Source organism: Mus caroli, unplaced genomic scaffold, assembly GCF_978045245.1.
Source record: "Mus caroli unplaced genomic scaffold, Mus_caroli_1 scaffold_8, whole genome shotgun sequence".
NCBI lineage: Eukaryota > Metazoa > Chordata > Mammalia > Rodentia > Muridae > Mus > Mus caroli.
Window position 1 is genome coordinate 66,193,957 of NW_028227263.1, and position 144,179 is coordinate 66,338,135.

The 144,179-nt window shown below is 44.8% G+C and overlaps 1 protein-coding gene, 1 long non-coding RNA gene and 1 pseudogene across 2 annotated transcripts; 1 reads left to right on the forward strand and 2 right to left on the reverse strand.

Annotated features, from left to right (window-relative positions):
- Positions 1-20,636: 20,636 nt before the first annotated feature.
- Positions 20,637-100,784, forward strand: Blm (BLM RecQ like helicase). The gene is made up of 22 exons (XM_021167779.2): positions 20,637-20,707; positions 40,499-40,600; positions 41,716-42,416; positions 45,789-45,948; positions 48,370-48,497; positions 51,039-51,171; positions 51,451-52,115; positions 54,432-54,623; positions 56,671-56,789; positions 58,123-58,236; positions 59,688-59,786; positions 59,969-60,117; positions 72,484-72,590; positions 73,503-73,663; positions 79,674-79,869; positions 84,384-84,574; positions 87,179-87,317; positions 89,115-89,314; positions 90,067-90,259; positions 93,949-94,071; positions 96,730-96,913; positions 100,439-100,784. The coding sequence occupies exons 2-22, from the start codon at positions 40,503-40,505 to the stop codon at positions 100,614-100,616; spliced, it is 4,230 nt and encodes a 1,409-aa protein (XP_021023438.1). The 5' UTR covers positions 20,637-20,707; positions 40,499-40,502; the 3' UTR covers positions 100,617-100,784.
- Positions 96,606-99,418, reverse strand: LOC115031538 (uncharacterized). Its single transcript, XR_003837194.2, has 3 exons — positions 99,067-99,418; positions 97,750-97,874; positions 96,606-96,825 (listed from the first exon to the last, which is right to left on the reverse strand). It is a non-coding gene; the product is annotated as an uncharacterized LOC115031538 (long non-coding RNA).
- A 26,079-nt stretch (positions 100,785-126,863) lies between the features above and the next one.
- On the reverse strand, positions 126,864-128,406 carry LOC110299364 (serine hydroxymethyltransferase, mitochondrial-like; annotated as a pseudogene).
- Positions 128,407-144,179: the final 15,773 nt, after the last annotated feature.

Genomic DNA, 144,179 nt, shown 5'->3' on the forward strand with positions numbered 1-144,179 from the left:
AATTACACACACACACACACACACAATTTATATATGAGTGCTCTATCTGCATGTACACCAGAAGAGGGCATCAGGTCCCAGTACAGATGGTTGTGAGCCACCATGTGATTGCTGAGAATTGAACTCAGGACTATTTGGAAGAACAATCAGTGCTCTTAACCACTGAGCCATCTCGCCAGCCCCTTCAACTTTTCTTTAAAAGGCAAACTGTCATTCTGTGGCCCAGGCTGGCCTCTAATTCACGACAATTCTCCTGCCTCAGCTTCTCCAGTGCTGAAGTCACAGGTCTGAACCATCACTCCTGAAAAAGAAATGGTGTCTACTTCTTTCCCTCTCCCATACATCGGCCCTAAGCCACTGGTTAGTACTCTCACGTGCGCTGTAACCCGTGCATTCTCAATGACTTAGTTTTCTTTTGGTTCCTTTGTTCTAACTGTATGTATGCACACGCGAGTGTTGCTCTGAAAATTTCTAAGCAGGAGGAAGTGGTTCCGTCTGAGCAGCTGTTGGCTTTTAGAAGGAGCAGCTCTGCCCTGTTTCCGATTCAGAAACAGCTCGAGGCGTGCTTTCATCCACATATCTAAATTTAAACCTTGTCTTCTCTCCCTGGAAAGCTCAGTCCTCTCCCTCCATAGTATTGCGGAGGGGAAATGCCTTTACGAGGTGTTTAGGTTGGACCAGCAAAAGGTGCTGGTGTTGAGAAACCCCAGGGAGGGTCGTCGAGAAGGCTCAGAGGGTAGAGGAGCTTGCTGTCAGAGACTGACGACCTGAGTTCAGTCCCACACCGTGCAAGCAAAGAGCCCGTTGTCCTCAATTGTCCTATGGCTCCTACACATGCAGTGTGGCACTCACACTCCCCCGCCCCAACACAATAAAATGCAGAAAAAAAAAGTAAAATAAACAAACAGACTCCAAGGGAGAACACTAACTGGCCTGTGCTGAAACCTAATGCAGGTCAGAACGCTCCAAGCGATGAGGACGATGAGGACGTGGCATAGCCAGTGTTCGCGTGGGCGATGGGGAGGGGGGCAGAGGGGAAGTACACTGGACCATGACCAGCCAAGGTCATGCGCAGTAAGGATTTCTTCAGCCATAACCCCGTTCCTTCTGGCATCCCTCCCATTCCTCTCATCACATCAGCAGAAAAAGGCAGCCTCTCTTCACAGAGACTCGGGGCCTGTGTTAGGATCGGTTTACACATTTCTCCCACTGTGTTTAAGTGTTTATTTTGATATAATTTCAAGCCTACAGCAAGCTTGCAGGAACAGTCTATAAGGGACGGGTGGCCTTTTATGTTGGCTGTGGTTCAGTTTAGGTTTGGTTTTTGAGGCCAGGCCTCGTCATGAAGCCCCAGGCCTGTAATCCCCCTGTCCCAGTCTCCTGTGTCTGATTCTACTACGCCAGGCTCCTTTTCCTTCTCTGCCACCTCACTGCCCCTTCCCCCACCCCCAACTCTTGCTAAGTCTTGCTGGAGTTTATAAACCTTAACAATCTTTTCCAAAAGCTAAATTGTAATTTTCTTATGTTGATTTTTTCCTTTCTTTTTTGTTTTGTTGGTTTTTGTTGTTTGTTTGGTTTTTTTTTTTTTTTTTTTTTTTTTTTTTTTTTTTTTTTTGAGACAGCCTCTACACAGCCTTGACTGTCCTGGAATTCACTCTGTTGACCAGGCTGGCCCCCAAATTCACAGAGATCCACCAGCCTCTGCACCCTGAGTGCTAGGATTAAAGGTGTGCGCCACCACATCCAACTGTCGGTTTCTAGTATTTGTTTGTTTGTTTTTTTCCTGTCACTTTAAGTTAAAATTAGTCTTCTTTGTCTTCTCTCTCTCTCTCTCTCTCTCTCTCTCTCTCTCTCTCTCTCTCTCTCTCTCTCTTTCTCTCTCTCTCTCTCATCCTTCCTTTCTTTCCCTCACTCTTTTTCTCTCCCTTTGGTTGTTTTGTTGTTTTGTTTTTTGAGACAGTGTTTCTCTTTGTAGCCCTGGCTGTCCTGGAACTCACTTTTTAGAGTAGATCTCTGCCTTCAAGTGCGAGGATTAAAGGTGTGTGCCTTGGCCTCCCAGAGTGCTGGGATCACAAGGATGCACCACTCCATCTGGTTATTTTTTTATTGTTATCTATTAAGACAGTCTTGGTTTGTAGTCCAAGCCAACCTTGAACTTGAGAACCTTCTATCGCAGCTGCCAGAGTGCTGGTATTTCAGGTGTGCACCGCCGTATCTGGCTTCCTCTAGTTCCTCTAAAGCTCTGTCAATGTTAGATGATCTGTGCTCCCCCACCTCTCTCGGCTGCACACATGCATGCACATACACACATGATACTCCCAGAAAATCCATATGTTAAAGCTCTCTCCTGGAGTACTTCAGAATGTGACGGCATTTGGAGGCAGGGTCTGTACAGAGGTACTTAGCACGAACTCTGATCCAATATTGCTGACGTCCTTATGAATAGAAATTTTGGCCAGGGATGGTAGCTCGCTCAGTCAGTAAAGTGCTTGCTTTGCAATCGTGAAGACCTGAGTTCCATCCCAGAACTCCTGTTTTTAAAAAGCCAGGACAGTGATATACACTTGAAATGCCAGTTCTGGAGAGCCAGAAAGAGGAGGCTCTCTGAAGCTCACTGGCCAGCCAGCCTTCTCAAAGAAGTCCGGGTCAGCGAGGGAACCTGATTCAAAAGCCAAAGGTAGACGGTGTCTGATCAACAACGCTCAAGGTTGTCCTCTGGCCTCCATGAACACTTTGGAGGACACACACACACACACACACACACACACATTGGTGGGGGTCTGGGCTGACTGAGGGAGAGAGAACACTGTGACAACAGAAAGAGTAGATGGTCTTCAGACAGAACCAATCCCTAGTCTCAAATCCCAGGGCTGAGGAGGGGGCTCAGATGGTAAAGCGGTTGCCTAGCAGAGTAAATCCTAAATTCAGTCCCTAACATCAAATAAAATGTCAGTGGTGCTGCACACCTGTAATCCCAGTACTCCATAGATGGAGACAGGACGATCAGAAGTTCAAAGTGGGGCTGGAGAGGTGGCTCAGCAGTTAAGAGCACTGCATCATCTTTCAGAGGACCTGGGCTCCATTGCCAGCGCCTGTGTGATGCATATCCACGATGGTTCACAACTGTCTCTGCCTCAGCACCAGGAAGTCTATGCCCTCTTCTGACCTCTATAAGCACCAGGTTCACATGTGGTGCACAGACATACATGCAGGCAAAACATCCATAGACAGAAAAGAGTTGGGTTTTTTTTTTTTTTTTTTTTTTTTTTTGAGAAGTTCAAACTTAGTCTCTACACAACAGGTTTGAAGCCAGCCTGGGACACATAAAATTCAAAACAAAGAAGAAGAAGGAAAAAAAAAATCTCTCTTTATATCTGGTAACATACCGTATCTTGAAGCTTACTTTATTTGACCGTAATATCACTACAACAGGTTTCTCATTTGTTCTTATTCCTGTTTGAATTTCTTACAATCTTATAATGTCTTATTACATAATATACATTTCCTATTCTCTCGCTTTTACTTTATCTGTTCATTTGAAATAAGTCACTTAAGACTGGATACGCTTGAGTCCTTTTATCTCGTTTGATAGTCTGTTTATTAACTCAAGTGTTTGATGTACTTGCAGTTAGTGTGGTGTTTGGCGTGGCTGGGTTTAAGTCTACCACCTTGCTGTTGGTTTCTGCTGGCTTTGCTTTCTTTTCCTTCTAGTGCGCCTTTCCAGCTTTCAGTTAATCACACACTCCTAGACCTTCGCTCTGTTTCCTCCGTTTGTCCTGATGAGCTCAACCTTGTCATAGTGTTATTAGTTCAGGGCCAGGTGACCCGAAAGTGCATCCTCAATTGGTCCTGTTCTGCTTGAAACTAGTGTATACCAATTTCCCTAAACACGTATATCCCCCCAAAAGTTCTGTTTACTATCTATTATTCTGATATCATCATGGATTTTACTTTTACGGGTTTTTAAACTTCTAATAAAAAGTGGCTGTTTTTGCTGAAATGGTTTTTCAAAGGATTTACAAGAAAGTAGCAAAAATGCAATGTTTCATGTTCATTTTTCCTTCCTGCATATATATGTTATCATTTTAATTTCTTGAGATTGTTTTATTTTTATTTTACAATGAAATACACTCTGTACATGACGTGTATACGTATTTGCCTGGACGTATGTCTGTCCACCGCATGTGTGCACTGCCCTTGGAGGGCAGAAGAGGGCACGAAACCCCCTGGAACTGAAGGGGGGAAGGGTGGATGTGGATGCTTGAACTTGACCTTGGGTCCCAGTTTTATCATTATATAGTCATGTGTGCTGGTGCGTGTGCGTGTGTGTGCGTGTGAGTGTGTGTATGTGTGTGTGTGTGCGTGTGTGTGTGTGCATGTGTGTATGTGTGTGCGTGTGTGTGTGTGTGCGTGTGTGTGTGTGTATGTGTGCGTGTGTGTATGTGTGCGTGTGTGTGTGTGTGTGCGTGTGTGTGTATGTGTGTGTGTGTGTGTGTATGTGTGTGTGTGTATGTGCGTGTGTGTGTGTACAAGCCAGATGCTGGGTGGTCTTCTTTCTCAGTCCCTTCTCTACTTAATGGGTGCTGGGAATCTGAACTCAAGTTTTCAGGGCAAGCATTAAACCAAAGGAGCCACCTCTACAGCCCCAACCCCAAGGTTCAAGACTTTATCTGATGCCCTTGCCCTACAGCCGATGATCGACCTTCAGCCGATGATCAACCCTCAGCACATCTTGTAGCACACATCCTGCATCCTGATGAGGGTGAGTGAGCTCTTTGAGTTTGTTTGTTTTTTTTTTTCCAAGACAGGGTTTCTCTGTATAGCCCTGGCTGTCTTGAAACTCACTTTGTAGACCAGGCTGGCCTCAAACTCAGAAATCCACCTGCCTCTGCCTCCCAAGTGCTGGGCTTAAAGGCGTGCACCACCACCATGCCCGGCTGATTTTTTTTTCTCTCTCTCTCTTTGAGCTTTTGTTGATGCTACCTTAAAATATCTAGATTTCCAGGATCCATGGGTCTCACATGACCATAGCCAACCAGGAAAGATGTGCATGTTCTTTTGTGGAGTTTGTTTGTTTGTTGGTGGTGGGGGTGGGGGTGGGTTGAGACAGGGTTTCTCTGTGTAGCCCTGGCTGCCCTGAAGCTGTAGAGACCAAGCTGTCCTGCAACTCAGAGATCTGCCTTCCTCTACTTCCGGAGTGCTGGGATTAAAGGCATGTGCCACCTGCTCACTTCTTACTCATTCTACACATTTACATGTCAATCAAAACAAAGCACTGCCCTCTTTTTCTATTGAGAGACAAGTGGGCAAATTACAGTGAGTGGCTGGAGCTGGAGCACTGGCTCAGTGGTTAGGAACACTGACTATTCTTCTAGAGGTCATGAGTTCAATTCCTATCACCCACATGGCAACTCAAAACTGTCTATAATTCTACTTCCAGGAGATGTGACACCCTCTTCTGGCTTCCAAGGGCACCAGGCACACATGTGGTGCAACAGTCAAAATACCCACACACATAATACATTTTAAAAAATTTATAGTGAGTGGCCACTATATCAGAAGACATGAGTTTTTACACGTATGGCAAGTTTTGTGGTTGAAAACTCTCTTCATCTGGGTAAGAAGTTAACAGAGATCCAAACCATCCCCTAGTGTTCAAGAATACACCCAGCAGCTCCCGCCAACCTCTGTCTCTCTGTCTCTCATTCTAGACAACAAGGTCTTCCCCTGAACCTGGGACTTATCGACATGGCAGAACTAACTGGTGATGAGCCCTAAGATCACCCGAGCCTCCACCTCCCCAGTGCTAGAATGACTATGTCTAGCCTACCACCTCCACCTCCCCAGTGTTAGAAAGACTATGTCTGAACTTTTACGTGAGTACTGGGGAAGCCTAGCTCAGGGCCTAGTGCTTATCCAACAAGCACTTTGCCTACTAAGGTGTGTCCTCAGCCCCTCAGTTGTTGGTTTTTGTAAGTGTCAAGGGCAAAGCTGTATTTGCCCAGCCCCTCCCCCCCCTCCAGCTCCGGCAGAGCGGCAAGGCCCTCTGTAGTAATGGGTCATAGATTATCTGGCCATAGATTATCAGCCAAGGTTTTTCTAGGTGAAGTTTAATGTACACCTACCTCTAGGTTGTACACAACATCAGAGTTCGTCTGCAAAGGTTTATTTGTCCTTTTCTTAGGTTGGGGCCCTGAGAACAAATATTGAGACAGGGTCTCTGTGCAGGTGATGTACTAAGGAAGTGTTCCCAGCACAGGCAAGGAAAGGAGGCGATCATGGAAAGCAAGGGCAGGATGCTGGCCAACTCTCAGCCTCAGCACCTCGGAGAGAGCTCTGCCAGGTCAGCCACAGTTCAGAGCTTGTCCAACTTCAAACAAGGGAGCTGGGGCTTTCCCAGCCCTGCTAGTCTGAGACCACAACCACAGGAAGGGGACGCCCAAACTCGTAGGCAGCATGGCCATGTAGCTCATAGCTGTCCAGAAGCCCAAGCATAACCAAACAAAGTCACAAGGTAAAGCCATGAAAAACAAGGGGCTCTGTGCTTGGGGCTTGGATCCAATCCTCAGAGCCAAAAGGAAAAGAAACAAAAAAAAGAGAAAACAAGCCGGGCGGTGGTGACTCACGCCTTTAATCCCAGCACTTGGGAGGCAGAGGCAGGCAGATTTCTGAGTTCGAGGCCAGCCTGGTCTACAAAGTGAGTTCCAGGACAGCCAGGGCTATACAGAGAAACCCTGTCTCGGGAAGAGAGAGAGAGAGAGAGAGACAGAGAGAACTGGGGTGTGTTTGTAGCTCAGTGGTAGAGCAGTTACTTAGCATGATCAGGCTGTAGGTTCAATCCCCAACATAGAAAGAAGGAAAGGCGGGAGGGAGGGAGGGAGGGAGGGAGGGAGGGAGGGAGGGAGGGAGGGAGGAAAGAAAGGGAAAGTAGTTGGGGAAAGAGGAACAGATGGGGCACAGGGAGCAAAGACGCTGAGGCTGGAGGGTGGCCGCAGAAATGGCACAGTGATTGCAAGACACAGATGAAACCTGGAAACCCCGCAGCCTTTGCCACTGCAGACTCCAAAGCAGAAGGCCTTGGCAGACTTCTCTGAAAGATGTTTTGACTAATTTAGGAGTCAGTCACTTAGCAGATGATTTATTTTAAGAGCTTTCTTCTGGAAACCCAGTGGAAGGTATCCTGGGCCTGTCCACTCATATTTCAAGATAATAAAGCCTTGTCTCTTTGATAGTGATGAGTCTTGTACTGGCAAGAACTCTGAGTGGCACCTAGGTGGGTGGAGTCAGGCTTCTACACATAACTTGACCAATTTTGTCATCAAGATCCTATTCTGTCTTTTTTTCTGCCCACATTCGTTAAATCTATCATGTAAGGCTTGTCTGGGAGAATTCCCACTTTATTTTCTGACTGACTTAGAGAGTATATGTCCAGTTACATTTAAGCCAAAGAACAAGGATGCTTCAGTTACGAGCATGAGGGGCAGTAAGATTGCTCAGCAGGTAAAAGCACTTGCCTCACAAGCTACAGCCAGAGTTCAGTCCCCAAAACCCACAGCAGAAGACAGTGACCACTGAAACCTGTCCCTACCCTCGACACACCCACCATGGCACATGTGTGCCACCCAAGAATAAACAACTTACTTATTTTTTAAATTATGTATTTATTATTATGTATGCACACATTCATGGGCACCGAGGCACACTCGTGGAGACCAAAGAATATCTCATGAGAACCGGTCCTCTCCCTCCTTTCTGTGGGCTCTAGAGTTCAAACCCAGCTTGTCAGGTTTGGCAGCAAACGCCTTCACCCACTGAGCCATCTCACCAGCCTCATGAATGAGTGATCATAAAAAATCTGAGTACAGAAAGTCTTTTAAGCTCTTTTATGATAACTTTGTTTATGGTAATATTCCTTTTCTATTCTTAAGTTATTATTTAAGGTGTCTTATTTCTCTAAAGTATTTTCAGAATATGCATTCATATCTTTACAGTTACAATTTATTAAAATCTTCTCATTTTCTAAAATTAGGTATTCTAGACTCAAAACCCAACATCCTCAAAGACGTTCTCTCTTCAGTTGTCAGGAGGATGGATTTCCGGTCAGGGGCAGTATTTAGACAGTTATTTGGATAAAACCCAGTTGCTCTCATGTGACTCGGGTACATTTGCTCCTTTGGAGTGTGCTTGCAGGGAAGGAACTGGGACCTGGACAAGAACACTCCATACTGGCCAGAACTGGTTTTGTACAGCATCACCTGAGGTTGGGTTTGGACAGTGAGGTAGGCGCATGCAGTGGCTTGGGATCCAACATAGAAGAAAACAAACACCTTCCCAGGCTCAAGCACAGAGCCAGTGGTTCCGGTTTGTCTGCATCTGAAATCACAGTATGTTTCTTATCCCACTTACAGTGGACCTCTTTCTCCACCTTCTTTTTTTTTTTTCCGAGACAGGGTTTTTCTGTGTGGCCCTGGCTGTCCTGGAACTCACTTTGTAGACCAGTCTGGCCTCGAACTCAGAAATCCGCCCGCCTCTGCCTCCAAGTGCTGGGATTAAAGGCATGTGCCACCACGCCCAGCTTTCTCCACCTTCTTAATCTCTTTGGCGAAAGCAGTGCTTTCCTGATGGCAAGAAGTCTGGCAGGGTATGTCTCCTCATAAATGGACAGAGGAAAAGCACCCACAAGGACAAAGCCAGAACAACCTACCACATGATCTGGGGAGAGGGTGAGCAGAAACTGTGAGTCTTCCAGTGGTGATATCCCTATATACCTGAGAACATACGTTTCTGTTTGTGTGATCAACAGTTTTTGACCTGGAGGACATAAACAAAATAATGGCCTTGTGGACTGTAGGCTTTCCACCATAGGCTTAAGGTGAGACAGTTGTGCTCTACTATAGAACATACTGGAACACCATTAAAAGTATCTAATGACTTTAACCAAAACTTTCATCTTACCCCTTTATTCACAGAGGTCAGTTTAAGGATCCTGTGAACACAGCAAACACTCATGAGCATCGCCACGCCAATAATAAGATCACGTGGTATAAGACCTTCGGCCCTATGGGGGACTTTTGGGATAGCATTGGAAATGTAATTGAGGAAAATATGTAATAAAAATATTAAAAAAAAAAAAAAAAAAAAAAAAGACCTTCGGCCCTCAAAGACTGCTCCCTGCATTTGGGGTCTAGTTTGGAGTGCAGAAATGTTAAAGTCAATTTTCAAAGAAACCTAGCTGGTAGGTAAAAATAGAGATATGCCATGGACCAAGAAAGGAAAAAATTGTTGCAGTAGCTAAAACTTTTTAAATTTAATTTAATTTTTTTAAAAAAGAAATTTAGTTTCACAGCAAAATCAGGGTAAGGTACCAAGATATCTCATATCCTCCCTAGCCCACCATACCCAGTGCTCCATATATCCTCCCTAGCCCACCATGCACAGTGCTCCCCATAATCAACATCCTGCACCAAAAGGTACTTTTCTACAGTTGATGAACTTTTCCTGGAATGTCTCCATCACCCACACTCCCTAGTTTAAGATTTGCTCGGGAGCCTGGAGAGATCCTTCAGTGGCTAAGAGAATTCACTGCTCTTATAGAGGACTCAAGTTCAGTTCCCAGCACCCCAGTTAGGCTGCTCACAACTATCTGCGACTTCAGCCCCTAGGTGATCTGATGCCCCCCTGGACACACAGACACACACACACACCACAAATTAATTAATTTTCTTAAACTTAGAAAAAATAAAATCAAGAATAAGTAAAAAACCAACTGTCCACCTTAGATTCCTGAGAACCAGAAAAGGTTGGAAATGGGCACCGAGGGGAGCTCCCAGCTCCTGAGAGGGCAAAGGCAGAGGTTATGGTTAGAAATCTGATGAGAAACCCAGTGCTCTGGCTATGGCCCTTGTGTGTCCCACCAAATGGAGGCCAGGCAAGCCTGGATCCCATCAGTTGGAAAGTAGGAGGTGCTGGCAGAAGGGTTCAGAAATTCAAGGTCATCCTTGGCTAATCAATGAGTTTCAGACCGGCTTGGGCTGCATGAGACCCTGTCTTTAAAAATGTAATAAGAGAACAAGAGGACTGTTGGAAGATAAAGAGGTCTTTCCTTTATAGACTACTCAGCCTTGGGTATGTGTTATAGCAACAGAAAATACACTGAGACCTACGATGGAAAGCCTGTTATCGCAGCCACTTGGCCTCAGTGATGGCCTCAGTCACAGAGCGTAGTAACTACTTAACAAGGATATGGCTCCAGTCTTGAATCTGCTGCCAAATCCAGCCCCTTGATTCAAGAGAGAACTGGAAATATACTTTAAAGGGTCAAATGGGGATGGGGAGGGGAGCTCTTACTACATTCAATTTCACATTTACTGTAAAGAACTGGAGTGTCTTATTATCTCATTTAATCAGGCAACACCACAGTTGGTATGGTTAGCAATGTAGTAGAGAACTCACAGCCTTCCTTTTTTCTCTAGTTTCCTCCAAGCTAGGCTCTTTCCTGGTCATAAAAAGTCTGCTGTGATAAATCAGCCAGCCGCCAGGTTGGGCCTGAAAGCTATTTTATACTAAAGTCAAACTAGATTCATGCCTGTTTATGATTAAGTCCCTGCTTCCTAAGGATTGGGCCATACCTCACCTATATATAACTTTAACTCTAAGTTGTTCTGTACTGCCTGTTCAAGGAAATGATAACTATGCCGTGGTTTCAGAAAGCACGACACCTCGTTACCCCTGTTATGACCCCTTATTATGACTGTCTTGCAATCACGTCTTTGTTTCAGGTTGTTATGACTGACTTGTCATGCTTGTTCGGCTTCTGGGGCTCCGCCTACTTGCCTGCCAAATCCCCCATTTGGAACCCCCTACTGCTGAACTATAAAAACCCCTCTGTTATCCAAGTCCAGTGCTGGTCTCTTGCACCCTACCTTTAGAGAGATATAATCTGTGTACACAAATAAAAAGGATTTCTAAAATTAATTTCTTGCTTTAATTAACTTGGCTGTGATGTTTTAGGATTGTGGTCTTTCTCCCCACATCTGTGGGATTAACCGCTGTAGCTCCAGATACCACATCAAGGCCTAACAATGATTAGCAAAAGAGGAGGGCTTTTCCTATCTCTTTTTGGGAACCAGGAAACTTTCCTTGGGCATCTTCCTGTGAGATGTCTCTTCATGTCCCATTGGTCAGAACCCTCCAATGCGGCAATGCTAGACCAATCACCATCAAGGAATGAACCTGTCTAATCAGGACTCGTTGTGTGTGAAGGCATGAGGTTATAACATTAACAAACCCACGAGACAGTTGTGAGGTTTTTAGTGTTTTGGAATTAGCAGTAGAAAGGCTGTGTCTATTTAGAGACCTGGGTAAAGACAACGTGACCAGTGGAGATTAGTAAAATGGAAGTCAACGACTTGGATAGCTGACCAGAACTGCCTTTGGGTATTTTATACATTTTATTTATTATATTTCCTTTCTTGTTTTTTCTTTCAATACAGGTATCTGTGTATGATCTTGAACTTCACACCCTTCTGCCTCAGCACTGAAAGCTCCAGGATTAGGAAGGACACTCTCTGCCACACTTGGCCTTCTTTGTATTTGGGTTCTTTAGACAGGACTGGACCTGAGGTACACAACCCACTCTAAAGAGGGTCAGGGAGAAAAGGGGAGCAGCTCCCCCAGGGTAGGGGTGCCCGCACATCAGACGCCACGCAGCTAGGAGGGCATCACTAAGCAATAGACAGTTGCTCCATCACTCTGGGTTTGCAGGATCACAGTTAACTCTTTTTTCTTTTTTTAATGGTGGAAGAGAGCAAAGTACTTACTGTAATGCGGTACTACTAGGACTTGTTTAAAGAGGGAAAAACGCCTTTTAGGTTTTGAGATCAAGGTAATTATTTAATGGTGTTAGCTTGGGTTAGCTGCAATAGCAGTTTTGTATTGAAGCATATTTTACTATTTCTTGCCAGCAAAGTCCAGACATGGACAAGAAGGTATGCATTAATGCAATGACATGGAGCTTGGGCCTCTTAAGAGCAGCTGCTTCTCCAGAACAGAGAGTGTCTCTATTTCACCAATACACTGTGTACACCCAATGAGCTAGGGACAAGCATAATTGTAATCTATTTTAGCAGCCTCATGGCTCTTAAGGACACAGAAGAAAGGGAGATTAAGAAATCTCTTTTGAGGCCCTTTAATGAGGAGGAGGTCAACAGAAGGCTGCTAACATATTAGATAAGAACACAGTTTCTAGGAAATGTTATCTAAATCATTTTTAAGAAATAGAGGGTATGGGAGTCCCAGCTGACTTGCAGATTAAATATGCACATCTGATTTCATGCCTTCCAAGTCCCTGATATGCTATAGGTAAGCTATGTTTTAACTACAACAAATCCACAAGGATAAGAAGAATAGAATGGATAGCAGCAGCAGTGCGTAGCTGCTCAAAAACAGAAGAGTGTAGAGATCGTAAGCAGAGTCAAGATATGCACGACAGATCTGGGGCCAGCCATGGGCAGGACAAGAGAACTAGGTTATGCAATTGCTGGACTGGTAAATTCAAAATCTGTAAGGTGGCCTTGTGGTACAGAAGACGCTGGAGAAGAAGTGGTGTGTTTTGTTTTTGTTTTGTAAGGTGTGTGTGTGTGTGTGTGTGTCTGTCTGTCTGTCCGTGTATCTGTGTTTATGTGAGCATGTGCCGTATGAATTTATGCCACATTGTGTGGGTGCCCACTGAAGTTAGAAAGGACGTCAGATCCCCTGGAGCTAGAGGAACACTTGGACATGAGCTGCATTACTGGGTGCTGGGGATCAAACTGGAGTCCTCTGGATGTGCAGGAGGTCCTCAGACTCTAAGCCATCTCTATCGCCCCAGTGTTCTGCTTTCAAAGCCACCAGGGGGATTGGGAGGGTAACCAGTTAGTATAGTGTATGTCTAGTGTGCATGAAGCCGTGAGTTAAATCCCCACGGCTGCATGAACTAAGCCTTTCATCTCAGCACTTGGGAGGTAGAGGCAGAGGAACAGAAGTTCTAAGTCGTCTTTAGCTACACAGTGCATTTAAGGCCAGCCTGGGCTACATAACCTTTTGTCTATAAGTAAGTAAGTAACGGAATAAATAAATGCCACTAGGAAGACCCGGCGTGACTAGTAAAATCTAAGATTGTCTACTGTAAAATTCCTCTTGCATGAAAAAAAGCCCAATCTTTGTTTTGTTTTTTGGTTTTTTGTTTTGTTTTGTTTTGTTTTCTGGCTTTCCACTGATTAGACAAAGCCTGCCCATGTTATAGGGGGTGTTATGACCTGAATGCTTATGTTGAAGCCCACACCCACACCACAGTAGTATTTGCAGGAGGATATGAAGAATGACTGAATACTGACAGAGACTTCAGGCTATTCATGTCATAAGAACACACATACACACAAACCAGGTGTGGTAATACACTCCTATAATTCCCGTACCTGGGACACGGACCCAGGAGGCTCAGAAGATGTTCAAGGTCATTTTCAGCTACATAGAGAGTTTGAGGCTAGCCTGGGCTACATGAGACCTTGTCTCAAAAAAAAATTTTTTTTAAGTTGGGCATGAGGCAGAGGCAGGCAAATTCTGTGTATTTGAGGCTAGCCTGGTCTACAGAGGGAGTTCTAGGATAGCCAAAGCTACCTAGTAAGACTTTGTCTCCAAAAATACAAATGTAATTATATATATATATATATAATGTATATTATGTATAATAATAATATAATCTATAATATAATATATATAATTATATATAATATTATAATATATAATAATTACACATATTATATATATATATAATGTGTATGTATTTACACAAACACACACATATATAAATATAATGTGTATGTATCTACAACTCCTCTTTGGACTCGGGAGTTGCCCTGCAGACTCTATAAACAGACAAGACTAAAAGTTAAATGGAGTCACAAATGAAGCTCCACCTCTAACTGTCCTCGAAATCCAGAGAAACAGCCAAGTTCGCTCAATAGGCAAGTTTCTGTTGGCATTGCAATGAGCCTCCCTCCACTTTACCTCCATATCCCTTAATCATGTAATTCCCATAAAAAGGAACATGAAGAACAGACACACCCACTTAGCTCCCCAGTCTATCCCTGCCTCACAGGGACAGTGCCTTGGGAAAGACCTCTGCTCTCTGCTCTGCTTTCTTTCAACCCTTCCCTGTCTGGAAAACTGACCACTCCCTGCCCTGACCAGCAGAATTCTCAGGCTCTTTTATAGACTGAAGTGACATCAGATTCTACAACTAAAAATATAAAGTGAAGCCTGGTGACTCGTCCCTAGAATTCTAGTAATTGAGAGACTGAGGCAGGAAGTTTGCCATGAGCTTGGGGCTACCCTAGGCTACACAGAGCCTTTGTCTTAAACAAACCCCCAAACAAACACACAAACCTTAATCAATGTGATAATCAAAGCCTGTCTTGTATGGTTTTGAGTCAGGGTCTTCTTACATAGCTCAGGCTTATGATGTCTTTCTGACTCCACTTCCTAAGTGTGGAGTTTCTGACAAGAGCCACCTCATCCAGCTCCCTACCCCTGCAGGACTTCATGTAGCCCATGGCTGATAGGACGGTACTGCCAGTCATCAAGGGGGGTGAAGCTCAGTGAGCCTGGTGGATTTCTTAGTAAGGTACCTCTAAGCTCAGAGGTCTGCACACTCAGTCAACTCCTGGTGACCAGCTTACCTCAAGAAGCTTTGGCCAACAAATATTTTCACTTTCATATTTATGAGGTGAAAGTTCTTTACCATCACCTAAAGATTGTCTCCTCCAAGGTAAAAAAGTTTTGTCGTATACCGGCCCACAGCCTACTTGAACTGGGTACACCTGGGAGGCAGGCTGGGGCTGAAAAAGACTTAGGCGGCAAGACACGATGGAGACCAAGACATGATTCTGTTCAAGGCCGGACAGTTTACTAAGAGAGTGTGCTTATAACGGGGAAGGCCCATTCCCTGCCAGTCCATTCTTGGTGTTTGGAGCCAGCCTGTAGACGATGTACAGGATAGGATGTTCCTCAGGAACATATCAGGGGTCTCTCAGCAGGTAGCAGTGTCTTGGAGAGAGTAGTGGCAGGTGACAGAACAAAAGAGCCAACTAGGTCGGAAGGCTCCACCCTAGGTAATCTCCTTCTAATGGCAGCAAGGTCAAAGTCTGGATCAGCCTGCTTCAGGCTGGGGGAGCCTACAAAGTTTTGCCTCGTGGATGCACAAAATGTAAACAACTCTCACAGCCGTCTTTACATACACTACTCATAATGCAAGGTTTGACAAACACTCCCCATTCCCTTTGGAGTTCCTGACAACAGCAGCATTAACCAAGATACCCATTTCATAACAGAGCTCTAGACCTTAGCACAACTGACTCCATGATGGAAGTGCCACTCAGGCTGTAACACTCATTCGTGCAGCCAGCACCACCTGCCCAAATGGAAACAAAGACCTAATATATCAAGTCATATAGTTCTGAGGAAGTCTCAAAATGGACTCAGCTTGCTTTTTGGTTTCTGTAGTTCTGCTTCTGATTAACTGTTTTTTGTTTTGTTTTGTTTTTGTTGGTTTGTTTGTTTTATTATATCTAAGTACACTGTAGCTGTCTTCAGATGCACCAGAAGAGGGCATCAGATCTCATTACGGATGGTTGTGAGCCACCATGTGGTTGCTGGGATTTGAACTCAGGACCTTCGGAAGAGCAGTTGGTGCTCTTAACCACTGAGCCATCTCTCCAGCCCTTGACTAACTGTTTTTGTTAACTGAGATATGTCAACCCAGGACATGGTTTTTGTGCTAAAAAGCTCACTCTGAGAAAGGCTTGGGGCTACATTGGGATCCTGAATACCCAGTGTGGCTGCCGACTGGCTAATAAAGACCGTCTATTGGCATAAGCCTATGACTGAGCATCCTTCTCTAGTGGATACCCCACAACATTTCCTCTTGTTAGAATATACAATATGGGTGTGCCCATCCCCAATATAGGGGATTTTTGAGCACTCAGGGCAAATATTCTACCTTTGAACTACACTCCCAGCCCCACAGTAAAATTGAAATCATCTCTAAATTGCAACACCTAACACAAGATGGATGGATGGTTAGAGGCTTTTCTGTCCTCGATTTGTTTTGAGACATGGCCTCCACTCTGTAGTCCAAGCTGGTCTCATACTCATGGCAATTCTACCTCAGAGTTCTGGGAGTACAAGTATGACCAGCCATTTCCAGCTGTAAGTACTGCTTAAAAAACAACACAACAAAACAACATTAAAAAGAAAATTCAGTCTGGTTTTGGTAGTGTATGCCTTCACTTCCAGCACCTACAAGACAAAGGCAGGCATATCTCTGTGGGTTCGAGGCCAGCCAGGACTACATAGACAAAAAAAATGAAAAAAAAAAAGTTCAAACCACGGACTATGTGGATGTAGAACCCTGCCCCCCTCTTTCTCTCTCTCTGAGACACATGCTGTTGCCAGGCAAACCTCTCATCACCCACTCTTACTCTCACAAAGTCCCCCCAGATGTGATCCTGCATATGCAGATGTGGAGGGTCTGCTGATACCATGACCTGAGTTAGCATGTTTGTAGCTTCGATTGCTACCATTTTTTTGTTTTTTTTTTTAATTAGGTATTTTCCTCATTTACATTTCCAATGCTATCCCAAAAGTCCCCCATACCCACCCCCCTACTCCCCTACCCACCCACTCCCCCTTTTTGGCCCTGGTGTTCCTCTGTACTGGGGCATATAAAGTTTGCAAGTCCAATGGGCCTCTCTTTCCAGTGATGGCCGACTAGGCCATCTTTTGATACATATGCAGCTAGAGACAAGAGCTCCAGGGTACTGGCTAGTTCATATTGTCGTTTCACCTATAGGGTTGTAGTTCCCTTTAGTTCCTTGGGTGCTTTCTCTAGCTCCTCCATTGGGGGCCCTGTGATCCATTCAATAGTTGACTGTGAGCATCCACTTCTGTGTTTGCTAGGCCCTGGCATAGTCTCACAAGAGACAGCTATATCTGGGTCCTTTCAGCAAAATCTTGCTAGTGTATGCAATGGTGTCAGCGTTTGGAAGCTGATTATGGGATGGATCCCTGGATATGGCAATCACTAAGATGGTCCATCCTTTCGTCACAGCTCCAAATTTTGTCTCTGTAACTCCTTCCATGGGTGTTTTGTTCCCAATTCTAAGAAGGGGCAAAGTGTCCACACTTTGGTCTTCGTTCTTGAGTTTCATGCGTTTAGCAAATTGTATCTTATCGATTGCTACCATTTTGTGTAGAGACAGAGTCTGGCTCTGTAGCTCCATCTTCTTGCATTTCATCAAAGCTGCCTTGTAGTCTTTCTATCTTGCTGAGCTTTGAGGAAGGCTGTGCTGAAGGTGGAATCCAGAGCCTTCTCTGTGCTAAGCTAAGCTCCTGCTCTACCACTGAGCTGTAACCCTTCCCGATTTCCTGGCCTTACTGTTAAGTCTGAAAAGTGTGAGGAGAAAGACCCAACCTACAACCATCTAACTGCAGCATCATTTATTTCAGAGGTGCATCCGGGACTGGTCAGCAGGCTGTTCCACCCTAAGTTGGAATTTTAGAGAGCAGCCCAGGATATGAGGAAGACAGGCTTTTATAGCTCATGGGTAGGGAGTTTCCAAATGAGGGGTTTGGTGGGCAAAATACTCAGGGTTACAGGAGCAGAACATACACATAGCTAACTAGTTATAATGACCTCCTGAAACGAAGATGTGATTGCCATTCCTAGAACAGGCGGTACAGAACCATTTGTACTTATAGATGGGACATAGGCAAATCCTTGAGAAACAGAGGCTGAATCATAAACAGAAGTGAACCTAGTTTGTTTTTACTATGAGATGACTTTTAAGCCTTACATGGAAGCGTGTTGGTCTTTCAGTTACCCTCAGATCAGGGCACTTTCTCTGCAGTCTTTTCTGGTCCTCCACATCTGCATTTGCATCCCCGTTGTGATAGCATAACTTGAGCTAGCATGTTCATGACATTGATTGGTACTGATTTGGTTTGGGACAGGGTCTGGCTATGTATTTCAGACTGACCTCAAATTGGAGATCTTCCTGCATCTCCCTCCCGAGTGTTTCAATTATAAGCATGCACCACCACAGCTAACTTGTATTGCTACTGTGAATATTAACTTATGTATTGACCCTCTCGACAGACTGAGCCCAGATGTATTGTTGTTCTTCAGGGCCCATCTAGCACAATGACTTGACTAGGGACAGAGAAGTGAAGATAAACGAAAAAGGAGAATGCGACATGCAGGCACATTTAGCTAAGTGTTCCTTCAGGAAGTTGTGAGCATCACACTTACTGCATGGGTGCGACCACTTGAGTCCCAGTGTTGTTGGTTCTAATCTTTTTGGTAGATTGTTCATATCTTCTCCTTACCTCTATTCTGCATGCTTTTCCATTTGCTATTTAAAAACTGCTTAATAGCCGGGCGTGGTGGCGCACGCCTTTAATCCCAGCACTCGGGAGGCAGAGGCAGGTGGATTTCTGAGTTCGAGGCCAGCCTGGTCTACAAAGTGAGTTCCAGGACAGCCAGAGCTATACAGAGAAACCCTGTCTCGAAAAAAAAAAAAAACCCAAAAAAAAAAAAACTGCTTAATTATTGGGGTCTAGTGCTGTAGGCATGTTCCTCGGAAGGCAAGGGCATTAAAATTTCAATGCATAGCTGGGTAGTTGTGTTAACCACCATTAATGCCAGCACTTGGGAGGCAGAGGTAAGCGGATCTCAGAGTTCAAAGCAAGGCTGATCTACAGAGTGAGTTTCAGGACAGCCAAGACTACACAAAGAAACCCTGTCTCAGAAAGAAAGAACAAACAAAAGAGAGAAAGAAGAAATGAGGAGGAAAGGAAGGAAGGAAAAAGAAAAGGGAAAAAGAGAAGAAAAAGGAAGGAAGGAAGGAAGGAAGGAAGGAAGGAATTTCGAGGCATGCCTGCACTTCCCAGCACTCAGAAAGCAGAGGCAGGCAGATGTCTCTAAGTTTGAGTCCAGCTTTGTCTACATAATTAAGTAACAGGATAGCTAGGGCTACATAGATGCAGCTTTTAAAACATTGTATCAGTTTGTCAGTAGGATGCCTAAAGATGCAGACACATATAGATAGTAAGAAATTTACAATAATGAAACACATGAGTCTAGTCATTATCTGCAGCTATCCTTCCTTGGTTTTTGTAACTCATAATAGTTTAGCACAAATGCAATATATAGAACTTGCATATTGTATTTTGGATCTCTGGGTATTTTCACTGTATGTGTCCTCTAACCCACAACTCTCCACCAGTTTTCTCTAGATATGAATATTTAAATTTTATAAAGATCCCATATATAAGATCATGCAATAATAATTTACTGTGTCTGGCTTGTTTCACTTAGCATACTATCCCTAAATGGAAAGATCTGGTTCTTTTTACCAGGCTAATTATTATTCTGATGTGCATTTCCCCTCTTTCTCCTGACAGCTTATTTTCATATCTTGGCTACTGTGGATCATGCAGCAATGAACAAGGGAAAGCTGATAGCTTTAGGAAGTTATTTATTAATTTTCTTTGGGTATATGTCAGAGGAGATGTTTCTGGGTCATGAGGTAACTTTTAGTATCTTTCAAATCCTTTGTACTATTTTCCATATTGTTGTAACAGTTTGAATTTACTCCTTCTTAAAAGAGGGAAAGGGCTGGGCAGTGGTGGCACACGCCTTTGATCCCAGCACTTGGGAGGCAGAGGCAGGTGGATTTCTGAGTTGGAGGCCAGCCTGGTCTACAGAGTGAGTTCCAGGACAGCCTACGGCTACACAGAGAAACCCTGTCTCGAAAAACCAAAATAAATAAATAAATAAATAAATAAATAAAATAAAAAGAGGGGAAAAAAAAGAAGAAAAAAATAAAAATAAAAATAAATAAAAAGAGGGTAAGGACAGATGACAGGGTTGGAAGAGAAAAAAATTAACAAGAGCCCACTTTGGTGGAACTGTAATCCTAGTATTTGGGAAGTGTAAGTAGGGTCAGCTACACAATTTGGTGGAGGTTTGAGGCCAACCTGGGCTATGTAAGGTCACTAAAAGTTACAAAAATAGAAGATCAGGCATCACAGGGCTGCATTCATGGTGGCAGCTACCCACTAGAACTGAAGCTTCACCCTCAGGCATCTGCATGCCTGCTGAAGTATCTGAGCTTGCAACCGATTAATGACAGCAGTGGAAGAACCGCCGAAGTTTCACAAGAATAGAGGGTCAGATCTAAAAGAAGAGGCCCACAGACGCTTCGCCTGATTTACCGGAATTAGCAAGCTTCGGCTGTCTTCAAACATCACAAAATTTCTACCATGCCACAGACTGGGCTTCAGGCACCTTTCCTTATACTAGGAAAACAAAAAAACAAAACAAAGCCTTACTACCCCGGAAGCCAGGTAGTTTGCCATAATCACCTGACCCGTCAGCTGCATTCTGATTGGGCTTTGGTAGTAAGTGCTCGGGTGATACCTCCCCCAGCAGCTCTAGGGGCGTGGCCAGAAGCCACAGGCCACGGTATTGGTTAGATCCTTCAGGGCTTACCCAACCAGAATCATCCTTCTTGCGGCGCGGAGCGTGCGGCGCGGGACGCAGGAGGGCCGCGTCGGCGCGCGGAGTTTGGATGGTGGTTCCGCCCGGCGCGACGTAAGCCTGAGTGAGGTGAGTTCGGCGCGCGCTGGGTTGCGGTGGCTCCGCCGACTAACAGAGCCCGAGGCCTTGGCCATTTCACCAGTCATCCGCCCCAGGTCCTCCGAGCCTCGCTTGTGGCGAGAAGCCCAGACCGGAGTAGAGACCCGGTGACCCTGAAAAGGCCATGTCAGGCGGCCGAGGCTCGAGTCTCACTGTCCACACATTCCTTAAGGCCTTGATTATTGTCTGTCAAACGCGAGAAATTAGCTCATCTGCTTCCCGTAGTTTGTGTGGTGCTGCAACGACCCCTCGTAGCAATGCATGCTTTCGAGACGCTAGAAGAGGTGGAGGTGCCCTGTTTTTAGTTGGAGAAGTCGGAGCTCAGACCTCGTTTGTCGAAAGGGCACGCGGGCTTGGATGCCAGATGAGGTTTGAATAGGACCTGCCCAGCTCTGAAGCCTATCTCACTGCCCCAGGCTTCCTCCCTGTCCCTCTTAACTGACATAGGTTACCGGGTGACTGAGATGAACCTGCCATCTCCCGGTGTCGCCTTTAAACACACAGCTCCTCTACCTCAGCAAGGGGCAGGGGTGAGAAAGACTGATTGAGAGATGACAAGATGGAGGAGGAGGAGAGCGGCAGACGCATGGGGAGCAATACATTTAATTGAGCTTGGAAGGATCTTGTCTCAGCCATCCAGTGCTGAGTTGACCTCACACCGACTTGAGTCAACATTTTGTTAGCCTGACTGCTAATCTGTTTGGATGTCACTTTAAATTTGCTTGGATGAAATGGGATTTTTAGGTTCCCAAGATAGGGATTTAGTACCAGTTTGTTTGTTTTGGATCTTGTAGTCCAGGCTGGCCTCAAACTTGTAGAGCTGAGGGTGACTTTGGACTCCATGATCTTTTCAGCCTCAACCTCTCAAGTGCTCGAGTTACAGACCCATGTCACCATCCCTGTTATTTAAAATGTATATATTGTGAAATATGTACTTCTGGAAAAGAGACTCACACAGATTTCTCTGTGTAGCCCTACACTGTAGACCAGGTTGGCCTCGAACCCAGATTCCACTTCCTTTTCCTCCTGAGTGCTGGAATTAAAGGCAATGGCTGCCACTGCTGGACAGAATGTAGCATCTTAAACTTGGTTGAGGGACACGCTCCATTTTCTATATTTTTACCTTTTGTCAGGAATGGGATAGGAGTATGTTCTTATCCATGTTTGTGCGTGCGTGTGTGTGTGTGTGTGTGAATGTGCAAGAAGACCAGAGGTACCTTCTGCCGTTGTCTTCCATCTTAGTGTTTGGGGCAGTCTCACTGAACCTGGAACTTAGTGATTAAACTAGCAAGCCTCCCAGGGCTGGCATTAGGGATGCACATTAGCACTCCTGACTTTCTAAGTGAGATCTGAAATTAGGTCCCTATGTTCATACTACAAGCACTTTACTGACTGAGCCATCTTCCCAGGCCTTTTCTGTCTTACCAGGTTCAAAGTAATTGAAAAATTATCTGTATAATCTAGTGCCTAAAAGTCTCTGAGTATCTTGCTTTCCTGTAGAATAAGAGCAGTTGCCACTAGAAATTTTGGTGGTTCACACCTATGACCCCAATTGGCACTTTGAATGAGACAGGAGAATGGAAAGTTAAGAGCAGCCTTATAAAGACTATCCCAAAAGCAAGCTACCTCCCAGAGCAAGCCTATAATACATACACATAGAAGGTGGAGACAGAAGGATCAGAAGTTGAAAGTTTTCCTCAGGTGCATAGTGAATTTGAGACCAGTCTAGACTATATGAGAGACCCTGTCTCCAAAACTCAAAACAAACATTAAAATGCTCATTACATTTATAATGTCTTTCTGTCACTCTGGCTATTATTATTATTTTTGTTATTATTACTAATATTATTTTGGGGGTGGTTTTGAGTCAGGGTTTCTCTGTGTAGCTCCGGCTGTCCTGGAATTTACTCAGTATACCAGGCTGGCCTTGAACTCAGAGATTTGCCTGCCTCTGCTTCCCGAGTGCTGAGATTAAAGGTGTGCACCACTACTCCTGACTCATAACAAAACTTTAACAGTATTTTTTATTTGTGTGTGAGCTTGATGGGATCAGAGGACAACTTGCAGTTCTCTGCCATCGTCCATCGCGTGGGGCCAGGGGATTCGACTCAGGTTCTCAGGCTTGGCCAGCACTCTCACTGCCTAAGCCAACCAAATGGTCCTGTTTTTGTTTTTTTCACAAGTTCTTAACACATTTTAGTTATAAAATAAGCTATATAGATTTTTCTTAGGTAATTGTTTACAATGTACTCATACTTGAGTGGTTCACATTTTTTAGTTTAGTATTCTGTGTAGCATACAAGCATTCTAACTGTGAACTATACCATCAGCTCTTGTTTTTTTTTTTTTTTTTAAAGATTTATTTATTTATTATATTTAAGTACACTGTAGCTGTCCTCAGACACTCCAGAAGAGGGCGCCAGATCTCGTTACAGATGGTTGTGAGCCACCATGTGGTTGCTGGGATTTGAACTCTGGACCTCTGGAAGAGCAGTCGGGTGCTCTTACCCACTGAGCCATCTCACCAGCCCCAGCTCTTGTTTTTTGAGACAAGATTTTATTATATAGCTCAGGCTGGCTGTGACCTGGCTATCCCTGCTTCAGCCTCCTGAGTGCTGGGATTATAGTTTTATGTTACCACACCAGCTCTTTGTATGTTTTGTTGATTTTCTTTTTCTTTTTTCTTTTTTGCTTTTTGTGGTCCTGGGATTTGAACCTACAGTCTGGTGCATGCCAGGCGAGTGTTTTACCACTACTGAGTTACAACCTAGTGGTTGATAATGTTTCTAAGATTCATTTGGGCTAGAGAGATGGTTCAGTTGTAAAGTACTCTACTTCACAGGCATGAAGACCAAAGTTTCAGAACCCAAAAGAAAAGCCAGGTCAGTGGCACAAACCTGTAATCTCATTAGAGAGGAGCCTGGAGCCTGCTGGCCAGCCGGTCTAGCCAAATTGGTAAACTCCAGGTTCAATGAGAGGAATCCTAATGTTGACTTCTGGCCTCAGTAACTCAAATGTATGCACATGCATGTTCTCTCTCTCTCTCTCTCTCTCTCTCCCCCTCTCTCTCAGATATGCCTTAAAAATTACACTATTCACAAATAGTTATATAAATGACAAATTTTAACTGCATCTCATAGTTTATTGCATTTATTCATCATATTTCATGCATGTTTTACCTGCGTGTGTGTATGTGCACCACATTCATGCGTGGTGCCCACAGAGGTCAGAAAAGGGTATTGAATCACCCGAGACTGGAGTTCTAAATGGTTGTGAACCACCTTGTTGGGGCTGGGACTCAAACCTAGGTCCTCTGCCAAGGTCAATAAGTTCTCTTTACCTCTGAACCATCTCTCTACTCCCCTTTATGTAATTTTCTAAACAATGTATTTTACACTTATGGGTAATTTGTTAGCATGTATGTCTGTGTACCTAGAGTGCGCCTTGTGTCTTTGGGGGTCAGAACAGGGCGCCAGATTCCCTGGACCTAGTGTTACAAATGGTAGTGAGCTGTAATGTTGGTGCTGGGGATCAAACCTGTGTCCACTGGAAGAATAGAAAGTGCTCTTAGCCACCGTGTTATCTCTTTAGCTTTGATTTTCATACCTTAAAAATAAATTCTATAATAAATTAAAATATTGTGTTATGTGACCATACCTAAGCACTCCTGATATCTTTCTTCTCTCTGAATGGACTGGTGGTCTATTTGCTTTGAGACAGGATCTCACTGCATAGCCCAGGCTGGTCTTGATCTCTGCATGCTCTCCAAGTTCTCTGGTGAATACTATAGTCTAGGGGGAGTGCTGCACTGCAGATCTCAGACATTCTCATCCTCCACCCAGAAAGCTAATCAGATCGGATCTGCTCATTTCCTTACATATGGCAGCTGTACCGCACTGTGACTGGGCTTATGTAGTACTGTCCTTCAGTAAGTGGCTATTTTACTTAGCAGAATGTCTTCAGGGTTCGCCTGTGTTGCTTGCTGTAGGACTGCTGTCCTTTTAAAGGCTAATGTGCCGCTTTGTGTATGTACCACTGTACAGTACAGGAGCTCTCATTTCTTGCCTCCCCACGCCCATATCACACTTCATTTCTGCCTTACTATTAGGTCAGGCTGCCCTCATATTCTCAGTGATCCTACTGCCTCAGCTTCTGGAGTACTGGGATTACAGGCATGCACCACCATGCCTGGCCCCACATCTTCCTTTCCTCTGCTTCAGACTCTAACCACAAACAGGGAACTCCGATGTTCCTCGCAACTATCAAACCCGGCTGCAAACCAGACTTGCATGATAGGGTTTTCTTTTGTTTTGATTTTTGAGTAGTTCAGTAATTTGCTAAGGTAACTCATAGACCTCAAGGAAAACCAGACATCTGCTTTCTAGGTTCTAGTTTGTTTTTAAAAGGGTACATTTCAGGAAAGTGGGAGAACTAACAGTGCAAGGGATGTGGGAAGAGGTGGAGCCTCCATACCCCAACACGGGAATTCTTCAAGCCTGTCCTTTTCAGGGTTTGTGCAGGCTTCATTGCTTACGTGTGGTTTAGTAGATCATTGTCACTGGTGACTAAGTCACTCTTCACCAGTCTCTCTCCTTGGTAGCAAGAGTGTACTGATGTACAAGTGGTTGAAGTCAAGAGTATACATACTTTATTTTACTGTAGAATGCTAATGTTAAGTGGCTACTCTTCCATCACTGTACTGATCTCTTGCTGCTTCACATCCTTGCTAATTTATATACACATATGTGTATATTATATATATACATATTTTTAAAATTTTTTTGGAGGTGGGGGTCTCATGTAGCCAGAGGCAGCCTTGACTCACTCTTGCAAAAACAGGAGGTATGGGCATGCACCACTGTGCCCAACTCCTTCATTGTTGTTTGCATTTCACTGTGAGGGTGCAACGGTCAAGGGGGAAAAAACAAACAAACAGAGAAAATTACCCCCATCTCTTTGTTTTTTGATAGAAGGTCTTACTCTATAGCCCAGGCTGGCTTTTCACTCATTATGTGCCAGCAATCTTCCTGCCTTAGCCTCCTAAGTGCTGGGGTTACAGGAACGTGCCACTATGCCCAGCTTGGAAGGTGCCATTGTTAATTTTGTTTAAGAAATCTCTTGAAGGTTTTAAAGTTATTTTTGTAATTATATCCTAGAGACTTTATTATTTGTCTTTCATACTTAGGTCTTTGTTTTTTTTCTTTGATTTAGATGAGTTTTACAAATTTTAAAATTTTAATTAGTGTGTGTGTGTACTCGCACATGTACTGCAAATAAGGTATTCTATGTCCTAGGCTTTCCTCAAATTTGCCAGATAGTCAAGAATAACTGAACTTTTTATCTTCCTGCCTTACTTTCCAAGTCCTGAGGTTGTAGGTGTGCACTCCATTCAATAGTGGTTGAACACAGGACTTTGTGCATGCTGGGCAAGCATTCTACCAGCAGAGCTACACCCCCAGTGTCGGTATAAATACCTTCTGCCTGAGGAAGCTTCAGGTCTAACACCAGGAATCAAAATAACTGTTCTCACCTAGTGTTCAACATTATAGATCATGGATGGGTTTATGCTTGTTTGAGCCAGAGTTTTATTGTGTAGCTAATGTTTTTATGTCTTTCTGTATCTTGCAGAGCAAATCTCACCTACTATTGTTTTTCACGACTATGTTGGCTGTTTTTGCTATTTTATATCTATTATAATTTTACATCCAGGGTGTTGATACAAGTGCTTGTCATTCCTCAAGCCTGACAGCCTGAGTTTGGGTTCCCAGACCCACAAAACCAGATGCAGTGGTGCAAGTGTCCCACTTCCCAGTGCAATCCTGAGAAGTGGGAGGTGGAAACAGGAGAGTCTCTAGAAGCTTGTAAGCCAACTAGCCAACACTGTGGTGGAGAAAACCTGTCTCAAGCAAGGTGGAAAGGCCAGGTGCCAGTGACTGGGGATTGTCCTCTACCCCCTACACATCCCACATTGATGCAGCCCAGTGTGCCCACAGATCCACTATTAAGTTCTCCCAGAAAAAGAAAACAGAATTTTGATTGGAATTTTATTGTCATAGATCAGTTTGGGATCTTGGCGTCTTGAGATTATTTCTTCCCTATCACAAATGTGGCTCATTTGTCCATTATTTAATTTTGTAAAAATTACTTAATTAGTTTCTTGAGTATATGTGGCCATAGTTTGGCCAGATATTTTTGGAGGGTACTTAAATGTTGATACCACTAAAATCAGTTTTTTTGTTCTTTATTTTCTAGTTGTCCATCAGTGACACATAAAAAGGATGTTTTGTGCTGATGTCTTTTCTAGCAGTCCTTCATAAAACTGCTGTACCAAATTACTACAACTTGGTTGCTTAAATGACAGCTTTGTCTTACAGTTCAGTACTTCAGAAGTCTGGATGGGCTTACCTGGAATAAGGACTAAGGGCTTTTTAGAGCTGTGTTTGTTTGTACCAGCTCTAGGGAAAACATGCTCATTGCCCTTGTCAGCTGCTTACAGATGACCATATCCCTGGCTTGAGATTTCTTTCATTATCAAAGCCAACAATCTTGGGTGGAATCCTTAAGGTGTTAACTCTCTGGTCTGCCACCAGATTTTTCTCTCCCACTTAAAAAGACACTTGTGGTTACATTGGCCCCACTTGCACAGACCAGGAAAGTCTTTCTGTAGTTTTGTTTTGTTTTGCTTTTTCTTCTCACCTTAAATTTTCACCCTAAAGACCCTATTTAAAAAGCATTTTAATACTTCAGATATGTTTGGCAAACTTCTTTGTTTGTTTTTTCGAGACAGGTTTCTCTGTGTAACCCTGGCTGACTGGCAAACTTCTTAAAATAAGATTTCAAAATTAAGTCTTGAGTTTGGAAATGATTTTGGGGCCAGATGTGGTCGGGCACACCTTTAGTCCTACTTCCTGGGACTCAGGGGCAGGAAAGTGTCAGTGAGTTTGCCATCAGCCTGGTTGACAAGAAGAGTTCTAGACCAGCCTGGCTATGTAGTGAGACCCCACAGCTTCCGACACCGATCACTCCAGTTCCCCGGGGCTCTGATGTCCTCTTCTGACCTCCATGGGCATCCTTCACGTGGTGCACACATGTGCATGTGAGCAAACACTCATACACATAAAACAAGCAAATTTTTTTTTTAAGAAACAAGTTAAAACAACAAAAAGAAACTTGTGAGTTTATAAAACCACTAACCAAAACCAGAACAAAAATTCACTAACATAAATGTTGTTTTAGTCATTCTGGGTTTTTTTTTGTTGTTGTTGTTGTTTGTTTTTATTTCTGTTTTGTTTTTGTTTTTGAGACAAGAGTTTCTCTGTGTAACCCTGGCTGTGCTAGAACTCACTCTGTAGAGCAGGCTGGTCTCAAACTCAGATTCACCTGCCTCCACTCCTGAGTACTGAGGTTAAAGGTGAGTTGCTACCAGCCAGTGGTTCTTCTGTTTTAGGATGATCCACCAGCAGTAGTTCTCCATTACCACAGGGCCAGACAGTCACAGCTTGAAAAGATTAAGGTGGAGACCTCTGTGGGTAAGTAGAGTATGGGGCATTATTCTGGGTTAAGCGTTTTCACAGTTTAACCTGAAGATTGTTTTAGGTGCTGCACACACAACCATACAATTTGCAGATGCCGATGGCTTTGCTTCTCTCTCCCCGGGTAACTTCCATTTGTCTGCTTCTCCATTTGGCTCAAGTTGTAATGCATGTCCTCTGAAAGCGGAGCGTGGGAGTGGGGCCGCAACTGGTGTACTGAGAACAAACCTTTCTAAGCGCACTGTAGACCTGTTTGTTTTAATGTACATCCCTTCTGTCAGGACAGGGATTTCCTTCCATTCATTGTTTTTTGACCATTCATTGTGGATGGGTTTTTATATGTTTATTCTGTGGATCTTGAGGAAGTGACCATAGTGTTTGTTGGTTTGGTTTGGTTTGCTATAATCTAGTGTGGTGAGTTATCTTAGTTGATTGTCTGATGGTGAACTAGCCTTGCAGTCCTAAAACAGCAGATCTGATTTTATATGTAGCTAAACTTCCTTCACACCTACACCTATGAATGAGAATTAGCCTGTGTGTTTACGGTTGCACTGGCTTGCAGTGTTCACTGTTGGGATGAAGGTGTTGAGCAGGAGAAGCTGATCTGTACTTTGGGGTTGTCTGTATGAAACTGGAGTGCTTTATTGTTACAAATGCTCAGAACACTCTTTGTTCTTCTTCCCTCTCTTCTTTCTTTCCCTTTTTTTTTTTTTTTTTAATTTTTTTTAAAGACAGGGTCTTATGCGATGATTCAGACTGCCTAGAACTCACTGTAGCCAAAGTGGACCTTAAACTGAGCAGCAGCCCTCATTCAGATGCCAAGGCATTGGCCACAGTGCCCAGCACTTTTAGTTTTTTTTTTTTTTTTTTTTTGAGACAGGGTTTCTCTGTATAGTCCTGGCTGTCCTGGAGCTCACTTTGTAGACCAGGCTGGCCTTGAACTCAGAAATCCGCCTGCCTCTTTTAGTTTTTGTGAGACAAGATCTCATACACCCAGGTTGACCCTGAATTCTTTATATAGCTGAGGCTTGCCTTGAGTTCCTGCTCTACCTGCCTCAGTCCCCCACCAACTCTAGTTATTTAATATTTTATTGAAGACTTAAGACAGTGAAATCAGGTAAGAGAAATTATTCACAAGGCTTGGAAAATAGAAAAAGTACTACTGCCCTCACCTTCAGATGATATGGAATTTGTCTAGAACACATAAAATAATCTAAATAACTAAAACGAAAAATAAATTAGCCCAGCCCAATGGTACATGCCTATAATCTGAGCACTCAGAAGTGACTGCCTGAGAATTAGATTCAAGGTCATCTGTAGTGACAATTTTGGAGTTTTGGTTTCTTTAAAAAACACAGAAATATAAGAATATGTTTTTGGTTTTGTCCCAGATGTAGGAAGGTGGGGCTGCTTCAGATTGTCCACATCAGCTGAGCCTGATTTGCCTTACACTGTCGGGCCAGCTGCAAATAGTTTCTGTGGTTGTGTGATGGTTGGAATTCTGGAGACATTTGGAGGGTATATAAATGTTAGGGCCCTGAGAGGTGGGATGGGTTGTTGGTTGTTAGTTACAGTTTATTAAGTGGTCATCTACAAAGAAGAAACAATAAGAAGAAATTAGATATAAGGAGAGTGAAGCTCAAACTTGCCTCAAGTAACTTGATGCCCCAATCAGCAGGAAGTAGTCTAATGATAAAGTTGTCCCCCTTCCTGACCTCTGACTTTGTTCAGGGATCTCTTCCTGTCCTCTCTATCTTTTTTTCTCTTATCTAGTATTAGGGGGTTGAAAGGGTGGGAAAAAGAAGAACCCACAAAGTAGCAAACACCGGGCTGCAGTCATTCTTAGCTACATGGTGAGTTGGAGGCCAATCTGGACTGCCTGAGACTGTCTCCACAGCAGCACATGCAGAGGAAGAGTTTAGTAAGACAACAGTATACATTTATCACACAAACCAGGTGTTTAACAAATAAGACTATATAAGGAAGGGGATAGTCTCATAGTAAAAACAAAAGGGTTAAAATGTTTAGAAATTTTAAAACATAAATGAAGAAATCTTTAAAACTCGGGGCTAAATGTTACTAAAGTTGCAAGGTACCTTTCCCAGGATAGAGTAACCTAACACCCAGAGAGCATAGGGTTTACAGAACTTAACACACACTCAGTATAGTTTCAGTAAAGATAGCTGCAAGATGTTCTTTCTGTGCTAGAAACGATGATTCTAAAGTTCACGTAGAACAAACAAAAAACAAACCCATGAAACCGGGTCTGGTGTCATACATCTGTCGTTCCAGCACCTGAATCTATAACTGGTAGAAGGAAGGAAGTAATAGATCACATCAGAGACCAATGAAATATAGGAAATAAGCAGTTAAGAAATAGACAAGACCAAGAGTCATTTCTTTGAAAAGATGTGGAGGTCAGAGGACAACTTGAAGTTCAAGGCTGCTGCCTCTTATTGATGGAGTATGCAGCCTGTATGTGCTGTCCTAAGGGACCATGGAGACAGTGTGGCTATAAATGCATCTGATCTAATTCTGTCACTGACATAGGCTTCAGACATGTATGCAGACTGGCCTTGGGCACAGTGACCAGGTTTTCATGTCCATTATAACCAAGGTGCAGAATAAGCACATTTGATTAAGAACACATTTGATTGTATGAAGTTCAAACTTCCTGGCTGCCAAAAGATCCACATCTCACAAGTTTAATACAGATTAATTTGAAGATATGGTAACTGAAATTGCTTATCTTTAGTGACTTTGGGGTCAAAATGTCACCAGTGGTGGTCCCCTGGACAAGTGGTAGACCCTGTACTCCTAAGGGCCTCCACTGTGTTGAGTCCACACCCTATGTCTTAATTAGGGTTTTCCTGCTGTGCACAGACACCATGACCAAAGCAACTCTTATAAGAACAGCATACAGGGTCAGAGGTTCTGTCTGTTATCATCTAGGCAGGAGCATGGCAGAGCCCAGGCAGGCATGGTGTAGGAGGAAACAAGAGTTCAACATCTTGTTCCAAAGGCAAACAGAAAGCTGGCTTCCAGGCAGCTGGGAGGAGGATCTCAAAGCCCACGCCCACAGTGACACTTCCTCCAACAAGGCCACACCTCCTCATAGTGCCGCTTCCTGGGCCATCCATATTCAAACCACCATACCCTACCAAATCATGTTCACTAATAATTCTCACATCCAGTTAAAAAATTAATACTAAAATCATCTTCAAGCTGTACCACAAATCATATATATGTTAAGAGGTCAACATAGAATATATAAAGAACTATAGCTTAGCAAATTAGAAATATCCAGTTTGAGCCGGGCAGTGGTGGTACACACCTTTAATCCCAGCAATTGGGAGGCAGAGACAGGAGGATTTCTGAGTTTGAGGCCAGCCTGCTCTACAGAGTGAGTTCCAGGACGCCAGGGCTACATAGAGAAACCCTGTCTTGAAAAAACAAAAACGAGAGAGAGAGAGAGAGAGAGAGAGAGAGAGAAAGAAAGAAAGAAAGAAAGAAAGGAAGGAAGGAAGAAAGGAAGGAAGAAAGGAAGATAGATCCAGTTTGAAAGGGCAAGGTGGGTTGAGGATTTAACTTAGTGGTTACTCTCTTTGAAAGGCCCGAGGTTTCCTTCTAGTACCAAAACAAAGCATAGTAAAGGATTTGAATAGACATTTTCCCAGAGAGAATACACAGTAGTCAGTAAACACATGAAAAAGTGACCATTTTTGTAAATCATTAGAGAAAAGCAAGTAAAAACCAGGTGAGATAACTTCATATTCATTAGAATGGCTATCATATTACAAGAGGAGGAAGAGGAAGAGAGAGGAAAAGCTAAAAAGTAGCAAGGGTTGCTAAGGATGCTGAAAATTTGGAAGCCTTGTTAATTATTGGTAGCAGAGTAAAACTGGCATTCCAGAGGACAGGAGACAGTAGTATGACAGTATGATAGTTGCTCAAATGATAAAGAGAGATTTGCCATATGCTCCAGCAAATCCATTTCTGGGATGTATCCAAGACAGCTGAAATCAAGACTTCAAATGTAATGGTTAATTAATTTATTTAAAACCCTAATTTATTTATTTTCTGTGTATGATTGTTTTGTTTGAATCTATGTATGTGCACCATGTACATGCCTGGTGCCAAACAAAGTATCAGATCCCTTGAGCCTGTGTTATAAATGGTTGTGAGTCACCACGTGGGTCTTAGGAATCAAAGTCAAGTCCTCTGCAGAGCTGCCAGTGCTCTTACCAGCTGAGCCATCTCTTTAGCCCTGTGATAGTTAACTTAGTTGTTAGTCACATTGGATTGGAGAGCGCCTTGGATACTAGTAAACTCTGAGCATGTCTGTAACAGTGTTTCCTGAGATCCTAAGGGATTTGGCCTAGTCTAGATTAACCAGCTTTGTAGACCAGGCTGACCTCAGACTCACAGAGATCCACCAGTCTCTGCCTCCTGAGTGGTGTGATTAAAGGTGTGTGCTACAGTGCCTGGCCCAGGAAGTTTTTTCTTAATTACCATATCATTTGCAGTGGGAAGACCCACTTTTAATCTCGATTTTTGAGGTGGGAAGTTAAGATTTAAATCTGGGCCAAACCTTTTGCAAGCAGCCTATATATATAAAGGACACAGAAGGAGGAAGCTTCTGCTCTTTACCTGCTTGATCTTGCTGGCAAGGTCATTCCCCACTGGAACAAGTTAGAGCTTGCTTCTTCAGGATTCTGGTGTGCACTGAAGACTAGCCGAGACATCCGGCCTTGTGGACTGAACAACTACTGTTTTTTTTGGATCTTCTGGTGGTGGGTAAGAGCCATGGTTGGATTAGCCTTTAAATCATTACATACATCCCTTTTAGATGTACATATAGACCATTACATACACCCCCTTTTTTTATACACACACATATCATTACAGATATATATCCTTACATAAACATTACATACATGTATGCATATATGTGTGTACATGTATATAATGTATAATATATAACTATTATATATACTGTATATACATAAATGTTACAGATATACATAAGTCATTACATAAACCCTCTTTATATATACATATAGATTCATTTTATAAATTCTGTTCCTCTAGAGAATCCTAATACAGTAGCCAAAAAGTAGAAGCAATCTAAATGTCCATCAAGAGATAAACATAAGCAAAATATAGTGTGTGTATATATGTATATGTATGTGTGTGTATACATTGCTCAGCTTTAAAGGAGAAGGAAATTCTTATGTTACTTGAATGAACCTTGAAGATGTTATGTTCCGTAAAATAACAACGACAAAAAATTTCACTTAGATGAAGAATCTAAAAGTCAGACTGTAGACAGTAGTTGATGGTATCTAAAAGGAAGGAGAAATCAGAAGGCAGTGTTAATTAATGGATAATTGCCTGTGTTATCAAATTGAAACCTTTCTGTGTTTGATGGTGCAATGATGCAGCTCTCTTGAACACTACACATTTCATTTGTTTGTTTATTTTTGGTGCGTGGTGCACATGTGAAGGCCACAGAGGCACTGTTGGAAGTTGGCTGCCTCTTGCCTTAGGTTTCAAAGGTTTAGTTCCAGGTATCAGGCTGGATCAACAAGTGCTTTTACCTGTTGACCTATCTTGCCTGCCCCACAGAACATTCTATAATGATAGTGATAGCTTGAAGCAGTACCAATCCCATTGGCCAAATGTCAAATAATTTGCAGGTCAAAATACTGTTATCCCTTGATGTGTATGAGAGATTGGTTTTGAGACACTCTGGATATACTTTAAGGATGTATGTAAAGGCCATATGTAAAATGGCCTCATTTGCTGGTGACAAGTTACTGAATTTTGATCATATTAAAATGTACATATATATGGCCTTAAATATACTAAATACACACACACACACACACACACAGCCTTATTTGCTGGATCTTCTGTCTCCTGAGTGTTCAGATTATAGGTGTACGCCATTGTGCCTTCTCTTCTCTTCTCTTCTCTTCTCTTCTCTTCTCTTCTCTTCTCTTCGTGTGTGTGTGGGGGGGCAGGGGGGGACTGAACCCAGGATCCTTGTACATGTTTGGTAACTCTTGCCTGTAACACATTATTGAAACATAACCTATTTGTAAAAGGCTGAGAATTACTTGACTACATTTTTACTGTAGATTTTTTTTTTAATGAGACAACCCTATTTAAAAACAAAAAAACAGTAATTGAGAAGAGTCTTGTAAAAAATGGGCTAAGACTCTGATAAGCATAACTAATTCAGGAATACATTGGACAGCTGTTTTGCTACTTTAAGTTACAGAATGTTGCAAGTCTTGTCCTAGTTTCTTTTGCTGTTGCTATGCTGAAATTCCTTGACAAAAGTACCTTCAGAGAGAAAGGGCGCACAGTCCATCATCTCAGGGAAATCAAGGCAGCCACAGTGAGGAAGCAGAGGGATGAGTGTGTGCAGCTTCCCAGCTCTCTCTTCACTCTGGGTCTCCAGCCCAGGGAATGTCCCACACAGGGTTAAGATGTATCTTCCCGTTTCAGTTGCTGTAATCAATGTTTTCTCACAGACACGTCTACAGGCTCATTTCCCAACTGATACTAGATTCTGTCAAGTTGATAATTAACCCTCACATCACTTTTTCTAGAAGATAAACTCTGTGTGTGTGTGTGTGTGTGTGTGTTCACTCTCTCTCTCTCACACACACACACACACACACACATACATACATATGCATTTAAAAGAACATATAATAAGAGTCCTATCTAAAGACTCTGTCCAGAAATCGTTTACTTAGTGTTTGGTGTCAAGAGAGCCCTTGTTTCTAGGGTCTCAGATAAGCTTTATGAGTAGTGTTCATGTGTGAGGCTCACTACTTTTGTCCCAGGGAAGGCCACCTGGTAAGAGGCTCACAGAGCTTGGCTGTGTTTTCAGGAACAACTTCCTAAAACCTCTACTTTTAGCAGAAAACTAGAGTAGACATCTGACTGTTACTTGACACCAAGTGTCTTAGAATAGTCATTTTGGCAGCCCACCTCTTGATATTCTGAAATAGCTGTCTTGTTACAACAAAAAGAATGAAAGAAACATTTGACCTAGAAAGAGGAGGTAGATCTATCCTAATTTTGATAGGTCTAAAAATTATTTCATTTATTTGAAAGAAAAGGATCCTCTACTCCACCCCAAACAACCTAGTCTCTCTATGCCATGTCTCTGTGTTAATAAAAGGTATATTTATTTATCTCTTATTTACTGACTTGATTTGACTTTAAGACAATCTATGTAACCTAGCCTGGAACTCACTGTGTAGGTTGGCCTTAAAGCCACAGAGATCTACCTGTCTCTGTTCCCAAGTTCTGTTGTGCCACCATGCTTGACTTATTTATTTTGTTGTTTTGTTTTTCAAGACAGGGTTTCTCTGTGTGGTTCTGGCTGTCCTGGAACTCCCTGTGTAGACCAGGCTGGCCTCAAATTCAGAGACCCACCTGCCTCTGCCTCCTGAGTGCTGAGATTAAAGGTGTGCACCACCACTACCTGGCCATACTTATTAAAATATGGTGTACATGTATAGTGTATGGTCATATGTGTGCTTAGTGGGTAAAAGTGCCTGCTGCCAAAACTGACAACTTGAATTTGATTCCCAGAACACATGTGGAAAGAGAGAACTGATTTTTACAGGTGTCTTTGGAGTGCCACACAGAACAACTAAACAAATAAATACTAAAAAGTCAAAGGGAATACGATAGCTCAGACTCAGCATTTGGGGGGTGGGGAAGCAGAGGTAAGCCAGTGAGTTCAAAGACATAGAGACCTTATCTCAAAAAAAAAAAAAAAAAAAAAATTAAGGGTAGAAGGGGAGACTTAAAAAGTATTTCCCTTTCTATCAAATGTGAGTAAAAGTTGGCCTGTTGTTTTTCCTAATATTCCTAAAAATGTTCTTTTCTATAGTTCTCAAAAAAAAGAAAAAAATGGTATTTTTGTTTGTTGCTTTCATTTCATTGACCTTCTTCCTTCCTTCCTTCCTTCCTTCCTTCCTTCCTTCCTTCCTTCCTTCCTTCCTTCTTCACTCGAAGAATTTAGACATTCTTTTTCTTTGTCAATTGGCCTAATTTTATAAGATTACCTCTTAGGACTCTGACTGAGGAGGCCAAGGCTGCAGAATCTTGATATCAAGGTCAATTTGAAAAATTTAGTGTGGCCCTGTCTCAAAATCAAAGTTTTAAAAGGGGTAAAAATGTAGCTTAGTGACAGAGCACTTACCTAGAGTATGTGAAGCCCTACAAAATTCAGTGTTACAGGATATTTGATCACACTGTGAACCCCAAGATTGTGTTGTTTACTGGAAAAACCTGTCTCTAGTAGTGGTGTGGTTCAGCCTTAGCACACACTTTAATCACAAACAATGAAGGTAACACACGCTAATTTGTAGAAGGAAGCACCATATTAAAGTGATGTCTAATTGAGTGGCAGACAAAGTGATGAAACAGAGAAAGATTTGACAGAATAAGATATGCTCAACTCTCATGAGGACAGAGAGAAAAGAGAGACTACTTAAGAGAGCAACACAGAGAGAAAGGAGGAAGGAGGCAGTTTTACCCAGAGAGTTTTCAGAGACAGGTAGAAGAGAGAACAAGCTAAACATAGACGAAGACAGAATGCACCAAAGAATGAGAAGGAGCCAGAAGATTAGAACAGATTGCTAGAGTTAGTTTGAGGCCGAGCAGAACAATTCAGTCAGAGGCAGGGAAAGGTCAGATTGAATCAGTCAGCTTGGAGAGGATTTTGAGTCAAATCAGCTGATTTGAACTAGACATACAGAGTTCAGAAAGAATAAGAAAGGGCGAGCTTATTCAACAGTAAGTCTCAGAGAATAAAAACCTGGCTAGAAGGTTCCAGAACTAGGCCTAGGTTAGCAGGAGACAGTTCTTGGAGTCAACAATTAATGCAGGCAAATAAAAGATAAATTTACACCTCAGTACCACCAAAAGTAAAAACTACCCCAGAATATCATGACCTGATGATATCATGATCTGTCCCTGATTTAAAATCTCAGTGTCAAGACGTAGTTCAAATGAGATTCCTTTAATCATTTATTCTTTTCATCGTTTGTTGTTGTTTTTTGTTGTTGTTGGGGTTTTTTTGTTTTTGTTTTTGTTTTTTTTTTTGAGATAGGGTTTCCCTGTGTAGACTGTGCTGATTTTGAGCTCACTATATAGCTCAGGCTGGCCTCAGACATCAGTGATCTCCCTGCCTCAGCCTCCCAAGTGCTGGAATTACAAGTGTGAGCTGCCATGCCTGGCTTGTGCTTGTTCAGTAAAGTTGGATGGACAGGTAATGAATTTCTTGTAAATTTGGACAGGTATTATACTTTAGTGTAACCTCATATTCTCTGTAAAACTGTACAGTTAAATGACCACTCTCTACCTGTCTCTGTTCCCAAGTTTTCCAGTTTGTTTGATTCACTACTTTTACTTTTTTTCTTTTTGAGACTGTGCCTCATTCTGTAGCATAATTTTCTTCACACATGAGCTGGGTTCCACACACCCTGTGTTTCATTACTTTACGTATGTGTGCATATATGCTCTGCACTCAACTTAGCATTTGCTTACTCATGTTCTTTTAAAATATCATAACTTTTATTTTTCCATATAAAAGATATTTTTAACCACTTCCCAAATTGTGCTTGTGATTGATACCTCATTTGTCTGAAACAAATTCCATTGGCCAAGCATGAAACATTCATAAGGGTTCTGAAATGCCACACTGTAGTGGACTGAAACATACTGACTGTGCTGAATTTTTTTGGCTTCATACTAGTACTTGGAAAAAAGAGGTCACTCTTAGAGATAGTGAATGATTCATTCTTTAGACTCTCCGTGTGTGTGCATGTGCGCGTGTGTGTGTACACGTATGTACCACCCTGCACATGTGACAGTCAGAGAACAGCCTTGGGTGTGAGTCTTCGCTCCTTCCTTGTTTGAGACGGAGTCTCTTCATTGTTGTCCACTCTCTATCCTAGGCTCGCTGACTCGCGGGCTTCCAGAGATTTCTCCTATCTTTGCTTACTATAGAAGCACCAAGATTACAGATACACACTATACATGTATTTTAGTTTCAAACTCAGGTCCTCACACTGAGTTTACCCACTGAGCCATCTCCCCAGACCTGATTTATTATTTTGAAACTAATAAGACAATTCCAGTTACTGAATTAAAAAATTATGACTCAATTTAAATATCACCATTTTCAGAAATGGACTTCTAGAACAGTGTAGTGTGACCCATCTAATATTATTAATCCTTCCTCCAAATATGTATATGGTATAAAACAAAAGTGTATTATAAAAGTAAAATGATAAACTGGGTATGGTAGTGTTTGCCTGTAATCCCAGCACTGGACACAGGAAGTTTGTGAGTTTGAGGTCAGCCAAGGTTATATAGTGAGACCTTGTGTATTAGTCAGGATTTATGTGTATATATGTGTGTGTGTGTGTGTGTGTGTGTGTGTGTGTGTGTGTGTGTATTTATTAGAATGACTTACTGACTGTGGTCCAGCTAATCCAACAATGGCTCTCTACCAACAGAAGCTCCAGGAAACCTAGTAGTTCTTCAGTCCATAAGGCTGGCTATCTCAGTTGATCTTTTTAGTGCACACTGGAATCCTGAAGATGTAAGCTCTAATGGCAGTAAAGGAACTGCCCAGCCAGTGAGAGCAAGTAAGGAAAGAGTGAGCTTCCCTTTTCACGTCCTTCGTATAGGTCGCCAGCAGAAGGGTTAGCTCAGATTCAAGGTGCATCTTCCAACCTCAGATCCAGATTAAAAGTAGCTTTTCCCATTTCAAATTACTTAATAAAGGAATCCCTTACAGGTGTGCCCAGCCATTTGAGTTTCATGAATTCCAGATGTAGTTAAGTTGATAACCAAGAATAGCCATCACAAGTCCATCCCTTACCCACTTGACATAATTATATCTCCTTGTGTCATGCTTAATTTCCAAATGAAAACAATAACCAGGTCATAATTACATATAACGACCCCACACACAATCACAAAATTCATTACATATTTAACCAAGTTATAATTACACCTAAAATGATAAAACTACTTCACATACAACCACAAACACTTCTTACTCATTCTTGTATTGCCATGAAGAGACACCAGGGAGGCTTGCTTACAGTCTCAGAGATTTAGTCCACTGTCAGTATAGTAGGGAGCATAGCAGCACACAGGCAGACATGGTCCTGGAGAAGGAGCTAAGAGCTCTACATTGGATCCTCAGGCGGCAGGAACCTGTATCCTCTAACAAGGCCTCGCCCCCTAATCCTTCTAATTCTATCAGAGTCCCTCCCTGGTGATATATATGAGCCTGTGGGAGCCATTCTTAGTTAAGCCACCACACCTCGTATCAGGAGAAAACGGGCCTGTAAAGTGGTTAAGTGAGTAGAGGGGCTTCCTCTACAAGCCGAGGACCAGGACCCATCACTGGAACCAGAAGAAAGATGGACACAGAGTTGTCCTATGACCGCCATATCTGAGTGACAGGTGTGCTCCTCCCCGTGCACACACACACATGCACACATACACACTAATAGTACATTTTGTTTTAAATCCAAATTGAGTGGGAAAGAGGATTTATAATTCATCTGAAATAACTTTTTAAAAACTCTATAGATATAGCTGTCTGTCTTTAGCTCAGTGGTTTCAAGGTGGCTTGAGCTGCGCTTTATCTGGGTGAAAGCGAACCAGTGCAGCAAGTGTTACACAGGGATATAAATGTGTGTGGCAGTCTGCCGTGGACTGGGGGCGACTGGAGCATGGCTCTGGCTGGTCAGCCTTTGCACTCGCCGTGGGAGGCCTGTCTTTACTGGACCTTTAGTTTTGCACAGAGAATTCACGTCCTGGCTGTCCCCCGGGTTCCTAGTTTGCTTTGATCATCACTCCCCTCTCACTCCCTATGTGCCCTCCAAGCCTAGGCCAGGCTGTGCTGATTTTAGCATCTGTTGAAGAAAAGAGGAAACCAGGCCATTTTGCTATTCAAGTAAATCTCTAGTTAAAAAATGTGTGTTTTAAATGTCACCAGATGTAAATGTTAAAGCAATCTGTTGACAGGAGGAGAAAGGGGGGGGCAGCAAAAGTGTGTTACTCTGGGCACATCTGGAATGATGTAGTGGTTTAAGTCTTTTACCTCCTCAGTAAATATGCTGAATGATACTAAATACCTAACTCCATTAACGGTTGCCCTCTTCCTTTTTAGGATCATGGCTGCTGTTCCTCTGAACAATCTACAAGAACAACTACAGCGACACTCAGCCAGAAAACTTAATAATCAACCCAGCCTTTCAAAACCAAAATCTTTGTAAGTATGTTTATTCTCATGTAGAAGACAGCTCCGGTGTCATACAAATGGAGCTCTCGCCTTTCACCTCTGTGGAGTCTGGGATAGGGTCCCATGCATAGCCCCTGCTGACTTTGAGCTCACTCCAGTCCACACTGCCCAGCCTCACACTTGCCACAGTCCTCCCTCAGCCGTGTCTGTGCTCAGATCACCACCACACCAGGCTTCCTCCAGCTCTCTCATTTCACAGAGGAAATGAGGAGCCCAGTGGTTTTCCCTGTTGCAAGTTAATAGTAGAGCCTGTGCTAGCAGAGCTGAGTGTGATTGTTCTAGCTTTACACAGGTCCTGGCACATACTTGTTCAGTAAAGTTGGATGACCAAGTAATGAATTTTCTTGTAAATTTGGACAGATATTATACTTTAGTGTAACCTCATATTCTCTGTAAAACTGTATAGTTAAATGACCACTCTCTAGTTCTTGTGTCTCCTGCAAGCTAAGCCCCAAGTTCCTAAGATATCTAATAATACACTGTACTTAGGTTGTGCCCTTACCAGATAGCAAGCACTGCTCCATGCATGTAGATTTAAAGTTACTTCAACATCGCTGGGGACCTTCAGTCACTAATGTCAGCAGACAGCCTCTGCCTCATGTGTCCTTCAGATCTCAGCAGCTTTTCTAAAACTCCTTTCTCCCGTAAAAATTTTTTGTCACAGTAGCAAATTCCACTCTGAGTCTGTCTGTCTGTCTGTCTATCTCAACACATCCTGTCTTTTCCTTCTGAAGGGACTATTAAGGACCTCCAGCCTGAGAAATAAAGTGTAGGAGTGGCCTAGGAACTCTCAGCCCAGTAACTAGCCTCTGAATGGAGGATCAGAGGGACCAAAGGTATTTAAGTACCTGGTGAATTTTCAAAAACACAGAGTGAGACAGATTCTATGCTCAATACAATTAATATGACTTGCACTTGAAATGTTTTATAGGAGAATGAGTTTGTTAAAATGGAAATGAATCCATCAGGGCCTGGGATTGTAGGTTATGATAGAATGCTTGCTTAGCAAAAATGAGGCCCTGGGTTCAGTCCTCAGCATCAGAAACAAATGAATTCACTAACTCAGTTTTTCCATTATTTTTCAGAGGTTTTACTTTTAAAAAGAAAACATCAGAGGGTGATGTGTCTGTCACTAGTGTGTCCGTAGTAAAAACACCTGCGTTGAGTGATAAAGATGTGAACGTGTCTGAAGCCTTTTCATTCACTGAGTCTCCACTCCACAAACCAAAGCAGCAGGCAAAGATTGAAGGCTTCTTTAAACATTTCCCTGGAAGGCAGCAAAGCGCGGGGACATGCTCTGAGCCGTCACTGCCGGCCATGGGACAGCCTGCTCAGGACACCTCGTGTACTACCCCCAAAACCCCCGCTGTGAAGAAACTGCCTGTGGCTGTTTTCAAGAAATTAGAATTCAGTTCTTCTGCAGACTCCCTCAGTGACTGGGCTGATATGGATGACTTTGATATGTCAGCATCAGATGCGTTTGCTTCACTGGCTGAAAATCCTGCCACAAGAGTAAGAACCGCTCAGAAAATGAAAAAGACTAAGAGAAACTTCTTTAAGCCACCACCTCATAAAGCCAATGCAGTAGAGACTGACTCGACTCCTCCCTCCCCCGAATGCCTGCAAGTGGATTTAACGAAGGAACCGGAAGAGGAGGAGGCGGAGGGGGCCGTCTGCCTGAGCAGGGACGTGATCTGCCTTGACAATGACTCTGCTTCTGAAGAGCTCCCGGAGAAAGGCCCGCAGGAAAGTCAGCCTTTGAAAGCTCACATGGGCGCTGAAAGAGGTAGCCGTCCGTCATCTCACCTTCGTTTCAGTGCTTTCTAGTCTAAAGCTGAGCACTGGGAGCAGCGGTACACAGGACAGTTGTGTCCTTGAGGGTCTTACTCTCTGCTCTGCTGGGCTTAGTTCTGTGACTTTAGACATGAAGAAGGTAGGTCCGCAGAGGTTGAGGTGGGTGTCTACTGATAGGGTTGGAAAGGGAGACAAGCCTTCCCATGTGTAATGTCTTAATGGCTTACCACCACAGAGTGCACATGCGGTCCTGACGCTAACACCTGGTCATCCTGTTGACTGCAGTCGCGTGTCACTTAGTAACAAGGATGTGTTCTGAGAGCACTACATCATGAGTCCCTGTCAGGCAAACGTAGTGCACTTGCTTAACCAGATGGCAGAGCTGATTGCACACCTCGGCTAGATGGCTTGCCTCCTGCCTGGAGGCTCCAAACCACACATCTGGGAGGACTGTAGGTGTCTGCAGTACAATGAAATACATTTGTGTCCACATAGTTCTAGATATATAAAAGGTACAGTAAATATAAATAATGATTTTTTTCAAGAATTTTGTGTACTGACCAAAGTACACGAATGGAGCTGGTGCACCTAGAAGTTTCTCTTGAGTGAGTGGGAAGTGACGGGAGGCTCGGGGTGCTGCTAGCCATTTCAGTATGGGATCCATACTTCACTTAGCCCGGAGCAGTCTCATAATAAGAGTACCTTCCTCAGGAATTACTTTTAGTTCATTGTAATTTTTAATTCTTTAATTCTTTTAACAACACTTAGCTTAAGCCATAGAAAGCATTGGTTGTACAGTCATGTAAAATGTTTTATTTTATGTTGTACTGGTTAGTTTTATGTCAACTTACACAAGCTAAAGTTATTTGTGGAAAGGGATTCTCAATTGAAAAAATTCCCCCACCAGACTGGCTTGTGGTACGTTTTCTTGATTGTTGGCTAACTTAAGAGGGCCCAGCTCACTAAGCAGTGCCACAACTGGGCTGATGGTGCTGGGTGCTGTAAGAAAAGAAGATGAGCAAGCTGATAAACAGTGCTCAGTGGCCTCTGCAACAATTCTTGCCTCCAGGTTCCTTCCCTGAGTTTCTGCTCTGACTCACCTGGAGGGTGGACTTCGAGTTAAACGATGAGAACCCTTTCCTCACTAAGTCACTTTTGATCATAGTGTTTCATCAAAGTAGTAAAAACCCTACGATGCATGTACATGAGTACATGTGCACATATGCACACACCCCACCCTACCCCATGTGTGTGCTTTATGCCTTCAAAGGCCAGAAGTCATCAGAGTCCTTGGAATTGGAGTTACAGATAGTTGTAAGCCATCGTGTTGGTGCTGGGAATTCAGTCCAGGACCTCTACATGAGTAGTAGGGGCTCTTAAAGTGCTAAGCCATCTGTCTAGCCCCTGGTCTTAAATTCTTGATACTCCTGCCTCAGTCTCCTGAGTGCAGAAATTAAGATTAGAAGCTACTACACCCAGTTCACCCTTTTCTTTTCCTTTATCCCTTCCCCTTCTTTTCTTCCCTCACCCATTACCTTCCCTCCTTTCTTTTTTTTGGCAGGGCGGGGGGTTCCGAGACAGGGTTTCTCTGAATAGCCCTGGCTGTCCTGGAACTCACTCTGTTTTTTGTTTTTTGAGACAGGGTTTCTCTGTGTAGCCTTGGCTGTCCTGGAACTCACTCTGTAGACCAGGCTGGCCTCGAACTCAGAAATCCTCCTGCCTCTGCCTCCCAAGTGCTGGGATTAAAGGCGTGCGCCACTACGCCCGGCTTGGAACTCACTCTGTAGAGCAGGCTGGCCTCGAACTCAGAAATCTGCCTGCCTCTGCCTCCCAAGTGCTAGGATTAAAGGCATGCGCCACCACTTGCCGGCCCTTCCCTCTTTTCTTTTATCTTTCCTTTCTTTATTAATGTTCTTTAAAACTAAGACATGAACATTAGCTTAACACACAGTCAGGATTTTGAGCATCACTGTCTTCTATAATCGCGTCTCTTCCCCCGCGTAGGCCTTTGGGGACGAGAGCTGAAAATAATTCCTTATCTTCCGTGCATTCCTCTTTTGTTTGATTATTTGTTTCATTTATTTCACTTTATGCACAGTGCTGCTTTGCCTGTATGCATGTCTGTGTGAGGGTGTCAGAAGCCCTGAAATTAGAGTTACAGACAGGTGTGAGCTGCCATATGGGTTCAGGGAATTGAACCTGGGACATCTGGAAGAACAACCACTTAACCACTGAGCCATCTTTTCAGCCCTTTTGTTTGTTTTCTTTTTTCTTTCTGATTTTTTGAGACAGGGTTTCTCTGTGTAGCTCTGGCTGTCCTGGAACTCATTCTGTAGATCAGGCTGGCCTTGAACTGAGAGGTCCGCCTGCTCTGCTGAGATTTAAAGGTATGGCCCTCTACTGCTGGCTTTAAAACATTTTTTAAATTTGTTCAGTGGCCCTGATCTGGACTCAAAGCCTTACCCCCTCTTTCCTTGTTTTTTAGGAATTGAACCGTAGGCCATGCACACTAGACAGACACTATCATTGAATTATAGCTTCAGCCTTTTAGTTATTGTTTATTTTGTGACAGGATCTTACCAAATTGTCCACATATACTTTAAGCTTGCAGTCTTCCTACCTTAGCCTTCTGGGTAGCTGCTTCAGCCTCCTTAATTGCTCAGAGTACAGATACGTACCACATCCAGAGTCTATAAAGTTTTTGAACATCCAGGTCTACTAAAATTGCTACACAATGAGAGATGGCTGAAAAACAAAAAACAGTAACAACAACCAGCAAATAATAAACCAGCAAGCTGTTGTTTAGTCTATTATGTTGCTGTTTCTCAAGAGAATAGTAGGCGGATGGTAAAAAGTAAACCCAGAGAGCACCAGGAGAGACGGTGGTACAGCTAGGACAGTTGTGTGCTAGAGGAGGTTGTTGGTCTGTATAGTAGCAGTGTGTATGCCGGCTGTGTGACACATCTGTGATCCTGGCATCAAGAGGTGGAGGCAGGAAGATAGAGTTAAAAGTCTGTCTCAAACCAAACAGAAAGAAAACAGACCCACCATGTTTGTGCTATTAGGCTTCCCTGCTGCATATTACTCTAATTTAAATGTGAGTAGAAAACAAAAGAACCAAAACAGGAGTTTCATAATTTAACTAGAGCTAGGTTGAATTCCCTAAGCAAATCTTTGGCTCTAGTCCAGCTTCAGCTTTCTAACAGTTGTGTCACTTCTTTGTGAAGAAATCAGCCAACACTAACCTGCACGAGGCTCCCATAGGAAGTGTTCTGCCCACAAACCACTCACTCACAGGGACTCATGCCCATTCTGTCTTATTGATTATTAAAATAATCTGTGTTTTTCAACCGTTTTTCTGTAGGTGACAGTGAAAAGAAGAGCCATGAAGACAAAGATGTGTTCCATTCAGTTCAGAACACTCTATACTTTGAACACAATGATAATGATTATGATATAGATTTTGTTCCACCTTCTCCAGAAGAAATCATCTCCACTGCTTCTTCCTCGTTGAAATGTTCCAGGTAAAAATAATCAATAATCAATATTCTTGTTTGTTTCCAAGGTGCTTTATGTAATGTAGCTTAGCTAGAGAATATCATTTCTATATAAGTATTCTTTGTGGTTCTGTAATTTATTTTGTATTCAAATGAAAGCATCCCCCCAAAAAATTGTTACTTATTTATTTGGTTGTTTAGGAACTATTCTTAGTTGGGTTTAGTGGCTCATGCTTTGAGTTCCATCCAGCACTGGGGAGGCAGTACAGGCAGATCTGAGGCCAGCTTGGTCTTCCAAGTGAGAATGTGTCTTTAAAAAAACAAAAACCAAAAACCTCTTACTATGTACCTGAAGCTGACCTTCAATTCAGGATCCTCCTGCCTTAGTCTGCCGAGTGCCAGGGTTACTTTTGGGAACTACCACACTTGGGGGAAGGGAGGTTTGTGCCCTGGTTTGTGCTTTAACAGCTGTATTGTGGTGTTTGGAGAAGTGGTGGGGGTCGAAGTGTGATTCCTATTTTGATAAACTTATGAAAGAGGTAGTAATATGTGGCTAAGATCCATGTGGTGTTCTTTCCTCAGCCTGATGTTTTCATGTTGACTGCCTAGCTTTGTTCTTTATTAAACATGTTTGCTGCACAAATGACGTTGTAGCCACCTTAACTAGGATTTTAAATAAGAGGGAAGAAGTATTTTTAGTTCCAAGATTCTAACAAACTGTTTTCTTGTCCTTGTTTGGTTTTCGTCTTCCTCTCCATCTGCTCGATCATCGTGTTGTAATTGATACACCTGTAATTTCAGATTCTTTCTCTAACATTATTCTCCATAGTGCTACATTTAAAAATTAATAATTTTGCCAGGCAGTGATGGACAATACACATCTTTAGTCCCAATAGTTAGGAGGCAGAGGCAGGCAGATCTCTGTGAATTTGAGGCCAGCCTGGTCTACAGAGTAAGTTCCAGGGCAGCCAGGGCTGGAACAGAGAGACCCTGTGTCGACAAACAAACAAAACAACAACAAAATTATAATTTCATAACTTTTTGAATTCTTATACCATGAGTAAGTTCACTTAGCATATCACTTTTCTCATTGATGTGACAAACAATTTGTGGGAGTAAGGATATATTTTGGCTCACAGTTTCAGAGGCTGCTGGCCATGCTGATAGGAATGGCATGTGGGGTAGGAGCTTAGGATTGTTACTGTCACAGGTTGGTGGGTCAGGAAGGTCAAGCTAAACTCTCAAGGTCCATGTCTAGTGGCTTGTATATGCCATCTAGGTCCTGTGTCCCAAAGATTTCTACAACCCGTCAAAACAGCATCACCAGGTATCCAAACACATTAATCTTTCAGATCCAATGCATAATAGTCAGATTTTTCCCAATTAGAAATGATTATTTACAAGGTTGATGCTTTACTTTCCAGTACAGCCTAATGTGACTAATTGTACATATTGTGTATTAGTTAGTGTTCTGTTGCTGTGAAGAGACACTATGACCTTATAAAGGAAAATCATTTCATTGGGTTCAGATGTTTAGTCCATTATTGTCATGGCAGGAAGCATAGTGGTACACAGGCTGAGATGGTGCTAGAGTAACTGAGAGTTCTACATCCTGATCAGTAGGCAGCAGAGAGGGCACAATGGGTCTGGCTTGAACATTTAAAACCTTAAAGCCCACCACCCAGTGAATTACTTCCCTCAACAAGGCCACAGCTACTCAAAGAAGGTCACGCCTCCTAATAGTTCCACTCCTTATGAGCCTATGGGGGCCACCATTTTCATTCAAACACTACATACTGTAAAGTTGAAGTTTCTTCAATTCATTATGTAATATATGCTTAAATTTTATGCATATTTTATTCATTATTATGGCTCTTATTTGTTATATTTTATTTATTATTTATTTTTGAGACAGGATCTTTCACTAGTTTGGCTAGGCTTACTATCCAGCAACCCCTTATAGACCCACCTGTCTCTGTCTCTTGGGTTTGTGAAGTGGATATCAACTCAGCTTCTTATGTTTGCAGTGCAAGGAGCTGAGCAGTCCTGCCAGCCCTGTGTTTGTTTTTTAGAAGAGATCTCAACTTCAACTCCTTTCATAGCCAAGAATGACAAGAGTTGACAGGGTCTCTTGGGACCAGAAGACTGGAAGGCTTCAGGGTCAGTTAAAAAGAGATACAAAACTGTTTCCCAGCTAGATGTGGACGAGACTAATCTCAGCGCTTGGGAGGGGAGGCAGGAAGATCCAGTCTTCCGGCCTCCCCTCCTTGGCCTTGGCCATATAGCAAGTTCCAGGCCATCCTGTGCTACTTGATCCAGTCTCAAACAACAACAACAATAAAAAACAACTGTCCTTTATCTGTTACATATCTATAGAGAAATAGTGGGAGGCCAAGTTTGCATTTCTGTTGTCCAGAGCATGACTGTGGTAACTGTTTTCTCTTGCAGCATGTTAAATGATCTTGATGACTCTGGCAAAGAAAAGGACATTCTTAGCACCTCAGAAGAGCTTCTGTCAAAACCAGAGGAAATGACCACACACAAGTCTGATGCAGGAACCAATAAAGACTGTGATGGTATAAAAACGTATTTCAGTTACTTCAAGTTTCCACACACAAACACACACACGCATCTTTCAAGTCTTCTTTACAATCACAGTGACGTTCAGATCATTCAACTCCTTCATTGTATATGTTCTGATCGGGGGCTGGATGGCCATTGCCTGTTAAATCATTCCTTTTCCTATCTTTAATGCTGGGATTAAACCCAGGGCCTCTGTGCTCTACAGCTTATCTGTCTGCCCAGTCGTGCCTCAGTTCTTTCTGATTCTCTCTCTCTCTCTCTCTCTTCCTCCTTTCCAAATATCTAGTATAAATAAGCCAACTTTTTAAAATGTATTGTTTTTATTTATTCAGCTCCTGGAACACAGGAGCTCTTTTCTGTTCTCTGAGTATTTCTGAAGGTCGTGAGACTTTCTTTTTTTTTTTTTTGGTTTTTCGAGACAGGGTTTCTCTGTATAGCCCTGGCTGTCCTGGAACTTACTTTGTAGACTAGGGTGGCCTCGAACTCAGAAACCCGCCTGCCTCTGCCTCCCGAGTGCTGGGATTAAAGGCGTGCGCCACCACGCCCGGCAGGTCTCTTGAGACACTCACAAAGCACATCCACACTCTCCTGCAGCTCGTGTGCCTGTGTGTGGACAGTGGTCTCTGCTGTTTGTCCTCCCCAAGTTTATTTTTTCATTTTGATCTCTGCTTTTCTTACTGGAAATGTCCCTGAAAATGTTCCTCATTCTTCTAAGAGCCCTACAGTGCAAACTGTTGAGTCCTCTTTTCATCTCCTTAAGGTAGTTGCTGTTATCTCTCATTGGAGATAAAGAAAAAAGGAAACTAAGGTACAGGAGAATTAAATAATTACGTAGCTGCAGAAGTAAGGCAGCGGGCGGCAGAGCTGGGATTTGAACCAGCAGCCTGGAGGCTCTTAAATTTCATTCTGGTAACCATGGTACTAACCTGTTTCTCCATCTCTAAGTTTCCCTATTACATTGGCTCCAAGGATAAGGATGTGGTCAGAGGCCTTTAGTGGACATGAGAGACTTCCCTCTTAGCTGACATCATATAATTATGAACCTTTCTTCAAGATATTTCTCTTCTTCCCTATAGAATTACAAAAGACCAGGATATAGGACTCTAGAAACAGCAGGTCTGAGGCAGGAAAAGTGAAGGGATGCTGTGTCAGCTGTTAGTGCAGACCTGCAGCAGAAACCTGTCTCCTGCTCCTGGGAGTGGGGCTGCACTTTCTCTTGGACCTTACTGAGTTTTGGGTTTTTAAGAATAGGGGTCTCACACTGTAGCTGAAGCCGCTTCACCTTGTGAGAGCTGAGATCATAGGCAGGCAATACTGCACCTCTCTCAGGTGTTCTTGGAGAAAACAAATAATGCCTGCCTTGCTGGATAGTTGTTAGATTTCAAGTGTACTGTAGGCCTTCAGTAAATGGCAGCTATTATTATATGCCAGTCTAGTAATCTTTCCAAGAAGGAGCATTAAGATGGCTATTGTGTTTTTATGAACTCTCCCTAATTCCATAATTGTTTCCTCTTCTTAGAGCTACAAAGCAGCGTTTTGATAACATGTTCTAGAATTTTGCCTTGAGTCCACACGAAGATTACTAGTTTGTAGCTTTTGGCAACCACCCTTTCTTTTCCTTTGAAAATCAGAATAATGGTTGTCTGTCGTGTCTTTCTCTTAAGGCCTTGGTCAAGGGTTTTCCTGCTCGTCTGAGTGAGATGTGGCCCGTCAGCAGGGAAACTTGAGCTCCTTGCCACTGTAGGCACTGGTCTCTTTCTGAGCCTGCCTGGGCTTTACATTTCTTCAGACCACTGTGCACCCTCCTTCCCAGTCTGAGCTCCGTACATAGGAAAGCAACGTGCCATAGGGACTCAGCCGCTCACAGCCATGCCCTCCCCACAGCTCTCAGCAGACGGCCGTACTTCCTGGCTCTCCTGCAAACTGTTGTCCTCACAGTTTTTGTATGCCTGTTTTTTCCTCGTGTCTTCCTCCTGCCCCTTAAACCCATCAGCTGTTTTTCTTTTTTTATTTTTTGAGACAGGGTTTCTTTATGTAGCCCTGGCTGTCTTGGAACTCCGTCTGAAGACCAGACTGACCTAGAACTCAGGGATCACCTGTCTCTGCCTCCCAGGAACTAAGATTAAAGGCATGTGCCATGCCCAGCCCCCGCTGGCTAATTCCATCTGCAGCCATGTGCTCTCATTTATCTTCTCTGAGCACTTGTCCTTTCTTACTTCCTTGCCTCCAGAGAACGCTGTCTCCCTGGAGCCCATGTAAAGTGACTTTTTTCCCTTTGTATTGTAAACCCTTGACGTTGAGTGGGCACTTTCTTGGCTTATGTTGCTTCCAGACCTCATTTGTTTCCTATCCTTCATCTGAAACATCAACTCCTTTGAAATTACATCTCTTAGTTGTATGGGTTGATAAAGAGAAGGGTGGAGGGCCAGTGAGGTAGCACACTGGTAGAGTGCTTGCCTGGCATTTCAGGGCTCTGAGTTCCAACCTACTTGCTTGCTTACTTACCGAGTTACTTATTTATAATTGCTTTGTAGCCCAGCAGATAAGCATACAGCAGCAGCTTATCCATGTGATGGAGCACATCTGTAAGTTAGTTGATACTGTTCCTATTGATGAATTGAAAGCTTTGAATTGTGGGACCGAATTGCTTCAACAACGAAACATAAGGTATCTTGATTATCCTCCTGGAACATAATTGATTGCAGTTCTACTACTCCAAGTAACAAAATCGGCAAAGTGTCCAGGCTGTCTGGCCTAGACATAGGATGTCATTGCTAAACTTTAAATTTATCAAATTTTCAAACCATTCATTTCATTTAAGATTCATATTCACATTTTTGAGACAGAAGAGGGGGAAGTTCTATAGTTTCTGTTGGGGTTAAAAATGAAGGTAAACATTATGGCTGCTATAGCACTGATCATATTTAATCTACTTTCTTTCTTCAGGAGGAAGCTCCTAGCTGAAGCGGGTTTTAATGGAAATGATGTCAGACTTCTGGGTTCTCTGTGGAGGCACAGGCCTGATTCACTTGATAATACAGTGCAGGGTGACTCCTGCCCTGTGGGGCATCCTAATAAAGAGTTAAATTCTCCATACCTTCTCTCACATTCCCCTTCCACTGAGGAATGTTTACCCGCCACCACTCCAGGAAAGACAGGATTCTCAGCCACCCCGAAGAATCTCTTTGAAAGGCCGTTATTGAATTCCCATTTACAGAAGTCCTTTGTAAGTAGCAACTGGGCTGAAACACCAAGGATGGAAAACAGGAACGAAAGCACTGACTTCCCAGGGAATGTTCTCACCAGCACCACTGTGAAAGCTCAGAGTAAACAAGCTGCTTCAGGACGTAACATAGAGAGACACGGCCAGGCTTCCTATGATATCGATAACTTTAACATTGATGACTTTGATGATGATGATGATGACTGGGAAAACATAATGCACAATTTTTCAGCCAGCAAATCTTCCACAGCCGCCTATCCACCCATCAAGGAAGGTGGGCCGGTTAAATCTCTCTCAGAGAGGATTTCTTCAGCCAAGGCAAAGTTTCTTCCAGTGGTATCAACCGCTCAGAATAAAAACCTCTCAGAGTCAATTCAGAATTGCTCTGGTAAGTCTAAAGTAAATTGAACGCTTAGATATTATAGGAAAACAAAACTGTCCAAAATAGAGTTGTATAGCATAGCAGCAGTCATTGCCTGAGCGCTACATTGTTTCCATGCAAATTTCTACTGATAATATGAATTACAAATCACAATTTCAAAAGCAAGTTGCTCTTTTGTCTCTGTAGCAGCTGTAGGTTTATAAATGTGTAATTATAACCTATTGTAGTAAATCTCTAAAGTCATCCCAAATGCCTTTGCCTTTAAAGTAACAGCTTTTAATCCCTAAAACAATAAAGTTCAAGGGTGCCAAAGTTTTACCGATTTGGAGGTAGGCAAAATTAAAAGGTGAATTTATATACTCAAGATATGTATATTTTTAGAATTCTGGCTGCTGCAAAGTACTTCATTTATAAGTAGAAAATTGTCAAATGTCTCACAGCATTAAAATGTGAAGCAGCATAAGGTTGTGGAATCAGAAATTCAATAAATATTAAGTTAGTCATGGTGGTTCACATCTGTAATCCCAGCATGTGGGAGGCTGAGGCAGGAGGATGGATTATAGAGTGAGACCTTGTCTCAAAACAAACAAACATTTCCTAACTGCTTAGTAAAGGCTCCATGAGCCATGTCCTGAGTTGGGCTTGGGAATTTTTCAGAGAAGCAATGCTGGAGCTCACAGTTTAATGAGGAGTGAACTAAGCTACTGCAAAAGCCTCAGAGTGAAGCCTAAATTAATTTTAAAGCCTTACGTCAGCCCTATAAAGTTATCTCAAAGTGGTTTTACTGAAACAAGAATACATGTGCAAAGTTTTATGAAGTACAGCCCTCCCTATTTTTGCCATTGATGACTTAATAGCTCTGAGTTTGTTCTTAGAGTGATGCTGTTGACCTTTAAAATAGCCACTAATGGATTTATTTTGGTATGTTAGAATGTGTCATACTTGATGTCTGCAATTATCTTTGAGACAGTTGAGTGTTGGAGTGAGAGGAGCTGCCAGAGCGGCTGTGTGAGAGCCTCTTGTTCTCTAGAACCAACGCTGCCCCAGTAAGAATGCAAGCAGGGAGAGACAGTGAAGGAAGCATCTGAGAAGTTCAGGTGACACTGAGTTTCAGACCTGGGTGACTGTGACACCATTCACAGAAATAGGGAAGTCACAAGGATGAGTTTGATTTAGAAAGCAGTTGAGAAAGGCTATTTTCAGACTGTTGAACTTAAACAGTTGGGAAATCATTCAAGTAGACGTGTCTTTAGGGTGTGTGTAGAGATGGCTTGTCAGTTAAGAGCACTGGCTGTTCTGAGGACCGGGCTTAGGTTTCCAGCACTCTCAACTCCAGTTCTAGGGGAGCCAACACCATCTTTTGGCCTCCTTAGGCACCAGGCAGATATGTGGTACATAGATATACATGCAAACAAAACACTCATACCCATAGAATGAAAATAAAATAAATCAAAAAAATATTTATAAAAGAAAGCAGTGAGGGCTGGAGAGATGACTCAGCAGTTAAGAGCACTGACTCTCCCGAAGGTCCTGAGTTCAAATCCCCACAACCACATGGTGGCTCACAACCACCCATAATGAGATCTGATGCCCTCTTCTGGAGTGTCTGAAGACAGCTATAGTGTATTATATATAATAATAAATCTTTAAAAAAAAAAGAAAGGAAAGAAGGAAGGAAGGAAAGAAAAGAAAGGAAAAGAAAAGAAAAGGAAGGGAAAGAAAGAAAAGCAAGCAGTGTCTTACAGGCAGTTGGACGTGTGTGGGATGGAAACTTAGGAGGATGTCAGACAGCCAGTCATTCTCTGTACACAGATGATGTTTAAAATCACAGGACTAGAAAAATTCCAAGTAAGAATATAGCAAGAAACCAGTCCGAAATATTTGAAAGACTGCCAAAGTTAAGAGCAGAAGTGGAACTAAGAAAGGGAATTCAAAACTGGTTGAGTGTCTGGGCACAACTCACTGTGTGCTGCTCACTGCTGTGTCCTGGTGATAGGGCACTACAGCCCAGCATGGACAAACCCTAGGTTTGCTCTGCAGCACAGCAGAACTAAAACAAGTAGAAAGGGTACAGTTATCTTGAAGACCAAAGGAGAAATGGAAGGAAGGATGAACAAAGTGTATTGTAGGTACTACAAAACAGGAAAGACTTGATTAGACCCCTAGGAATGTCTGAGACTAATTGGAAAGGCAGCCATGTAAACAGTTTAAAGTGTGCTGTAGGGAGAGTGTGCCGTTGGGTCTTTGGGGGGGAAAAGGTAAGGCTAGACTGTGTCACTGTGTTCATGTACTGATGTTTTTTAAACATTGATTGTGTTGTAGATAAGCTGGCCCAAAATTTATCATCAAAAAATCCAAATCATGAACATTTTCAAAGTCTTAATTTTCCTCATACAAAAGAAATGATGAAGATTTTCCATAAGAAATTTGGCTTGCATAATTTTAGAACTAATCAGCTAGAGGCGATCAATGCTGCGCTGCTTGGTGAAGACTGCTTTATCCTAATGCCCACTGGTATGTATTTTTAGATAAGACTTGGCAGGAGTCCATTGGCAGATGTTAAGTGAAAGCTTGTTAATAGAAATAAAAAGAACACCTCACATTATTCTTAGTGTGTAGGGACCCTTCAGACCCCAAAACCACAGTAAGAAAGTGTCTGTTACCTCATCCTTTGCTCTGGTTAGTGACATGGTAAACTTCATAGCTGCTTAAGGTTGTTACCTCAAAGCTCGTTGGATTAACCGGATGTAGAACTTTTCCTTGGGAAATTTTTTTTCTAATCTAAATAGCCAAGAAGGGAACAGAGCATGGATGTGAGCAACCACGACCATTTCTGGCTGGTGCTTTGTCAGTGCTGCCCAGCGGTTCTGATCTTCCACTACAGAGTGAAGGCCTGGCGTTTCAGTGTCGTGCCGCCCCTTTCAAGAAGGGTGTGCCCACGGACAAGCCACTTCACTCTTTGTGGCTATGTTCAGGACAGTAAGGAGTAGAGTACCCACTTCCCAGATGAGGATCAAACGAAAAGGATGCAGCATGGTTCATTCTTAGCCTAGGCTTTGAGGAGTCTGGGGCTGTGCATTGTTATAAAAGCCTGTAAGCTACTCAGTGATTTCAAATCAAACACACAAGGACATTATCTAAAGCTTTCAGTTCCAGTGCTTGGGAGGCACAGGCAGTCAGATCTGTAAGTTCGAGGCCAGCCTGGTCTACAGAATGAGTTCCAGGACAGCCAGGGCTACATATAGAAACCCCGTCTCAAAAAAACAAAAAAACAAAACAAAGAAGGATGTTAACTAAGCAGTTAGGCTAGGAAGCAGGTTCCGTTATTCCATGTAGATCTTCTGTGTTGTTTCTCTTGTTAGAGACTTTAGCAAGTCCCAGTTGTTGCTGCTGATATTATTATCACATACTGTTGACTAGACATCTGAATTTATTCAAATTGGTTTAGATTTTTAAAAAATTATTATCACATAATTCTATATGTGATGGTGTGTGAGGGAGCTCCATGCACACCAGGGCATATATGTGAAGGTCTTGTCAGACTTGTGCAGCAATCTTTATCCAGGCCCTCAAACTGTTTTGTATTGGACAGAGATATCTTATCCACATTTCAGACTTTATTAACTTAGTGACACTGTGCCTCCATTTCAACCCTGGTTTGGTCCTTGAAAGTTCTGACCTTGGGAAGGACTTTGGCAGTCATCTAATCAGAGGCTTTCAATGGCTCTTCCCAGCTTCAGGAGTTATTTTCAAGACCTTTCCACTTTGATTTCAACCTCTTGACAGATATAATAAAAATATTCCAAATAAAGTTTCTCTTGGACAGCTCTTTAAACCATTGACCTCATGGATTTTACAGGATACCAGGACCTAGGCAGCTTAAATGTCATGTCTGAGTTCATGCAGCTGGCAGAGCAGGTCTCTCTTCTCAGCATCCCACTAATTCTTTGACATGTCTACATACATGCCAAAATGAAACTTATTCACTATGTGGAAAAGAAAGAGTGTAGTATATATTTTAAAAATAAATTGAAGTCCTAAAAACTACCTAGCTCAGCTTTTGCCATTAGTAGATTGGTGAAATTGCAAATTAACTAGAATATAATCATGTAGTTATTTTAAAATATGTTCTTGGGAGCTGGAGGCACAGCTCAGTAGTAGAGCACTTGCCCACTGTGCACGGAGCCCTGGGTTTGAGCCCCAGCATGGAGCAGGGCAGGCAGGGAAGGGAATGAGTACATACATGGCTTTCCCTTTTATTTCAAAGGAATAATTTTGATAATAATAATAATGGTAGTCACAGACTTAGGATTTTAGAGACCCCTTATATTGCTGGAAGCAAAAGAAGTTTACTCTATTCAGATTTCGCTGGTAGACTTTTTAAACAGTTCTGTTGAGAGTTCATTTAATTCATTATGGCAGATAGATAGATAGATAGCCCTGTGGGCAATACTACTTAATGCCCTGCTAATTATTTTAAATATTATATTGGTTTTCTTTGTAACTTTTACCTTCACACTCAAGTTGGAAACTGACGTGTTTTTCATTATTTATCTCTTAGGAGGTGGTAAAAGTTTATGCTACCAGCTCCCTGCCTGTGTTTCTCCTGGGGTCACAATTGTCATTTCTCCCTTGAGATCACTGATAGTAGATCAAGTCCAAAAGCTGACTTCCTTTGATGTAAGTTATTACATAAAACTATTAATAAAAATGCACCTTAGAAACACATGCCAATAAGCTAGGAAATCTTATTAACTATTGTTTAAATTATTAAAATAATTATTCTGGGTATATAGCTTCACGGCAGAGTGCCTAACATACTGCAAAAATAAATAAATAAATAAGATTAAATAAATAAAGCATACAGTTAAATTAAGATGTAGAGTTAAGCACATGTGTTAAAACATTTTGATTCAAATAGCCATCTGTAATTCAAAGAATGTATTTTATTAAGAACTCTTAGCCTACAGTTTGCTGATGTAGGTTTTGGGTTTGGGGGGGGGGTTGTTTGTTTGGTTGGTTTGTTGGTTTTTTGTTTTTTTTTTTAACTACTATAAAGGGGTTGGTTTCTTTTTTTGGCTAGTGATCATCATAGTTCTCTTTCCTATGCACATGTGTGTGCCTGCACACCTGTCTTTTTCCTCATTGCTGAGTTGAGGAATTATGACTGCTGCACTCTATAAGGTTAATCATTGCAAAGAGTTGGCTACAGGGTTACGAATCATACCATCTCAATGTGACAGCTGGTTTGACTTTTCTTCCAAAGAATGTCACTGCAGTGTTGGTAACCATTGCCCAGCTGTTCGTTCCCCTTGTTCTAACCAACAGTTACCATCACAGCAATGAGACCTGTAAACATAGCCAGGCCGACCATTGTGGTGCAGACCTTTAACCCTCAGCACTTTCGGAGGCAAAAAGAGGCTCCTCTCTGTCAGTCAGAAGCAAGCCTGGCATACGAGCAAGTTTGGGGCCAGGCTACACACACAGACAACATGGTCTTTTTTACAGATAGAGGAGATGAACATAGAAAATGGAACAGTGGAGAGCCTTTTGCAGTTTTTCTTGACACAGAAGCATCTTGCCATAGCCCAGGCTAGCTTCAGATTTGCCAGGATGGCAAGGCTGCCTCGAATCCCTAAACCTCCTTTCTCATCCTCCTGCCAGCTGGGACTCCTCACATGTATGCCACCACACCTAGGCGGGAAAGCTATTTTGAGTTGCGTTTAATGTTAATTTTTAAAAATATGTGTACTAGCTAGATGTGACACATGCCTATAATTACCAGTACTTCAGAAGCTGAGGGTACAGGAGGGTCACAAGTTTGAGACTCAAAGTGAAACTATTGACTCAGAAAACAGAACTTAAAAATAAAAATGGTGCATTGATTGTTATGGTGAGATATTTGTTTCTTTTGGAAAGTGTTATATATGACTTATAAAATATAAAACCTAAGCACGATCATGTCTGATTAATGTATAAATAAAATGAAATTTAAATTATTACTCTTACTTAGATTCCAGCTACATATCTGACAGGGGATAAGACTGACTCAGAAGCTGCAAATATTTACCTCCAGTTATCAAAAAAAGACCCAATCGTCAAGCTTTTGTACGTGACTCCTGAGAAGGTTCGTATTGATCTCACTCTTTTCAGTGTAATATTACAACACACTCATACATATATTTAAAGAACTTGGTGATAATTTTTTAAATACATTAATGAATTCTTGTATAACCTTCACTCCAGACCACAGATGGTAAAGTCTTCTCTGCCTCCTGTGTTGTTTGTTCTTTCTCCAGTTTGTTGTGAAACACTTAATTGACAGTGAGTTGCAGATCTGCCATTTTAACTCTCCTTTACCTCACTCTGCATTTCCTGACCATATAGCATTCCCTTAGGAACCACTGTGTAATTTACCCGTCAGGAAATGTACAGTGACACATACTGTTACTTAAGCCATTAACCTTTCAGTAATGACCTTTGTAAAAAAGGGAAAGAAAGAAAACCCCTATTTCATCTTCTATCTAAACAGTTTCATTATTTTGACATTTTGAAGCATAAGGGCCAGTTTTGAGGACTGTGGCTCAATTTGAATTTGCCTTGTTTCCTGCTGATTAAATCCCTATTCCTCACGTCGGCAGGGATGCCACAGATGTGCTGTGTGCTATCAGAAGACACTTGGCAGTGACTCATCCCATTACCAGCAGTGGTCACTGGCCAATCATGCGATCAAAATAGCATTGCCAGGCTGCTGCTTGCTGTGTTTACCGTTCCCTTCCCCTTCCAACTCCCTAATGAGCAGTTGCTCTGTAGTAGGAGGTCTGAGACTGTACAAACACCATGGCAGACATCAGAGCCTCCCCACAAGCTTTAGTATCATTGATGATTTATTTCTCAATCAGTTATTACTATAATGAATGCTACTGATACAGTCCTTCCTGGCTTTATGAAAGCTTTGCCTGATGCTGCGTATTTATCAGTGTGAACTTGTGGGTTCTTTATTAATTCAGTAAATTATAATCAATTTTCACTATGTATTTTGATGTTCTAATTGCCTATGTTCAACCAGTGAGGACACTTCATCAACCTGACTTATGTGTCTTATGTCCCTGTCAAGATATGCTTGTTACTGGCATAAAGCTATCTGTATGTGTAATACATAGAGTTCTTCCCCAATACTATGCACGTACCAAACACACATCTAAACTCCCATTATCAGGCTGGCGGTTGCTCATGGGGAATGTGCCTAAGGACCTAGAACCAACCACCTTAACTCTGAATTCACGCATATACATCATTGTGCACAGACCCACCCCACACATGCACAAACACAAAATGAATACATGTAAAAAATGTAAGTCCTGTAACCAGAGTAAACATGTGGTAACTCTCAGAGCTACTAACCTGGTAAGTAAAGCTGTTGGATGTGGATGAGGGTATTGAAGTGTCTGGCTTGCCCTTTGCTTCTGCTCTCTTCACTAACTGAGGACAGAATCACTCGTGTGTGAGTAGTTCTAACAGGGAGTGACATAATCATTCAAGTGATGTGTTTACATCTCTCGTGTATCTCTATTCTAGGTCTGTGCAAGTAACAGGCTGATTTCTACTCTGGAGAATCTGTATGAGCGGAAGCTCTTGGCACGTTTTGTCATTGATGAAGCGCATTGTGTGAGTCAGGTAAGTTTCTCTTGGGATAGCAGTACGTTTATATCACCAGTAGTGCTCAGAGCCACAGCACTGAAGAACAACCTACAGTGGCTGACTGATCGCTCTGCTGCTTCACTGGAGAATAAAATGCATCTTATATATTGACCGGAGAGATACAAATAACCCGAAAGCAATATTTGTTTTCCAATTAGTGGGGTCATGATTTTCGTCAAGATTACAAAAGGATGAATATGCTTCGCCAGAAGTTTCCTTCTGTTCCAGTGATGGCTCTCACGGCCACGGCGAACCCCAGGGTCCAGAAGGACATCCTCACTCAGCTGAAGATCCTCAGACCTCAGGTGTAAGTGGTGAAGGCTGTGGGTTCCATTTTCTGATTCTGTACATTAGCATCACCTGTAGGGCTTTATCAAGCCAAGTGTCCAGATTGTGCCCAAGGACAGCTAAATCAGAATATTTGAAATTGGAAGAATTTTTTTTTTTTTTTTTAAACAGAGTCTCAGATAGCCAAGGCTAGCTCTTTTTTTTTTTTTTTTTTTTTTAAAGATTTATTTATTTATTATATGTAAGTACACTGTAGCTGTCTTCAGACACTCCAGAAGAGGGCGCCAGATCACGTTACGGATGGTTGTGAGCCACCATGTGGTTGCTGGGATTTGAACTCTGGACCTTCGGAAGAACAGTCGGGTGCTCTTACCCACTGAGCCATCTCACCAGCCCCAAGAATTTTTTTTTTAAATCCTCAAGTGATTCCAAGTGCAGTAAAATTTGGGAACAAAATCTGGGGTTTTTTTCTTTACTTAATAAAAGAACAACTCTAGAGCACTTTAGATGGCAGCACACATAAAGGCGCCTGCAGCCAGGCCTGACCGCCTGACGTCAACCCCTGGTATCTTTGATAGAGAGAGAGAACTGGCACCTTCAGCCTATTGCCCTAGCAAGCCCTGATAAACAAGGAAATAAACAGAAACAAAAGGAAAATCATCCCACCCTCTGCTTTAGAAGTGAGATAAATCAAATTCGGTCCTGGGTAACCCTGTTGTAATCCTTTTAACAGATTACATTTTGCATATCTGACTTTGGCTTCCACACTCCATGTGCCTTCATGAAATGAGCAGGTATCTTAAAGTCTCTAGTCCATGCACGATTTGAGAGCAGTCTAGAACCCTCTTAGCACAGCACTTTCACTTGAATTTCATCACAGCACATGCATCTTGCTACCTCCAAATCCATAACTAATTGGTAACAAAGACACTAAAAATACTCGCCTATATACATTTAGGTGGTGCTGGGCTGTTGTACCTCCACCTGAGTTTGTCCATGCTTTCTGTGTTGTTAATTTGCTCAGCAGATACTTAACATGTTTGTACACTGAGTTTTTTCTGAGGTTTAGGGCGATTGCCTAAAGGAGTAAAGGCTGAACAGAATATTGAGGTGAATTTGTATATATTTAATGACTTATTTTTATTTTATGTATATGAGTGTTTATCTGGGCACCACACGTGTCCCTGGGACCCACAAAAGCCGGAAGACATCGGATCCCTGGTGATCTGACTTTTATATACCACTAACGACCATACTTTAATGTCAAAATTACTGAGTTTTCAGAATTTTTTTGTGTATAATCACAAATTTGGAATGGAATGTTTTAATTTAATGCCACTTGTAGTGAGGAATATTTATGTAAATTTGGGGTAAGAGAATACATTTTGTTCTCATGTGTGCTAACACTATATTTAAGATTAGTGTTATACTTTAGGTTCTAATAAATACTGAATGCTAGAAATTCGTTTCTAGAAATGCTGTACTTCCTATAAAATGTTGTATTTCGATTCTTCTATCTGCACCCCTCATGGTTTTTATTGAGATGGGGTACAGAGTCCTATTAGAGTCTTGCTATGAAGCCCCAGTTGGCTTAAATTTACAATGTAGACTAGGCTGTCTTTGAACTCTTGGCAATCTGCCTGCCTCATCTTCCCAAATTGCTGTGATTACAGATGTATACCACCATGCTGGATTCTGTATATTCTCATTCTGTGTGTGTGTGTGTGTTTGTGTAGGTACTTATGTTTGTACCCGCATGACTTTGAAAGCCAGAAATCAACCTGTCAACCTCGGTAATCGTTCCTTAGGAGACAGCCACCTTGGTTGGTTTTTGGAGACAGGATTTCATTGTTGTGGATAGAGTTCACCATGTTGACTAAACTGGCTGGCCAGAAAGATCCAGGCATCCACCTGTTTCTACCTTCCCAGGGCTGGGATTACACGTGCTAAGCAAATGCTGTGCCACCGAGCTATCTGTCAGTCAGTTATATTAATTGGCAAAAGCCCACGGTTAAAAGAAATTGTGTAAATTCTCTTACATATGAATGATTTTTTGAAAATATAGGACTTATGTTTTATGTCTGAGTGAACAGTGCACATATTTATCTAGAGACAGACACCTTGAATATCTTTTCCTGGAACTGTGGGAAAGTGATGTTTCAGAGAAAGCAAAATTATACATATCCGGATGCTAGCTAGCACATGGCGCCTTGTGCATATCTGATACTCATAAGAATGGATAAGTGAAACATATGGAAGGATTTGGGAAATGTGTATAAAATGTAAGTCTGCTGATTCTTTAATATATTTACTATTTCTTTTTGCTTTAGAAAGTTATAAATCCCTTAGTAGAAGAGATTTTAAGAAGCACTTCCTGGTAGTTTCCTGATCTTTTTCTGCTAGTAGTCCTTTACTTGAATTAATCTGCCAGCTGTTGCTGTGTCGTGGTGTTATTGGAGTCAGGTGCTCGTAGCTTTAGAGCGGTGGCTCCATGCTCCTCTCCTAGAGCTCTATGATAATATTCCTCCTCTTAAGCTGGCAAAGATAAAGTCTACTTAGGAAGTACAAGAGTGAGTAATAACACAACATTTCATGCCATTCTTTTAGGACCCTAGCAGATGAGCTAGGTGAGAGCAAAGAGTCAAGCACACAGGTTTAACCGTTGTACAGCCTCAGAAGAGCTAACACAGCCCTCTCTCCCCAGTGTGCCTGCTGCTGAGCCTGACACTTGAGATTACATTTTATGCATTCAGCCTCACAAAAGTCTTACGTGATATATAATCCTCCATTTCCTCATTCTCTAGATAAAGGAACTGAGTCACAGCACACATGACGGCAAATGCCTGAGATCCCAGCACTTGCGTTTTTTTTTTTTTTTTTAACTTGTGTTTCTGAGACAGGGTCTTACTGTGTAGCCCTGTTTAGCCTGGAGCTCACTGTGTAGACTGGGTTGTCCTCTACCTCAGAAAGATCCACCTGCTCCTGCCTCCTGGGCACTGAGATAAAGGCATTTGCCACCACACCAATATTGCAAAGGCAAGAGGGTCAGAAGTTCAAGGCCATCCTTAACTACAAGCAAGCTAGAAAGCAGCCCGCAGTGTAGTAGTAGATGAGGTGGTGGTGTGTGCAGGAGAGATGGCTCACTGGTGAAGAGCACTGGCCGCCCTTCCAGAGGATCTAGGTGTGATTGCCAGCACTCACGTGGTAGCTAACAAGCATCTGTAACTCTAGCTTTAAGGGATCTAATGCCCTCTGGCTTTAGAGGACACTATACGTGTATGGTGCATAGCTATATATGTAGGTAAAACACACTCTTACACATAAAATATAAAAATAAAATTTAAAAGACTGACAAGATGGCTCAGTGGGTAAAGGTGCCATCAACCCTGATAATCTGGTTTCAGTACCCAAGACCCTCATGGTGGAGTGAGCCAGCTCCCTCAGGCTGTCCTCGGATCTCTCCATGCCTGCCATAGCACACCAGTCCATGCTTACGCACGATATATGCTTACGCAGTTATGCTTACGCAGTAAGTACATAAAGATAATTTAAATTTATTTTTTAAAAGGTAAAAGAAATAGTCACAGAAAATTAAGTAACTTGCAAAGTTCATAACCCTAGCAAATATAGGAGTGAGGGTTTTGAGCCCAGCAATTTGGTTGCAGAACCTTAAATGCTGCTCTAAGATGCAAAACAGAAGTCACCACTAAAGATAATTGCAGACTAGGATGGCCAGAAAGTCAGCATCCTAACAGAGTAGCAGCTGACGGCATGGAGAGGTCAGGTGATTTCAAAGGACGCAGGTCTCATAGGAGGAGCAGCTTGGTAGGCAGTTTCTGGGGCTGGACTGGGGTCTGCCTTTCACACCACAAAACTCACCTATTGAAATTGCAGGACTCAGCGCAGTGTTTGGCACCAGAGTGTTTTAGATTTGAGGTCTTTTCTAGATTTTGGAATGTTTGCATAAACATAATGAGGTTTTTTTAGGGACTTGACTTATGGCTAATTAAACATGAAATTCGTTTGTTTCATATATACCTCATACACATGGTTGGAAGGTATTTTTAATTTTTTTGTTTCATTTATTTAAAATTTTTCCTGGAGAGGTGGCTCAGCAGTAAAGAGCACTGGCTGCTCTTCCAGAGGTCCTGAGTTCAATTCCCAGCAACCACTTGCTGGCTCATGACCATCTGTAATGGGATCTGATGCCCTCTTTGGGTGTGTCTGAAGAGAGTGACAGTGTACTCACGTATATACAATAAATCTTTTTAAAATTATTATCACTGTGTGTGTATTTAAGAGCATGAATGTGCTGTGTGTGGAAGTCAGAAAGTAGAAAGTGGAAGTAGGAAATGGTTTTCTCTCTGCTTTGTAAATTCCTGGGATTGACCTCGGGTTGTCAGGCTGAGTGCAGACACCTGTGGCTGCAGATGCATCTCGTAGCTTTCACTTACTCATTTTGATTCTGTTACTGTATAGCCCAGGTTGGCCTAGAACTCACTAGGTAGCCTAGTCTTTTCTCAGATTTCCTGCCATGCAGAATATTAGGAGTTCAGACATCCACCATCCCACCCAGCTCAGGAAGACAGTTTTATTTTATTTTTATCTTCTTGTTCTTGTTTTATTTCGTTTTTGAGCTGGGTCTCATGCATGTCAGACTAGCTTCACATTCTGAGGAGCAGATGATGACCTTAAACTCCTGCTCCTGTCTTTACCTCCCGGGTTCTGAGATTAGAGACAAGTCATCCTATCCTCTTGGTGTGGGGATCCTGCCCAGGGCTTTGTGCATTTTGGGCAGGCACTACACCAGCTGAGCTCCAGCTCCTTGCCAGGAGGTAAATTCAAACAGGGTTTTCTAATGTCTGTGCTCTTACTGCAACATGTCTGTCAGGCAAGGTCAGGTGTGGATTTCCTAGTCATGTAAATAATATGCTTTTCTCCCATGACCCAGATCTTTAGATTTATCACTCCAGTACCCAACAGCAACACCAAACATCTTTTGTAAACAGAAATATTTTTTTAAAAATTTTTAGACTTGTTTATTTTATTTGTATGAATGTTTTGTCTATGTGTATATATCTATGTGTGCTGTGTGCGTGTGCCTCGTATCTGTGGAAGTCAGAAAAGGGCTGGAGTTAGAGATGATTGTAAGCCACCATACCTTGTAAGTGCTGGGACAGAAACTGCGACCATTACAAGAGCTTTTAACTGCTGAGTCACCTCTTTAGCCCCCTGAAACAACATCATTTTAAAACTATTATGTATCCCCTTAATGTTATGCAGTAGAACATAAATACTATAAATACATTTTATGCTCACTACATGAAATTCACAGATTACATTGTAAAAGTATAGTTTGGAGCTGGAGAGGTGGCTCAGTGGTTACAGGTGCTTGCTGCTTTTCTAAAGAACCCTAGTTTATGTGCTAATACCCACTTCGGGAAATTCACAGCTGCATCTATCCAGCTCTAGGTCTCATGGTACTTTCTGACCTTGATGTGCCCACACACAAATAAATAAATAAATAAATACATACATTTTAAAATGTTTATCACTTAAGCTGCAAATATTTCAGTAGCTGGTGTGAGCCTAGAATACATTTAAATCCTGGCTAAGTTTTCTGGCACTGAAAAAAAAAATGGAAGGAGAAGAAAAGTGTTTTAAGTCTTACAAAATTTATATACAGAGAATTTTTATTTATTTTCAGGGAGGGTTTCTCCTTGTAGCCCTGGCTATCTGGATCTCACTTATATAGACCAGGCTGGCTTCGACCTCTCGAAGATCCACCTGCCTCTGCCTCCTGAGTGCTGGGATTAAAGGCATGCATCACCATACACAGCCATGAATTTTATAGATTTTTACATGTGAAATATTTTGCTTATTGTTATACTTACATGAAAGTAAATGGTGTAAACAAATAAAAGTTGGTTTTTAAATCTCCTATACCAAAATTTTGATCCAGATTGAATTACTAAAATTATTAGTTAGGGCTAGGGAGACACTCAAAGGCACTTGCTACCAAGCCTAATGACCTGAGTTTGATCCCCAGAGCCAGAATGTTGGAGGAAGAGAACTGACCTCCACAAGCTGTCCTCTGACCTCTACACATGCACTGTGGCATGCTGCATTAATGCATGCACACACACACGTAAATAGATGTTAAAAATAAGTAAATTAAATCATTAGTCATCATTATTGTAGGAGTTTCACACATGTCTATGTTACTTTCTTTAAAGTGCATACTTTACAGAGTCTTACTTTATGTATGTGAGTACACTGTAGCTGTCTTCGGACACACCAGGAGAGGGCATCAGATCCTACCACAGATGGTTGTGAGCCACACCATGTGGTTGCTGGAAATTGAACTCAGGACCTGGAAGAGCAGTCAGTGCTCTTTACCTCTGAGCCATCTCTCCGGCCCCAAACAGAGTCTTACTATGGTACCAAAACTAGTCTCGAGTGCATGGGCTCAAGCTGTCCTCCCACCTCAGCTTCTCCGTAACTGAACTCCAGGAACACACCACCACATTCATCTTAAATATGTTTCAAAAGTAATTTTAGGCACAAGCTTTTTACTGAGGTATCTGTTTACGAGATGAGAATTTTTGCTTTGCTCTGTGGTATCAGTGGCACAGGCCTATAATCCCAGCACTCGGTGGTATCAGTGGCACAGGCCTATAATCCCAGCACTCGGGAGGCAGGTGGATCTCTGAATTTGAGACCAGTCTGATCTACAGGCTAAGTTCCAGGATAGCCAGAGCTACACAGAAAAACTCTGTCTTGAAAAACAAACCAAAAATAATTTTTGTTTTACAGTTCATATATCTACAGATGAATTGACTCAGTCCATACATTTTACTTTTATGGATGTAAGCCTGAGAAATGTTACTGACATAATCATGTAGATGGTAATAAGAAACTTTTTATTACAGCAGTAACACTCAATTATTTGAATTCTTTATGAAGCATATGCCAAAATTACATCATGATCTGTCATCAAAAATTATTTTTAATGATCTGTCAACTGACATCTCAGTTAGGTACTCTAAATTTTGTGGGAGGTAAAAAATTGGAAAGTATTTGACTAACAAATCTGACTAACAAACAATATTACTATTTAGTCTTTTTTCTGAACTATATGCTGTTAAACATTTTTACTAGGTTTTATCCAATATATATGAAGTATTCTTTTTTACTTTTGCAAGAGGAAACTCTACAGTGTACCTGGTGTATTTGAAATATCCTGACAATACATGCTTACCTTCCTAAAAGCAATTGCTTCTATACAGGTTCTTGCTCTGGCTTTCCTGGACCCCACTATGTATACCAGGCTAGCCTTGAATTTAGAGGGCTCCACCTGCCCTTTCTCCTGAGCTTGTGTCCCCTGAGCAGCAACACACCTGGCTTGGTTTGTTGTTGTTGTTGTTGTTGTTGTTGCTGCTGCTTGAGGCTTGTAGCCTAGGGTAGCCTCAAATTCAATATATAACTAAGGCTGGCTTTGAGTTCCTGATTCCCCTGTCTCTGTTTCCCTCGTACTTGGAATTACAGGCATGTATCAACGTGGCCTGGTAAATTTTTCCATTTAAAGGCAACATTTAATACTCCTATATTTAGCCGGGCGGTGGTGGCGCATGCCTTTAATCCCAGCACTCAGGAGGCAGAGGCAGGCGGATTTCTGAGTTCAAGGCCAGCCCGATCTACAAAGTGAGTACCAGGGCTATAAAGAGAAACCCTGTCTCGAAAAACCAAAAAAAAAAAAAAAAAAAAAAACCTCGTATATTTAGTTAGAAGCCAGTGAAATCTAATTTGGGTTATTTGTTTTAAGTACTTGTTGAGATAATTCATGTACTTTAAAACTCAACTATTCATAAGGTACAGTTGGGTGTGGTTTTTACATTTTATCAGAACTTCCTCCCTGTTTTCCTCTTGGTTCCTTCACTAAGCATGTTTGCAAGAGTCGTCTAGGTTATATTGTAATGGTGTGTGTGCGCCTGTCTGTCTGTCTTTCTGTCTGTGATGGTTTGATGGGGATCATGGTCTAACCAGTGCTAAGAACTTTACCACTGAGCTGAACACACGACCTTTATTCTCCATTTTTATGGTTGAATAATATTCATTTGTATAGCTGTCCTAAATTATCTTTTCTTCTCTTCCTCCTCCCCTCCTCCCCCTTCTCTTCCTCCTTCTTCTTCTACTTCTTCCTCCTCCCCCTTCTCTTCCTCCTCCTCCCCCTCCTTCTTCCTTTTTTGGTAGGCACTGTGTCTCACTTGGTATCTAGTGATCCCTAACACCCTGTTTTCCCACAGGCATTGGAGGACGTGTTAAAAGCAGTAAACACTGGTGGTCTGTCTACTTTCCCACCACAACAAACTGTAAATGTTGCTCCATTAGTGCCTCAGATCTTCTGTGGTAGAATGAGTTCTTTGTTTTAGTTTTAATTGGATTTGTGATCTACAAGTTTCTGTTCAAAGCTCATAATTTTTTTTTTTTTTAGTAAAGGTTTATTTGACCAAATTAAATAGTAAATAGTTCTATTTTCCCAATTAAGTCACAAATCAAACAAATTTCAGATTATGTTCCAGATGTTTTTAATATGAGCTTTGCTGAATACATCCACATCATCCAACTCAGTGTTAACATGTGACATAGTAGTTTACGGTGTTATATGTCGCACACCATCATCATAGTCTGAGAACTCGGCCACCCTCTAAACGTTACCTGTTCTCAGCAGGTGTCCTTCCCCTCTCCTCTCCTCACCCCAGCAGCCATTGGCAACCTCTAGACTCCAGACTACTTTCTGTGCATAAGTTTACCCACACTGGGCGTCTCATATAAACATTCATTCTATGTGTGTATGACTCCTTCTTATCTCGTGTGTGTGTGTGTGTCTACACGAGGGCAAGCATGTGGAAGTCAGAAAACAACCGGATCTACATGTGGATCCTGGGACCAAATTTAGGTCATTATTAGACTTGGCAGCAAATGCTTTTACCCACTAAGCCATCTCAATGTCCCCCTTACTACTTGATAGCAAAATATTTTCAAGATTTGATGCTGGAAAAAATATTCCATTGTGTAGTTTTATTTCCTTCTTTAGCTACTCACCTATTATTAGGATCATTTCCATTTTGTTGGCTGTTACAAATAATGCTCTGATAGGTGTTTCCATTTCTCTTTGGTGTATTGCTAGCAGTTGGATCACCAGGTCATATGATAGCTCTTCTTCACCTTTAAATGGTTCATTTAATTTTACTTATACTTATGGGGGTGTGTATGTGCCAGCCTGTTTGTATGTGAAGCACATGCATTCCGGTGCTTGTGAAGTGAGAAGAGGGAGCTCACATAGTCTTAACCCGCGCCTGCTTTACCCTGTAAAGAATTATCAGGCTGCTTTCCAAAGAGGCTGCACTGTTTTATATTCCTAGAATCTATCTGTGAGGGTTATGACTCCCTCACGTATATCCCAATGTTTGTTTTTGATCTAAAGCATTTGTCATTTTAAATGAATAAAACTCTTTAAAATTAACATGTAGTTGACAAGAAGGGTGATCCTTTAGATCTCAATTAATCTGGACCCCCAAGATCTCTCAAACATTGGACCACAAAACAGACAGCATATACCAGCTGATATGAGGCCCCCAACACACATACAGTAGAGGACTGCCGGGTCTGTGTTCACTCAGAGATGATACACCTAACCCTCAAGAAACTGGAGGCCCCAGGGAATTTAGAGGTTAGGTGGGGTGGAGGGTGAGAAGGAGGTATGGATGTGGAACAGTCAGAGGGTGGATGGGTGGGAATAAAATATGGAGTGTAAAAAATTAATTAATTTTTAAAAAATGAAAAAATTAACATGTAGTTTAAAGTGGGGAGTGGGTAGTCATAAAGCCATCCCTACACACAGTCCCTGCAGCATTCCTATCCATAGAAAGCTCACATCATTCTGCAGATTTCTTCATCATTTATATTGCTAAGCAGTTGTTTTAGATAGGGTCTCACTAGTTAACCTTGTCTAGCTCTGAAATCCACATCCTCTTATCTGGTGGAAATGATATTAAATAATAGTATCACAAGAATCAGAGTCCTGCATCCTGCGGCAGTTTCATCTGAAGCCAGAACCCCCAAGGCTGGAATTCTCTGTTCCCAACAACACTCTTTACTGTTAACAAAAATAGGTAAAACTACTAAACATGGGTAGTCCTGCCAAGGGTTTCTGGTGCTGTGATTGAAGAAAACTCACTTACACCCATGCTATAATTTACTGTGTTTTGTTTGATATCCTGGGACAGTGTGTGGTGATAACATTCTGAATGGGTGGAAGGTAAGATTTCATGGCTTATATTAGAAAGGAAAATGCAAAAGGCAAAATGACCTCTGCACATATGCCTTGAGTACCCCCCATTAATAAAGAAGTAATTTTAAGCTATAGGAAAGAAAGCGTAACAGCAGATATTTGGTAGGGTAGTGACAGAAACAGAAGAGAAGTGGTGAGCAGTAAAATGGGATGTGTGACTAGTTGGTGTGAGGACAGAGCTGGATGTTCTGAGAAACCTACCAAAGAGGGAAAGGAGAGAATATGGGCCAGGAGAAGCCACTAAAGTGCCTGTGGAATTGTAGTTCTGTAAGATCCTGACACAGAAGGAAGGAATTCACAGAAGAGTCTAGAAGGAAGACAGAAGGCCATACAGATAATGAACTAAGGAAACATGAAGGATTAATAGGTGTCAAGAGCAGTCACCCAGAGGAGAAGGACACTTATGTCAGAGTCACCGCATCAGCCCAGAGCAAAAGTACAGGACTCATGATCTCTCCCTTTATTTATTTCTGCCATGTGTGTACTGCCCCCTTATCTTTTTAAATATTTAAGTTACATTTATTTATTGTATAATTTTCTTTAATCATTTAAATCTTTTAGCCGTGTTTGTTTTTGTTTGTGTTTTTGAGACAGAGTCTAACTATATTGCCACTTCTGCTGTGTGTGTGTGTGTGTGTATGTGTGTGTGTGTGTGTGTGTGTGTGTGATATGCTGGTGTGTGCTTATGCCAGGCATAAGCATCTGGTGTCTTTCTCTCTCAGTTATAATTGAGACAGGGTGTCTTGAACTTGGAGCTTACCAGTTAGGCTAGACTAATTGCTAATCACCTGGCTGGCCAGATAAGTCCCTAAGATCCTCCTGTGTTTGCCTGCCATGTGCCATGTCACTGGAGCATGTTACTGTACAGAGCTCTTGGCATGGGTGGTAGTGATCCAAATTCAGGCCCTCCTGATTATACAGCAAGCACTTTACCCACCAAGCCCCACCTCTGCTTCTCGTCCACATCGTCTCCCAGACTGTGCTCTTGCCTGGCCTCTTTGTTTTGTTTTAAACCCACAGCCCAGATCTCTGTCATCTAGTCTATAGACATTCCTCTTCATCACCGTTGGTTTGGTTTTTTTGTTTGTTTGTTTGTTTGTTTTTTCTTTCCAGACAGGGTTTCTCTGTATAGCCCTGGCTGTCCTGGAACTCACTCTGTAGACCAGGCTGGCCTCGAACTCAGAGATCCGCCTGCCTCTGCCTCCCAAGTGCTGGATCAAAGGTGTGCGCCACCACCGCCCAGCCCATCACCGTTTTTTAAAATCTTTAGTTCTTAATGTAATATCCATTTCAGTATTTCATTATGTCATCTGCCAGGGATAGTGGTCAACATAAGACAGCTTATTAATAAAGTTTGCATGGTGGAAAAAAATCAGTATTTAATATTTGAAGATGCTACCTTCATTTGAGCTGCTGTAACAGGATCATAGACTGGACGACTCAGACAAAAGTTTATTTCTTGAGGCCCTGGATTCTGAAAAAAAAAAAAAAAAAGATCAAAATTCCAATTCATCCTTTGTCTGGTGGGGTTCCTCTCCCTGTTTTATACTTGGTGGCATTCACATTGGAGCCATATGTTTACTAGGGAGGGAAGGGTCAGTGAGGTCTCTGTTTGGATAGTTTTGGTTTTGATTTTTTATTTTTTTCTTTAATATTTATTTAATTATGTCTTTGTATGCATACATCCTTGTATATGTGTGGGTACCTGTGAAGGCTAGAAGAGAATGTTGACTTTTTTGGAGCCAGAGTTACAGATATTTCTGAGATGTCTAATGTGGGTGTTGGATTCCAGTCCTGTGATAGAGCAGTAACTGGTCTTAACAACCGACCTATCTCTCCAGCTCCTCCGTTTTTATAAGGACCCTGACCTCCTTAGTGACTCTACCTCCCCACCTAATCACCCCCACAGGCTCCACCTCCTAATGCCATATCATTGGGGAAGCATTTTGGGTGAAAACATTCAGTTGATGATAATGGATACAACTGTATTTTCTCATAGTAATTAAATTTTGTGTTTGGATCTTCTTTTAGGTTTAGCATGAGCTTTAACAGGCACAATCTGAAATACTATGTATTACCAAAGAAGCCCAAAAAAGTAGCATTTGATTGCCTAGAGTGGATCAGAAAGCATCATCCTTGTGAGTACAGTTGTGTAGTTAATTATGTCTAAAAGTAATAGATTAAAAAAGTCTTTTCTATCTTCACTGTACTACAATAGAATATGTGAAATTGCATGTTAACATTTTCTTTTTGCATTATGATAGTACCAACTTGCTAATTGTAGGGAATATTATAATTTTGAAATCTCATTTTGTTAGATAACAATAAATCCTAACAAATATATTAAGTATACCTCCTACACTCTTACATTCTCATTCTTGGTGTCGGTGTCTTTTCCTCTGGTGTATCTCAGTGTATGAATAACACAGCCCTGCTTTAGTGTCGTCTCCCAACTGTGTTTGCCTTTGCCTTACGGTAGCTAAAATGAGTCTCTGACATTTGTAACTGCTTTCATGTGACCCATCTTCAGCGTCTTCATTGTTTTCTCATGGCTTTTGTAAACTTAGAAAGCACCTTTTAATAGTTATAATATACTTATTTCATAGTTCCTTATCTTAATTATCCTCATATGTTTTCTATTGAGCTCCTTTTGTACCAAAACTTTGAGTACGACTCCTTGTACCATTTTATTTCTTAGGTTTTTTTCCTGGAAGGAAACTGAGTCAGAGGGTTTTTACCAGGCTCTTGATAATTTTTGCCATATGTTTCTACAAAATTTTTTATCAAGGTAGCTCCCCATTGTTGAGTCAGTGTGAGACAACCCAGGATTCAGTCCTGGGCACCCTCACAAGAACAGGATTACATATCCAGTCTTATTTTCTGTGTTCACAAATTCCTTGCTTGAGCTGTTGTGCGTGATCATCCTGTATCATGAGGATGCTGTAAAGGTCTCTTTAGGGGCCGTGTATCTCTAGGAACATATGGAAATGTGTTGGTATTTAAGTGAAAAGGCATGATTTCTCACTACTACTCTTTGGGCTTCTTGGCAGATGACTCGGGGATAATTTACTGCCTCTCCAGGAGGGAATGTGACACAGTGGCTGACACTTTACAGAGAGAAGGCCTTTCTGCCCTGGCTTACCATGCAGGCCTCAGTGACTCTGCCAGAGATGAGGTGCAGCACAAGTGGATCAACCAGGACAGATGCCAGGTGACGCTCGCAGACATCTGCAGACCTTTCATGTTATAAGCAGTCTTGCTGTATATAATACAGGCTTTGTTTGAAATAGGGCCTTGCTATATAATTGAAACCAGGGCAACCCTCCTGCTTCCACTTCTTACCTGGCTTTGCTGTTTCCTTAGTGAGTGAGTGAGAGAGAGAGAGAGAGAGAGAGAGAGAGAGAGAGAGAGAGAGAGAGAGAGAGTGAGTAAGAGAGGGAGAGGGAAACCGGGCAGTGGTGGCGCATGCCTTTAATCCCAGCACTCGGGAGGCAGAGGCAGGCGGATTTCTGAGTTCGAGGACAGCCAGGGCTATACAGAGAAACCCTGTCTCGAAAAACCAAAAAGAAAAGAAAAATAAAAACTAAAACAATAAAATTAAAAAAAAAAAAGGAGGGAGAGGGAAAACATGTGCACACCAGGGTCTATGGCATGCACGTGCATGTGTGGTCAGAAGACAACTTGCAAGAGACTGTTCTTTCCTCCCACCATGTGGGTCCAGGGATGAAATGTAATGTCTCCAGGCTTGGCAGCTCTCTGAGCTTGTTTTATCTTAGTGGTCATAAACATCCAAGTAAGCTGGCAGTGAACTCATGAGGCAGCGAATAACTTGAGAATGTTATTTTTAGTAACAGAGAATGGGGACTATTATCCTAAGAGTAATAATTACATCCAAGGAACACTTCATCAGAACAGTAGACACAGATAGATAGATAGATACACACATAGTCAAGTGTATTCTACATTAATTCATGAGATATATGTGCCAAACCCAGGACGGTCTTCAGAATCAGAAGGGGGAAGACTGGGCCTGAAAAGTGTCCCAGCCATTCATTGTCATTTGTGTTGAAAATAACAAAGGCAGAACCCCGTGTGGTGGCCCATGCCTGCAGTCCCCACACTCAGGTGGCTAAGACAGGAGGTTTGCCAAGAGTTCCAGGCCAGCCTAGGCTATATTGCAAGACTCTACATTAAAAGGAAAAAAAGGGCTGGAGAGATGGCTCAGTGGTTAAGAGCACTGACTGCTCTTCCAAAGGTCCTGAGTTCAAATCCCAGCAACCACATGGTGGCTCACAACCACCCATAATGATATCTGCCGTCCTCTTGGTGCATCTGAAGACAGCTACAGTGTACTTAAGATATAATAATAAATAAATATTTTTTTAAAAAAGGAAAAAAATCAAATAAGAAAGTAGTCTTTAGGTTTATCTTAACTGAAGTAAGGACAGATTTCTTTTTTTTTTTTTTTTTTTTGGATTTTCGAGACGGTTTCACCGTATAGCCCTGGCTGTCCTGGAACTCACTTTGTAGACCAGGCTGTCCTCGAACTCAGAAATCCGCCTGCCTCTGCCTCTGCCTCCCGAGTGCTGGGATTAAAGGGGTGCACCACCACGCCTGGCTGTAAGGACAGATTTCAATCTGTATATTTAATCAAAATTCCAATATTTTTCTTTGAAGAACTTTTATACAATTTTTCTAGATGGATATTCAAGTGAAGTTATGAGTTTGGCAATAAAATCAATAACATGACTGGATGGAGGTGGTGGTGGCATGCACCTCTAATCCCAGCACTTGGGAGGCATAGGCAGGCAGATCTCTGAGTTCAAGGACAGCCAGGGTTTTGAAAAACATAACAAAAATAATAGCACGAATACTGTTGCAGTTTGTTACATGTAAAAACAATAAACGATAAAGTTTGATACTTATGAGAAATGGGGTTTGAAATGTAGCTTGTGCACAGGACCCTGGGTTCAGTCCTCATCACCACATAAAACTGTACAAGGCACTGCAAGACCATAACCTCCATGCTCATGGGGTAGAGGCAGGAGCACCAGAAACCCAACCCAAGATCGTCCTCAGCTACATGCTGAGTTTGAGGCTATCCTGGGCTACATGAGACCCAATCTCGGGGGGTGGGGGTGATGAAGGGGTTGCTTAATGGTTAAAAACATACACTGCTCTTGTAAAGGACCCAAGTTTGGTTCCCAGCACCCACATAGGTACTCACAGCCACTTGTGACTGCAGCATGAAGAGATCTCACACCCGAGTTCCAGCATCTGTGGGCACACGTTTGCAACGCATGCATACGACATGCATAATTTTTGTTTGTTTGTTTGTTTGTTTGTTTTGAAACAGGGTCTTTCTATGTAGTCTTGACTGTTCTATAACTTGCCTTGTAGACCAGCCTGGTCTGGAACTCAAAAGAGATCTGCCTTCTTGGCCTCTCAAGTTCTGGGATTCAAGGCATGTGCCACCATTGTAATTTTTAGAGGTAAAAAGTTATTCAATTATGGCATTGGTTACCTGATTTAAAAAATCATTTTATGGGCTGGTGAGATGGTTCAGCGGTTAAGAGCACTGATTGCTCTTCCAGAGGTTCAAATCCCAGCAACCACATGGTGGCTCACAACCATCCTTAATGAGAAACAAAAAAATCCTATGGGCCAGAGCGAGTGGGAAGGGGGGGGGATCATTTTACATTTTATTTTGTTTGGTTTTTGTTAGTTTTTTGAGATGGTCTCACTGTGTAGCCCTGGCTGTCCCAGAACTCATTCTGTAGACCAGGCTGACCTCAAACCCAGAAATCCACCTGCCTCTGCCTCCCAAGTGCTGGGATTAAAGGTCTGCACCACCACTGCCAAACTCAATTTAGATTCTTATACCAAAATAAAATATACAGGGCTGGAAAGATGGCTCAGTGGGTAAAAGAGCTTATTACCTAAAGTGACCACCTGAGCTGGACCCAGGGACCCACATGGTGGAAGGACAGCATCAATGCCCACAAGTTACACTTGGACCTCATACATGTAGTGTGTGTGGTGCATGCACATATACGTACATACACACACACATATACACTAAATAAATGTGGTAAAATAGAGCTAGGTACAATATAGAGCTAGGTCTAGCGGTATATGATTATAAGCCAGGAAACATGCCATGAGTTCCAGACCAGCCTGATGTGTAGTGAGTACCTGACCAATCAAGGGCCTGGAAAGATGTTTCCATGGTTAAACTACTCACTGTTCAAGCATAAAGACTGGAGTTCAGATCTCTAGAACCTTATAAATGATCCACCTCTGATTATAGAGCTGGAAGGTGGACCTGGGCTCACAGGACAAGAGGTCTAATCAGATTAACTCTATGGATATATTCTGGGACCCTGCCTCAGCAAAGAAGGTAAAGACTGACAAGAAAGACTGTACACACAGAGAGAGGGAGAAAATTAACAGCCATGCATGGGTGTGTATGCCCGTAGCAGCACTGGGAGTAGAGACAGGCAGATTCCCAGAGTTCACTGGCCACCCAGCCTAGCTAGCTTCCTGATCAGCGAAAGACAGTGTCTCAAAGCCAGGAAATCAAAGAGCAGTAGAAAAAGCCCCATCGTTCTTCTCTGGTCTCTGTATGCACAAACACGGGCACCCAGACCTACATACTCACGTGCAGGCACTACAATTGTATAGCACACAGCACACAGGGACATAGACATGTGCACTCATGGGCATGCATCACATACATACAATATACGCAATACAATGTCATCTGCATACACACAATACATTTTATTTTAAATAGAGGTTAAGTGGAAAGTACTGATTGTGATTGATATTTTATTATTTATACACTCTTGAGCAATGGAAAAACTAAGCTTAAAAAAAATACCCAGGAAGAAAAGAATTGCTGATAATGTCTCAGAAACTAAGCATGTGCACATGGGTTAATAGACGGTGAACAGCAGCCCAGATTGTATCTTCAGCATACAAAATGGGCCATGTAAGACTTTTTTTGATATATATATACATACACATATATACATGTATATGCATATATATACATATATGTGCATGTGTGTGTGTGTGTGTGTGTGTGTGTGTGTGTATATATATATATATATGAGCCAGGTGTAGTGGGCACATCTTTTAATCTCTGCTCTTCTGTGAGTTTAAAGGCCGTCTGGTCTGCAAAGCAAGTTCTAGGACAGCCAGGACTACAGAGATAGAGACCCTGTCTCAATAAAACAATTTAAAGTAAATAAAGAATGAGTGTAGCCTCCCGTTTAAAAGCAACACAGAAATAAGGATGTTAGAATTCACGAAAGCCATTTTCCTCCAGTTATCTAAGTGTTGATAAGTGAGCATGGTAGCTTGTGCCTGTGGTCCCCTCACTTGGGAAGCTGAGGCCAGACACTCATGAGTTTGAAGCCAAACTGAGCCATATGAGAGCCTGTGATAAGTATAAACAAAAGGAAGAACTTTCAGAAATGATTGGGATAGCCTATGCTATGTGCCTCACAGCCATGCACTTACTTAAGTAACACTGGGGTTGAGCTTGCCTGTGTGACTCTAGAGCTACTGTGGGCCAGCATCTCTCTTTTCTACAGCCTTCGCCAGCTCTCTATCATTAGGGGCTGCAGTGCACTTTCTTTTACATGGAATACTCCCCCCCCCCTTTTTTTTTTCAATTTAATACATTGGTGCTTTGACTGTATATATAACTATGTGAGGATGTCAGATTGCTTGGAACAGGAGTTACAGACAGTTGTAAGCTGTCATGTGGGTGCTGGAACTGAACCTATGTCCTCTGGGAGAGCAGCCTGTGTTCTTAACTGCCAAGCTGTCTCTGCAGCCACGGACATCTCTCTCTCTCTCTCTTTTTTTTTTTTTTTTTTTTTTTTTTTTTTGAGACAGGGACATCTCTTTTTAATCAAAGAGCCATAGGTTTAGATGTGTGAGTAACCTTGAGTACAAGCCAGTCAGTGCCTCCTGTGCTAATGGTATGCTGATCTGCTGACCCTGGGTCTCTCTTACTCCTAGTGGCAAAATTTAGTCATTAGCCTTAATGTGACCACTAGATATTTCTGTCACTTTTGTAATGCTATTTTTGCAATAGCAAGTTATTTTTTAAGTGCTAAAAAGTCAACTTTATTTGTATAATGTAATTTTGCCTGGATATACAGTATTTTGGGCTTAATCAAATTAAGTCCTAGATTTTCACCTGAAATACTCTTATTTTTTTATTGTGTATACGGGGATGGGGGAGATCTGCATGTGAATGCAGGTGCCCTCAGTCCAGAATACATGTTGGATTTTCTCCCAGGACTAGAGTTACAGGCGGTTGTAGAGCTGCTTACAAAGCCCAGCTCGTTTTGTTTTTAATCTTACATATGTGTATGCGGGTACCCACAGAAGCAGGAAGAGGTCATTGCGTCACCTGGAGTGTATAGGCAATTGTGAGCTGTTCACCTTGGTTCTGGAAACTTTGCTTGGGTTCTCACAAGAGCAGTTTACCCTCTTAACAACTGCTCCATCTCTTCAGGCCCTAAAATAGACACTCTTGAAACAAATTTGTCAAGCTCCTAAAGATTGACTGTCACCTAGCTCCCACCGAATAATTCTAATCCGTATGGACTAAGGACAGTCCTTGACCTTTCTGTCTGTTCTGTTTTGTTCTTATGGTTTTTGTCATTTTGTTTTCTTTCTGTATAAGCAACTCAGGCTTTTATCTACAGTTAAAATTGCATAAGCTTTTACTTTGAAATCAGCGGTTGAATAACATGAGTTAGCATACGATCACTCGGTTACATCTTGAAGGTTGATGGTAAACACTAGAGCAGATAAGAATATCGTTGTTTCTGAGCCTGGGAAGAACTAGCAGCAATTACCTCTTAGGGCTAGAGACCACCCTGGAGCCCAGGCTGTTGCTTACGCACCTTAACATGAATGCCATGGCTATGTAAACAACCCCCACCACACATGCCTATCAGGAACAATCAGCACAGAAATGTCTGCTTGCAGTTGATTCAGAATCCTTCTGATGGTGATACCAAGTCCACAGAAAGATCCTGCCACCCTGAGCAGGATCCTCTACCTTCTTGGATCTGAATAGAATCATAAGTTACCAATATGAAAATCTCCCCTTGGTCATGCTAAATACTGTTGTGCACAGTTCTTTTAAATTGTTAGTGCATTGTGAGTCTAATAGGCTTCTATTTTCATATCAGGTTATCTGTGCGACAATTGCGTTTGGAATGGGAATTGACAAACCTGACGTGCGATTTGTGATTCATGCATCTCTTCCTAAGTCTATGGAGGGTTATTATCAAGAATCCGGCCGAGCTGGAAGAGATGGGGAAATATCTCACTGCGTGCTTTTCTATACATATCATGATGTGACCAGACTGAAGAGACTTATAATGAGTAAGCCACGTACCACATTCTGTCTGTCAAGGTCCATCTCATGAGTACACTCTGCCCCTGCTGTTGTAGTACTTGGGTCCTATTCTCATTAGTCATAAAAAAATGAAGGCATTTAATATATATTGTAAAGTTTATGTTAGTTTATTATAAAGATATACATTCTTGTTTAGTGAAGTCATGTGATACTGACATGCACAAAGCAGTGTGTTCCAGACTAGGCAAGCTAACCCTCCAGATCATGGGTTCCTCTATACCCTTCCAGACCCAGTCTTACGCACTCTTACATATAACACCCCTTCCAGGAAAATCATGAAGTCTCTTGAAGAACCATAAGAGCCCTCCAGGTTAGTGGAGGGCCAGGAATAGAGGTGTATGACTGGGTCTCGCTCGCTGACCTTGGAGAGTTGCTTGAACCTAGGAATTGAACTGATTGAGGCTGGTCTGGGCAACAAAATGAAACCCTGTCTCAGAAAAAATGAGAGGATAGTGAGACCCAGTCTTGGAGGAGGAAAGGAAGAAGGACAGGAGGGGCAATGGAGCCAAATTCCCCTGTGTGTCCCTTTTCTACTTTACCCTTTTCCATTAGAGGCAGGCAGCACCTTGTATTCAGTGTTCGCCTTTCCCAAGTGCAAGTGTCTTATAATGTAAATGGGTGGTCTGTGAGATGTCTCAGTGGTTAGTTAGATGCTTGTCACCAAGCCTGATAACCTGAACTCAGTACCCCCAAGAGATGTTTTCTGTCCTTCACACATATATGAGCTAGCATATGTAAATACATGCATATATTGGTGTGTATTTGTACACACAAGTAAAATGTAAATGTAATTGTGTTATAGAATCATAAGCTTTTTACTGACTTCACGGTCATCGCCGTGTGTCATCACAGCCTTGTACAGATGCCTTTCAGTGTGGGTACACTTACATATGTCACCTCCATGTCAGCTGGCTTAGGAGGCTGATTTCATCATGTGTGTGCTCCCTTCTTTTTTTTTTTTTTTTAAATATTTTTTTTTATTACGTATTTTCCTCAATTACATTTCCAATGCTATCCCAAAAGTCCCCCATACCCTCCCCCCCACTCCCCTACCCACCCATTCCTACTTTTTGGCCCTGGCGTTCCCCTGTACTGGGGCATATAAAGTTTGCATATCCAATGGGCCTCTCTTTCCAGTGATGGCCGACTAGACCATCTTTTGATACATATGCAGCTAGAGTCAAGAGCTCCGGGGCAGCACCTTGTATTCAGTGGTTAGTTCATAATGTTGTTGCACCTACAGGGTTGCAGATCTCTTTAGCTCCTTGGGTACTTTCTCTAGCTCCTCCATTGGGGGCCCTGTGATCCATCCAATAGCTGACGGTGAGCATCCACTTATGTGTTTGCTAGGCCCGGCCTAGTCTCAAAAGAGACAGCTATATCAGGGTCCTTTCAGCAAACTCTTGCTAGTGTATGCAATGGTGTGTGTGCTCCCTTCTTAAATATGTTTTGTAATCCTATGTTTTTGAGACTCTGGTATCCTTTATGCTGGCACAGGTACTGAGCATGGGAAATGGCACTAGCCACAGTAACTCCTGTGAAAAAGTGAGCTACAAATAGATTTTGTAACTTGCCCCAGGGAACTTGAGGGACCATTTATGGGAGGAACGGCCTGATGCACTGGCATCATTGGTGCAGTGTGGTTCATCCACACTTCCCATGTTAGGGCAGTTTTTTCAGTTGGGTTGGTTGTTTTGTTTTTGTTTTTTAAAACAAGGGTGTTAGTTTCTTATTGTTGTTTGTTGGGCTTTTTGTTGGTTTAGTTGGTTTTCTTTTGAGATACAGTCTCACTTGGTATAGCCCAGGTTGGCCTTGAATTTGTGATCCCCTGTCTCAGTCTTTTAAGAGCTGGGACTGCAGCAGTGAACCACCAAGCCACCTCTTGCTGTCTTAAATGCTTTACTACCTGTCAGCTCATTTTATCTTTACCACAGCTCTAAACGATGAGACAATTGCTTACCTTATTGCCGAGGAGAGGATGAGATGGAGAAGTAGTGAGGCACAGGTCCCTAATCTCCAAGTTCATCTAACTGCAAAGCCTGAGTGTGATCTTGACTGCACCAAGGATACTCAGCACAAAGCAATGAGTTGTTCATATGTGGATAGCTGATTTGTGTTCTTAAACAGAACCTGGACAAGCAGCCTTCCATGTATGGTGGCTTGACCGATTTCAGCTTTATGATAGCTTGATTTGTTCAATTAAGCCATACTTTAAATTTTAAAATTTTTTAACATTTATTTATTTGTTTATTTATTTAATGTGAGTACGCTGTTGCTCACCTCAGACACACCAGAAGAGAGCGTCAGATACCATTACAGATGGTTGTGAGCCACCATGTGGTTGCTGGGAATTGAACTCATAGCCTCTGGAAGAGCAGCTAGTGGTCTTAACCGCTGAGCCATCTCTTCAACCCCATCTAAAATTTATTTTATATGTATATGTAAATGCCTGAATGTATATGTGAACCACATGTGTGCATGGTGCCTGTGAAAACTAGAAGAGGGCATCAGATTCCTTGATGGCTGAATATGGTCTGCCATGTGGGCCCTGAGAACCAAACCTATATCCTCTACATGAACAGGAAGTGCTTTTAACCACTGAGCTATCTCTCCACCCCCACACTTTTATGAGCTAGTGAAATACAGTTTGGTTTTATCTTGTGATGTGGGGTGCTGGCAGCCTCCGCTTGCAGTCAGCCGTACAACCGCTAGGGTCAGTGACCAGCAGTTTACACCTGCTATGTTACCCAGCATCTTTAGGGACATTAAGTGCATGTCCCATGTATATTTTCAACTCAAAACAGGTTTGTCAAAAATATGATCTTTCATAACCCTTAAAAAAAACACTAGTAGCCGGGCGTGGTGGCGCACGCCTTTAATCCCAGCACTCGGGAGGCAGAGGCAGGCGGATTTCTGAGTTCGAGGCCAGCCTGGTCTACAAAGTGAGTTCCAGGACAGCCCGGGCTATACAGCCCGGTCTCAAAAAAAAAAAAAAAAAAATAGTATAAGTATTCAAGTCATGATAACCTAGCAACCATTTGAAAAAATAATACTCAGAAAATGGAAGGAAAATAGTAATTTGATTCTTTAATAATAACGATTGCCTATTAATGGAAAGTATACACCAGTGGTTTTTATTGCATTTTAATTTATTTCCTGTGTGTGCATGCACAGGTGCATGCCACTGTGCATGTGCAGTGGTCAGAGAACAACTTATGTGAGTTGGTTCTCTCCTTTTACCGTGTAGGTTCCAGGAATTAAACCCAGGTCATCGGGTGTAACAGAAAGCACCTACCCTGCTCAGTGCCTCACCAGCCTCATTTCTTGTTCTTAAACTTCGGACTCAAATAGCTTACGTGCACTCCTAGCTTCTGTTTTGTGTAAGCACGTGTGGGGGATGGTAGGGATCAAACCCAGGGCCTTGCATGTACATGCTAGGCAAGCTTTGTACCACTGAACGACATCCCCAGGCATTGGGGCTTTTTGTTGGGTGGTTGTGGTAGTTGTTTGAGACTAGCTCTCAATTATGAAGCCCTGGCTGGCCTAGAACGCACTGTGTAGACCAGGCTGGCCTTAAACTTTCAGAAATATACCTGCCTCTGCTGCCTCAGTGCTGGAATTAAAGGTATGTGCCACCATGCCTGGCCAGTCCTGTTTGTTTGTTTGTTTGTTTGTTTGTTTGTTTGTTTGGAGACAGGGTTCTCGCTATGTTACCCAAGCTTTTTTCAGACTAATGATCCTCTTGCCTCGTGACTGGGCTGGGATTGCAGACGTGTACCACCAGCCTTGTCATATTTGCTTTACTGAACTGCACCACAGCAACTTTAAAGTTCCAACTTCACAAGCCTGTGACTCCACCACAAATATATTATATTTAAAATCATGAACTACCTCAAATGACCAGTTTGGACAATGTGCAACCGATGAGGGCATTGCTATTTCCCTTAAATCTAGGACACCCTGTCTCTTGAGTTCCCTAGAAGTCCCCTGGATTCTTGACCACAGTTTCAGAAGTCCTAGTGCACTAGGACTTCAACTATGGGTTCTGCCTGCTTCCTCTAGATATCCAGCTCAGCACGTCTGCTTAGAGAGAGAGAATTAACTCCATCATTGGGGGTAATAAAAACGTAAAGAAATTTTCAATTTGAAAAAAATAAACATTTTAGGGTGAAATAGCTTATGAAAATCCCAATATTTTGGAGCCTGGGGCAGGAGGATTTCACAATTTCAAGGCCATCTTGTGAGACTTTACCTGGAAGAAAAAGAAGATGAAGAGGAGGTACAAGTACAACATTCCTATAAAATTAAACCCATGAGAGGCGAACCTGAACATCTAGTAACTTGCAGCATAAAGATGTCATTGGCACTGCATTGTTAACAGCAATGTTCTTATTTATGAATTTACTTTAAGTACTGTTTTCATATTCTTTTGGTTTTCTACTATAAAATTTAATTTTGTTCTGCTCTTCATCTTTTTTAGTGGAAAAAGATGGAAACTATCATACGAAGGAAACTCACGTCAATAATCTATATAGCATGGTACATTACTGTGAAAACATAACAGAATGCAGAAGAATACAGCTTTTAGCTTACTTTGGTGAAAAAGGATTCAACCCTGATTTTTGTAAGAAATACCCAGATGTTTCTTGTGACAATTGCTGTAAAACAAAGGTAATTACTTAAGTGGTGGCGCATGCCTTTAATCCCAGCACTTGGGAGGCAGAGGCAGGCGGATCTCTGAGGCCAGCCTGGTCTACACAGTGAGTTCCAGGACAGCCAAGGCTACATTATGAAACCCAATCTCAAAAAATAGTAAAATAATAAATAAAGGTAGGCCAGGCATAGTGGAACATGTTTGTAACCCAGTGCTTAGGAGGCAGAAGCAGGAAGGTCATAAATTCAAGATGGTCTTTTACTATATGGTGTGTTTCAGACCAACCTGGACTACATGAAAACTTAATTCAAAAAGTAACAAAAAATAAAAAAGTAAAAATCCAACATGGGCAAGCATGGTATTTGAAACTTAACTATAATCTATATTTAGAGATCTCAGTCTCAGAACAGTAGTAATAGTAGTAGTCTTTTTGAAAATCACTTGTTTAACTGTAAAAGCAGTGAGAACACCATGATGATGTCATGCCAGCAGTCCAGAGACTGAGACAGGAGGATAGAGAATGTAAGGCCAACCCGGGACCACAAAGTGAGATCATGTCTTCAAATAACAACAACATGGTGTCTGGATAAGGTTAATATTGTCAGGCCTAAAATAACCTTGGAGACTGTTAAACTCATTCACTAGGTGCTTAAATTATGGCAATTTCTCTCTCACATACACAGTCTCCCCAGTACTGGATTGATCCTAAATCCTCAAGCTATACTAGGCAAGTGAACTATATACTCACGCCCCACCTCTTTATTTCATTTTTTAAAAGACCAGATCTTTATAGCTGGCCTACTTAGCTTCACTGTCAACTTGGCACAGCCTATAGTCGTCTGAGAAGAGAGTCAGTTGAGGGATTGATTGCCCAGATTAGATTAGCCTGTTATCATGTCCCATGTCTGTAGGGGTTTTTTTTTTATTATCAATGTATGTAGGAGGGCCCAGCCTACTGTGGATCATCATTGCCTGGGCAGATGATCCTGGTCTATAAAAGCTGGCTAAGGTCCGGAAGATAAGGCTCAGCAGTTCAGAGCACTGGCTGCTCTTCAGAGGACCTGGGTTTGATTCCCAGCACCCACATGGCAGCTCACATCTGTCTGTAGTTGCAGCTCCAAGACTTCTAACGCCTTCACACAAATACACATGCAGGCAAAACAGCAATACATACATAATAAAAATAATAAACATTTAAAAAGAAAGAAAAGAGAAAGGAAGGAAGGAAGAGAGGAAGAAAGAGAGAAAGGAAGAAAGCTAGCTACACATAAGCCAGCAAGCTGTGTTCCTCCATTGTTTCTGCTTGCAGTTCTTGCCCTGACTTCCCTCAGTGATAGAAATACCTGTAAACTGGAATAAATCCTGTTTCCCCCTAAGTTGCCTTTGGTCAGAATGTTTTATCACAGCAACAGAAATCAACCTAAAATAGTAGCCCAGTCTGTCCTAGAAATCAGAGTGTAGCACAGGCAGGCCTCCAATCCGCAGGGATCCTTCTGCTTCAGACTCCCAAGTATTGATGTTACAGGCACTGAGCCATTTACACCTGGCTTACAGTTTCAAGTCTTAATATGTATGGTGCCTCACTGTTTATAGACTTTTGCACACTTGCTATGTTATTTAACCTAACTTTAGTGTGCTAGGAATACCCAGTGAAGGGAGGCAGGCATGTAATACAGCATACTATGAAGTGTTACAGAAATATATAGAGCTAGGCAGAGCAGAGAGTGGTTTACTCTGTGGAATCTATACATCCATTGCCATTACACCTGCTCACCCTAGAAATACTGCTATCCGTTCACTTATTTGCCACGCAGCTGCCCTGTTGCAGGTTCTGTTGTAGGAGTTTAGGGTATATGCAATATGGAGAATTAGGGTAGATGAAGGCTGAAGAATCATCTAGTAAGGAGGACAGACACTGAGGAAATGCAAAGAGGAACGAAAAGGAAAAGTTTAGGAAAGAAGAGATTGTCATGGTGGCAGCCCATGTAGTTAACCCAGTACCCAGAAGATAGATCTGTGAGATAAAACTAGCCTGGCCTACACAGCAGGGAAATTACAGTAGCACTAAGGACTGAGGAGAGAATCTGTGACCTGCACAGATGGCAGTGCCTTTCTTCCTAAAGACTCATCTCACAAGGGACAGAGCACTGCTCCAGGAGCTGTGAAGGATGAGGAACTTAGGTTTTTCTATGTACAGAGCTGGTAGGTCGTTGAAAGACAAGATACATGTCTGAAGCAACAGAAATATGGCCAATGTAGAGGCCTAATTGTATTCTAGTCTAGAATGTAAGAGTGTGAGCATTTACCACTCAAGAGGCACAGGCAAGTAGATCTCTGTGAGTTCCAGGCCAGACTGCTCTGCATATTAAGTTCCAAGATAAAACTAGGATTATTACACAGAGAGATCCTGTCTCAGGAAGAAGGAAGGAAGGAAGGAAGGAAGGAAGGAAGGAAGGAAGGAGAGGGAGAGAGAGAGAGAAGAAAAAATAACAAACATTTGAAACTGCCTTAGTTTTTTTTAGTGTGGAAACAAATTCTAAGTTTTACCATACTATTAAGCTCTAGTGACCTGGGTCTAGTTATCTTAGCTATAGCAGAAAGTATTTTTTTTTTATTCATAGGATTATAAAACGAAAGATGTGACTGATGATGTGAAAAATATTATAAGATTTGTTCAAGAACACAGTTCATCACCAGGAACAAGAAATATAGGACCTGCTGGAAGATTTACTCTGAACATGCTGGTTGACATTTTCTTGGGTAAGTTATTTACTGTGTTGTTTGAATTATATCACTTCAAATTAAACATACAGGGCTAGAGAGATGGCTCAGGGGTTAAGAGCACTGACTGCTCTTCCAGAGGTCCTGAGTTCAAATCCCAGCAACCACATGGTGGCTCACAACAATCTGTAATAGGATCTGATGCCCTCTTCTTGTATGTCTGACAGCTACAGTGTATTCACATACATAACAAATAAATAAAAAAATTTTTAAAAAGTAATCATCTAAGGAAGTGATTATTAGTGCATTTAAAGTCACTAAGGTAAGTTTTCACATTAACAAATAATGATGATGATAGGACTGGCAAGACAGTGAAAGGCCTGAGTCTGATCCCAGAACCTACATAAAGAAATCCAGACAGCCTGCTAGCACATGGCTTTAATTCCAGCACTCAGGAGGCAGAGGCAGGCAGATCTCTAAGTTCAAGGCCAGCTTGGTCTACAGAGCAAGTTCCAGGTCAGCCAGGGCTACACAGAGAAACCCAAAGAACTTAAGGAAGGAAGGAGGAGGAAAAGAAGTGGAGGAAGAGGAGAAGTTCAGACATGGGCTGGGGGTGGCTCAGTGGATAAAGTGCTTGCTGCTACAGTAAGCATGAGGACCTAGGGTCTGGATCCCAGCACCCATGTAAAATCTGCCTATAACCCTAGTGATGGGCAGATCCCAGGAGCTTGCCCCCTAGCCAGTCTAGTCAAAGTGGAGAGCTTCAGACAGAGACCTAACCTCTCCTATACATCTACATACACTCATGCATGCATACACCACACACACAAAGCCAGATGTGGGTAACAAATGCTTGAAATTGCAGAGAAAGGGGCAAGACTTCTACCTCCATGTCCTTTGAGATTTGGTGAGATGCTGTTTTGCTTGTGGAATTTGTATATTCTTTATCAGTGTAATTGAACATACAGACTTAAATATGTGCTTTATAGATACTTAAGTAACTAGAACCAGAGATGGTATTTAGAAGGCTCAGTGGTAGAGGTCTTGTGTGTGAAATCCTTGATTTAGCCTCAGCACTGGAAAAAATTTCAAAAGTTCTCTGAGGGCCAGCAAGACAGTTCAGCAAGTAACGATGCCTGCTGCCCAGCCTGACAGCCTGAGTTCAGTCCCTGGGTCCCGTGTGGTTGAAAGAGAGAACCAACTACTGCAAGGTTGTCCTCATACCTCCACAACGAATGCTGTGGCACATGTGTGTATCCAATGAATAAATTAGTAAAAAATAATTTTTAAAACTTCTGTGAGCTGGGTATGGTGGCACACGCCTGTAACTCTCAGCACTTGGAAGGTGGAAAGGGACGATCAGGAGTTAAAGTAACTTTCACGGCATCCTGGGCTGCCCCAGAAAATAGTATAAAGCTTTCAGCAGTTATGTGAATTCTTTATTTTTTTGCTAGTTTTTCTAGTATAATTTTATAAGCTGTGAATGCAACAGTTTGAAATAACAATTTAATTTTGCTTAGTTTTTGGTTAACATGTGTGGTAGAACAAGGAAAAGTAGAAGCAGTTGGGGACTGGGGTGGAGTTCAAGCCCAGTGCACACGGTGTGGGCTTCTACCCCAGCACTAAGAGAAGAAGACATGCGACCACAGAGCCTTGGAGCTCTCCTCAGATATGCTCGTAACTCAGAAGTGAGGGTAGGGTCTGTGTGGGCCGTGGGGTTTCCTGTGGAACAGATGATCTCTTGCTTGTCCACAGATGTCCTTGAATGGCTTCTTAGCCTCCTGTCTGAATGACGCTGCGCCTCTATTACTCATCTAACCTTTTGACCCTTATTAGGGAGCAAGAGTGCAAAAGTGAAGTCTGGAATATTTGGGAAGGGGACTGCATATTCACGGCATAATGCCGAAAGACTTTTTAAAAAGCTAATTCTAGACAAAATCCTGGATGAAGACTTATATATCAATGCCAATGACCAACCAATTGCCTATGTGATGCTAGGAACAAAAGCCCACAGTGTGCTGAGTGGCCACTTGAAGGTAAGGTCTTTAAACGTGCGTCTTACTGTCGCACAGTATCGTAATATATCATAACAGAGTTTGTTATCCTTCCAAAGTCACATTCCCTCTGGAGCATATTAGGATTTTAATTAGAAAGAGATCTTGAAGCTGATCCGATTAATATGCTATTTGTCAAAATGAATTTAATAGATATTCAAGCTACTAAATCTTCCCATATTCTCTGAAAAAGCATGTATGGGCTGGCAAGTGGGGATGGGTACTTGGTACTAAGCTTCAGATCTGAGTTAAAGCTCTGGGACCTACATTGAAAAAGGAGAGAACAGACACCTATGAGTTGTTCTTTACAGATACACCATGCCATGTGTATATATAAAGTGCACACAAAGAGAGAAACGAATAAATAAGTAAGCATTTATCAAGAGGTGGTCTCATGTGCCGGCCCTGGAAATAAAAAGAGGGAATGCACAGCCTTGTTCTGGGGAAGAAATGCAAGGGCAGGCAATGTTGCTCCACGGGTAAAGGTACTGCCGTTCAAGCCTGGCAACCAGCATTCTGTCCCCAGAACCCAGGGAGAAGGAAAGAACTGACTCCGCAAAGCTGTTCTCTGACCTCTACACCGTGACACACATACAGGCACGCTCATGTACACACACAAAGTATTAATAAATAGGATTTTTTAAAGTAAATTAAAAACAAACAAACGGGAAAAGCCTTCCTTGGGTACAAGTGTGCCTCTGCTCACGCTGCTGACTGTTTTCTTTATCACCAAGGTGGACTTCATGGAAACGGAAAATTCCAGCAGTGTTAAAAAACAAAAAGCTTTAGTGGCCAAAGTATCCCAGAGAGAAGAGGTAGTTAAGAAATGTCTTGGAGAACTTACAGAGGTCTGCAAATTGCTGGGGAAAGTCTTTGGTGTCCATTACTTCAATATTTTTAATACAGCCACACTCAAAAAGCTTGCAGGTAGGTACCTGTGGGCCTTGCTCTTCTGACCCAGGTTACTGGCCAGTTCATCTTACTAAAGGATCTGTGTTTTGTCTTTATTGTTTCTCAGACAAGATCTTTTAATTAATTTGTTGTTGTTGAGACATGGTTTCTCTATGTCACCCTTCCTGTTCTGTATCTCACTATGTAGAACAGGCTGACCTTGAACTCACAGAGGTCTGCCTTCCTTTGCCTCTACCTCCCAAGCGTTGGGACTAAAGGCATGTGCCACCATGACATGATGAGACAGGGGCATATTATTTAGTTCAGGATGGCTCAAACTAATCCTCGAGCCTCAAGCTGCCTGAGTGTTGGGCTTAGAAGCATGAGCTAAGGGACTTTGTAAGTCTTGGTCTATTTTAAATTTTGGTTTAATCTCTGGGTTTTCAACCCAGAGACACCATTTAAGCTCTTTCTTGAGGTAAAAATATATACGGTTCAGATATATGCTATAATTTTAATTTCATGCCTTTCTGTAAAGCTGAATGCTAGAATGTGAATAATTGCCTTCTATAAAGCCAGATGTCAAGTATTTGTGCGGTCTGCCTTCCGTCCTGATGCTCAGCTATTTCCGTGCAAGTGCTTTGCAGTGAGAAGCTAAACAGGAAAGGAACTGTTTCAGGCTTCTTTGACTCTGGATCTATAACACTGCTGTGTCTTTAGTTAAGAACTATTTGCTGATCTGAGTTATTTGCATGGACTGAGATAACTTAACCTAGAATGTCAGTGGTAAGATCTCTGGAAAGTAAGTTGCCGTAATTGCCTGTGTCTCCTGCTGCTGCGCCTTCATGAACACACATAGCCATCTACTCTCCCTGCACCCTGGCCACGCAGTCTCCTTCTGTTCAGGCCTTGCTTTCCCTGCATCATCCCAGCAGTCCCGGCCTGGGATTGGTTAGGGTTTGGCTTTGTTGTATGGTACTTTTACTAGGGATTTAACCCTGGGCCGCACCTGTGCTGAGCACCGACTGAGCACAGCTAAGCTTCAGCCCTGACCATTCTGTTCAATACCAGTGCCTTCTCCATGACACCAGAATACTGCACATCTCAGGGACAAAAATGGGATACTGTTTAATCGAACCTAAACATCTTTTTTAGGTCATCAAAATATCTGTCACTTGCAAGAAAACTATGAAATAGGTCATTTCTTAAAGACAATACTTTATTAATGCCAAATTTATTACCTATTACTTGGTCTCACCACCTGTCTACTTTTACATTTTTGTGTTAATATGTCTTGTGTGTGTTTGGGGGGGGAGTGGTGTGTGTGTGTGTGTGTGTGTGTGTGTGTGTGTATGTGTGTGTGTGTGTAGAAACCAGGAGACTGAGTAATATGTTGTTCTTCAAACACCATCTAGTTCTTTTTTCAGCAGGGGTCGTTCACTAGGGCCGGGGCTAGACAGCTTGCTAGGCTAACGTCCAGTGAGCCCCAGGGTCTCCTGTCTTTACACCCGAGGCACTGGGATTTAGGCACAGCTTTTACACGAGTGCTAGCAACCAGGCTCTGATGCCTGTCCCTTTGCAGCGCTGTACTGACTCAGCCATCTCCTCGGGCCCAGTCGTCTTTCTGAAGACATTCCACTCTGTAATGTGACCTGCAGCAGCACTAATTATTAATAGCTGTACTTAAGGCCTCCCATGCTCTGGGAGCAGTGTGTGCAGGACAGCTGCAGTACGTCCAGCAGGATTCATAAGATACTGCTTGCTTTCCAAAGTGCAGGGGGGTTTTTTGGTTTTTTTTGTTTTGTTTTGTTTTTCAAGACAGGGTTTCTCTGTGTATCCCTGGCTGTCCTGGAAATCACTCTGTAGACCAGGCTGGCCTTGAACTCAGAAATCCGCCTGCCTCTGCCTCCCAAGTGCTGGGTTTAAAGGTGTGCGCCACTACCGCCCGGCAGTCTTTTAAAACAGGGGGAAGCTGGGTGTGGTGGTGCAGTCCTTTAATCCCAGCATGGGAGGCAGAGGCAGGTGCATCTCTGAGTTCCAGGACAGCCAGGGCTCTGTTATACAGAGAAACCTTGTCTCAAAAAAGACAAAAGAAAGAAGTTAAAACAGTATGTGAGTTAGAATCCATAAAAAATGGTGGGTTTTTGTCAATTAATGTAGTTTCCTAACTGGTCTCCTTAATGTCCTATGTGAGCGTGTTGTGCTTTTAATTTTATGTTTTCCAGGCCACTAAAGCTAGAACAGCTCACTAGATACAATACGGATTTTGTCAAGGGGGTCATAGGGTCTGCATCTGCTTTCTTCTTCCATTTTGTCTCCCACTATACTATCCCTCTTGATGAACCTGCTCTATCCCACAGTCTGTCACTTTCCTTTAAGCATAAGAGTGACTGGAAAGGATCTGAACTCTACCCTCTGCTCAAGGCAGAGATATGGGATTAGCACCCTTTTACTCTAAAGCCAGCACTCTTGGCTCAGAACAAACCCAAGCCTTAGTTTCTACCACTGCATCCAGCTTGCTCCATTCTTCCTCCTTCAGAGCCAATAAGCACCCCTTTCTACTCTTTCCCAAACAGCAGCCAGCGTGACCTTTGAGCCATAAAATGGTGTACTATCCCTGCTTCACCTGCATGGGACTGACCAGATGAGGACTCAGCCAGTGCAGGGGCAGATTCAGTGTGTCTCTTGAGATGGAGTGTGCGTGTCTGCAGAGCTAGACATAGAATGTCAGTGTTGGTTACAAATATGGGGACATTCGTCCTGCAGCTAGACAAGCCTTGGCAGTGGGGACAGTGTGCTGGAAGCCTGAACACTTAGCACAGGGCCCACCCTAGCTTTCCACAGGCACTTGGCTGGCTCCCACCCTCTACGTTGACATCTGTGCCTTTGTTGCTGAAACTGGACAGTGGGTCCTGCCTCCTGGCCTGTGTGCTGCATTTCCAGTCTAGCTTCACCTTTTAGAAAACTCCCCATAGACCAAAGTGTGGACACTATGCCCCTTCTTAGAATTGGGAACAAATCGCCCATGGAAGGAGTTACAGAGACAAAGTTTGGAGCTGTGATGAAAGGACGGACCATCTATAGACTGCCATATCCAGGGATCCATCCCATAATCAGCTTCCAAACGCTGACACCATTGCATACACTAGCAAGATTTTGCTGAAAAGACCCAGATATAGCAGTCTCTTGTGAGACGATGCCGGGGCCTAGCAAACACAGAAGTGGATGCTCACAGTCAGCTATTGGATGGATCACAGGGCTCCCAATGGAGAAGCTAGAGAAAGTACCCAAGGAGTTAAAGGGATCTGCAACCCTATAGGGGGAACAACATGATGAACTAACCAGTACCCCGGAGCTCTTGTCTCTAGCTGCGTATGTATCGAAAGATGGCCTAGTCGGCCATCACTGGAACGAGAGGCCCATTGGACTTGCAAACTTTATATGCCCCAATACAGGGGAATGCCAGGACCAAAAGAATGGGAATGGGTGGGTAGGGAAGTGGGTGGAGGTATGGGGGACTTTTGGGATAGCATTGGAAATGTAATTGAGGAAAATACGTAATAAAAAAATATTTAAAAAAGAAAAAAAAAAGAAAACTCCCCATGGATCCAGTCCCAGCAATAGTTGGCTCTTAACAAGCATGAGCGAAATGAGCGGATGCACATGAATTCAGTGGTTTTTCTGTGAGTGGTGATTTAAATTCTTAATTTTATGTCCACACACAGAATCTTTATCTGCTGATCCTGAGGTTTTGCTTCAGATTGATGGTGTTACCGAAGACAAGCTGGAAAAATACGGTGCAGAAGTGATTCCAGTATTACAGAAGTACTCAGAATGGACATTGCCAGGTTCCGTATCCTCCAAACCTGTTTACTTTTCCTCCCAGTGTGAGCCCCTCTCAGAACTGTGTTACTGTTAAGCAGTGTGTCTCACTGAGCTGGCACCAGGTAGTTAATGTATCCTACACCTGTTACACTGAAGTTCCAATCCTAAGAACAGTCCCAGTGTGTGAGGCACCTCTGAGGCATTTAGGAAGCCCGGCATTATAGCTGCTGATGGAGCACAGGTGGGAGGGAGCCTCTGTGCCTGCCCGAGGGATCTACATACTGTTGTTTTGGTAAGGCAAAGTGAGTGGCCAAGGAGTCATGAGCCCTGGCACCCATTCCAGATGGACTATCACCTCACTATGTGATCCTGGCAGGACAGCAGCATCCTCACTGGGCTTCACTGTCCTTCTGTAAGGAAGGGACCTGTTATCTAGCAAGCTTGTCAAGATAACATATCAGAGTAGCGCTTGCGTGCTTTGGGAAAATGGACGTGTCATGGAACACTGTTGCCATTGGGAGAACCTGACTTTGTGAGGACATCAAAGCGGAGGTTGCCAGAGGCTGCATTAGGTCTGTCCTGTGGTGCCTCGTCACAAGCCATGGCACTGGTATAGAGATCACTGGGTGAGGGAGACTGAGGAAAGGAGTAGTTTGCTGTAGGGGATGAAGGGGCACCGTGTGCTGTCCGCTCACACACCAACATTGAGTTGTCATCCCCAGCGGACCTGCTGTCTTAGTCCGGTCTCTATTGCTGTGATTAATACTATGATCAAAAGCAACTTGGGGAGCAGAGGGTTTGTTTGTATTATGTGTCCTGAGCTGTAGTCCATTGAAGCAAGACAGAGGCTATGAAGGAACACTGCTGACTCGCTTGTTCCCTCTCTCGACTTCCTCAGCCTCTGCCTCCATTTACCTCAGGGCCACCTCAAGGACAGCATGACCAAGGGTGGGCTGTGTTCCTCCTTCTCATCAATCAAGAAAATTCAACTCATGCAATGTTAGCACACACCTTTAATCTCAGCAATCAGGAAGCAGAGGCAGAGGCAGATGGATCTCTGAAGTAAGGCTAGCCTGGTCTACAGAGCAAGTTCCAGGACAGTCAGGGCTGCACAAAGAAACCCTGTCTCAGAAAAAAACACAAAAGAAAAGAAAATGCCCCAGCATCCCTAACAGGCTAGTCTGGTGGGAGAACTCTCTCAGTTAAAGTTCCTTCTTCTCCAATAACTCTAGGCTATGTCAGTTGACCAAAACTGACTAGCACACCTGCCAAATTGATTGTGTTTCCCTAACAAGCTGGGTTAGAAGAGTCTTCTCAAGGCTAATGGAAGTGGTAAGCACGGGGAGAAATGAGTGAGTGTGCATCTCAAGTTCCCCATAGCATTTCCTCTTCTTTTTTTTTTTTTTTTTTTTTTTTTTTTTTTTTTTTTTTGGGGCAGGGATCAGGGGGGGTGGTCTTTTGGTTTGGTTTGTTTTCTGAGACAGACAGGGTTTCTCTGTGTAGCCCAGGATGTCCTAGAACTCACTCTGTAAAATAGGCTTGCCTTGAACTCAGAGATCCCAGAGATTACCCCTTCCTCTGCTTCCAGAATGCTAGGATTAAAGGCATGTACCACCCCACCTCCCAGCTCCCAGCATTTGCTTAATCCATTTAATAACAAAGTACTATGAAATAGGACTTATAAATTCCTTTATATAGTAATTAATAAAAGGCATCTCAGTGTATTTGTCTTGGTAGGAAATTATATTTGGTTCATATGATAACTAATTTCAAAGGGGACTTAGCTGACTTAAGACAAGACTGCTAAGGGAAGCAGTCAGAAGCAAGGTAGCCATTGCACCTCCTAGGCATGATGGTGCACACTTAGAGGCAGAGGCAGGTGGAACTCTGAGTCTAAGGCTATCCTGGTCTGCAGAGTGAGTGCTAGACCAGCCAGAGCTACACAGTGAGATTCTGTCTCAAAAGCTAGAGTGAGAGCAAGCGCGCGAGCGCACACCCGCCTGTAGTTTTGCTGCCTCTCCTAACAGCACCTGTTTCCAGGTTTGGAGGGTGAGGCACAGCAGGCCAGAAGAGCTGTGCCCTGTGCCCTCCTGCCAAACCAGACAGGAAGTGGGCACCTTAAGATACAATACTGATGGAGATTACGTCCTCCCTTGCACATGTATGTGTTCACTCAGTCCAAATTCCTGCTTGATATGCCAAGTGTTCATAACAATTATGCAGAGAAATGGCTTAGGGGTAAAATACAGTACTGAATTTTCTGGTGTGTTTATTAAGAGGCTGTTGGTTAAAGATGAAGAACAGAATTTGTTGCTTTTTTTATATTGGACTTATTTTCTCAACATGTTTAAAATGATAAATAAAATTGGCTAACACTTATGGCAGCCGTTACTTCAGTTCGCAAGGGTTAGCTGCACAATGTAAAATAACATAGACCTCATGCAGTAAAGTGTGAACTAAACCTGACATCTCCAGTTGAGTTGAAAATTATCATAAAAATTTGTAAGTAATGAGTTTTGATTCTCTCTCATTAAATATAAATTGCCATTGAACATACTTGAGCTTTTCAAAATAAAATGTTTAATTCCTGCTGAGGTGTTGAGTCCATTCAGCAGGAGAGCAGCTGGTATTGGGCTCCAAACCCAGGGTCACCTGTAAATGTCTACATTTCCTGTTTGTAGCTGAGGATGGTTCCCCAGGCGCCAGAGGCGCCCCAGAGGACACTGAGGAGGAGGAGGAGGGAGCGCCTGTATCGTCTCACTACTTTGCAAATCAAACTAGAAATGAAAGAAAGAGAAAGAAAATGTCAGCCACCCAAAAGCCCAAGAGGAGAAGAACTAGTCACGGTGGCTTCAGAGCAAAGGGGTATGATCTTTATGTCTTTGCAGCATCCGGGGGAGGGGGAAGGATGGGGGGTGCATATAACTGTTCTAACAGTCAATAGTTAATAGATTGATGGTTAGCCCCTAAACCAAAGTAAAAACATGACTTTGGATTTTTAAGTAATCTAATTTGCAAAAACTTCTCAAACTTTGACTTTACCTTGGAATTTTTGTTTCTTTTGAGGTAATTATTCTTCTTAAGGTATTTCCCATCAGAAACACCCTGAGTAAATAACACGGCCATGTCCTTCAGGCTTTTGGGAGTCTATAAGTGTTTGCTACACTGCCTCTGCTGCAGGATTCTCTGGGTCTCTCTGCTATTTTTTGAGACAGGGTCTCCTCTATCACAGTCTGCCCTTGAACTTAGTTTAAAGCCAAGGTTTGACCCTGACTTCATATTCTTCCTGCATCCACCTCCCAACTTCTGAGATTACAGGTGAGCCATCACACCTGGTTTATGCAATGCTGAGGTCCAGCCCATAGCTTCCTACAATCTAACTGAGCACTGCTAGCCCAGCGCATTCCCCACCCTCCCTGCTACTTTTAATGCCCGGGAGACTGGGTCTCCTAGTCTTGGTGGGATAGCTGAGAGGAGACCACTTGGGGAAATCCAAAGGCCAGACAAGCCAGGTTTCCTTGGGGGCTGTGTAAGTGGTTTCTGTCTTCCCCTCCCTTTGCTTGGCTGCAGCGTGTCTGCACAGGAGAAGCGAAGTCAGAGTGGCCAGGTCTTGGCAGCAGGCTTGTTTTCCACCATTGGACTGTGTCCAAGAATCCCTCCCTCCCCCTCTTCCTCCTCCTCCCCTGCTAGATGCCCATCACCTCCTGCCCTCAATCCAGAGATGGTGGTCCTCAGAGAAGTGTGTACTGTGACAGAACTGCTTAGAACAGGAACCAAAGCTGCATGGCTCTGAGCTGTTGTTTGCAGTTTTCCACCTTTTCTCCTTCTGAGTGAGAAAAACAAGATTGAGTGGGGGAAGAGAAAGGCAGACAATGTCACCAAATTGTCATTTCTTGTTAAATCCATAAACAGACTTCTTACATGTGCTAACCTTCCTCCAGAGTACACAATTAAAGACATTTGTAAATGGTGGTTTAACTTTGTGGTTTTGAGTGCGCAAGTGACCATCAGATAGTCCTCAGTGAGGACATTTTCTCATTCCCTTCATTTATTCCTCCCCCTTGGGAAGCACTCGTTTGCTTAGTTGCTCACAGAGCATGAGACCTTAAAAAGCTTCTGGTCCAACCCCCTTGGGTTTAGGATGGGGAAACTGGCCTGGCCTGTGTTGTGTGGGAGGGAAGGGCTTGCCTGAGGCCAGTCTCGCCTGCTCCGTTTCAGAGGTGGGATTGGACACTGGCCTGGCCTGATGGCTCAGAACACTTTCACTTCTGCGAGTCTGTGGACACTCCTTGAAACCGTGGGCGATCTGACATCTGGCTTCTACTTGTTGGGAGGGAAGAGACCAACACTGTTCTTTGCTGCTGGCTCCTTTACTTCATTTGCATAGCAGCTGTTTGTGAGAAAGGAGCTCTTTGCCATGTTGCCTGTAATCTGATTTAATAAGGAGTAAAACTCAAATTTGCACCAGGCATAAAGGTTTACTCTAGCACTCGGGAGGTAGGAGGCAGGGAGATCAGAGTGCAAGGTAATCTGTGGTTCAGTGCCACACATGGTCTGCCTGTCTCAGTGTTAGCAGTTGAGAGGCACACAAATCTCTGCATTTGGGGCCAGCCAGGACTCTTCAGAGAAACCCTGTCTCAACAAAAGTAAGCAAATACGTAAATGCATACGCACGCTCGCGCTCTCTCTCTCTCTCTCTTTCCCTCTCTCTCTCTCTCTCTCACACACACACACACACACACACACACACACACACACACACACGCACGCACGCACGCATGCACAGTCAAAGGCCAGTCTGTACCATGAGACCCTATCTCAGAAAACAAAGCCAACATCATAGTGCCCCACAGCCAGCTCCGGTTTCCATCTAAGTGTAGTCAGTCTATGTGTAAGGAGGGTCTCTTCTGCCTGCCAGCTTGGTGACTCTTCACCATCAGCAGCTTCTTGGCATCTCCTCTGCTCCTCTAGGTTTTCCAGCCCACCCTGAGGGGGATTCCAGCCCCCGGGCTGCTCACCTGTGCAGTGGGAGAATACTCAGGCTCCTTGCCAGAGCCCTTCACCCCCAACAGACCACTGGGGCTCACGTCTCCAGAAAGCCACACAATGAGCCAGGTGTGTTTTGAGCTTTCTGAGTGGGAGGAAAATGGATGAGCCGTTGAAATGGAGGCTGCTGTTGGCAGATGCATTCTGTAAATCCATATAAACAGCAGGGTTTGCTCCGGGCTTCATTCCTCAGCAGGAAGTCAGCAGAGGGAAACTTGAGGCTGCTTCTCCGCCAGATCTGCAGTGAGATTGCCTTCCCTCCAGCAGGAGGTTTACAATGTTGAAAAACTCTTTTCCTAACCCCAGCAGCATGCCCTAGGATGCCACTAACTGCCCAGGATTATACAACTGATGGAGCGAGCGCCTCTGCACTGCCCACTGTCACTGTAAACCAGCTGACAAGGTGGTTCACTTTTTGTTTGTTTTATCAAGGGTAAGAAAATTGATATCCTCAGGTCAGCAAAGAAGTGATATGCGGGCACAGCTCAGGCTCTGCCAGGGCCCTCTTCCCTCCTTGTACGAGGCAGTAAGCAGAAAGGACAAGTTGGCAGTTCTTTGGGTGTTGGGGCAGGGGAATTGCTGGCTACGTGGCCCTGACATGTGCCAGACCACTGCATGAGGCAGCTTGGTCCTCCCTAAGGAGCCACATATGCAGCCTTCCTAGGACTATGTGACTAGGATGAGGCCACCCAGATGCTCTGCCCCATCTCCACTCTCCACAAAGCTGCCTTGCTCAGATCTGGGTCAGTGCAGTAATTCTAGGGTATCATCTGATGGCCAGAGATTTGGGGTCTTTAAGAGATGTCTTCACGCCGGGCAGTGGTGGCTAATGCCTCTAATCCCAGCACTTGGGAGGCAGAGGCAAGCGAATTTCTGAGTTCGAGGCCAGCCTGGTCTATAGAGTGAGTTCCAGGACAGCCAGGGCTACACAGAGAAACCCTGTCTCGAAAAACCGAGAGAGAGAGAGAGAGAGAGAGAGAGAGAGAGAGAGAGAGAGAGAGAGAGAGAGAGAGAGAGAGAGAGAGAGAGAGAGAGAGAGAGAGAGCTTCCTCTTTGTTAGAATAGACCCAGAGGATTCCGGCTATAGGCTGTGGAAGGTGTGGCTAGAGGGAGAGTCTGTGGTTGGTCACAGGCCATGAACTGAGATACTTTAGAAAGAAATTCAGAGCATACTTGAGTACTGGGGTAGGGCAACTTACCCTCTCGTGGGGTTTCCAGACAGAAAATGCAGACAAATGTTAAGACCAAGGAAAATCATGTTTGTTCTCCTGGCAAGTTAACAGACAAGATTATTAACTTCGCCTCATTTAGCATTTTAATTTTCTTTTCTTTGCCACATTTTAGGGGCTCTACTACATGCAGAAAAACGTCTTCTAAAAGTAAATTCTATGGTGTCACTGGATCCCGCTCGGCCTCATGTGCTTCTCAAGCAACATCATCAGCCAGTAGAAAACTGGGGATTATGGCTCCTCCAAAGCCTGTAAATAGAACGTTCCTCAGGCCTTCATATGCCTTCTCCTAACAGTTCTCTGCGCATGGATCTTGTTTGTCAGCATCTGACCATCTGTGAATAGAAAGCTGTTAGTCTTGTTACAGCATTTGAAGTTTTCACTTCTATCTATTAATATTTAAATGTATCTCATGTGATAGTTCTTATTTTTAAATAAACATTTTCTTTGGTGCTACTGCACATGTAGTGGCCATTGTTTCTCAGAGCATCTGTAACAATTGTAGCAATGGCTGAATCATCCACCCCAGAGAAATCCCGAGGGGAACATGACGGCTGAAGCCAAGGGAAGGCAGCATGGGACATTGTGAAACTGTAGAACTTCTTGTGTGAGACAGCCTTGACAAAACCAACAGACAAATGACAGAGAAAACAGAAAATCTATTACATAGTAATTCCTATAATATACAAAGAGTACCTATAAATCATTAAGAAAAAGTCAGCATAGAAGACAGCAGAACAAAGGCTGTGAATAGCCTAGTCTCCACAAAAGAAATTCCAGTGGCCCACAAATAGATGAAAAATACTCCATCTCCCTAATTAAAAGTACAAATTAAAACATGAGGTGCTGTTCTTCTGCCTGTCAAATTGTCAACACTAGGGCTGGGTATAGTGTTACAGCTAATAGTCCCAGTTGCTCCAGAGGCTGAGCCAAAAAGATCACCTGAGCCTAGGAGTTCAGGGCCAATCTGGGCAATGGAGAAACATTCTCTTTTTAAAGGAAGGAAAAGATAGACAACAGCAACAACAACAACAAAAAAAATAGATTGCTCACAAGAATGTATTAAATATTGATATGTTTCCTAGTTTGCCCTTTGTGTAATGCCCAGATCCTTGACCTCACTCAGGAGAAGGGAGCTAGAAGCCTGCAGACCACTGTCTTGAGACCTCAGAACTGGGGTGGCATCAGATGGCCATACACCTATGCTGAGGGACCACCTTTGGCAGTTTAGTGAAGAGACCAGCCAAATGTGTTAGCTGAGAGCTGGTTGTTGAGTAAGCCTTCGAGAGCTCTCTTTTGACTCCTGTAGGGGTAAAAAGAAGAAAGGATGGACCAAGTAGCCAAGGTTACCTGGAGAGCCGGGCGTCTGGCAAGGCCCAACAATCTCTGTGGCAGCCCATCCAGAAGGAAGGTTTGTACACGCCCGGCAGTTTGTATCAAAGGCAACTCCGCTTCAGGCAAGTCCTAGAGCTTCACTCAGCTCTGGAGAAGCATTCTCTTTGGAACTGATACTGAAAGTGCAGCTGCCTCCTTCCTCCAACATGGCCTCCAGTCTGAGCAGGTACCCTGGGAAATGCATCATTGCACTTGGGTAACCCCAAGAGGAAGCGAGCAAAAGCAAGTGACTGAAGCTGGCCTGAGCTGGGCCCCAGTGAAGATGTTCTGCGTAGCGATCACCTTAGGGAAGGTGAGACATTGACCACAGTTTAGACCACATGAGACCCTCTCTCCAAAATGATAAGACAGGACACCAGGAAAGGTCTAACAGTTTGTGTTTTATCACAAAAGAAAGGGACCGGGCAGTGGCGGCACACGCCTTTAATCCCAGCACTGGGGAGGCAGAGGCAGGCAGATTTCTGAGTTTGAGGCCAGCCTGGTCTACAGAGTGAGTTCCAGGACAGCCAGGGCTATACAGAGAAACCTTGTCTCGAAAAGCCAAAAATAAAAATAAATGAAAAGAGAAAGGGAAGCCAGAAATACATTTGTTAAACCAAGGAATGGTGAGGTGGAAGGGGGTGCCTTTGTGGGCCCATGCTGAGGCATCCCTTCCCCTGAGGTCCCAGCCATACAGATATAGTATGGAATAGAGTTTATTTAGGACATGGGAGGGGAGTTGAGGGATTAGAGACAGAAAGGCCGGCCATGAACACAGAGAGGGAGGAGGGGAGTGGGGAGAGAAGGGTCTTAGAGGGTAAGAGAACAAGAGAGACAGGAGGGGACAAAAAGCCCCTTTTATACTTAGGCATACCTAGCTGTTGCCAGGTAACTGTGGGGCGGAGCCTTGAAGAGAAACCTTCCCCTAGGAACAGTGATGTGGAGGCTTGGCCAGCATCCATGGAACCTCTCTGACTTACGCATACACCCCTGAGGTCCTTGTATTCCAGAGCCGATAGGTGACCTCTGATCACTTCCAAGGGCAAATGGTCTTCCATGACCTCACAAGAAAACATGAAGAGTCAAGTGTATGCCAAGGCCACTCAGTGTGCACACACCCATCCTCTTCCAGACTGTGAAGCGATGCGTCGTGGTGTCCTTTTCCTTTTTGTGTAGGAAGCAGGATTCAGAAAGGTTTATGTAACTTCCCCAAGCACATGCAGCGAGGAAATGGTAATGAGTAGTGTGATGGTTTGATTCTTGGGCCAAGGAGTGACGCCATTTGGAATTGTGGCCTTGTTGGAATAGGTGTGACCTGGTTGGAGTAGGTGTGTCACTGTAGGTGTGGACTTAAGATCCTCACCCTAGTTGCCTGGAAGTCAGTCTTCCACTAGCAGCCTTTGGATGAAGATGTAGAACTCTCAGCTCTGCCTGTGCCATGCCTGCCTGGATACTGCTATGCTCCCACCTTGATGATAATGAACTGAACCTCTGAACCTGTAAGCCAGCTCCGATTAAATGTTTTTTATAAGACTTGCCTTGGTCATGGTGTCTGTTCACAGCAGTAAAACCCTAAGACAAGTAGGGTAACACAGGGCTCTACCATGGAGTCCCAGTTTGTCTCTGGGTTTCCTGGTGTAGCTAACACACTCTCAAACATGTTGCAGTTAGGACAGCAGTTATGTCTGATCCAGGTCTACATGCTCCCGAATCTCTGTTCTTTCCCTAAGCAATCCAGCCTCCTCTCCCAGCTGCATTTTCCCAAAGCCTCGGGCCCTCCTGCCCTATCCTGCCCTGTGCTGCTGCCTCGCAGGAGTCTCCAAGGACAGCCAGCCTGCATGGCTCAGCTACAGCTTCTCCACAGGAGGACATGGAGGCCCAGGGTCCTGCTCTTAACTGAGAAACTGCTGTACCTCCACATCTCACCACAGCCTAGAAGACTCCCTCCATCTTTAAAAAGTTCCAGAAGCCCAGCCGAACTCTCTCCGGTTCCATAACTAGGTAGGAACTGCCATAGGCCTGAAAGTCTGGCCCCAGGCTGGGTAAGGCCTCCAGGGCACAGAGTCTAGGCAGAGGGACTGTGTCCTGAACAGATTCCCTCATGGAGCTCTGACAGCCTCCTCGACAACTCTCACAGTCCCTGGGTAGCCTCCCTGGTGGGGACCAAAGACTCTCACCCAGCAGGCAACTCGCGCCCAGCCCTGCAGGGTGCTGTGATCTGTGTGCTTAGCTCCTAAGTGCTCTGAGGCAAGGGCTCAGAGCTGTGTAGGACAGAACAAAGCTCCAAGGTCCAGACCTTGCAAGCTTGGGCTTCCAAACACTACAGCTCCTATTTTTTACCACATGGTTCATCGACCCACATGAGGAGGGAATAAGATACACAGTGGTTGGGGTAGCCTTTGGACCTGCTCTGCTGATGGCTAAAAATAACAAGGAACAAGATAAGCCAGAACTTAAGATCACAGAGCCCGGGTAAGGTAGGCCATTCTCCCCAACCCTCATGTAGGGCCTGGGGCTAGATCCCTACATCCCGCCAAGTATGCACACTGGAATTTGGCCTGAGAGCTGGCAGGAGGGGGCAGGGATAATACTCTGTATGGCCCTACACTGAGGTCTGTTTACAGTACAGAGCTTACCTCCCCCCTCCCCCAAAAGATCTGTCTGCCCCTGTGGACTCTGCAGGGCCAGCCATACTCACACAAAGGGCAGCCTGGCCTGCCTCTGTCTCAGTCCCTGCTGGGAACTGTGTGACCCTTTGCCAAGGCAGGGCTACACCTCTGTCAGGGAAGATTCTCTCATAGGAGAACCCCTAGGCAGTGACCCTTGGGACATAGTGAGGCTTGAACTGAGAAGTCTGACCTGGAGCTTCTGGCTGTTAGCAGCCTCTGGCATCCTAACCTGGCTGGAAGGAAGGACACCGGTGACACCAAGCCTTGTTATAGCCAGAGGCCAGCGGAAGCTCAGCATCCTTGGGTCTCTTCCATAAGAGGCACCTTGAGCTCCCTCTCCTCTTGACCAGCATACAGTAACTCTAGTAATGTCAGAGGAATGACAGCTTCTGGTGGCTGTGCTGTACAAGTGCCCAATCAAGCTAGAGTAGACAGCGTCCCTCCCAACTGCCTGTGCCTGGCACACAGTGAGGACCTGAGCATCTAGAATCAGCTGGGGCTCTTGTGTCCTGCCTAGGAAGGATCAGCAGGACACTGCCCTGACCTCAAAAGTCAGGGAACTGTAAGCTCCGTGGCCTCGCTGAGCCTCCTGTTTGTTTGTTTGGTTGGTTGGTTGGTTGGTTTAGTTGGGTTTGATTTCTCTGTGTAGTCCTAGCTGTCCTAGAACTTGCTCTGTAGACCAGGCTGGCCTTGAACTCAGGTCCCAAGTGCTCTACTTCCCAAGTGCTGGGATTAAAGGCATGAGCCATCACCACCAGGTTCTCTTTTTACTTCTTGAGACAGTCTCACTAAATTGCCCAGGAAGACTTTGAACATGCAGTCCTGCCTTAGCCTCCAGAGTAGCTGAAATTATAGGTCCATACCACCCGAATCAGCTCAATCTCTCATCTACACAATAAACATCAACCCTGTCACTGCCTCCCTCCCTGGTGGTTGTGGATATCCCTCTTAAAGGAGAGGCAGGCAGTGTGGTCTCACTCTATGCTCAATCTAACCCCTAAACTCCCAAGTAAATATACCACGGGTATATGCTACCATGTCCTTCTGGCCAGATAGTCTACAAATACTAATTGGCCCCAAACCCAGCCGTAGCCTTCAGCAGGCAGTGGGAACACACACACCCCAGAGAAGGAAAGACAGCAAAGCCAGGAGTGTGGGGCCAGTTATGCGTGACGTGGAACGTGCACAGGAGCTGCACTGAAGGTCGGACTTCTTGGCCAGGGATCTGGTTTCTGGTCGGCCCCAATGGGGCTCTCTGACTCCCTGTCTTCCCTCCACCTACTGGAAAGAACAAACAAACCCCCTTGCCTCACCATCTGGGCAGCCACCCCCTAAACAGAAAGCTCTGTGGCTTGATGCTCTCCACTGTGAGACAATCACCCTTAGCCAAGTCACCTGCCCAGGCAGAAGGTGATGGGGACCTGTAGTGAGAATTTTGGTTTCTTTGAAAACACAGGAATGTTGTAAGGACATGTTTTGTTTAATCCCAAGTGTGGGATGTGGGGCTGCCTTAGATTGTCCACAGCAGCTGACTGATTTGCCTCATGCTCTAGCAGAAGTACGATTTTGCCAGTTGCAGATAGTTTTTTTGAGTGGGTGACATTTGGCGTTTGGGGGGCTTTTCAGAGGATGTCTGAATGCTAGGGCCCCGATAGGCGTGTGGCTGGTTGGTGGTTGGATGCTGCTAGTTGCTGTTGATTGTGGTTTGTCAAATAGTCATGCAAAGGAGAAGAGAAGAAAGTAGATATCCTGATGGCAAAGATCAAACTTGCCCCTAATCAGCAGGAAGTGGTCTAAAGATATCATTGCCTTTTATAGAGGTAATCTCTCGTGCAATGTATGGAAGCTTAAGCTGTCAATAAAAAATCCTATGGCCAATGAGCTGAGGCAGGATTAGAAGGTAGGATATCCAGCAGAGAGAGAGAGAGAGAATTCTGGGAGATATTCAGGCGCAGGAGATTCACTCCAGACACAGAAGAGGATTGTCACATGAAACTGAGGACCAGGTGGCCAGTCGCATGGCAAGACTTAGACTAGAATAAACAGGCTGTTAAGCCATGAGCTACTCGGGGATCAAGCAAAGCTTTTGGCCTAGGCATTTATTCATGAACTATTAAGTCTCAGAGTCGTTATTTCTGGGAACAAAGTGGACAGGTGGGAAAACACAAGATTTTTAACAGTTAAAAACATATGGTTTAATCCCAACACTTGGGAGGCAGAGGCAGGTGGATTTCTGAGTTCGAGGCCAGCCTGGTCTACAGAGTGAGTTCCAGGACAGCCAGGACTACATAGAGAAACCCTGTCTTCAAAAACCAAAAACCAAAAACCAAACAAAACAGATGGTTTTAACTGCACCTTGTCCTACCCCTGATCTCTCTCATTCTCTCTCTCTCTCTCTCTCTCTCTCTCTCTCTCTCTCTCTCTCTCTCTCTCTCTCTCTCTCTCTCTCCCCCTCCCTCCCTCCTTCCCTCCTTCCCTTCTTCTTTCTCTCCTACCTAATGTTAGGGGGTTGAAAGGAAGAGGGGTAGAGCAAGGTAGAAGAGAAAAGAACCCCCAGAGTAGTCAAAGGTTCAGTCCAGGGACCCAGATGCAACCTTGTCTCTTCAGGAACTGTTGTGTGCACAGTGTCGTGCTCCCCGCCCCCCCAGCAGCCTAAGGGACCCAGATGCAATTGTGTCTCCTCAGGAACTGTTGTGTGCACAGTGTCACGTCCCCCAGCAGCCTCCTCGCTGTAGAGCCAAGAATGACCTTCAACTCTTTGTGTTGTCTGGGTTTTGCTTTGTTTTGCTTTTCCCCAAGACAGGCTCTCTGTGCAGCCTTAACTGTCCTGGAACTCAGTCTGTAGACCAGGCTGGCCTGAGTCTCCCTGCTCTTTCTGCCTTTCAAGTACTAGGATTAAAGGTATGTGCAACCATACTGGGCTCACCTGCAGCTCTTGCTTTCTTCTCCTTTGCCTCCTAAGAGCTGTGATTGTGGGTGAGTGCCAGTTTGCCCTACCAAATGGTTTAATACAAAGCAATTGGTTTATGTACTTCTGGGATTGGAACTAGAGCTTCCTGTGTGTTAGACTCTGGTCCGCTGAGCTATGTCCCCAGCCCTGTCTATTTAAAGTTATAGTTACGCCATTTCTGATCCTCCCTTCAGACCTCCCAGGTACTCCTCCTTGGTCTCTTTCCAGCTCATGGCCTTTTTCCTTTAATTGCTGTTACATGCACACAGGTAACATAAGCTACAACCACACTAAACCAGCATGATCCCTTACTGCATTCCAAACCCTGTCCTTACATACACTGGTTAAGTACAGTCTTCATCCCTCATCAAGAAAACCTCTCTTTGCAACAGATGGAGACCACTACAGAAAACCACAGCCGGTCAAAATGCAGAGGCATGCCAGAAATGTTAGTGTCATCGTGGTCCATCGTGGTTGGTGATGGTGCAGCCTTGAAGAGGGACTACGACTCTCCCTGTGGGCTACTTCTCTATGGCTTTGGGTTTTGGTTTTTGGTTTTTGGTTTGTTTGTTTGGTTGGTTTTTTTGCCTTTTTGTTTTGTTTTGTTTTGTTTTTGTTGTTTTGGTTTGGTTTGGTTTTGGTTTTGGTTTTGGTTTTGGTTTTGGTTTTGGTTTTGGTTTTGGTTTTGGTTTTGGTTTTGGTTTTTTTGAGACAGGGTTTCTCTGTGTAGCCCTGACTGTCCTGGAACTCACTCTGTAGACCAGGCTGGCCTTGAACTCAGAAATCCGCCTGCCTCTCTCTATGGCTTTGTTAATGTCCCAGTTTGCTTTCTGTCGCTGTGATAAAGACTATGAAAAAAAGCAACCTGGAAAGGAAAAAGTTTATTACATCTTAGGACTTACAGTCCATCCTTCTTCCGTCCGTCGCTGAGAAAGGCAGGGCAGGGACTCCAGGCAGGAACTGAAGCAGAGACCGTGGAGGAGTGCTGCTCACTGGCTCTGTTGATGGCTTGCTCAGCCTGCTTTCCTATCCCACCCATGACTGACCTGTTCCTATCCCACCCTCAGTGGGCTGGGGCTCTCACACAACAATCATGAATTTAAAAAATGCCCCACATACCTGCCTCTAGGTGCTCCTTCAATTAAGGTTCCCTCTTCCCAGATGACTCTAGGTTGTATCAAGTTGACAAAAAAATAAAAATAAAAAAATAAATTAAAAAAAAAAAAAACAACCACCTAGTCAGTGACCTCACAGTACATTACCATAGAGCGTGTTTGCCCCATTGAGATTTCACTTTCTGCCCTGAGTTCAAATCACATAGACTTCACTGCCTTTACAGTGTTGAGCTAATTAAACTTTTTCTTTATAAGTAACTTGTTCTCAGGTATTTCCTTATATAGAGAGAAACAGAAAACAGACGGAAGCAGATCCCTTCCTCCCACCCCCACCCCCCACAAAAAAAAGGCAGGTCCAAGCCGGGCGTGGTGGTGCACGCCTTTAATCCCAGCACTTGGGAGGCAGAGGCAGGTGGATTTCTGAGTTCGAGGCCAGCCTGGTCTACAGAGTGAGTTCCAGGACAGCTGGGCTACACAGAGAAACCCTGTCTCGAAAAACCAAAAAAAAAAAAAAAGGCAGGTCCTGTCACTGTCTCTACTGCTTTGTAGGCGTCTCCCTCTGCTTGTAGATCTAGGTTCTACCCAATGCCTGAGAATGGGTAGATAAGTGCATGGCGCTTGCCTGATAGGCAGGTGGATGTAAGGAGCTGAGGGCGGGGTCGGTAGGTAGATGGATGGATCATGAATGGGGTTGGGTAATGAGTGAATGGGGAGAACCAGTCAGTGAGGGGCATGTGGATGGATGAGTGGGAGGATGGATGAATGGATGGGTGGATGAGTGGGGCAAAGAGGTAGCCATGGGAGTGCATGTGGGCTATGAGGAAGACAGATATGGTGGCATTTGCCTAGACTCCCCTCACGGGAGAATAAGATAGGAGGATAGGGACAGGGCCTCGAGACTATGGACCATGGCATCTCGGAGCCCATGGAAGTGATAGGCCAAGCCACTGTGGCCTGGTGCCAGCCTCCCTTCCAAGACAAAGGCAAAGTTTCTTCTGGTTGACCTCAGTGTTCATACAGTTGATGTCATGTAGTTAGCCAGCCCCCCATTTACTGACCTGAAGCTCCATTCTGTATCATGTGCTTAGTTTTATATAGTCCCCAGCATCTGCTTTCAGCTCCCTTTTCTATCTTATGCACCTGGGGTGTACTTACAAGTCGGGGAAGGGGCTTTGTGAGGCCCTCAGGGCCATGGGGAGGATGGGAGTTCAAATCCTGTCTTTGGGTGAATCAGCCCTAGGGTGAATCTGGACAGCTGCTGAGGTTGTACCTTCCTGGACTTGGGCAAGACATTCTCTCTCCTTTGTAGCCCAGGCTGGCCTCTAGTTGGCAGGCTCAAGTGATACTCCTGCCTCAGTCTCCCAAGCCTGTGGCTAAGGTGTATACTATTAGACCTGGCCCCTCCTCTTTTGTCTTTGGTTTCAGAGCTAAAAAAAACGAAGACTTTCACCAATTCGGTGACTCACATCTGTAGTCCAAGCACTTAAGAAGCTGAGACAGGAGGTTTGCCTGTGAGCTCAAAGCCAGTCTGGAGTTGCTGTGTGTTTTGTGAGTACCAGCACAGCCTGTGCTACAAAGCGAAACCTCTCAAATCAAACAGCGACAAAGGACTTTATACTCTGTGATAACTGTCACCTGCATCTTCAGTGTTGAAACGCCTGTCCAGGGCACACAGAGTACTGACCATGGGAGTGGAACATCCTTGCACACACGTGACTTCACAAACACATGCTCCACACAAAGGAGTCGGAGCTCTGAGCCCTTTCAACTCTGAAGTGCAGCTGCGGGGTGGGGGCTGGGGGGACACTTGAGAGTCTTACCTAGCTTAAGCTAGCCTTGAACTTGCCAAAGTAGCCAGAAACAGCAAGCTCCTACTCCTCCTGCCTCCACCGCTCCAGCAGGAGCCTAGCAGACACCACTACCAAGCCTTTGCCGGTGGCCAGCTTTGTGTGGTGCTGGGTGCCTGGAACTCAGGGCTTTATGCATGCTAGGCAAAACTAACAGTTGAGCTACATCCCAGCCTGTTTTGTTTTGTTTTGTTTTGTTTAGGCAGCATCTCACTCTGCAGCCCTAGCTAGCCCTGAACTCACCATGTAGGCCAGGCTGGCTTTGAATTTGTAGGCATCCTCCCTTTACCTCCCACGTGGTGGGATTACAGGCATGAAACGCAGCACAGAGCACATCTTTTTTTTTCCCCCTCTCTTAGTGGTGCTTTGTATGAAAGTCAGAGCCTTACACATATGAAGCTGGAGCTTGGTTGCTGAGCTCTCTCCCCCCAGCTCCCCACAAAGTACATCTTAAAGAGATTAGTGACAAGGAACAGATCTGCCACTCCCAGCATGCACTTTGCTGAGTGTACTGGAAGCAAAGGAAACTTCTTGAAAGCTGTGGAGGCAAGTGTGAGCTGACATTCCCCAGGCCTTGCCAGCCTGTGGGGTCAAATAAGGGCGATCATCAGCCAGACCCGCCCGCCCGCAGCGGAGCTGTCTCCCCGCTGGGCTAGGCAAATGCTGCTTCAAGATAAGGTTTGCTGAGGGCTCTTCAGGGGCTGCAGGCACCAACAGGAAACAGAAGCTTTCTACAGAACACGGGGTGTGATATTTGCTTAGAGTTCTCCGCTTAAGGCCTGGCAGGACCCAGTCACCCTGTGTAGGAACACACAGCTCGTGGCCCAGGCTCTCCTACCAGCTCTTTCAGTGGAGATGAGTGTTAAATGGGCTTAGGTTTCTTAGGGTCGAAGGCCAAGTTTACCATTTACTGTGTGAGCTTGAGTACATTGCTTAACTTATCTGTGCCTCAACAGCATACCCTGTAATGGAGATCGTTCTGAGCCTGCCAAGATAATGTGAGCACATTTCCGGGGTTGAGACCATAGCTGTCAAAGGGGCCAGTGTCACCAACAGGTGAAGTAACCGAAGAAGGTCTGGCTAGCTCACTCGCAGGGACATACCTACCTGTCTGAAGCCAGCAGGCTGATCCTTCCTTGGTGGCTAGGCCCTTCCCCACAGCAGGAGAGCACACTGGGAGGGAAGCCCCGGGCAGTGGTGTGTTATAACATTCGTGACTCGAGCTGCCCCAGAGTCTGGTGTGGAGATAAACCTAGGAAGTGAGGATCTGCCTCATCAAAGACTGTCGAGGACACATTCAGTGTGGCACCGGGCAGCGGGCCAGGGGAGGAAGAGGCACCATACAGTCCTCGCTCAGACATTCACAGCGAGGAGTGGTGGGCCAGCCAGACTCAGGCGCCTTCTTATCTGCTTGCACCCTGAGCGCTCTGCCTCTCTTGCCTCAGCTTCCTCTCTTGAAGATGGAATTCCAAAGGAGGTAATGACTGCCTGGCCTGCCTCCATTATGGTTGGCTGCACTGAAGAACCCAGAAACCCAGGCCTGTGAGTAGTACCTTCAAGGCCAACTCCCCCTGAGAACAAAGCAGACACTGCACTTCCTCCCCTGGGTTTCTGGGTCTGATGGGAGCTCAGAACCACAGCCACAGCCAGCACACGGCCCTCTCCCGCCCCAAGCCTGCACTGTCCAGATGTGCTACCGGGACTTCCGGGAGCGGAGCAGCACTGCACAGCTGGAGCTGAGCTTGTGGCTGACGGGCTCCACGTACACGGAGGGACACTGTTAGCAACCCACTTTGGACAGTGCTATACAAGGACAGGTGATGCCAATCCATGGTTGCAAGCCATGGTCCTGGAAGACAGAAACGGGGTACATAAAGAAGAGGGAGAACTTAGCAGACAAAGACCAAAAATGGTCCAGAAAGCAATGGTTTTGCAGCTTCGGGATTGCAGGAAATAACGTCTGGAGTCCAAAGACTGCACTGATGGGAGGCACTCATGGGAAGCTAGGTTGGCAAGGCAACTTTGGCGTTTACAGAATGGTACAGTGAGGTGTACTATTCAGGTGGCATGTGCCATAGGGTTTAGTCACAGCGTAAGGGCACTGTGTCTTTTCTCCACTGGCTGGGGTCTGGTCTTATGGTCTTTGAGGCTGTCTTAATGTTAAATAAATAAATAAATAAATAAATAAATAAGGTAAGGGGTGGGATCCTGTGGCAAAGCCTTTACTTAGACAAAAATTCTGACAAGGTGGGAATGTTACAAACATCATAAACGTGACATTCCCGTGGCGGCCTTTTTGTTTGTTTTTGGGGGGGATTTTTTTGGTTTGGTTTGGTTTTTGTTTGAGGGGAAGGGGTATTTTGAGACGGGTCTCCACTACTTGGCTAGCCAGGAACTCATAGGGATCAACCTGCTGCGATCAAAGGTATGAGCCACCACAGCCGGGCTCCTGTGAGCGTTTGTTTGTTTGTTTGTTTGTTTGTGGTAAAAAAGACTGACTTCTCTTCCTGTCTACTAAACTTCAGTGTGAGGTTGGTCATCCTGTGGGGCGGATCCACTTTGAGCCCCGCCCTCTCTGGTCTTTGTCCTGGATCGCTCCTCCTTCCTCCCTCCTCAGACTCTCACATCCCACAGCTGGGGCCTGAAGGTGCTGATCGCTCTCCCCTCTTAGAGCTGAGGCCTCTGAGCAGCTGCCACTGTGTGTGTGTGTGTGTGTGTGTGTGTGTGTGTTTAAGTGTGAGTGAGAGGTGGTCAGAACTGGCAGGGCTTTCGTTTGTCACCATCAGGTCACCTTTAGGTAGGACAGAATGAGGACAGAGCCAAGAGCTGATAGTACCCAAGACACCTTGGCCCAACTGCTCTGCCCAGTTCTGCCACCCAGTCATGGCCCAGTAGCTTCTAGCCCGGGCAGATACTGGATCCTCCCAGAACCAACCAGTCACTCTCCAGACAGTCCAGACTGTCTACCTTCTCTGTGCCGCTTACACACCTGGGCCACTCACACAGCTGCTTGGGCCAAGGTCTGCACCAAGCCCTTAGCTGGGAGGCCTGCTGGGGCAGCTATGGTTGGAGCAGGAACCAGGACAAGGTGGCCACTCACCTCCCAGGAGGGCTAACATTGGCTACATTCCTCTTAATTTGGCCATCTTCCCTAGGTGACATTTACAACAAGAGTCCCCAGAAGAAGAACCATCTCCTCTCTGAGGCCCAGAAATAGGCAGGGGCCTCCTGGTGGCTTAGACAAAGGTTTTTCTGCCCACTGAGGTGGACCACCCAGGTTCTAGGCCATAGATCTGGCGTCTACATTTTTAATTCTTTAACCCTGCTTGTGTGAGACTGGCTCTGTGACCGGAGACAAGTCACTTCCCATCTCAGGGCCTCAGAGGCCTCCTCAATAGAACAGGGGATTGATCCAATCTGCCCACCCGCCTGGGCATTCCAAGGCTGTTGCAGGCTGGATGCTGTAAGGACTTACATAAGCAGTTACAATAAGCAGTTGCATGCCTTTAATGACTAGAAGGCAAATACCTTGGATGTGAGTCACCAGCCCTCAGCCCCAGGCCTGAACGCCTCCATCACCTGCATGAGGCCACCATCCAGCCCAGACTCCCATAACACACAGCTGGAGGGAAGTGAAGCCCTGGTGTATGTAGGGGGTTGAGACTGGAGAGGCAGGCTGAAGTGGGGAGCTCAGACTCCTGCCCATACTTGACAAAATGAGCAACAGATTATAAGGAGAAGGAACCCATAAAATCTCAGAAGATAGGCTCTGTTGAAATGCCCCAGGGCCTGTTTCCAAGGACACAAGACAGTACTGGTTGAGAGTGGACACTGTCCTGGCTGGGCAGGATCAGCATGGGGAACAGGGCACTGAAGGGATAACAGGAAGGCAGCATGTGGCCCCAGCCAGGGGTGCCTCAGTCCAGGCCAGCTCTGCTAGCAGTTAGAGCAAAATCTTGCTATATAGCTCAGGCTAGGCTTAAACTGCTTGCTAATCCTCTGCCTCAGCTTCCTGATGCCGGGATCACAGCCATGAGCTACTATGTCTGGCTTTCATAGTCATGCTGAGAGCCAGATGGGTGGGCTGGCTCCCATGTCAGCATAAGCAGTGTCTGGAGGGGTTGGCTGACAGTAAGACGGGAGCTTGCATGAGAGCCTCATGGCAAGTGGCGGGCCCCGGGAGGAAATCACATGAGTGACTGATGAAGGGACCACAGGCTGCTTCCTGAAAACTGGTCCCTCAGGCCACAGCAAAGTGACTGTGGTTGGATGACAAGGGTTGCCGACACAAGCACAGAAAGTTTGCAGGGGCGTGGGAACCACCCAGAACCCCAACAGCCAGCATGGTTACCTGGCTAAGGCTGCTCCCAGGACATACACACATGCAGAAGACAGAGAGCAGGGCTAGAAACTTGAAACCATAGCATAATAGCAATGGATTCAGTGAAAAACAGCAGCTCACAACTAGAATAATGATTCTGAGGAACCTAGCCCCTCAGCCCCAGAGTCACGAGTTCATGAGGAAGACTCAACCACACGCTTCGGTGGAGCATGTGCTAAGCATGTGCCAGGCCTGAGTTTGGCTTACCTGATACACACTACACAGTCTAGCCTGGCTTCAAATTCCTGGCAATCCTTGGTGTATTAGAATAGAGACTGGAGTCTGAACAAAGCACACCAGGCCAAAGCAGTTCCAAGGTAAGAGGTTTTACTGGGACCAAGAGGAGAGAGCGAGAAAGACAAAGGGGAAAAGAAAATAAAGGGTGAAAGTGTCTTTTATCTAGGCTGTGACGCAATCTGTCACAGGTGAGTGTGGGAAGTGGGCTCTGGGAATGTATGTGGTAGCCATAGCGACAGGTGACACTTATGTGTGACATCCTGAGTTCGGGGCAGATCTGCAAAACTTTTCTTTTGATGCTAACAATCCTCCTGTCCCAGCATCCTTCCCAAATGCTGAGTTACAAGCAAATGCTACCACACCTGGGTCGCTAGACTTGTGTGAGGATGTGTTTGGGTGAACATGTTTTTGTGTGAGCATGTGTTTGTGCATCTGCGTGAAACTCGTGGGTCAAGGTGCTCACGTGTTTGTCCTGACCTCCAAACTTGTTTGAGGACATGGTCTCAAGCTAGCTGGTGAGAGTTTTCAGGGGTTCTCCTTTCTCAGCCCCACTGGGATCACAACCCACCACCAAGTCCAGTTGGATGTGAGTTTCACACCTTGCAAGAAGCACTTCGCTCTCTGAACCATTTTCTCAGGCCCTAAACATTTTAAGAATAAAGAAGAAGGCTAGGCATGGAAGCACACACCTTTGGGCATATTATTAGGGAGGCAGAGGCAAGTGGATCTCTTAAGTTTGTATAAAAGAACAAGCAATCCCCAGGAAAGGGAGAGATCACTGTGTGAGCTCAAGGCCAGGCTTCTAGTTTGCTTCCTGTTGTTGTGACAAATGCCACCACCAAAAGCATCCTAGAAGAGGAAGGCTTTGTCCCAGCTCACACTTAGGTAACAGGTCATCACTAGGGAAGTCGGGGCAGGACCTGGAGCAGAAGCCTCGGAACAGAAGGGTACCAGCTCACTCTGACTCCTGCTCAACCGGTTCTTCTCTAGCCCAGACTCACTATAGAGCTTAGAGATGGCCCACCCACTCCTCCTATATCACTTAGCGATAAAATAGTTTTTTAAACACCCATAGACACGCCCACAGGCCATTCTGATTTAGGAAATTCCTCAGCTGAGCTTCCTCTTCCCAGGTGACCCTAATTTGTGTTCAAGTCAATAAAAATAAACAGCACAGCCAGCCTTGATTATACAGGTGAACTCAGAGCTAGCCTGGACTACAGAAGATGTTTTTTATAAAGAGGCAAACTGAAGGGAGCTAGGAACATAGCCCAGCTAGCAGAGTACTGCTTGGCATGTACAAAATTCCAGATTGGGCCCCAGCACCACCCAGAACCCGATGTGGTGGTACACACCTGCAATCCCAGCGCTTGGGGAAGTGGAGCCTGCAGGATCCAGGTCCAGGTCACTGTTGGCTGTAGTAAGTTTGAGACAGTGGACTTGACATACAAGGAATGGAAGGGGGAAGGAACATAGGAATAGAAAAAGAAGGTCTTTGTTAGGCAAAGAGCAGTGCAAGCATGAGGGCAGGACTTTGGATGGCCGCACCCACACCACTGCCAAGCTGGGGGAAAACCAGCCAGCTATCCCAGTGCTTGGGAGCGGAAGCCTCGCAGCCCACTGGCTACCCAGACTCTCCAAATAGGCAAGCTCTGGTTTCAAGTGAGAGAGCCTGCCTCCACGTATCAAGTGGAGAGGAAAGACCAGGCATCCACCTCCAGCCTCCACACGTGTGCACCTGCTCCCACTGTGTTCACCCACATACATGTGGATATGCACGCGAGCACGCATGCGCGCGCGCGCACGCGCACACACGCGCACACACACACACACACACACACACACACACACACACACACACGACTGTACACAAAAGAGCAGAAGACCTCAAGCCTTTCCATAGCATTCGGTGCTAGAGGGCAAGGGAGCCGAGCCTGCAACATTGTGTAGAAAAGAGGAAGCCAAGAAAACTACACCCAGTTAAAGTTGTTCAGATTTATAGAGAACATGGAAAAGGTCAGAGAAAATAGCACCCACGAGCCCTTTTTAGAAGTAAGACTAAAACAGCTAGGCAATGAAATCTAGCTAGCTGTTTAAAAGGGTACTTTTTTTTAGCGGTAAAATCCTGACTCTCATACAAATATAAAATGAACACATGTCAAAATTTTTACTTAACTCGTTAAGTAATTAAGGAATGAATAATATATGACAGCTGGTTCAGAAGAAAATTGGAAGGCATTTATGTCGGCAAAGAAGGGCTGCTAACTAGACTTACATCTATCTGCAGTTGACCAATACCCTCGGGGCAGCGAATGGTCGCATTCCATAGGACACCATTCATCTGTGCCTCTGTAGCAAGCTGCTCTGCAATGCTGCCAGATTTCCACAGCTTTGATTTGATGATGACACATGTTCCTGAAGTTTGAGGCAGCTGAGGGCAGTGTAAGTCGCTGATGGAGCACTTATCTGACTTGTGTGAGGCGCTGCGTCCCATCTCTAGCACAGAAGAAAGAAAATAATGGGGAAGGGGAGCTAAGCTTCCTATTCCAGAAAAAAAAAAAGAAAGAAAGAAACCTTGGGAGCAGGGGTGTAAGGGAGGAAGGGTATGGGAGAGAGAGGGGTGGAGAGGGGTGGGCATCCTTTTCAGTCCAAGAGCTGGTCCTGTTCTCAGTGAAGCGTTTCTTCTTTCTCTGTGCCGGTCAGGTCTTCTTGGTCAACTTGACACAAGTCAGAGTCCTCTGGGAAGTCAGGACCTTAACTGACAGACTGGCGCCACCAGATTGGCCTGTGGGCAACTGTGTGGGGCATTTTCTTGATGATTAATGATTGATGGGGGGAAGGGCAGCCCACTGTAGGTGGTGCCACCCCTGGGAAAGGTGGTCCTGGGGGTTATAGAAAGGTGGCCGAGTGAATCGAGTGGAGCAATCCAATCAGCAGCTCTCCTCCGTGGCTCCGGCTTTACTTCCTGCCCTCAGGTTCCGGACTTGAGCTCCAGCCCGGCTTCCTTGATGGCAGATTCTAACCTCCGAGGGGTTAACTAGAGCATACCAACCTGCTCCAGTTGCTCTTGGCAGGTGTTTTATCACAGCAGCAGACAGTAAACAAGACAGGATTTCCTGCCGCTCAGGCTGGCCTTGAACTCAGAATCCTCCCGTTTCAGCCTCCTGAGAGCTGGGACTTCAGCACACAGCATCAAATCTGGCTTCCAATGGGTTGTGTGTGTGTGTGTGTATTCATGTGTGCATATGCATGTGTGTGCATGCATGTGTCTGTGTCTGTCTGTGTCTGTGTGAGCCAGAAGTTGACATCCAGATGTCTTCCTTAATTGCTTCCCACCTTTTGTCCTTTTTTTGTTTTGTTTTGAGACAGGGTTTCTCTGTGTAGTCCTGGCTGTCTTCTGTATAGTCCAGGCTGGCCTCGAACTCAGAAATCTGCCTGCCTCTGCCTCCCAAGTGCTGGGATTAAAGGTGTGTGCTACCACTGCCCAGCACCTTTTGTCTTTTTTTTTTTTTTTTAAAGATTTATTTATTTATTATATGTAAGTACACTGTAGCTGTCTTCAGACACTCCAGAAGAGGGCACCAGATCTCGTTACAGATGGCTGTGAGCCACCATGTGGTTGCTGGGAATTGAACTCTGGACCTTCGAAAGAGCAGTCGGGTACTCTTACCCATTGAGCCATCTCACCAGCCCCACCTTTTGTCTTTTTAATCTACGTATTATTGTGCATGTGTCAGCGTGCTGTGAAGGACACGCGTCACAGCACGTGAGTGGGGTCACAGCATAACCGTATGGAGCTAGCTCTCTCCTACTCACTAGGCTCTGGGCCTGGAACCAGGTCAGCGGGCTCGCACAGCTGAGATACCACTGGCCCACCACCTTTGACATTCCTTTTTTTTTTTTAAGATTTATTTTTATTTCTATTTTAAGTATGTGTGTGACTGTGTAAGTAGATGCATGTGTGAGTGAGTGCCCAGAGAGACTGGGCCTATGGTTAGTGGTCCCCTGAAACTGCAATTCCGGACAGTTATGAGCTTCCCAATGTGTGCTGAAAAACTGAGCTCCAATGCTTTGCAGGAACAGGAAGTGCTCTTAACCACTGGGCCATCTCTCCCGCCGTTTGATGGTGGTGGTGGTGGTGGGGTATGTGTGTGTAATATTTGTTTGTTTGTTTGTTTGATACAAGATCTTACTATGTAGCCGTGGCTGACCTGGAACTCACTCTGTAGACAAGACTGGCCTGGAACACAGAACTCCGTCTGCCTGTCTCCCTAGTGCTGGGATTAAAGGTGTATGCCACCATATCAATTCTTACTTTATTTTTCTAAAGTATGTATGTGTATGTGTGTGGGTACGTCCATATGAGGGCAAATGCCCAAGGTCAAAAGAGGGCTTCAGATTTCCTAGAGCTCAAGTTATGAGCTGCCTGATGGAGGTGCTAGGAGCTGAACGCACGAGCTCTGGAAGAGCAGTAAGTGCTTCTAACCCCGGAGCCTCCTTTTTGAGACAGGGTCTGAGAACCTGGAGCGCTCACTCTGCTTCATCTCAACTGCTAGCCAGTTAGCCTCAGCATCCACCTTCCACCCATCAGTTCTACCTGCTTTTAGGTAGGTGCTGGGACCCAAACTCAGGTCTCCATGCTTACGTGGCAAGGACTTTACCCACCTCCCACTTCCAATGCTTAACCTTTGCAGTTTGGTAGTAACTCTTAACTTTAGAGAAATCATTAATGAAACAATGTATCTCGTAAAAAGATTGGCCCAATAGTCAGTAATTTGGTTTTAGTTTAATTGGTGATGGGGTTTTTTGTTTTGTTTTGTTTTGCTTTTGTTGTTGTTGTAATTTAAATAAAATGCAGTCCTCTTAAACCAAGTGCTGTAGCATCTGTAATCCCAGCATGCAGGAGGCTGAGGCAGGAGGATCGCTGCAAGTTCACAGTCAACTCTGGCTACAGAGTCAAGTCCTGTCTCAAAACAAGGAGTAGAAGGGACCAGGTGCGAGATTGCCCCTTCTTCTCTTGGCACTGGAGACGGACGCCTGGGTGTCCTCATGCTGTCGCTGGGCTGCATGCCACAGCCCAGCCCCCACTCTAGAATTGCTTAGATCTAGCCTGTGCTTCCTCTCCTGAGCCAAACTTCTCTGTGTAAATGTGGCATTCAAACTGGTTGTGATGGTGTACATCTGCAACCCCAGCACTTGGGAGGTTGAGGCAGGAGGATTACTATGAATTGGGATCAGCCTGGCCTACATAGTGAGACCTTGTCTTGCAAAAGACAGAGGCTGGGCATGGTGGGCTTTTAATCTCAGCTCTCAGGAGGCTCAGGGAGGCAGGTTTCCATAAGTGTGAGGCTGAATCAGGTTTATATAATGAGTACAGCGCAGTGAGACTCTCTCTCAGAGAGAGAGAGAGAGAGGTGGGAAGGGAGAGAGAGAGAGGGGTGGGAAGGGAGAGGGAGAGGAGAAGGAGAGAGCAAAATGGTAATGTGGCACTCACATGGCTCTGCCACAGGAAGTGGCTGAGGTGAGCATCTACTTTGCACTAGGAAGTTCTAGATGCTGGGAGCAGAGCTAAGAGCAAAAAACCCTGGCCTCAGCCGGCGTTCATTTGTTTGTTTGTTTGTTTGTTTGAGCTCTTACTACACGATTTGTTTTGTTTTGTGCGTATATTTATGCTGGTTCCCATATGCAACAGTGTATGTGTGTATGTGTGGAGCTCAGAGGTCAGCTGTCTAGAGTTGATTCTCTTGAGCTGAGGAGATGGCTCAGCAGTTAAGAGCACTTGTGGTTCTGGCAGAGGACCAGGTTCAGTGGCCATCACGCACACAATGGTTCACAACTATCTGTTAATCCAGTCTCAGAGGATCTAATGTCCTCTTCTGATCTCTGGCACTAGGCTCACACATGACATATATATGCGGGTAAAATGCCCATACACACAGCACAAAATAAATACAGCCAAAAGACCTTCTAAAGACATCCTTACAAGTCTTTCCAAGGCCGGGCGTGGTGGCACACGCCTTTAATCCCAGCACTTGGGAGGCAGAGGCAGGCGGATTTCTGAGTTCGAGGCCAGCCTGGTCTACAAAGTGAGTTCCAGGACAGCCAGGGCTACACAGAGAAATCCTGGCTCAAAAAACCAAAAAAAAAAAAAAAAAAAAAAAAAAAGTCTTTCCAGCATGTGGGTCTTGGGGAATCTAATGCAGGCCCTTGGATTGGGAGACAAGGCTGAGCCATCCTGCCAGCCTCTGTGAGACACAGTCTCTAGGCCAGGATGGTCTCAAACTGACTAAACAGCCAAAGATGACCCAGAACTTCGAATGTTCCTGCCTCGTCTGCAAACCGCCAGGATTACAGGTGTCTGCCCACATCTGGTTTACAAAATGCTGGGAACCGAAGCCAAGGTTTTGTCTTTACCAGGCCTACACTTTGCCAACTGAGCTACTCTGGGTGGCCTGGAACTCGTGGCAATTCTTCTGCCTCAAGAATGTTGTACTCCTAGGAATTCATCTCTACACCCAACTGAAGCTGATGTTCTAAGGCGAGAGGGCTGTTAGCCTGTTCTTTGTTCTTTTCCTGACTATTTATTACACACACACACACACACACACACCAAGATGATTCCTATGAATACCCAGACCTGAGAGTCACTCCATTTTAAGCTGTGTGAGTCACTGACAGTTTAATGTAAATACGCTTTTCAGGAAGACAGTGTGAGAACCCAGAGCCTCTGAAGGTCACAGCTAAAGATAAGATGTCCAGTGTGACTCAGGCCCTGGGACTTGAGTCGGCGGACTTTCCAGCTAGAGCAAGATGAGGCTGGGATGTGGCTCAGTGGTGGTAAAGTGTTTACCTATAATGCACACATGTACACACATGCACACACACGCACACACACATGCACACTAGCTGGGGTGGCTAAAGACTAGGAGTTGCTCAGAAAGGCAGTTGGTTCCCAGGCATTCAGCCTTCTCAGAAGGAGGAGCCAGTAACATTCTTGCCAGAAGTGTGTGCCCTAGTGGCGGGTTCTAAATCCAGGTAGGTGTCTTCTAGCTAGCACCCAGACAAACTGCAGAAGATGCAGGACACCCTGGCACCTGAGGTCCTTCAGCCCCTCACCCCTATCCCCATGAGCAGAGTCCCAACTCCTGTTTTGAGCCTTCAGCTTCACTCAGGACTGAACTCCCCTCCCCCCCCCACACACACACATACTCTGGAAGTGCTGTCTTCCTACCTTCCCCCCAACTCCAGCCCCTCCAGGAAAGCCTTTCCCTGATGGTCACTTCTTGATGCCCTGTGGGCCTCTTAGCCTGAGCATCCTGGGAAGGTCTAGCCCTGCCTCATCCTACTGGCTCTGACCCCTATAGAGCCTCATGCCCAGCAGAGAGGAAGGCACATAGCCCCTTACTAAACAACCTCCACAGGGGAGGGGGTTAAGGGGTAGGGGGGTGTCTTCATCTGCAAAGCATGGGTGTGGCAAGATCCTTGACAGTAATCAAGGAGATAATGGGGGAGCCTAGCTATTTTTAGTTTAAGGTTTGTTGAAAAAAATGATGAGACCTAAGCTCAAAGAAGGGGACGGGACTAAGAGATACAAAAGGCCAGGCCTGGTGGATCAATATTGGGAAGGCTGAGGCAGGGGAATCATGAATTTGAGGCCAGACTGGAATTCATAGTGAGATCCTGTCTCAATAAGCCAAAAAAAAAAAAAAAAAAAGCTGGCCTTAGGGGTTCACACCAAAGCAGGAGGATATCCCCAAGTTCAAGACCAGCCTGGGCTGTATTGTGCTCCAGCAAGCCTGGGCTATGGCGTTAGACAATTTCATTCCTTACTCAGAAAAAGGAAGGGCTATTGATCTTAATGGAAACACAGTCTTGGTTATCATTCATGGAGAGACTGGGCTTCCTAGGGAAGACGCATAGGGCATTGTATCCCCAGAGGACACCATGGAGGATTCTTGACACAGCTGGGCCTGGAGACCCCCGTCAGCAGGACTTCCCTTCTCAGCCTCATCTCTTGCAACTCAGAGCCCATGCCCTATTGAGAGGTGTCACTCCCTATAACCCCCACCATCTTCCCCAACGCTGCCTGAACTGTACCTTCTGAGCACCCCAGAGAGCTTCCTGATACAAGAACCCCAAGTGAGCCCCAGAACAAGAACCTTTCCCAAAACTGGTGGGTGAACTGAACCCACCCCACCCCCCCACCCCACCCCCGCCCTAGCAAGGCAGGTGAATGTCAGGACACTGGGGGAGTGTGGGGGCTGGCACCTCCGTGTCTCAGTCTCAGGAAAGAGCGGCACTTCCCCTGTAGTGTACTGTCTGCTGTACTGAGAAGGCGGCTCGGCAATCATGACAATGACACAGAGAGGTGACAAGCAGAGAGCTATGACTCATCTCTGCAGACCCAGCAGATCTTGGACCCCCACTCCACCTCGAAGTTCCCATTAGGAAAAACTCTTAAGAACCTGTCACAGTTTTTTGAGATGGACTCACATGGCCTAAGCTGTCCTGGAACTCTATGTATCTGTGGATGACCTTGAACTTGCAACTCTCCGGCCTCTACCTTCCAAGGGCTGGAATTACAGGGGTGCATTGTTTTTACGCGATGTTGGAGTAGAACCCAGGGCTTCGGTCATGCTAGGCAAAAACAGTCTACCAACTGACCTCCATTCCCAGTCATAGGTTCACATGACTCAAGGCCTTGTCTCTGCCAGATGTTTATCTCATCTGGGAGGCACAGTGTTGCCATGTTACAAATAAGGAAACCGAGGCAGAACTGTGTGGAGAATAGGTCACTTGACTAGGGATCGGCAGGGCCAACTGACTCCTAAGCTCTCTGCCTTCCATCTCTGCCCCAGACGAGGTGGGAGGGAGTCAGACAGAGCAGGAAGACAGTCTCTGAAAACTGTGGGGAGCTCCCAGCTAAGGTATTGGTGGCAGCCCCATTGGCAGGAGCAGCCCCCTATTAGCACCCCTATGGACCTTCACTCTTCCTAAATGTTCCCAGCACTTTTTATGGGTAGCCAGAGTCTTGGATCTGTCTTGGATCCCCGGCTCCTGTGCACACAGTCTACTTGAAGTCTTTTGCTGAAGAAGCCATTCTGTGACAGCTGCCCTGTCTGATGTCCCATTGCATGCTGGAATGTGTAAGAGAATTGAAGAGGCGGGGCTCTAGCAGGCCCCTCATCCAGGTCTGACCCAGGCTCACCCCAGAGCAGGTTCCCAGGAGCTGACTTCAGAGAAGGCTTTCCTGTCTTGAGACTATTCCCCTCTGCCCCGGAGGGCAGTGATGGGTGCCATTCTTGAGTGCTGAAGGGACATAGCTGTGCAGAGCAGATTGTCATCAAGGCAACTGGCTGAGCCTAGCTTGGCCTTTTGGAAGAAATCTAGCCCCAGTTCTTAAGGAGGAACAAGGATCCCAGGGAGATAGATTTGATCTGGACTCAGCCACTGGCCTGCACTCCTTGGTAGTCTGACTCGGTCCCTGCCCACCCTCCTGAGTGACCTGCAGAGCCTCTGACTCCAGTCCCTGCAGCTCTGCAGCAATGAATGTGTTTTGTTTCCTTCACCAATTGGGGTCTCTAGGCTCCATAAGCATTCTTGGGGCTCCCCTGTGCCCATGTTCCTGTGTATCTTCTTCCAACCCTGGCATCTCATGAGCTCACAAGAACAGTGTGTGTGTTTGTGTTTGTGTGTGTGAGAGAGATCGCATATGCATGTATGTGCCCGAATGTGTATATGTGTGTGTATGTGTATGTATGTACATGTGTGTGTATGTGTGTGCTTGTGTATGTGTTTGTGTGTATATATGTGTATATATGTATGTGTTTGTGTGTATATGTATATGTGTGTGTTTATGTGTATATGTGTATATGTGTGTATGTATGTGCGTGTGTGTGTGTGTATGTGTGTGCTTGTGTATGTGTTTGTGTGTGTATATGTGTATATGTGTGTATGTGTACGTGTGTGTGCATGTGTATATGTGTGTGCTTGTGTGTGTATGTGTTTGTGTGTGTGTGTTGCTCTTGTCCATCCAGAGCCTGGACCAAGCAGACAAGGAGGAAGAAGAGTTAGGAGATAGCTCTGTGGATATAAGCACTTACTACATATGTCTGAGACCTGAGCTCAGATCCCCAGATACCAAATGAAGGCCAAACACAAGCACAAGAGTCTGAAACCCCATCATGCCCACAGGAAATGGGAGGCAGATATAGGAAAACTCCTGAAGCTCAGAGCCAGAGAGTTTGGCTTCCAAAGCCTCAATGAAGGTGAAAGGTGAGGACGGACACCAGAAGTTCATCTGACCTCCTCACTAGCTGCAAGACATGCACACCTGCATCCACACACGTAAGCACTCATACCCACATACAACCTAGAGGCTGGACAGCCTCGATGGCTGTAGCCTCTCACAATGAACCAATCTAAAGAAGTTATCAGGCTGTCTCTTCTAGTATGCATGCAGTAGACAACAGTCATAGATGCAAAGTCCAATTACTTCTGCATTTTGCTTTGGCTTTGGGTTTAGTATTTGGACACCACTGTCTTGCTCCATAGCCCTGGCTAGCCTGCTCCTCAATGTGTTGCCCAGGTTAGCCTTGATCACGTGGCACTACTCCTTGCCCCAACCTGTTGCATGTGGAATCACGAGTGCATATCACTCCACCGAGTTCCTTTTATCTCCAGGTTGACTTACACAGCAGATTTTTTTTTCAGCTAGTTGAAGAAAGAGCTCATATATCTAGCAGCTTGTTTTATTATATAAGGTCTCATGTAACCCAGGCTAGCCAACTCACTAATTCAGCAGAGGGTGACTTTGAACCCTGGATCTTCTTGCCTGTGCTTCCCAAGGGCTGGCCTCGGGCAGGGTCAAGCTTTAAAGAAGAAGATGCACCCCCAAACAGACCAGTTTTTCCTGAAAATGAGATGCCAATCTGCCAGAGTCAACACAATAAGAAAATCCCTTTTGCTTTAATCCTTAGGAAAAACACCCTGAGCAGGCCAGGGTACAGCTTGGTGGCAGAGGTGTTTCATAGTTCCTGCGGAAGGCTCTGGATTCAATCTCTGCTTAACCGAGCAACTGCTCTTCTCCCTCTGCCCCACATTTTTTTGTTTTTGTTTTTGTTTTAATAACTCAGTGGGTAAGAGCACTGACTGCTCTTCTAAAGGTCCTGAGTTCAAATTCCACCAACCACATGGTGACTCATAATCACCTGTAATGAGATCTGACACCCTCTTCTGGTGAGTCTGAAGTCACCTACAGTGTACTTATCTATAATAATAAACAAATCCTTGGGCCGGAGCAAGCAGGGACTGAGCGAATGGGGTTGACCGGAGAGAGCAAAGGTCCTAAAAATTCAATTCCCAACAACTACATGAAGGCTCACAACCATCTGTAGAGCTACAGTGTACCCACATACATTAAATAAATTAATTTTTTTCCCACTGGCTGGCCCAGGGGACCCCTCCCACCATAATAGGAAGTCTGGGCAGGTTAGCATTTTATTGGATAAAAACAGGAAGGAGGGCACTTACCCACTCCTTCCTATGGCTCAGCTTGCAACTCCCCTTTCCCAAGAAAGAGCAAGAGTCTGTAACACTGAGATGGGGGGGGGGGTTGGGTGTCAGGGTGGAAAGCTGAGGGTGAAGTTGGGTGTCCCAGTGTATACCTATAACCCCTGCACTTGGGGAATGGAGGTAGGAGGGTCAAGTTCAAGGCCACTCACAGCTTAGTGAGACACTGTCTCATAAACAAGCCGAATGTGTACTGAGTGCTTCGTGTAGACATGGTTACAAATCAGAAACCTCACCTATAAATTCTGGAGGGAGTTTATGCCTGGCTCTTGCCCTAAATGGAAGGCCTCCCTCCCTCCGCTAAAACCCAAAGAGATGGGTGACATCTCTTCTGTGGTCCAGGGATGGGGAAAGAAAGGTAACTTCCGGTCTGTGGGCTTTGACTGCCAGGTGTCCTCAACGTTCATCAAATCCAGGCGTCAGGAAGCTCCTGGCAAACTGTTCCACCTGTTGTGGGAGGTTGGCCAAACGCTGGCTTGTTTCTGGGTCCTTGAGCAGGAAGGATTTGAAATCCTGGAGCTTGGCAGTCTTACGCTTCACCTCCAAGCCAAGGTTGACTCCCTCATCGATAAAATCAACGACTCTACGGAAGTCATCCTCACAGAACTGGTGAGAAGTCAGTGGGGGAGGGGAGAGCTGGGAAAGAGAGAAGAAGACAATTAGCATAGCCAAGATACAGACAACCAGTGTGGGGACCCTTCCCTCCGCAGACCCCAAGTTCTCACCAAGCCTCAAGCCTCCTGGAGTAGTGAGCCAGCACATGCTCAGCTTGGGCTCCATCCAGGCCCTTGGGCCACAGGTCCACTAGCACCAGGTGGGTGTCAGTGCTACCAGACACCAGCGAGTATCCTCGCTTGAGCAGAGCATCAACCATGGCCTGGGAGTTCCTCAACACTTGTAAGGAGGACTCCCGAAACATAGGGGTGCAGGCCTTCTTGAGAGCCACGGCTACCACAACAATGGCGTGGTTGTGGGGCTACCCTATTGGGATGGGAACACAGTGAAGTTGATTCGGTGCTCAAAAGCATAAGGGATCCCCTGGCCAGTCTTGGGGTCTACAGTCCATACTCCCTTCTGGTAAAAGATGAGCCCTGATCTGGCCCCTTGAAGCATCTTGTGAGTGGTGGTGGTGACAACGTACTTGGAAGGTGAAGGGATCATCTTGGCGGCCACTAGGCCACTGCTGTGGGCCATGTCTGCCAGCAGGTGTGCCCTGACCTCATCACAGACCTCTCTAATGTGTGCATAGTCAATGAGGCAGGCATAGGCTCTCGTGCCAGCTATGATGAGCTGCGGCCAGAAAAGCCAAGCGGTCAGTGCCAGCTGGTCGTAGTTGATGAGGCCAGTTTGGCGACTGAGCTTATAGGGCATAGACTCGAAGAAAATGCATGTGGCAGAGATCTGTTTGACATCAAACATGTAGCCATGGGTGAGATGGCCCCCATCGGGCAGGTCCAATCCTATGATTCCATCATGAGGCTGCAGAAGGGCCATATAGGCAGCCAGATTGGCTGGGAACCCTGAGTATGGCTAGACATTGACTTCCCCACTCTGTGGGATGCAGGTCAAAAGCTTCGCTGGCAGAGCAGCTCGATCTCGTCCACCACTTCCACTCCTCCGTAGTATCTCTTGCCTCGGTAACCCTCCGGGTACTTGTGGTTGAGACAGGACCCCAGAGCCTCCAGCGCAGCTCTGCTGCAGAAGTCCTCTGAGGCGATGAGCTCCAGGCCGAGGACGCAGTCTGTCCTTCTCCCTCCAAAGCAGCTCCCACATCTCAGGGTCACTGTCTGATAAACTCCCCTGGTCTGTCCAGCCTCCAGCGCTTCCCCAGCCTGCGTCTGGGCCACCTTGCTATGCTGGACCTGGGGAAGCCATGCAGACCAGCTGACCACATCTCTGCAGAGGATGAGTGGTCTGAAAGCAAAGAGAAGGGTGCCATCGCTACTGGAGGATCAGCCACTAACTCTGTATCAGTGTAGTACCGGGGTCGAAAACCTAAATAAATAAATCATTTTTTTTTAAGAAAAAAATTGTTTTTTGGTTTTTTCGAGACAGGGTTTCTCTGTGTAGCCCTGGCTGTCCTAGAACTTACTCTGTAGACCAGGCTGGCCTCGAACTCAGAAATCTGCCTGCCTCTGCCTCCCAAGTGCTGGGATTAAAGGCATTCGCCACCATGCCCGGCAAAATTTTTTTCATAGTGATCAGAATTCTCCCTTCCCCAACTCCTCCCAGATCCTCCCCCACCCACCTGGTTCCATGCACCTCTCTCTCTATTTAGAAAAGAAACAAGCTGGGAAGTGTTGGCGGAAAGAAAGAGAGAGAGAGAGAGAGAGAAAGAGAAAGAGAAAGAGAAAGAGAAAGAGAAAGAGAAAGAGAAAGAGAAAGAGAAAGAGAAAGAAAAAAAAACAACAAAACAAACAAAACCAGATTTAAACAAACAAAAAAAGAAGAAGCAAAAGACCAGTAAGAGAAAAGGGCGCCCAGATGAAGCACTATAGACAAAAAAGCTACAAAAACACCCATTGCGTTCACTTTGTGTTGACTGTGTACTGGGGTATGGGCCTGTCCTTACGCATAGTTAAGACACCCAGTGAGACTCCATTGGGGAAAAATAAGTTTTCCTTTGCAAGGTATCACTTGCAGAGAGTGTCTTGGTTAGAGGTGGGGGGAGTCCGTGTCCACTCTGCATGTCCCTGCTGGGACCCTGTCTGTCTTGAACCCGTGCAGGTCCTGTGCATGCTGCCACAATCTTCGTGAGTTCCTCTCTGCATCAGTCCTATTGAGTCTGAAAGACTGTTCCCTTGGAGTCACTCAGCCCCTCTAACTCTCATGATCCTTCTGTCTCTTCTTCTTCATAGCTCCCTGAGCCCTGAGGGGAGGGCTTTGATGAAGACGTTCATTGAGGACCCAGTGTTCTGCACATTGTCCAGTTGCGAGTCTCTGTGTTAGTTCCCATCTACTGCAACAGGAAGCTTCTGTGAGGGTCGAGCAAGCGCTGGCCTATGGGCGAAGCAGAGTGTCTTCAGGAGTCATTTTACTGCTGTGTTAGGGGACAGTATTTGCTATCCTCCTTGGCCTGCAGCCTATCCTGTTGGGGAATGGCTCTAATGCTTCGATTTAATCAGGAACCTGCATGGCCAAACACTGAAGATCCTTGTCCCCAATTGGTTTTTGACCCATCAATAAAGAGCCAACAGCCAGTAGCTGGACAAAGGGAGACAGAGTGGGACCTTTATATTTGCGCAGGCTAGGACAGAGAGGAGAAAAGGGGGGATTTCCATGGTTGGGGGAGGGTGGAGACATCAGATTTAGAGCTGCAGGAGAGAGAGCCGACGAGCCATGTGAGACACCGAGTAAGTGGCCACTGGCCACTTCCTCAATTGGGCCTGGGGTAGCAGGTAGAGGGTTAGAACTGACCAGCCATTGAGCTAGAGGGCATTTCAAAAATAAGCTGTGTGTGTGTGTGTGTGTGTGTGTTTCATTCGTGGATCCAAAGAGTTCCTGGCCTGGGCAGGTAACTGGAAGCACGAGACCCCCCTGGAGCATAAAGCAGAGTAACTGAAAACTCAGGCTACACTGTCACCAGGCTACACTGTCACCAGGTTCTTGGCCAGGTGAGCTGTGTCAGACAAGATGTGGGTTCTATCTCATCGGGTAGGCCTTAAGTTCAAGCAGAGAGTGATTGGTTACCGCCACGACATTTGTGTCAGTCACAAATTGCACCGACATAGCTTGCAAGTAGGTCACCATGGTAGGCCATGGGGTTTGTGACTGAGTTGGTGGTTATCCGTCTCCTCTGGCAGCTTGCAGAGCACCTTCCAATACCATGAGCACTAGTCAGTACGAGCAAGGCTCTAATTAGGTGCCAGCTCAACTCCTCTATGTCCTTTGAGATATGGAAGTGTTGTCAGTAATTAGGCCTTACAATCGGTTTGTAGAGTGCAACCGACAGCCTTGGCAATAGCCTGAGATGGTTGGGGTTTTCATGGGGCCTTGGCGAATGACTCAACAAGCTATAACCCATTCCCAGCACTGGAGACTTCACTTGGTGGCAAATGACATGGGGAGGGGGTAATTGTCTCTCCTGTCATTTGGCGACTGTTTCTTTCACATATGTGTCTATTATAGGAAGCTTCCACAGTAGCAGGGCTCCATATGACCTCAAACATCCCTTAGTGTTAGTTGTCCCTCCCCATACTCCCTCCCTTACCCCCATCTTCCATCCCTCTCCCCACTGAGTCTCGCTTTGTAAACTTGGCTGTCCTCGAGCTCACGGTGATTCTCCTGCCTCAGCTTCCTAAGTATTGTGCTGACAGGCATGCACAACAACACCTGGCTTAGTCGGTTTTCTCCTGTTCCATTTCCTTGTTTACGTCTTCCCAGTCCCTCTGCTATTTTGACACAGGCAATGCCACTCTATTCTGAATAATGGAAGCCACCCCTCCTTTATTTCAGATACAAGGTTACGATGTCCCCTCCCTGTCTTCCCTGTCCTCTTGGTGAGCTTTGCCTAACCTGTGCACAGGGTAAACTCACTGAACCCAGCAGATCATGGGGTGTGGTGACTCAAGCCAGTAACCCCTGCACTTGGAGAACAGAGGTAGACAGATCAGCCTCAGCCACAGAGCGAGCTCAGGACCAGCTTGGGTCATACAAGCAGCTGCCTGAGTCAGAGAGAAAAAGGAAGCCACGTGCCTGTTGCCAACTGTACCACTACTACCCAGGGACAGGGAACTGTCACTTGCTGAGTTCCTGCTTCTGTTTGGATTGTTGCACATGACTCTTGGCAAATGGAGGAGGCCATGGAAGGAGGAAGAGGAGGGAAAGGAAGAGGAGGAGGAAGAGGAGGAGAAGGAGGAAGAGGAGAAGGAGAAAGAGGAGAAGGAGGGGGGAGGAGGGGGGAGGGAGAGGAGAAACTTCAGGAGAAGTCACTGACCCAGGCCTTAGAGCTGGCAAGTGATCCCGCAGTCAGACCTAGTGCAAGGCCCTAAGAGAATGCATCCAGCTGATGTGGCAGTAGGCATTTAATAAAGACTTCCTTTCCTTCCTTTTTTGAGACAGGGTCTTGAAGTGGAAACTTAAGGGTTCTTTGGAAAGTTAGTTGGACGGTGTTTTGCTGGGTCAAACACGTGAAGGGGTATTTTCCAGAAGTGGACACTGGTGTGAAAGGCTAAGGCAGACTCATGAAGGAACATTGCGCTGAAGCAGACACAGGAGAGAGGATGCTCCGCTAAAGCAAGCACGTGAAAGGAGGAGTGATGAAGGAGTCTTTGCTAACAGCACGCATGCATTGCTCTACCTTACACTGAGCAGTTGAGCTGCATTTGCTGGGACACCAAAGAGAGAAACCATGGAAAAATTTCTGGGGGTGTGCTGCAGTTTGTTGCTGCTTCTGCAGACTTGGGCTGATTGGATGGACGTGCTGAGGCAAGACATGTGGAAGACGTGATGTTTGGAGGTATAAATAGGACTCCACGGTGACAGAGACAGCTTGGCTTGCTGGTCCAGCTCACAGTGCAACGCTTGTGGCTCTTGCATCTTCACTGGTCTTCACTTCCCTGAGAGAGGCACAGACGAGAGCTTCTCTGGGGGCTCCTGTTGGTTCCTCCTCTTGACTCAAGCCTAGGCTGAGGTCTGGCTGTCTCTGCTAGGTTGTGTCACCGCTGTTGCTAACCCGACCTACTGAACCGGACTGCTGGTGTATCTGTGAAGTGTTTGTGAGTGGATGGCGCTGTCACTGCTGACTCTGGGAACTGAACAGTTGATTTCCAGACAATACAGATGGGAGTTGCTCCCAAGATCCTTTCTAAACAGGTCCACTTCCCCCACCCCCACCCCACACACCATATCCTTTTTTTCCCACTACCTCTGGTGGGTGGTGGCTTACAAGGAAGGTTAAAGTGTTTAAGAACCACCATTAAAAATAGGATTTGAAACAATTAAAGTTACAAGGTCTCACTGTGTAGCCCTAGCTGGCTACCCTCAAAGTTACAAAGATTGCCTTTCAAGGGCTGGGATTAAAGGTGTGTGCTACCAGGCCAGGTACTAATGTCATGAAAAGCTAGGCTGGGGTTACTGTCATCACACTGACTTATTTCCCCCTGAAACAAGGTTTCTTTCTCTGTGTAGCCCTGGGTGTCTTGGAACTCACTCCTTAGACCAGGCTGACCTCAAAGTCATAGAGATCCGCCTGCCTCTGCCTCCTGAGTGCTGGGATTAAAGGCATGCGCCACCAGAGTTGGCTAGGTGCTTTTCTCCTCATTTTTTGGTGTATGGTATAGGTGCTTTTCCATGCATTTATGTCTGTGCAGCACATGAATGCATACCCAAGGAGGCCAGAAGAGGGCAACCGACCACCTGGAACTGGAGTTACAGAAGGGCATTAATCTCTGCCTTGGAGCTAGGAACCAAGACCTGGCTCTGGAAGAGCAGTCAGTTCTCTTAACCCCTAAGCTATCTCTCCAGTCTCTTCTGGACATTGTTAAGTGGCATCGCCCACTGTATCATCTTCCATGGCTTTCCTGTCTCAGCAGATCACCCTACCATTCCTGCATTTAGCTCCAAAGTTTGACTTGTTTCACCCATGTCCAAGCCTCCACTGAATCCTGTCCAGTCTACCTACAGCCACACACACCTACCTTTTGCATTCAGGGCTGCCCACTGCTCAGCTGGAACCTGCAGCAGTCACCAAGTGGACAACTAGCCCTTTGGTCTTGGCCTCTGCTGGCCACAGCATCCCTCCCACCATTTGTCCTTGTAGTGTCTTCCAGGGAAGCTGGGTGTGGTGGCACTGTCTCGAAATCTTAGCACTCCCACTAGCAGAGTGGCTAAGCAGACAACACCCCCCATCACTAAACCTGACAACCTGAGTTCAATCCTCAGAACCCACAAAGTGGAAAGAGAAAGCTTCCTGGAGGTTGTTTCACACAAGCACCACCGTGGGACCTGCATGCATGTATATGCACGAAGACACATAGTAGTTAATTAATAATAAAAAAAAATAGAATTGCAACCCTTGAGACACAAAGGCCAAAGGATTGAAAATTCAAGGCCATCCTGGGCCACATGCAACCCTACCTCAAAAACCAACCAAACAGGAGGTTGGATAGATAGCTTCGTGGTTCAGAGCACTGTTGCTATTGCAAAGGACTGGAATTTGCTTCCCATTCCCCACGGGTTGGTTCATGAACACCATAATAACTCCAGTCGCTGGTGATCCCGTGCTCTCTGACTCCCAAGAGCAATAGGCACACGCACGGTGCACATACATACATGCAGGCAAGTGCTCACACGCCCACACATACAAATCTTTTAAAATTTAATTTAAAACAAAGCCGGTGAGCTGGCTCAGAGCTTAGAGTGTGAGTGGGGTGATAAAAGCACAGATCCCATGTAAAGACAGGAGAAAGCAGCTCCAGATGTTCTCTGACCTCAGTATGTACGCTGTGGCATCCTCCCGTCCCACGATGCACACACAGTCATATAGAGTTAATCATATAGAATTCATATATATATGTGCATATATATATATATATGTGTGTGTATATATATATATATATATGTGTGTGTGTGTGTGTGTGTGTGTGTGTATATATATATATGGATATTCAAGACAGGGTTTTTCTGCGTAGCCTGACTGTCCTGGAACTCACTCTGCAGACCAGGCTGACCTCAAACTCAGAAATCTGCCTGCCTCTGCCTCCTGAGAACTGGGACTAAAGGAGTGTGCCACCCCTGCCCAGTTTGTAAATAACATTTAACAATAAATGAATACAAGATAAAAGGATAGTAGGGAAGATTTTAGGAAACTTTTAGGAAACAATGGCCAAATGACAACAAAAGGATTTTAATCCCCCGGGGGAGGCTTCTGTTTTCTTTTGACCTTCCCTCTGGAAGGGGAGTAATCCAGGCTCCTGTTCACCAAGAAGCAGACAGGCAGGTGCCACTGCGCCCCATTAGCCACCATAATCTTTTAAAGAAGCTAAGGCGGGAAGCTCAGGCATCAGGCTTTGAAGAGAAGCCAGGTGGGAGGGACACAGCCAGGGAACACGCCAACAGGAGGCTTCGCCATATGACAGAGGCAACGCCAACCACCAGGAGAAGACAGGCTCCTTATAATGGGCAAGAGCTGATCCATCCGGGGAGGGTAAAATTAGCTCACTCCCAACTCCAGGTGGGTTCGGGGCTCACAGATGAAGAACGGAAGCTTAACTCAGAGAGGAAAATATAGGAGAATGTTTTTACGATCTCCCGGCAAGAAATAATCTTTTAAAAGTAAACTGGAAACTTGCTGCCCGCACAAGGAAAGGCAAGCGCTTTCTGAGTGCGCAGCTAGATAAGATTTGGTAAAGTAAACGCAGCTGAGCACCCATCCGACCACGTGACCGGCACCTCCCTCCGCCCCCTCGCTGACAGGGGTTATGTTAGGGTAGGTTTGTCGATGGAGCTTAGCAGGAAGGCTCCTGCCTATCATGGTCAAGGTCCTGGGTTCAATCCCAAACACCTCCCTTCCCCACACCACCAAAAAAAGAAGAGAAATCCCAGCCCTTGGGAGGTAGATGCAGGAGGCTCAGGAGTTCAAGGTCCTGCTTGGCTACTTAGGGGAGTTCAAGGCTAGCCTGGGGTACAGGAGACCGTTAAAAAAAAAAAAAAAGTAAGAAGCCAGGTGTGGTGCCATGTGCCTTTAATACCAGCACTTGGGAGGCAATGACAGGCGGATTTCTGAGTCTGAGGTCAGCCTGGTCTACAGAGTGAGTTCCAGAACAGTTAGTGCGTCACAGAGAAACCCTGTCTCAAAAAGCCAAAAAACAAACAGAAAACAAAACCCGTTTAGATGCTGAATTCAGCTGGCAGAGTCCTCATATAATATACTGGAAGCAGGAAGAGTGTGGCAGACATCTGAAATTCTGGCATTGGGGGGTAGAGGCAGGAGGATCAGAAGTCCAGGGTCATCCTGTGCTATGGAGTTAAAGGCCAGCCTGGACTACTTGAGAGCTTATCTAGAAAAACAAAAGCAAAAACTAAGGCACGAAGAAAAGAGGACGGGGCTGGAGCCAGTGCTCACCCTGGGTTCCCAGCACGATGGTTCACAAGAATCTGTAACTCCAGTTTCAGGGGACTCTGCATCCGCTCTGGCCTCCCAAGACACCAGGCATACACACAGCTTACAGATGCACATGTAGGGAAAACACCCTTACATAGAGATAAACTAATTCAACGTCTTCTAAAGAAACATGGTCATTTCACCGCTAGCCTGGCATGGTGGTGCCTACTTGTAAAAGCTAGCCTGGGCTACATAGTTCTAGGCCAATCTAGGCTAAGTAGACAGACCTTGTCTCAGACAAACAATAGAATCGGCAACACAATTATTTAATTTTTACAGTAACAGAAAATGATGCAGATAAGGTTTAAAAAGAGAGACCACAATAAAAAAATATTTTTTGCAACACATCTAGTAAGCAGGAGAGTTGTTCAGAAAAGGATGGGTATTTCCGTTCAAGAGACACAGAGGCGGCTCACATACAGAGTCTGGGCTAAGTCTGCACAAGGCTGCACGCTCAACCCGCAGCCCCGAAACCTCAAACAAACAACATGAGAAGTAAAATCCAATTCTCAGCAAGACTACCAAGTGGGGTACAGATTCCGTTGGGGAGGTGGGAGCTGAATCAGGGCCTTTGGGGAAGACGTTGTTCTCCTTGCCAAGGGGCCGTCCCTGGAGAAAAGAGACTCAGCCTAAACCTTGAGTGCTGGAGACAATTTGTGCAGAAGGAAATGAAAAGCTTTTATCCCCTTATTTTATTTTTTATTTTTATTATTGTATGTGTATGATCATTCTGTCTTCATGTGTGTCTGTGCACTATATGTGCTGGTGCCCAAGGTGGTAACTCTCCATGTGAGTGCTAGGAATCGAACCTGGGTCTTTTGCAACAGCAAGTGGTCTTAACCACTGAGCCAACTCTCTAGCCTGTTTCCCTTATTTTTTTAATTTTTCTTTTCCTGTGTGTGTATGTTTTTTTTTTTTGCTTTGTGTATGTGTGGTTTTAAAAACTATTATTATTGTTATTATTATTATGTGCATGTGTGTGTGTATGTATGTATGTGTGAGTGCGTGTGTATGGGGGTGTGAATGTGTCCACACAGTATGGGTTGTATAGCTCAGATCTCCTCTGCCTCTGCTGTAGCATGATCACTAACACTCACACTAGGTAGGAATTTACCACTGAGCTACAACCATCTCTTTTTTTCCTTTTGAGACAGGGTCCCATTAAGCTGCCCTGACTGGCCTTAAATTCGCTCTGTAGCCCGGGCATCTTCCTGCCTCAGCTTCTCAAGTGTCTGGGACTGCAGGCCTGAGCCACCCACCTTCCCAGTGTCTTTCCCTCTCCTCTGTCCTCACGTCCTAAGGAGTCTCCTCACCAAGGCGGGGCCTGGGGCTGAGACTCCTTGCTAAAGTTCCAGCCTCTGGTTTCTCCAGTTTGCTTATGGCCTCCGAGGCCACTGCTGTCATCATAGGCCTTTCTTGGCCAAAAGCCCAGTGGTTTCTGACCTGAAGCAGAAACTCTCTCTCCTATTCAGGAAGCAAACACTGACTTAAAGGTTCTTGGGTTAGTCCTTAAAGAAAAGCCATGATGAGCCAGAGCTGGAGTCCCCAAGGGTCTCACCAACATGGCTGGCTACTAGTGCTGATGGAGACCAACAGAGATCACTGAGCAGCCGCTGATGTCTCTGTGTGGCCCTGCCTTGTGGCTTCCTCACCCCAACAAAGAAGGCTCAGAGAACAATTGTGGGGGAAAGGCAGAGGCTTGACTTTGGTGTCAAACAGCATGGCTTCCACCATATTTCATTCTACAAGAGGCCCTGGGCCGGCTCCACTGCAAGGGGAGAGAAAACAGGCTCCGCCTCATGAGGGGCCAGCAATAGGGAACATGCATGGGACAGGACACACTTCAATGCTGTATACTGGACTGTGTTAGTATTCCAATGGGTGTCTGCTATGGCAGGATCCTAGACTCTCTGGATGCAAGCTCGGTTTCCGTACCCCATCTTTACCAGGATCCTTGTTGATTTCTGGGGTCCATGCTCTGGAGCTCTGGCCCCTGGAACTTGAACCCCTGATCCTTCTTCAGCATCCCCCTCCTGAGGGCTTGCATTAGAGGCATCCCTCCCACCCACCCTCAAGAAGTCTTTTAAATTTATCAGATTGGCAGAGGTCTTTATATACTAAATAGAGACAGGGGCAGCAAGAAAGACTCCTTGCTAAAGTTCCAGCCTCTGGTTTCTCCAGTTTGCTTATGTTGGACTCCATCAGCACTAGTAGCACCGAAAGAACTGCCCCAGCCCAAATGTCAGAGCCTCTCCCAGTCTCTGCCTGTGATCAGCACCCACAGATCTGCCTCACTGAGCTACAGCAGAACAGAACAAAGCGGAGAGTCCCCAACAGCAACGCATCTGTGACCACAGTGTGGTGGCCAAAGTCTGAGAGGCCACAAAGGACATGGGGACCTTGCCGGTGGGGACATGGGGGTCTCTGCTGTGCTTTCTCCTCACCTTGCCCTCTCTCCACAGCTTCCCGGTCCTCTGGGGACTGCTCAGAGACTCACAAGCTGTGCCTCCTCCAAAGGACCCTGATGCAGCAGTGCAACAGATAAAAAAAGTGAGGAAAATGTCACCCTTGCTGGTCACTCTCCCTCCACCTGGCCCAGTTCCTTGGGGAGCTCCCATTCCATGCCACCCCCAAGGCCTGAGCTTCATCAAGGTCAACTGCCTTTGATATCAGATGACAGAGGTCTGGGTCAGCCTCTTGAGCCACTGAAAAGTTTCCTAGAACTGAGGAACAAGGAAGCTGACTAGACTCTGAGCAATGGACCAGCCCCACCCTAGGCTGATGTCTATTTAGATAGGTGAAGGAGCCCAGCTGGGTTCGTAGCTACAGTCCCAACCCAAGGTTTCCAGGTTCCCGAGGTTTACCTGCCTTGAGACTGAGTTAGCAGATGTAGAGGCCTCCCGCTGCGTGTCCAAGGCTCTGGGTTCATGTTGGAGGGATGGGAGGTACCTATCCATCTTCCCGGAGGAGTATGGGTATATGGACCATCTTCCTGGAGGAGTATGGGTATATGGACCATCTTCCTGGAGGAGTATGGGTATATGGATAGTGTTTATTGTGCTATTTGGATGTGTGTGTGTGTGTGTGTGTGTGTGTGTCTCACTATGTAGCCCTGCTGGAACTTGATGTTAGACCAGGCTGGCCTGCAGTTCTGATTTTTTTTTTTAATGCAAATCATGGTTACTAAGAAAAAGTTTGACAGAAGAAAATAAAATGCAGCCTCAAAGCCTTTCACCAAGCAGCACGTTGCCGCAGCGCCAGGTCCCTGTTTGTTTTGCAGCACTGGGAATAGAACCCAGCACCTCGCAAAGGCTGGACGAGTGCTCTCTCTCGGATGGGCTACTGCCCATAGTATAGTAGGGAAACGCACTGCAGAAAGGAAGCTCAGATCCCACACTGAGAGAAACAAACAGTAGATGAGGGCCATTAGCCAGGCCTGACAGGGAACACAGGGATACTCCAGAGGCTGAGCTGGGAGAAACCAGCTCATGGCCAGCCTGGGCAACTTAGTGAGACCCTGTCTCCAAATAAAAATAGCCAAACTATTATAAACAATAACAACATCTTTCTTTCCCCGACCCAGAGCCTCCTATTCCTCTCTGGTGACATGAGGGGACACATGGAGCTGAGGATCAGGGGGTGGCCTTGGGTATGGGTAGGAAGCAGAATTGGTAGATACATTCTTCTCCTGATTCTAACTGAGGAAATTACGGGGTTACCCATCCCGGCCCCAGAAAATACTAAGAATCCTCTCAGGGAAAGACAGGAGAGGGAGGGGCCTCAGCCAAACACTATCGAGCACACACACACACACACACACACACACACACCACGGGAGGCCGCAGGGCACTTGAGGCCTAGTCAGGGAGAGCTTAAGACCAACACCCTCTGCCATTTCCCACAGAGAGTCAAATTTTCTCAGGCTCCAAGTTTGGCCAATGTACTCTGTCTCCGGTGCCTACTCTACAGGTGTGAGGTAGCAGTTCCCAAAGGAAGTAGGGGTCACAGACTGGCCTCTCACAGCTGGAAAAGTCCCCCAGTCGGGTCATCTCGCCAACTGTCCTCTGTGAGCACCTGCTGTGTGCCAGGCACTGTGCCAAACGGTTTATAGAATTAGTTCACCCCGTTCTTGTGACATTGCTACAGTGGGAGGTACCATTATCCCCATGTAATGGATGAAGAAACTGAGGCTTCACAAAGTTATTTCTGGGTCAGCTTCCTCAGCAATGGATCAGGAACCTGGGGCAGAGATGACTGTGTAGAGCCGGGACCACCCTAAGGCCAGCTTGTTCTGTTGTACTGATTCTGCCCTCAGTATGTGCCTGGGTGGTTAATCCAAGAGATAGGAGCTATCATTCTTGGTACTGGGGAATCAGTGGGGGACACAAGCCCTGAGGCTAGAAGTTCAAATGGATGTGAGGAGACAGCTGCCCATCTGGGCCCTGGGCCTCCCAGTGCTGCCCAACTGACTCACATAATTCAGAAAGTCCAAATTTTATAAGGTCATTCAAGTACCCTGGGACTTCACACTCTGCTTGTTGACATGTCGGGCTGGCGTGGCGTCTGCTCCCTGACATGTGATACATGGACACTTTTTCTTGGCTCCATCACCCAACACAAGATCTCAGGCCAGGGGCCACAGCTCCCAGGCTACAAAACCAACAGGGTCTTGGGATGTATCACAGGCCAGCGTGGAATGTACTTTGTATCTCAGACTGGTCTGGATTCCCCACAGCACTCTTCCACCGCCTCCTAAACACTGGGATCATAGGCAAGTGTAACCACAGCCAGGGCTCATGGGGTAAATCCTGATAGAGCAACTGTGGATGTCTGGAACACTGTGGACAAAGGGGTCTGTCCCACTCTTGACGGATTACCAACGTCTGCCACAGGCTAGGATGTAGACGTGACGGCTATGAATTTGCTTAGCTAAGATGCTCAAGTGGCCTGTTTCAGCGAACCCTCAGCAAGTTCCCCTAATGCTCCTTACAGGTGAGGTGTCCCACTAACCTATTTCTCTGAAGACGAGTCCTGGGGAGAAAAAGCTGCGCTGTGGGGATTTCATGTTGGTTTAGGTTTCCCATAGTCACTTCCTGCCCCAGATAAGGGCTAGGACCCACACCTCCGGTTATCCGTGAAGTCACAATCATTATCTTGAGGCCTCCATTTTGAGGACTTATGTGGAGAACAGCAGTCTGAGGTCACCTCTCTTCCTAGCAGTGTCCGGTTTCCTCATTACATCAACCTACACCCACTGACAGAGACAGTATGCAAATTCAGACCTGGTTATGTGGCTGCCATTGTGGAACACACAGCCCTCCCTGGAGCATATGCCAGTTTGGGTTTTCTTGTTTGTTTGGAGGTTCTGAGGACGGGACCTGAAGTCTTTCCTCCACTAGACATGCCCTCCACCCCTAAGCCCTCATCAGACCCATGAGTACCAACCCCCACCCCAAGACAGGGTTTCTCTACATGGCCCTGGATGTCCTGGAACTAACTCTGTAGACCAGGCTGGTCTCAAACTCACAGAGATCAGCCTGCCTCTGCCTTCTGAGTGCTGGGATTAAAGGCGTGCGCCACCACCACCCTTCTGCATCATGAGTACATTTTAAAGGCAGAAAGCCAGGGACTGGGCGATGGCTCAGTCCTTAAAGTGCTTGCAAAGTTTGAGTTCAAAATTCAGCACCAGGAAATAAAGGTGGTGTAGCATGCCTGTAATCCCAGAACTCTGGAGCCAGAAACAGACATATCCCTGGGGCTTTAAGCAGGAGCCTTAGGTTCTATCAAGAGAGCTTGTCTTCATAAAACAAGCAATGATAGTAGGTCAGGTTAACCTTCTACCCACACCTGGTGTGTATTCACACACATCACACACACACACACACACACACACACACACACACACTAAAAGCAGAACACTAGCTAGGTGTGGTAGCTCCCCTGTAATCCTAAACTACCTTGAGTTTGAGACCAGCTAGGACCATGCAGAGAGTATAAAGGTTACACACAAAACCCTGTCTCAAACAAAATTTCAGAAACCTAAATGGCTGGAATGGAGGGATTTTAGGATGTGTAGCAGGAGAAGGGGGACCCATTTGAGGTCCCCTGTGTCCATGGGGACTTCTGGCCATTCTTCAAATACCCCTGGGTTGGTGCATGTGAAGGCTGACTGCACCCCACCCGTGTCTCTGTTTGCTAAGGCTGAGCAGGCCTCTGCTGTTCCCTTGGGAGACAGTCTTGTTTGGCTCTGATAGGTGGTTCTACTCCACCCTGTTCCCCAAGCCTTCTGGGACATAGGGCTCCCCACCCAGGGCAGAGAGCCATGGTCTCAAAGTTCCAGAGCGTAACTCAGGAAAGGATGGGGGAGATGCTCTGCACACACTTCTAGAAGTTTCCTGAGCAGGGAAATTTAGTCCCTAATCCTACCTCTATCAGACATGTCTTTCTGCAATCCTCCTGTGAAAGCCACTAGGCTCCCCTGGCTGTCCTGGAGCTCCTTATGTAGACTAGACTAGCCTCTAACCCAGAGTTCTGCTTGCCTCTGCTTCCCACATGGTGGTGGAAAGGAAGGCAGACACCAGAGCCTTCCTTTGCCTTGTGTAATTTTGAGAAATTCTCATAGGCTAGCTTAGCCTCGAACTTCCTATGTAGCCTAGGGTGATCTTGAACTCCTGATCTTCCTGCCTCTCCCTCCTGAGTGCTGGGATTATAGCATGTGCCACCATGCTACCTTCCAGGCATTTGCTATTTGTGTTTCTATATATATTTTGTTGTTGTTGTTGTTTTGTTTTGTTTTGTTTTTGTGTGGTTTTTTGCTGTGAAATTTATTCAGCAAATATCAGCGCATCATCCACTAGGTGACTGGCACGTTCCTGGTCCCTGGAGATACAGCAGTGGAAAAAGCAGAGAACCCTCTGCCTGCCTAGAGCCGATATCCTAGTGTGGGGAGAAAGGCTATAAGCAAACAGTGGGCACAGGATGTCCTGTGGCGAGAGATGCTATGGAAAATGAAGAAGAAAGGGGACCTGGTGCTGTGTTTGCTTTTTAGCATACAATTCTTAAAAATGGTGACAGACAAGAAAACCTCCAAAAGATAGGAGGGGGGTGGCTACCTGGTTGTGAAGGAGAGTAACTTGGGGAAGTAGCGGGAAGCATTCTGCAAACGTCCAGAAGTTTCCCAAGCAGGGAAATTTAATGTTCCTATCCCTACCTCCATCTGACACGCCTTTCCAGAACCCCTTGTCTAAAAGCCACTTGGCTTCCACTTGAATGTCCCCAGAAACAGGGAGCCACCTTGGGCTGTTGCTCAGGAAAGTGGCAGCCAGCACCTATAGTAAACTACTACTGGGTCTCTCTCTTTCATACCGGCAAAGGTAGGGCCGGTGCAAAGGCCCTGTGGTGGGAAGATGGTCAGACAGAGAATTAGCAGGGATTCGTTGCCGTGTGAGCGGTGTGGACAGGGTAAGGCGGGTACAGGAGCCAGGACAGTGGTGTCTTTACGAGAGACTCGAGTTTTGTTGTAATGTAAGAAAGTAAATGTTTAAAGTTTACATTCTAGTGGAGACCAGATCCAGATGAAAGAACAGGAACCCCTCGCCCCCCACACATCTGTTCACAGCAAGTGTAATGACTGTTCTAGGATCTGCAAAGTGGGACCGTCCCCTGAGTTTCACTAGTGTTCAGCATGTTCTTGAGCTACGGGGAGCCTAGCACCTACAGCCAAGTGTACAGGTCTAGGAAGAGCAAAGACAGACTGCTATGTAGGGCCCAGGCTGGAGCCAAAGGTGCTGCCTGGCCTTGTCGGACAGGGGAAGTGGGCTGGCATCCTCAGACCTGGACCTGAGCCGGGGAAGGTGACACTACCTCACTCGGATGTCCCCTGGAGCTGTGTGGTCCTTTTCTCTGGTCTTGCCCAGAGAGGTAGTGCAAGGAGCTAGGACTCAGCCCGATGTGTTGGGTGACAACTACCCACCCTAGGCTGTTGATCAGAAAAGTGGCAGTCAGCTCTTAGAGTAAACTACCACCAGGCCATCCACCTTGGGCCTGGAATCAGGGGATCGCCTTGTCATGAAGAATTCCTGCGAAGCTCAGATCTGGCTGTGGCTTGGGATCTAAGTTTGGCTGGAGGCCCCAACTCCAGGCTACTTGGCTGCCCTGTGTTTCCTCTGGACATGCAGTTCTAGCTTCAGGTGCAAACAGGCCCAGGAAATAGGCAAAGGGCAATGAACAGGAGGTGGGGGAGGAAGTGAGGCAGGAGGGGAGAGGGTGGCTACTGCCAGGGAACAATGGCCATGAGTGTGTGTTTCTGTGTGTGTGTGCATGTGGTGGGGTCTGTGTGTGTGCATGTGGTAGGGTGTGTGTGTGCATGTGTTCAGAAGTGTTTGTGTATGTGCATGTGGTATGTATGTGTGTGTATGCATGTGGTGGGTGCATATGTGTGCACATGGTGGGGTGCCAAGGGCTAGGCAATGTCACTCTGTCACTAAGCTACGTTCACCCAGCCCCCAGACTCCCATCTTCAGCACTGCCAATTCTAAGTCCTGCCTGGGCTGCCAAGGACTCTGCAAGATTATACAGAACCCTTAGTCCTCTGCCAGCACCTGACACAG

What these genes read in the sequence shown, in the direction of transcription:
- Blm (XM_021167779.2), top strand. Translation starts at nt 40,503, where the DNA reads ATGGCTGCTGTTCCTCTGAACAATCTACAAGAACAACTACAGCGACAC. An exon ending in CTTCAACAACGAAACATAAG is followed by an intron (nt 51,172 to 51,450) that starts GTATCTTGATTA and finishes TTCTTTCTTCAG; the next exon opens with GAGGAAGCTCCTAGCTGAAG. An exon ending in CTTTATCCTAATGCCCACTG is followed by an intron (nt 54,624 to 56,670) that starts GTATGTATTTTT and finishes TTTATCTCTTAG; the next exon opens with GAGGTGGTAAAAGTTTATGC.